Below are 138,458 nucleotides of genomic sequence, written 5' to 3' on the forward strand. Positions count from 1 at the left end.
CACAGCACCACTTCCAGTTTTTCTGCTCATGTGGTGCTGAGAAATAGAACCCAGGGCCTCAAGTATGCAAGGCAAGCACTCTACCACTGAGCCACCTTCCCAGCCCTGCAATCAGATTTAATCAGCAATTTACATAATCAAAAGTAAACCTTAGCCAGACACAGGTGATTCATGATTGTAATCCTAGCTACTCAGGAGGTTGCGATCTGAGGATTATGGTTCAAAGCCTGCCCTGGCAGGAAAGTCTGTGAAACTCATCTCCAATGCACCACCAGAAAACTGGAAGTGATGCTGTGGCTCAGGTGGTAGAGCACTAGTCTTGAGCTGAAGAACTGAGGGACAGCACTCAGGCCCAAAGTTCTTTTATGGTTTTAGTTAGTTTTATTGAGCTGTTAGCAATTATTCTAATGGGCTTGCCTTTGTAGGAACTATGTCTCTTCTTTTGTGCACTTGCAATATTTTTTCTTCTGTAAAGTTACTGTTTTGACTTTAATGCGTCTAGGGGTATTTCCTTTCTGATCTTGCCTATTTGCTCTTCTGTAAGACTTTTCCTCATGGATGGCCCCATTTTTCTCAAGATTAGTGACCTTTTCTGCTATTTTATTGAGTGGATTCTTAACATCTTTAGTTTTTATTTCTTCTTTCTTGTCTACACCATGATCTCTTGATGGAATCTGAAAGATAGTGGTAGGAAGGTTGTGAGTTTGAGTTAACCTAGCCAAAGTTAGCAAGACCCTACAAGAGAAAGAAAACAAAACCAAAGGTCTAGGAATGTGTCTTTAAGTGGTAAAATGTTTGCCTAGTATGCAGGAAGCCTGGGATCTACCTTCAGTACATGAACAACGTAAAGAAACACCAATGTTTAGACACCAAAAAGAGCAACCATTGATGAGCTATATTTGCTGTCTTAGCTTTCTATTGCTAATAACACAATCCAACAGACTGGGCTTGGTATATAAAAGTGTTTATTTTGGTTCATGTTTCTAAAGGACCAAGCTAGAAGGAGTGCATCTGTCAACAGGCTTTCTGAAGGCAGAATCTTGAGGTAGTGCAGGGTATCCTGTGGTGAGAGATAGAATGAAAGTCATCTGGTCAAATTGGTCTCTACAAGTTCTAAAGCTTTCTAAGCTGTTAACTTAATATCCCATTTATCCATTAATCGCATGAGTGGCTTAATCCACTTTTGAAGGCAGAGACCTAATCACCTCTGAAATGTGTCACAAGGTCTCATCTCTTAATACCTCTTAATGCGGACTCTACTTCCAGACAACTTTCATAGAGAATGAAGTATGTTTAAACCATTGCAGTTTTTTTTTTTTTTTTGTCCGCTGTGGGGCCTGAACTCTGGGCCTGGGTGCTGTCCTTCAGCTCTTCAGCTCAAGGCTAGCACTCTACCACTTGAGCCACAGCACCACTTCCAGCTCTTTCTGCTTATGTGGTGCTGAGGAATGGAACCCAGGGCTTCATGCATGCAAGGCAAGCACTCTACCACTGAGCCACCTCCCCAGTTCCTGCAATTTGTGTGTGTGTGTGTGTGTGTGTGTGTGTGTGTGTGTGTGTGTGTGTGTGTGTGTGTGTTGTGTATGATGGTACTGGTTTTGAATTCAGGACCTTGCACTTCCTAAGCAAGCACTATGACTGTGACACCACATCTCCAGCCCTGATTTCTACCTGTTGAATAATTTTCCAAAAAGGCTATGTTGTTCCCAGAATAAGAGAAGATGAAACATCTTTGGAAGTTTCTTTAGAAAAGTGTATCCTTAACTGTCTGTCTGTATTGAACTTAAAGTGTCCGGTATGACTCTATATGGAATGCAGATTGAAAGTTTTGCACATTGCAAAGAAACCCCCAAGTCATAATTTTTTTTTTTTTTTGTCGGTGGTGGGGCTTGAGCGCTGTCCCTGCGGTCTTCAGCTCAACGCGAGAGCTCTACCGCTTGAGCCATAGCACCATTTCTGGCTTTCTTGTGGTTTATTGGAGATAAAAGTCTCACCGGGGCTGGGAAGGTGGCTCAGTGGTAGAGCGCTTGCCTTGCATGCATGAGGCCTGGGGCCTTGCATGCTTGAAGCCCTGGGTTCGATTCCTCAGCACCACATAAGAAAAAAGCCGGAAGTGGCGCTGTGGCACAAGTGGTAGAGCGCTAGCCTTGAGCTGAAGAGCTGAGGGACAGCGCCCAGGCCCAGAGTTCAGGCCCCACGACCTGACTCCCCCCCCCAAAAAAAAAAGAGTCTCACGGACTTTCCTGCCCAGGTTGGCTTTGAACCATGATCCTCAGATCTCAGCCTCCAGTATAGCTAGGATCACAGGCGTGAGGCACCGGCGCCTGGCTTCCTAAAGATTTTTATCCTAGCTGTTACCTACTCAGCGATCCTCTTGGGTTGTTTTGACAGCAAAGTGTTAATAAGTCAAGTAGTCATCAGGGACACATGGGCAGGAGAAAAAGGGTGAACTTAAAAAAAAAAAAAGCATTTGCTAAAAGGTCCATGTTTCTAATCAGACTTTAAACGGGACACCAGGTCTTTACACTGACACTTCAGTCTTGGTGTAAACAGGAGGGGAGGTGGAGGACCAAGCCAGTATCCAACCGCGTGAGACCTATATAGCCTGGCTTCGCCAGCCGCAGCTAGCTAAGCGAGGGCATCCAAATCAGCCTGTCTTTCCTCCGGAAGGGAAGGGGCGTGGCTTATTTAGGTCCTCCCGCCTCCTACGGCAATGCGTCCAGGCGGGACTTCCGCCAGAGGAAGGGATCACTTCCGTATCGGGTGGAGCTCTCGGCGGGCTCTGAGCCGGCCGCTGCGGAGGGAGCCTGCGGGCTGGGCTCCGGCCCTGCGCGCGGGCCGGAGATGCTGGGTGGCGACTCGGACGCCGGGGATAAGGGAGTGGAGAGCGATGCTGTGGGAGCTGTGGCCGCGCCGCCCGCCATTGACTTCCCGGTTGAAGGCTCGGACCCCAAGTATGACGGTGAGGAAACGTCAGTGTTGTGCGTCGCGCCTCTGTCCCCTGAGCCCCGCGTCTCTGCGTCCCGCTTTCCCACGCGGGGCGGGCGGTCCCTGGGTCCTCCGGGGACCTGGGCTTCAATTGGGGAGGGCAGAGGAGGGTCGGGGCGGCAGTGTCAGGTAAAGATTTTTGTTGATATTTCTGCTCCTCGGTTTCTTGGCCGGGGCCTTTGGACACCAGACGACGGGGCTTCCCCGAGGCTGCTTTCCAGCCCCCACTCAGGACCTGTGGGTCTGCCATTCGCTGAGAATGATCTTTGACCTTTAGTGTAGAATCGGACTTTGCAGACTGTCTACGCTTGAAGAGCTTGGGACTTGGAGCTTAAATTTGAAACTTCTGTGCTTGGTTCTCTTCTGTCGCTGTCTCTCAATGTCTCTTTCCTCCCTCCTCTCTCCTTCCCTCTGTTTCTCTCTTCAATTTCGCTATCTATGGCTCTCATCTCTGTCTCCAAGCTTTTGGTTAGCAGAAGATGTGGCATAACAAAGTCAAGTTAAAGTGGCAGGTGTTGGAAAGCAATTAACCATTTTAGTGGCATTTACTGACGTGCAGTGAGGGTCCTTATTTGGTGTTACTAGTTTTTGCATGTGTATGTGTGTGGGAGGCGATACTGGTGTTTGAACACAGGGCTTTGTGCTTACTAGATAGGTGCTTTACCACTTGAACCACATCTTCAGCCTTTTTTGCTGGTTATTTTTGAGATAAGGTCTTACTAACCTGTGATTAGCTTCCCAAAGTAGCTAGGATTACAGGTGTTGGCCGTAAGTACTTGGCTTGTTTGGCTACTTAAAAAAAAAATCAGTTGTGTGGCTCAGTAGTAGAGTGCTTGCCTTGCATGAATGAGGCTCTGGGTTCGATTCCCCAGCACCACATAAACAGAAAAAGCTGGAAGTGGTGCTGTGGCTCAAGGGGTAGAACACTAGCCTTGAGCCGAAAAGCTGAGGGACAGCACCCAGGCCCCATGACCCACTCCCCCCCCCCCCAAAAAAAAAATCAGTTGTGGAAGGCACTGGTAGCTCACACCTGTAATCCTAGCTACTTAGGAGGCTGAGATCTGAGGACTGTGCTTGAAGCCACTTGGGCCTGGAAAGTCCGTGAGCGTCTTATCTACAGTTAATCACCAGAAAACTGGAAGTGGTTCTGTGGCTCAAAGTGGTAGAGCACTAGCCTTGAACAAAAGAGCTCAGGGACAGTGACCAGGCCCTCTGAGTTCAAGCCCCACATCTAATCACCCTTCCGCAAAAAAAATTCAGTTGTACTACCAAAAATGTATGCATTTGAGCTGGGGTTGTAGCCATCTATAGGAGGCTCTGAGTCAGTTCCTAAACCTCTCCCTACCACGCTACCACCCTACCCTCCAAGAAATACATTGATTGTTTTAAGGAGTTTTTCAACTCTAAGGTATTTTACACATTTAACACAAGGATGGCATTAGTATTATTATATTGCTGTGGATTTAAAGATGAAAACCAAGGTGAGAAGTTTGTCATCTGTAAAACTTGACCACAATGAGAAAGAAACAAAAGTAAACCAGAGTGGTAATTCAGGTGAAGTTTTATAGAGGAAGATGGTATGGTGGCAAATTTGTAATGATACCCTGATTTCTTGCACACATCAGTTGATATTAAGGCTCAGTGGTGTGGGGGATATTGATGTTATTAGGAAAAGTCCCAGCTGTAAACATACAAGTCACTCTTTTCTGTAACTGTGTGATAAGACTTTCTGCAAACCAAAGATTATTCTGGAAGGGAGTGATGATAGATAAACTTTGAAAAGTTTACTCCTCCTGGGTTTGCTGATAAATACTATTGTGCTTATTTATGTAGTTGCCATTTCTCCCAAAGAGGCTTAGAATGTCCAGGAAGTGTGTGTGTGTGTGTGTGTGTGTGTGTGTGTGTGTGTGTGTGTGTGTGTGTGTGTGTGTGTGTGTGTGTGTGTGTGTGTGTGTGTGTGTGTGTGTGTGTGTGTGTGTGTGTGTGTGTGTGTCTGTCTGTCCTGAGGTTTGAACTTAGGGCCTGGGTGCTGTCCCTGAGCAAAAGCTCAAGGCTAGCCCTTTACCACTTATGCCACAGCTCCTATTCTGGCCCATTAATTGGTGACCACAGACTTTCCTGCCTGGCCGGGCTTTGAACCATGATCCTCAGATCTCATCCTCCTGAGTAGCTAGGATGACAATTGTGAGCCACCCAGTGCCTGGCTCATAACTGTGAGCCATTTTGAATAGCTGTACACATGGAGTAGTTAAGTGATTTTTTTTTAATTGGTGCTGTGTATGATTTGAGGAGGACATTCATCTAGTTAACAGTAGAGTCAGAAAATTTAAAACAGGTGTAATTTCAGCAATTGCTTGTACCAGTTTAGCCTTTGAACAGTACACAGCAGGACAGCAGTCAACATCAGGTTCATTAATTTTTTTTGCATCTATCAGCAATTTTTATAAATTCTGTCAAATAATAATGGACAGTTCTGAGCATACTTGCCTGAGAAGAGTGAGTTAGATTTACCCTTTCTCATCTAATTACTCATATGCTGCATGTAGGAGTCTAGAACTCTAATTCAGCTAGGATCTGCATTTCATTTCTTACTATTTTGGAGAAATTGGCCTCATCTTTCCACCTTTTTTTTCCTCTTTTCCTCGTGACCAATATTATAAAGTGTGAGATTTAAGCTTCAGACATCATTGCTTTTCTGTTTTATTTCATTTGGGTTTTTAACTGGATTTTAAAAGTGGTCATTATCTCGATATCCTTTTCCCTTTCCCTTCCTTTTTTCTTGGGAGAAGATACTGAGGATTGAATCCAAGGTCCCAAGCTTGCTAGGCAAGCACTCTATACTACTTGAGTCATACCTTCAGCACTTTTATCTGGGCTGGCCTTCAACTCCTTATCTTCCTGCTTCTGTCTCCTGATATCTTGGATTACAGGCCTGTACTACCACGCTTGGCTATTTTCTTGAATTATTAAAGGTTTATTTGACGCTACTGACCAACTGTCTTGGGGCTTGAACTCTGGGCCTGAGGGCTGTCCCTGAACTCTTCAGCTCAAGGTGACACTCTACCACTTAAGCCACAGTGCCACTTCCGGCTTTTTTGTTTATGTGGTACTGAGGAAGCAAACCCAGGGCCTCATGCATGTGAGGCAATCACTCTACCCAGCCCAACCATTTTATTCTTTATTGGTGATATTGGGATTTGAACTTAAGCCCTCATGCTTGCTAGGCAAGAATTTAAGACAGTGTCCCCAGGTCAGCCACACCCCCATCCCTTTTCTGTTTTGCATTTTTCCTATTAAAAAATACATTTTTCTAAACCAGGATGGAGCTCAGTGGTAGAATGCTTCCAGAGTATGTGCTTATATATGTAATTGCCATAAAGAGTAGACCTACCTCATGGCAGAAAACAGGAAATAGAAAACCCTTCTAATCTTAATCTCACTACTGTTAATGGTGTGTGTGTGTAAGTAAAAATAAAACTATTTTCCCCCATGGTCCTGGGACTTGAACTCAGGGTCTGGGTGCTGTTCCTGAAGCTCTTTGTCTTCAAGGCTAGTGCTTTACCACTTGAGCCACAGCCACTTCCAGCTTTTTCTGAATAGTTTATTGGAGATGAGTCTCATGGACTTTCCTGCCTGGGTTGGCTTTGCACTGTGATTCTCAGATTTGAGCCTTCTGAGTAGCTAGGATTACAGGTGTGAGCCACTGGTACCCAGCTGGTTTATATTTTTATATGGTTAAAAGAAATGGTTATGTTGGAGATTTTGTATTTAAAAATATTTGAGAAAGAAAGGTAACCTGGTAGAGCCCTTGTCTGGGATTCTGAAAGGTCTTAGGACTGATCTCCAGTACTGCCAAGCCACTGCCAAGCCACAACCACACAAAAGAAACCTTTGGGTTTCATAAAGATTGGCAAATCTTTATGAAGAGCTGTATGCCTGGCACTGTCCTAGGTACTGAGGTAGGACAGGCTGACTATAAAAAAAGCATATAATGTTTATTTTACAGATTCTGTATTTGCAACTTTTAAAATATTTTTGTCCATTTTTAAGGTTTCTTGAATTTTTATTTTATGTACAAATATGGTCTTTCATTGGACTTGATATCTTGGATACTCCATTCAAGGATCATCACTTAGTCTGACTTAATGAAGCCCATGTCTTTTGCATACCAGCGGAAACATTGCAGGCACATTTTGAGCCCATACTTCTGGATCAGACTGTGTGATTAGAGCACAAGTGGCAAGAGTGAGATCCATGGCTGAATTTTCCAGTAGAGCTGGTGACCAGTTTTGTTTCCACAGGTCCAACAAAGAAAAAGGCTTTTGCCCTTTTTTTTTTTTTTTTATTTTGGTCGGTCGTGGGGCTTGAACTCTGGGCTTGGGCGCTATCCTCATGCTCTTCAGCTCAAGACCAGTGCTCTGCCACTTGAATCACCATGCCACTTTGGTTTTTAGTGGTTTATTGGAGATAAAAGTCTCATGGACTTTCCTGTCTGGGCTGGCTTTGAATCGCGATGCTCAGATCTCAGCCTCCTGAGTAGCTATGATTACAGGTGTGAGCCACAGCACCCGGTTTTTTGCCCATTTTTGTAGCTATAAAATAAATACATTTTGGCATTTGGTCCTTATCCAACCTCCCACCTCATTCTTTGAGGGGTGTGGTCCCTGTTATGTAGTTGACTGTTGTTCAGTGCTCCATCTCACACTTTCAGGCATATTTTTGCTTCCCTAATGAGTTTTTACTATCTTGAAATATATATTCAAATATTTTGCTATCTATAATTTCTTTCTTTCTTTCTTTCTTTCTTTCTTTCTTTCTTTCTTTCTTTCTTTCTTTCTTTTCTCTCTCTCTCTCTCTCTGTCTCTCTCTCTCTCTGTCTCTCTCTGTCTCTCTCTCTCTGCATCTATGTATGCCTCTAGCCCAGCATTTTGCTCATTATTTTGTTTTTTTGTTTTTTGTCGGACGTGGGGCTTGAACTCTGGGCCTGAGCACTGTCCCTCAGCTCTTCAGCTCAAGGCTAGCGCTCTACCACTTGAGCAACAGCACCACTTGCAGTTTTCTAGTGGTTTATTGGAGATAAGAGTTTCACGGACTTTCTTGCCTGGGCTAGCTTTGAACCATGATCCTCAGATCTCAGCCTCCTGAGCTAGGATTACAGGTGTGGGCCATTGGCGCCTGGCTTTTTGCTTGTTATTTTGGAACTGAGTTCCCTGGCTGGATTCCCAGGCTGGCCTCAAACTTTGACCTTCCATATCTTAGGCTCCTGAATAGCTAGGATTTACAAGTGTGAGCCATCAGGGCCCAGCTATTTTTATTTATTTATTTATTTTTGACCAGTGGTGGGCTGAACTCTGGGTATGGGTGCTGTCCCTCAGCTCTTTAGCTTAAGGCTAGCACCCTACTACTTGAGCCACAGCATCACTTCCAGTTTTCTGGTGGTTTATTGGAGATGAGAGTCTCATAGACTTTCCTGCCTGGGCTGACTTTGAACTGCAACCCTCAGATCTCAGCCTCCTGAGTAGCTAGGATTACAGATGTGAGCCACGGGTGCCTGGCCCAGCTATTTTTTTTTTTTTTAAGGTTTTTGATATAGTAATGGCCAGAACAGTTGTGTAAGTTTATATTCTCACATTTGAATCTGTCTCACCTCACCCTTACTAGCCTTCCTAAATTTGTAATAACTTTATTTTTTGTTGGTTGTGGGGTTTGAATTCAGGACCTGGGTGTTGTCCCTGAGGTCTTTTGCTCAAGGCTAGTGTTCAACCACGTTGAGCCTCAGTACCACTTCCAGTTTTTGAATGGTTAATTGGAGATAAGAGTCTCACAGGGACTTTTCTGCCTGAGTTGGCTTCAAACTGTGATCCTCAGATCTCAGCTTCCTGATTAGTTAGGATTTCAGGCGTGAGCCACTGGCAACCAGCCAGACAGGTCTTTCTTTACTAGACTTGCTGGGACCTAGATCCTCCTGTTTATACTTCTACCATAGCCTGGTTAACAGATGGTGCTACTATGTCCAGCCTTTTCTGTTTAGATGGGGTATTGTGAATGACCTGGTGTGGCCATCAACTGATCTTCCCTATCTCAGTCTCCCAGGTAGCTGTAATGACAGGTGCATCTATTTGGCTAGCCCATTTCATTCTTGATGTCTTGGAACCTGTTCTTCCCTCTTTTGTGTAGTAATTTACCTCCTTTACTTTGCTTATTCTAACCCTTCCTTGTTTACTGCATGCCTCTTCCCAAATATGTTTCCGGAATAACATTCCTTAAATAATTTTTACTTTTTTTTAACCTGTTTAATAATATATTCCAAGCTCAGAGAGACAAACAGCACATGTTTTCTCTCATGTAGGAGCTAGATCTAAAATATACCCGGATGTTTTACATTATACATGACTCTAGGCATTCACATGCAGTGAGACCAAAGGAGATACTCTTAGGAACACAAAGGGGCAATGCCCATGTGCCTCTGACCAAATAAAGTAATATTTATTGAAATGAACTAAAAACAAAAGTGAATGTATTAAGCAAAATGTAGTAGCTCACACCTGTAATCCTCACTGCTCAGGAGACTGAGATCTAAGGATTGCAGTTTGAAGGCAGGAAAGTCTGTGATACACTTTTTTTTTTTGGTTGGTTATGGGACTTGAACTCAGGACCTGAGCACTGCCTCTAAACTCTTTTGCTCAAGGGTAATACTCATCACTTTGAACCACAGCACTACTTCTGGTTTTCTGATGGTTCATTGGAGATAAGAATCTCTCAGTGTTCGTTTCGGCAACACATATACTAAAATTAGAACGATGAAGATTAGCATGGCCCCTGTGCAAGGATGACACGCAAATTTGTGAAGCATTCAATATTTTTAAAAACAAATTGTTTAACTAGGGATACAGGTGGACCCATTGCAACAATGAGATGTACAAGTCATTACGTTGAAAAATGAACTTTACAACTTTGGTGGGGTGGGGGAGAAGAGGATTGGAAGGGATGGGAAGGGGAAACAAAGAGGAGGCAACAATGCTTGATAAGAAATGTACTCGTTATCTTGCCCATGTAATTGTAACTCCTCTGTACGGTATTCTCACAATAAAATTAAAAAAAAAAAAAAGTCTCAGACTTTCCTGCCCGGGTTGGCTTTGAACTATGATCCTCAGATTTCAACTTCCTGAGAAGCTAGGATTACAGGCATGAGCCACCAATGCCTGGTTCTGTGAGATTCTTATCTCCAATCAAACATCCAAAAAGCCAGAAATGGAGCTGTGGTCCAAGTGGTAGAGTGCAAGCCTTGAATAATACTGCTCAGGGACAGTGCCCAGGCCATGAGTTCAAGCCCCAGGACTGGCACAAAAAATCCAAACAGAGAAAAAAAATGTATAAAACTCTGAGAATTTAGGAGCTTCAGCTTTAAGAGGCTGATCCTCTTTTTGGTCTTGGGTAACAGAAGAAGATGGGCATGAGCATCAGTCTGTTGTGCCGACACATTGCTTCTCTATATTGGAATCACTGTTCTTATTTGTAAGGTAGGGGAAGGGTGAGTTTAAAATTTTACTCAGCTTGTTTTGTGAAGACTAAAGGAGATAGTGGGTGTGAACCCCTGCTTCACGAGGCAAAACTGTTCCATCCTTTCCTCCTTCCCTTTGCCGCCGCCTTTATTTAGGAAGTAAGCTATTCTGTTCCCACTTGCTAGCTTATTTCCTGTCATGTTACTTTATTCATTCTTTACTCCAATTGCTGCCAGCATTGGCTGCTGGCCCTCCAGTTCCCAGAATTCAACTTAGATTCACTTCCTGGAAGGTAGGTAGGGTGTGTGTGTGTGTGTGTGTGTGTGTGTGTGTGTGTGTGTGTGTGTGTGTGTGTGTGTGTGTGTGTGTGTGTGTGTGTGTGTGTGTGTGTGTGTGTGTGTGTGTGTGTGTGTGTGTGTGTGTGTGTGTGTGTGTGTGTGTGTGTGTGTGTGTGTGTGTGTGTGTGTGTGTGTGTGTGTGTGTGTGTGTGTGTGTGTGTGTCTGTCGTGGTGCTTGAACTCTGGGTCTGGGTGCTGTCCCTCAGCTCTTCAGCTCAAGGCTAGCACTTTAACACTTGAGCCACAGCACCACTTCCAGCTTTTTTGTTTGTATGGTGCTGAGGAATTGAACCCAGAGTCTCATGCATGTGAGGCAAGCACTCTACCACTGAGCAACTTCCCAGCCCCTGGAAGTCTTGCTTTGTGTTTTTATATATTGGTGCTAGGGTTTGAACTCAGGGCCCTGTTCAGCTGGTGCTTTACCACTTGAGCCACACTTTCAGATCAGCGTTGTGTTGGTTATTTTGGAGATGGAGTCTCAAGGACTCTTCTTCCTGAATCAGCTTAGATCCATGATCCTCCAGGTCTCACTCCCAAGTATCTAGGGTTCTAGACATGAGCCAGTTGGCAACTTCTTCAGAAAGCCCTAGCCTGACTCAACAGAACTACTCTTGTTTTTTGTTTTTTGTTTTTTTTTCCGGTCGGATATGGGGTCTGAACTCTGGGCCTGGGTGCTGTCCCTCAGATCTTCAGCTCAAGACTAGTGCTCTACCACTTGAGCCACAGCACCATTTCTGGCTTTTTCTGCTTATGTGGTGCTGAGGAATTGAACCTAGGGCCTTATGCGTGCAAGGCAAGCACTCTACCACTGAGCCACCTTCCCAGCCCTACTCTTATTTTTTATTTCTCAGTGTTAAAAATAATTTCTGTTTCATTAATTAGAATATGCAGTTTTGTTCTTGTAAGACATGTTTGCCAATAATATTTTATTTTTTTACTTTTTTAGAATCTGATGTTCCAGCAGAACTCCAAGTGTTAAAAGAACCCCTGCAACAGCCAACTTTCCCTTTTGTAGTTGCAAACCAACTGCTTCTGGTGTCTCTGCTGGAGCACTTGAGCCATGTGCATGAGCCAAACCCACTTCACTCTAAACAGGTGTTTCAATGTAAGTAAGAAGAACGCGGCTTCCTAATAGAGCTTGTAAAAGTGTTTTACTAATTACATAGCTGCTATGGCTCTGGAGAAGCAAGTTGTGCATAAAAAATTGGGTTAAAAAAAGTGTGAAGTGGGACTGGGAAGATGGCTTAGTGGTACAGTACTTGCCTTGCATACATGAGGCCTTGGGTTTGATTCCTCAGCACACATAAGCAGAAAAAGCCAGAAGTGGTCCTATGGCTCAAGTGGTAGAGCACTAGCCTTGAGCTGAAAATCTGAGGGACAGCACCGAGGCCCAGAGTTCAGGCCCCATGACCACCACCAACAACAACAAAAAATTTTGAAGGTCTGGGAATGTGGCCTAGTGGTAGAGTGCTTGCCTAGCATGCATGAAGCCCTGGGTTTGATTAGTCAGTAACACATCAACAGAAAAATCTGGAAGTGGTGCTGTGGCTCAAGTGGTAGAGTGCTAGCCTTGAGCAAAAGAAGTTCAAGGTCAGTGCCCAGGCCCTGAGTTCAAGCCCAGGACTGGCAAAAAAAAAAAAAATGCTACTCAGGAGGCTAAGATCTGAGGATCATGATTCAAAGCCAGCCCGAGCAGGAAAGTCCGTGAGACTCTTATCTCCAAAAAACCACTAGAAAACCAGAAGTGTCACTGTGGCTCAAGTGGTAGAGCGCTCACCTTGAGCTGAAGAGCACAGGGACAGTGCCCAAGTCCAGAGTTCAAGCCCCACAACCAATAAAAACAAAACAAAACAAAGCAAAAAGACTTGCCAGGAGCTGGTAGCTCATGCCTGTAATCTAGCTACTCAGAAGGCTGAGATCGGAGCATTGCAGTTCAAAGTCAGCCCAGGCAGGAATGTCCGTGAGATTCTTATTTCCAATTAACCACTAGAAAACTAGAAGTGGCACTGTGGCTCAAGTGGTAGAGTACTTGCCTTGAACTGAAGAGCTCATAGACAGCGCCCAGGCCCAGAGTTCAAGTCCCATGACTGACCCCCCCCCCCCCCTCAAAAAAAAAAAAGTGTGAAGTCAGGCACCAGTGGCTCAAACCTGTAATCCTAACTACTCAGGAGGCTGAGATCTGAGAGTTGTGGTTTGAAGCCAGCCCAGGCAGAAAAGTCCCCACGAGACTCTTATCTCCAGTTAACTACCAGAAAATTGGAAGTAGTACTGTGGCTTAAAGTGGTAGAGCATTAACTTTGAGCAAAAGAGCTAGGGACAGTGCTCAGGCCCTGAGTTCAAGACCCATGAATTGGAGTGAGAGGAGTATGAATAACCACATTCCTTAAATTCATTTCATATTTTCTTTTAGGTTATGTCTTATAAGTGTAAACACTCAGGACACTAAAAGTGTGTGTAATTGAGTAAACAAAGGGTAATTCTTAGGGAGGTGCTCTATTAATTGAGCTATGCTCCAGCCATCTCATGATTTTTAAAATACAGTATTTGAATAAATATATGCAATGTTTACATATATAAATAACTACTAAATGTACTTGTTAATTACTTTTTTTTAATTTTTATTTATTTTTTATTGTGAAAATACTGTACAGAGGGTTGTTAATTACTTTTAGTGCTACTAGTATTGGGGTTTAAACTTAGGGACTCCTTATTTTTCACTCAAGATTGGTAGCCTAACACCTGAACCAGGCTTCCACTTCTAGCTCTTTCCTGGTTAATTGGAAATAAGAGCCTCAGATTTTTCTGCTCTAAACCATCATCTTCAGATCTCACCATCCTGAGTAGCTAGGAGTACAGGTGTGAGGCACAGCTACCCTGCTGTTGCTGTTGCTGCTGCCGCTGCACCTTTCTGATACTGGGATGAAATCCAGGGACTTGTGCATGCCACTGAGCAAATGAGTAAAAGCCAGAACATATACTTGCGTAATAAATGCTTTCTGTATGTTGGCTGATTCCATATTGAAAAGAATCATCCTTGCTATCCTATTGGCTATCCTATTGCCTGTCATCCAAAGTGCAGTGTGTGAAATGTCAGAACATTGTGTTTATATTTCTTACCCTTTAAAAATGAGCCAAGTCATGTCATGACTAGGTGTGGTTGACGAGTGACTCACACAGTAGAAGGTGGGTACTGATGTTGCACATGCTCCTGATCCCCACTGCCCAGAGTGGCCATGGTTACCATGTATATAGGCCTCACTATTTTCTCTTCTGGAGGTTTGTGCGTGTGTATACTATTACTCTTCATTCTTAGAGTGCCAGTTAAAACGGCCATTTGACAGATGGCTTTTCTAATAGCAGCTTTCCATGCTCTTCCTATAGTACTTTGCCAGACTTTCATCAAGATGGGGCTGCTGTCATCTTTCACGTGCAGTGATGAGTTCAGCTCATTGAGACTGCATCACAACAGAGCCATCTCGCATTTGATGAGGTCTGCAAAAGAAAGAGTCCGGCAGGTAAACCCTAACGTGTGTACTTCATCTGTGACAATGTAGGTTTTACTTTGTCTTTGCTGAAATGGAGCTAGCTCAGTGGTAGGGCATTTGCTGGCATGCACAGTGCCCTAGGTTTGATCCCCAGCACTGGAAACAAAACAAATGAGGCAAATAATCTGATGATATTTTAAAACATTTTGAAATTCTGCATAATACAGCGGGTTTTAAAGAATATATAAGCTGGGTCCTGGTAGCTCATATCTGTAATCCTAGCTGCTCATGAGGCTAAGATTTGAGGATCTCAGTTCAAAGCCAGCCTGGGCAGAACAATCTGTGAGACTAACCATCAGAAAACTGTAAGTGGCATGGTAACTCAAAGTGGTAGAGTGCTAGACTTGAGCAAAAAGAGCTCAAGGACAGCACCTAGATCCCAAGTTCAAAATCCTGCGACCAGGGGGAGAAGGGAAAAAAAAAAAAAAAAAAATATATATATATATATATATATATATATATATATATATATAAAATTTCAGGTAATAATGTGGTTGTAATCTCAGCACTTGGGAGACAGAGGCAGGAATATGGAGGCCAGCTTGGGTTATACTGCAAGACTCTATCTCAAAATTTTTTGTGTGTATGTGCATGTTTGTATGCTTTGTTGATTCAGTAATACTTACTGAGTACCATATTACTAATATTACTGTATTATTGAAGTATTATAGTCCAGTCCTATAGGGACTAAATTCCTGCCCTTATGGAGTATATATTCTACTGAGGAGGCAGTACACAGTATGTAAAATATGAAAATACAGCAGGTGTTAGATCACTAACATAAAGAAGAAACATGGGCGGTGAAGGGGCTTAGCAGTGAGCAGCTTTGCAACTTTCATGTAGGGCAGCTGGAGCCTGATCAACACTGAATTGAACTCAAGAGTTGCAGTTGAGAGAATGAGCTATGCAGGTGTGCTGAGGAAAACCAAGGAACAGGTGGTGCAAGGATCCTGTGGTGGATATGCTGGTTGTGGATACAAAACAGCTATGAAACTGGAGTAGAGTAAGAAAATGGCAATGGACTGGGAATGTGGATTAGTGGTAGAGTGCTTGCCTAGTATGCATGAAGCCCTGGGTCAATTCTTCAGTACCACATAAACAGAAAAAGCCAGAAGTGGCTCAAATGGTAGAGTGCTAGCCTTGAGCAAAAGCAGCTCAGGGACAGTGCCCAGGCCCTGAGTTCAAGTGCCAGGACTGGCAAAAAAGAAAGAAAGAAAAAAGGGTGAGCTTGGGAGAGAGGCTAAGGAAAGGGGGAACAGGCATACAGGATCCTGAGATTTTTTTTTTTTTTTTTTTTTGTCGGTCATGGATCTTGAACTCTGGGTCTGGGCGCTGTCCCTCAGCTCTTCAGCTCAAGGCAAGTGCTCTACCACTTGAGCAATAGCGCCACTTCTGGTTTTCTGGTGGTTTATTGGAGATAAGAGTCTCACAGACTTTTCCTGCCTGGGCTGGCTTTGAACCATGACCCTCAGATCTCAGCTCCTTAGTAGCTGGGATTACAGACTTGAGCCACTGGTGCCTAGCTTTTTTTTTTGGCCAGTCCTGGGACTTGAACTCAGGGTCTAGGCACTGTCCCTGAGCTGCTTTTGCTCAAGGCTAGCACTCTACCACTTGAGCCACAGCGCCACCTCTGGCTTTTTCTGTTGATGTGTTACTGAGGAATCAAACCCAGGGCTTCATGCATGCTAGGCAAGCACTCTACCACTAAGTCACATTCTCGGCCCCCTGAGACCATTTTAATGCGTGTGTTTTACTCAGAGAAAGATGGGAAATACTGCAGATCTTTGGATTTAGGAGTAACACTATCTGATGCGCTTTTAACAAGGTCACACCTGCTGTTGTGTGCAGCATAGACTAAGGTGTGAAAGGCAGAAGCAGATAGTTACAGCCATGCTTCAGCTGGTGGTATGGCTCTGAGTAGAGAGAGAGCAGTGGCGACAGGTGTGTGGGTGCATATGGGTATGGGTGTGATGACACTGGTTATGTGTGGTCAGTTTGTATATTCTCTGAAGTTCAAAACATGTTACATGGAGCGCTTTGGCAAATAAATTCTGTCTTGAAACATTGTCAATTGTAAATTCTTAAGTAATACTAAAAGTCCTATTTTTTGTTTGTTTCTAATATTGTTTGAACATTTGGGGTTATTCATATGATGTTGAATTTTTTTAGTAGAGTCCTTAGTCATGAAACTTTTCAAATTGTTACTACAAATGATTTTTGGTTTTAGGATCCTTGTGAGGACAGCTCTTACATGAAGAAAATCAGGTATGTGTTAAGTACTTTTTTGACTATCCAAAGATTAAACTATCCAAAAGAAATGAAGTTTAGGAAAGTGTTAGTTTTGGGATTTAAAAATAATGTTGAATCTGGGCACAGGTGGCTCACACCTATAATCCTAGCTACTCAGGAGGCTGAGATCTGAGGATTGTGGTTCAAAGCCTGGGCAGAGAAGTTCATGAGACACTTTTAACTCCAGTAAACCACTCAGAAAAGTGGGAAGTAGCACTTGTGGCTCAAGTGGTAGAGCACTAGCCTTGAGCACAAAGAGGCTTGGGGACGGTGCCTAGGGCCTACGTTCAAGACCCAGGACTAGCAAAACAAGGAAAAAAAAATGTTGGAGGAGTTGATGAACATTGCAACATTTGCCACTCAGCACTGCTCCAAGATTTGCTTTACTGCTCATTGTCTTCCATGTTGATCTCCGCCCTCCCCCCCTCACTGGTTGGGGATTCTATAAGCCCAGCTAATAACTCTATAATGGATAGCTACTCTCTACTAGCGGTATTGTCAAATTTTGCCTGTATTTACCAAATGTTTAAAATGGGTAATGAAGCTAGGCGCCAGTGGCTCATGCCTGTAATCCTAGTTACTCAGGAGGCTGAGTTCAAAGCCAGCCAGGGCAGGGCAGGAAAGTCCATTAGACTTATTTCCAGTTAACAACAAAAGGATCCAGAAGTGGACCTCTGGCTTAATTTACGGTTGAGCACTAGCCTAGGGGGAAAAAAAAAGCTCAGGATCAGCATCTAGGTTCTAAGTTCAAGCCCCAGGGACCCACAGAAAATCTTTCTTTCTAAACGCGTAATGGGTCTACATCATTAAGAAGTTTAAGTATGTGTATTTCAGAGCTATCCTAAGCTTAATCTTCCTGAGGATTTTGTCTGTGAAACTTTGATAAGGATTTTGAATTGTGATACTGCTTACTGGGAAGTTCCTGAAATTGGTTTTGCTTGACCCCCTTTGCTTTATTTATGTATGTAGTTTTGAGGCTATCTTACCACCACAGGTCTGCATAGCCTTGAAACTCCAAATCCTCCTGCATCAGCCTTCCCGATGAGATTGCAGGTGGGCACTACCGCTACTTGTATTACAGCCTTGATTTGCTTAGTGAACATTTTTGTCATTGAGAATGAAAAATTTCCCTGACAATTCGTTCCTTCCAAACTATTGTGTGCAATTTAGTCATACACAAGGTTGATAGGTTTGTAATGCATTGAGCATGAGCTTGGCCTGGAAGGTTTTGATTGTCTCACAGTTTAACATTGATGACCTGTGTTTATTGTTAACTTTTAGATCCAGAGAAATAGCCTTTGAAGCACAAACTTCACGCTACTTAAATGAATTTGAGGAGCTTGCCATCCTTGGAAAAGGTGGATATGGGAGAGTATACAAGGTTGTTTTCCACTTACTCATTTTGACTGCTACGCTGTAACTCTGCATTTTCTTTTTTTTTTTTTTTAATTTTTTTATTGTAGAGATACTATACAGAGGGTTACAGTTACATGAGTGAGGTAATGAGTACACTTCCACTTCCTCTTGAACATTGTTACCCCCTCCATTGTGTAACTCTGCATTTTCAGAAGATGTTTTTATTACCTTTACAAAACTACAAAGTGCGCAGGGAATTCCTAGAAATCATGAATATTTACTTTTCATTAGCAGTTAGCATTTATAAGGGAGTAGGCAGGTTTTCATTTTTTTCTGCCCATTTTGGATATTTAGGTGGATTCTAGAAACTGGATTTTGTTCCTGTCATTTCAGCTTCTAGGGGAACACAATGGCTAGACACAGTGGCGTATGCCTGCCACTCCAAGCTAGGTGGGAGGCTGTGAAACTGAGAAGAAGGCAGTACTTAGCCAATCTGGTCAGAAGTCTGAAAGGGCAATTTTCACCTGTGATCCCACCAGTGCCAGGAAGCCTAAACATGGTTGGATTGCAGCTTATGCACGATCCTGGCAGGAAAGAAGACCCATTCCTAAAAATAACCAGTGAAATACAGGGCTGGTGGCATGGCTCAGTGGTATTGTGCCAGCCTATCAAGCATGAGGCTCTAAGTTGAAACTCTAGTACCACACACATATAAAGTGTTACTGAAGAAAGCTCCCAGGTGGGACACAGGCATTTAAAGAAAAGTACTAGTAAAAATGTTTGTGCTGGGCTGGGAAGGTGGCTCAGTGGTAGAGCGCTTGCCTTGAATGCATGAGGCCCTGGGTTCGATTTCTCAGTACCACATAAGCAGAAAAAAGCCAGAAGTGACGCTGTGCCTCAAGTGGTAGGGCGCTAGCCTTGAGCTGAAGAGCTGAGGGATAGCGCCCAGGCCCAGAGTTCAGGCCCCACGACTGGACCCAAAAAAAAAAAAAAAAAAGTTTGTGCTACATGTTTTGGTGCTTAATAGTTTTGCTGACTTTTTTGTTCTCCAGATGTGGAGTGTCTGGGAGTTGGACTTAGTGTAGCTTGCAGAATGGCTGGTCCAGCAGCCTAGGGCTGACCTCTAAGAGTAGTGGAAGGAAGAGACATGGCTTTAGCTTCATTTGCTATCTTTGGCTAGTTTAGATTATCTCAGCTTGGGTTTAATACTTTGTCTTTTGTTGGCTTTTTTAGGTCAGAAATAAATTGGATGGTCAACATTATGCAATTAAGAAAATCCTGATTAAGGGTGCAACTAAAACAGATTGTATGAAGGTAAGGTTTTAAATGATTAGAGCCAGGCTTAGTGGCAAGCCTATATGATCCCAGCTACTAAGGACACTGAGGCAGGAGGCTCTTCCTGAGCTCAGGAATTTCTGACCAGGCTGCACAACATACAGAACCTCATTTAGGAAACCGTTTTTGAATAGTTACTTAGTTTCTTTAGAAAGAATTATCATGTATTTATTTGTGTATATATGGCAAAGAGTAGGTGGTATGGATTGTTGGTTTACTAAGAATCAGTACAGTAACTATCGAAGTTTTTATTTGATTTTTTAAAAATAGGCACTTCATTCTAACAGAGTTTCAGGGTCAGTAGAGGAATTATTATTATTATTATTTTTGCCTGGGGCTTGAACTCAGAGCTTGGGCACTGTCCCTGAGCTGCTTTTGCCACAGCTCTACTTCTGGCTTTTTGGGTAGTTAATTGGAGATAAGAGTCTCACAGACTTTCCTGCCTGGACTGCTTCAAATCATGATCCTCAGATGTCAGCCTCCTGAGTAGCTAGGATTATAGATGTAAGCCACTAGCACCTGACTATATATAAATACATATTTATATTTATGATTTATATATTGTACAGCTTGTTCTAAAGAGAGCATGAGGCCAGTTCAGGTCTTAGACTTCTCTCTGACATGCTGTCTTGTTCTGGACAAGTTGGCCTGTCCTCTGAGCCACTCTGTCGTCAACTCCTGAAGTAGGAGTGACAAGCCAGATGTGGTGGTTTGGGCCTGTAATCTTAGCACTGAGGGAGGACTGGTAGCAGGAATATTGAGACTCAAAGGCCAGCCTGGGCTACACAAAGAAAGATCTGTCTCAACAAACAAGCAAATAAAAACCCCCAGGATTTGGGAGAACTTAGCTTAATGGTAGAGCACTTTCCTAACATGCTCAAGGACCTTGGTTAGATCTCCAGAAACTAAAGAATGGAGAGAATGACAAATAAAATGACAAATAAAAAGAGCCAGTGCCAGTGGCTTATGCCTATAATCCTAGCTACCCAGGAGCTGAGATTTGAGGATTGTGATTTTTTTTTTTGGAGGGGGGGGGTCCAGTCGTGAGGCCTGAACTCTGTCCCTGGGTGCTGTCCCTCAGCTCTTCAGCTCAAGGCTAGCGCTCTACCGCTTCAGCCACAGTGGTACTTCCGGCTTCTTTCTTTTTGCTTATGTGGTGCTGAGGAGTTGAACCCAGGGCCTCATGCATGCAAGGCAAGCGCTCTACCACTGAGCCACCTTCCCAGCCCAAGGATTGTGGTTTGAAGCTAGCCCTGGCAGGAAAGTCTGTGAGGCTCTTATCTCCATTAAAATGACCAAAAATAAGTCAGAAGTGGAGTTGTGGCTCACGTGGTTGAGTGCAGTGACAGTGCCCAGGCCCTGAGGAATTGGCACAAAACAAAAAAAATGTCAGGCACCAGTGGCTCTTACCTGTAATCCTGTCTATCCAGGAGGTTGAGATCTGAGGATCCTAGTTAGAAGTCAGCATGGGAAGCCAAATATGGGAGACTCCGATCTCTACCAGCAAAAGGGCAGAAGTGGAGCTGTGGCTCAAGTGGTAGAGTACAAACACTAAGCAAAAAGGCTCAGGGACAGCACCTAGACCACCCAGTATTTAAGCCCCAGGACTGGCACCAAAAAAAAAAAAAAAAAAGAAAAGAAAAGAAAAGAAAGAAAATAAAAAGAAAAAATAAAATACTATGTGTGTGTGAGTTAGCAAGCTGTGACAAGAGCACCACTAGTCTTTCCCAGCAATATTTCCATTATTTTACACAGCTCAGATTGCTTGTACAGAGTTTTTTAATTATTTCGCTTCGGAATAAGAAGTTTTTGTATTTTTTGTTTTTGTTTTTTGCCAGTCCTGGGACTTGAACTCAGGGCCTGGGCACTGTCCCTGGGCTTCTTTTGCTCAAGGTTAGCACTCTACCTGGAATAAGAAGTTTTTGAGGGGCTGGGAAGATGGCTCAGTGGTAGAGTGCATGCCTTGCATGCCTGAGGCCCTGGGTTCGATTCCTCAGCACCACATAAGCAAAAAGAAAAAAGCCAGAAGTGGCGCTGTGGCTCAAGTGGTAGAGCGCTAGCCTTGAGCTGAAGAGCTGAGGGACAGCAGCCAGGCCCAGAGTTCAGGCCCCACAACTGGACCGAAAAAAAAAACAAAAAAAAAAGAAGTTTTTGATACATGAACATGTAATACATTTTTTATTTTGAAGGTACTACGGGAAGTGAAAGTGCTAGCAGGTCTTCAGCACCCCAACATTGTAGGCTATCACACCGCGTGGATCGAACATGTTCATGTAGTCCAGACACAGCGTGAGTAGATTTTGGCGATAGATTGAGCTGTTGTAGTCCACAGACCTGAAATCTGCAAAGCTCCCAACTCCAAAATTTCTAGAGCATCATGAAAGCATTCAAAAATTTTCAGATTTTTGAGCTTTTTGGATTTTCAGGTCAGAGATACTCAGCTAGTAGTCTGTATGAATATTCCAGAATTTGAAAAAAAATGTGTTTCATATAAAATGAAACAGTTCTGGAATCAGAAGTGAGTATTTGCATAAGAAATACTCCAACTTGGATAGCAAACTTGCATCCATGGGCCAATTCTGTTTTTTTTTTTTTTTTTTTTGTTGGTCATGGGGCTTGAACTCCGGGCCTGGGCGCTGTCCCTCAGCTCTTCAGCTCAAGGTGAGCGCTCTACCACTTGAGCTACAGCGCCACTTCCGGTTTTCTGGTGGTTTATTGGAGATAGGAGTCTCACGGTCTCTCCTGCCCGGGCTGGCTTTGAACCGCGATCCTCAGATCTTAGCCTCCTGAGTAGCTAGGATTACAGGCATGAGCCACCAGCGCCCGGCCATGGGCCAATTCTGTATGTCTTGTATTTGAGTGTCCTGCAAGTTGAGAATGAGTATTACATTTTATTTTATATTTTTTGTTATTAGTGTTTCTTTTGTTTTTGTTTTTTTTTTTGTCAGTCATGGGGCTTGAACTCAGGGCCTGGGCACTATTCCCTGAGCTTTTTCTGCTCAAAGCTAAAACACTCTTCCACTTTGAGCTACAGTGCCACTTCTGGTTTTCTGGTGGTTTATTGGAGATAAAACTTTCCTGCCTGGGCTGGCTTTGAATCATGATCCTCAGATCTCAGCCTCCTGAGCAGGTAGGATTACAGCCACCAGTGCCTGGCATTATTGAGGTCTTGATCTCAGAGCATTGTAATACCTAAGCAAGCACTCCTAATATTTGAGCTACACCTCTAGCCATTACTTTGCTTCTTTTGTATGTGTGTGCTAGTACTTTGGCTTGAATTCAGGTCTAATGCTCACTTGGGCCTCATGGGCTTTTTGCTCAAAATTGGTGCTTTACCACTTGAGCTACAACTCCTTCTTCTGTTTTTTGCTAGTTATTTGGAGATAAGACATTCATAGACTTTTCTTTTTTTTTTTTTTTTTTTTTTGGGTCCGGTCGTGGGGCCTGAACTCTGGGCCTGGGCAGTGTCCCTCAGCTTTTCAGCTCAAGGCTAGCGCTCTACCACTTGAGCCACAGCACCACTTCCGGCTTTTTTTCTTTTTGTTTATGTGGTGCTGAGGAATCGAACCCAGGGCCTCAGGCATGCAAGGCAAGCACTCTACCACTGAGCCACCTTCCCAGCCCTTTCATGGACTTTTCTGCCCAGACTGGCTTTGAACCTTGATCCTCAGATTTCAGCCTCCTGAGCAGCTAAGATTACAGGAATAAGCCCCTGGTGCCTGGCATTTTACTTTTATTTATTTGGAAAGTTTTGACAAGGTTGTATTTTAATAAAACAAGGGTAATGTAGGGAGAAATAGAAAAAAAGAAACATTTCATGCTCCCCTCATAGGAAATAGAAGTTAAAGAGTCCTATTTTAATTTTTTTGAAGTATCAGCCATGTGTCAGAGAAGTAGTTTGGTCATTCATTCATTCATTCATTGCCTTGCTAGAGATTGACTCAGGCCTTGTGCTACTAAGCACCATGTCTTTCACATTTTAAGATAGTTTTATTAATAAAGACTATTTTGTAAAAATTACATGAAGTTTGTATTTTAGTAGTAGTAAATAGTTTATTAGACACAAACCTATACAGTGCCCAGGGCTGATTTTCATAGAACTGTAGTAGCAGAGTCCCTCGGGTCCCCAGAACTGTCAGTATTCACTAACTTGCATAGAAAGCTTCCCATGAGGCTATACAGCTCTGTTTTATAGTTCCTAAAATGTGCCTTTGAATAAACCCTTACTAATGTGTGTGTGTGTATGTATTTATGATATATATGTGACACCCTAGTTTTAACTTGGAATTGAATTGAAAGAGTGGCTACTTGCTTGCAAATGTGTGTGTTTCATTTCTCTTCAGCAGACAGAGCTCCTATCCCATTGCCTTCTCTCAAAGTGCTCTCTGACCAGGAAGAGGACAGGTATGTGGACTGACTGCTGTTACTTCTATAAGATGTTTGCTTTTACTTGTAGCATCTCACTTTTGTCTTTTGTTACTAGGAACTTGAGGTGAGTGTTTTAGGCTTTAATTAATAAAATTAATTTATTTTTGTGGTACCAAGGCTTAAACTCAAGGTCTTGTGCTTGCTAGGAACATGGCTCCACCACTGAGCTAAGTATGTCAGTACGAGGGCTTGAATGTAAGCCTCTAGCTTGGCATTTTCCACTCAAGGCTTGGTGCTCTACCACTTGTACCACATTTCCACTTTCAGCTTTTTTTTTTTGTCGGTCATGGGGCTTGAACTCTGGGCCTGGGCACTGTCCCTCAGCTCTTCAGTTCAAGGCTAGCACTCTACCACTTGAGCCACAGCACCACTTCCAGTTTTCTGGTGGTTTATTGGAGATAAAAGTTTCATGGCTTTTCTTGCCCAGGCCGACTTTGACCTGGGATCCTCAGAGCTCAACCTCCTTAGTTAGCTAGGATTATAGGCATGAGCCACTGGTGCACGGCCACTTCAGCTTTTTTTGTTTTTTTGGGAGGGTCCGGTCGTGGGACCTGAACTCTGGGCCTGGGCGCTGTCCCTCAGCTCTTCAGCTCAAGGCTAGCGCTCTACCACTTGAGCCACAGCGCCACTTCTGGCTTTCTTCTTTTTGCTTATGTGGTGCTGAGGAATCGAACCCAGGGCCTCATGCATGCAAGGCAAGTGCTCTACCACTGAGCCACCTTCCCAGCCCCTTCAGCTTTTTGATGGTCAATTGGAGATAAGAGTTACAGGAATTTGTCTGTCTAGGCAGGCTCTAAGCCTTGATTCTGAGACCTCAACTTCTTGAGTAGCTAGGATTGTAGGTATGATCTGCCGACATCTGGTTTTGAACTTCCTATATATTCACTTTTATCTATACTGTTTTTACCTCCAGAGATCAATATAGTGGCAAAGATAATGAAAGCAGCTCGTCCATTGTCTTTGCTGAATTTACCTCAGAAAAAGAAAGACCCTCTGGCGAGCTTGACATTGCAAATGAAAACAACAAATTGGTGAACTACACCAGGGATTTAGTCATCAGGGACAGCAGTGAATATGCATCGCCCTTTGAACACCACGAGAATGGCCTGGCTGATTTGTCCCCCAGATCCATCGTGAAACACCAGCTGCCACTTGAGCAGGATTCAGACTTAGAGGGGAATTTCATATCCACCGAGGAGTCTTGCGAAGGGAATTTGAGCTTTCTGGGACAGACAGAGGTGAGATACCTTCTCAGAACCCACCTGTGTGATGATGTCTGCCAGTGACTGTGTGCCCTCCCTTTTCCAAGCTTACTTCCTTCACTTCCATGATGCCTAATTCTTCTTCCCTGGGTCATTGCTGCTCAAGATCTTCCCAAACATCTGCCTGAGAGTTGGAAGACTCATTTACTCTATTTCTGTTATATATCAGCTATAAAAATATATCTATGAGGAAAGATTTTACTATTTTTGGAGCATGACATTAGGTGGTTCCTGTAGAGTAACCTGATCAGTTTTCAGGGTTCTTCTGTTGAGGGTTATCATAACATGATAGTTTCACTGTATATTCACCAGTATTGCTATGATTAAAAATCTTTGAGGGACTGGGAATGTAGCTTAGTGGTAGAGTGCTTGCTTAGCATGCATGAAGGCTTGGGTGTTCGATTCCTCAGTACCACATAAACAGAAAAAGCCAGAAGTGATGCTGTGGCTCAAGTGGTAGAGTGCTAGCCTTGAGTGAAACAAGTTTAGGGCAGTGCCCAGGCTCTGAGTTCAAGTCCCAGGACTGGCAAAAATAATTAACAAAAACCTTGAGCAAGCCGGGTACCTGTAATTCTAGCTACTCATGGCTGCGATCTCAGGATTGCAATTCAGAGCCAGTCCAGGCAAGAAAGTCTGTGAGACTCCATCTCCAATAAATTACCAGAACAGCCAGTTGAGTGTAGCCTTGAGTAAAAGAAGCTCAGGGACACAGCACCTAGGCCCCAGGACTGACAACTCCACAAAAAACCCAGTAGTGGAGCTGTGGTTTAAGTGGTAGAGCTTTAGCCTTGATCAGAAAAGCTAAGGGATAGTGCCCAGGCCCTGAGTTTAAGTCCCAGAACTAGTGGATATATGCATGCATGAACACACACACACGCACACACACACTATTAGCTATTTAGGTGAAATCTGAGGATTGAGGTTCAAAGCTAGCCCGGGCAGGAAAGTCTGTGAGACTTAACTCCAATAAACTACCAGAAAACCAGAAGTGACACTGTGGTTCCAAGTGGTAGAGTGCTAGCCTTGAGTGAGAAAGCTCAGGGACAGCCCAGACCCTGAGTTTCAAGCCCCACGAATAACCAAAAAACAAAAAAACCTTGAGCATTGACAGTTTATGTACGATTTGTCAGTAAGACTGCAGAGCTGTGTGTACCATCTATGCATACACAATGCAGAATTAGCTCTTGCTAGGAATATGTGTCTGTAGATATATTTTTGTTTTGAAACAGGTTCATGTCCAAGGAGTTGAATTTGAGTAACTTAATCAGAATAGTTTCATTTCTCTGTATATATTTGGAAAAACTTCCTTGATACTCAAATAAGTGGGCCTATAAACAACTTACTGTTTGCTTAAGTAACAGTTATGTACAATGCAAAGCCAAGCAAAGCATAGTTTAGAGTATATTGAGAGCTGTAGAATACCATACAACTATTTTATTATATTTTATCTTCGCTTTCAAAGTATTTAGTATTACATTGGACAGCTTCCCTATTGGACTTTCCTCTGACTCCAGTCTGGCCTAGGCCTGTCTCTTTGTATCATGGTACAGAGTTTTTTTTGGGGGGGCGGGGGGGCGGGGGTTGGTTGTAAGGCCTGATCTGTGGGCCTGTGCACTGTCTCTCAGCTCTTCAGCTCAAGGCTAGTGCTCTACCACTTGAGCCACAGCGCCACTTCCAGCTTTTTTTTCTTCTTATGTGGTGCTGAGGAATCAAACCCAGGGCCTCATGCATGCAAGGCAAGCACTCTACCACTGAGCTACCTTCCCAGCCCATGGTGTACAGTGTTTTAATGATCACTCTGCTTGTATGTCTCTTTTAGAGACTGGGTTCTGGGACAGGCCTGTGTTTCAGCAGTTAGCTGTGCTATTTGGTGTAGGGAGACCAGTGAGTACCTGCTATTAAATGAATATGAGTGAACCATCAGAGCTGAGAGCCCAGCCCACCTCACCGTGTGTCCTCTTTATAGGTGCAGTACCACCTGATGCTACACATTCAGATGCAGCTGTGCGAACTCTCCCTGTGGGACTGGATAGTGGAGAGAAACAAGCGCAGCCGCGATTGCGTGGACGAAACTGCCTGTCAGTACCTCCTGGGTTTGTAACAATGCAGTGTAAGAATCTTTTCCTGCTAATGTAGGAATTGCCAGCAGGAGTTTTATGTTAAAAAGTTAGAAGCAAACTAAACAGACAAGCCAAAAAAGCTGAAGAAACAACTGTGCTTATTTTGCTTATCTTTAAAAAAGAAAAAAAATGATATAGCTATTTAGAAGTTAAATTCCTTTGTGATAAAGATTTGCTTTTGTTGATATTTTAATAGTACTATGATGGAATTTAGGAAAAGGATTTTGTTTTGCGTTTTGTTTGTTTTGCTTTTTCCTGGAGCTTGAACTCAGGGCCTCATGCTCTCGCTTGGGCTTTTGCTCACAACTGGCTCTACCACTTGAGCCACGTTTCCTTTTCTGGGCTTTTTGCTGATTAATTTGGAGATGAGTCTCATGGACTTGCCTGCCCCAGCTGACTGTGAACCACAATCATTGGATCTTGGCCTCTGGAGTAGCTCAAATTATAGGTGTGCACTGATTCTTGTCCTGTATATGTGTGCACCATGCATATATGTGCATACATGCTAGTACTAGAGCTTGAACTCAGGGCTTCGGTGCTATCCCTGAGCTTTTTTGCTCAAGACTGGTGTTCTACTGTTTGAGCCACAGATCTACTACTGGCCTTTTGCTGGTTAATGGGAGATGAGAGTCTCACTGACTTTCCTGCCCAGGATGACTTCAAACTGAGATCCTCAGATCTCAGCCTCCTGAGTAGTTGCAATTACAGACATGGATCTTCAGCACCCAGCCATCTGGCCTTAAATTCTCAACAGCTAAGCGTTGGTGGCTTATGCCCTTAATCCCCACTATGGAGGCTGAAATCTGAAGATTACAGTTTGATAACTACTCAGAAGAAGCTGAAGGTGGCGCTGAAGGTTCAAGTGGTAGAGCACTGGCCTTGAGCAAAAGTTCAGGGACAGCACCCAGGTCCTAAAGTCCAGCCCCAGGACTAGCAACAAAAAAAATTCTAGGATACAACAAAATACTTATTTGACTTTATCACTTTTTTAAACCTGAAATTCTGATACCAAGTATTTCTAGGTTTTAGGCCACTCTGGAGTACTGACATTGTTAAGAACATGAATGTTGCCTCAGTGTCCAATTTGAATGTATTTGGAGCCATGTTAACATTTAGATGTTAATGCAATGAAATAGAATAGAGAGATGAGACTGTTTATGTTTCCATTCCAGGTCCTTATGTTATGGCCAGTGTTGCAACAAAAATTTTTCAAGAATTAGTGGAAGGTGTATTTTATATACATAACATGGGAGTTGTGCACAGAGATCTGAAGGTAAGGAAGACAAGGCAACTAAATTATTGAACACAGAGATGGTTTCTTTTGAGCGTGTTTTTTTGATTGTGGGTCATTGAATTAGGTGATATACCCTTATTTACTTTGGAATTTTTCATTACTTTCATATAAGTAATTTTCCCATAGGTCCAGAACAGGAAACTCTAAGATTGAATTTAAAAGCAGTAATTTTGAGACATAAAATTCTGCCTGGGCACTGGTGGCTCATGCCTGTTAATTCTAGCTATTCAGGAGGCTGAGATCTGAAGATTACTGTTCAACGCCTCTGGTCAGGATAGTCTGTGAAACTCTTATCTCCAGTTAACCACCAGAAAACTGGGAGTGGTGCTATGGTTCAAAGTGGTAGAGTGCTAGCTTTGACAAAAAAAAAAAAAAAAATACAAAAACCTCAGGGACAGTGCCAGGCCCTGAGTTCAATCCCCACAACCAACAAAAAAAAAAAAAAAAAGAAAATTCTGGTGAGGTACTAGTGGCTAACACTTGTAATTTTAGCTACTCAGGAGGCTGAGATCTCAAGATCCTGGTTCAAAGCCAGGAAAGGCCATGAGATCTTATCTCCAATAAACTATTCAGAAAAGGCCAGAAATGGTACTGTGGCTCAATTGATAGAGCACTAGCTTTGAACAAAAGCAGTTCAGGAGCAGCATCCAGGCCCTGAGTTGAAGCCCGAGGACCAGCCAGAAAAAAAAAAATGGGATGAAAATTCTGTATGAAAGATTAGCTATGATAGCTGACACCTGTAATCCCAACTATGTGGAGTGTGAGGATATAGAGGATTAAGGTTTGAGGCCAGCATTGGCTAATAATGAACCAGACTCCCACCTCAGCAAATAAGCGTGGAAGTGATGGTGTGTCTCAGTAATCCCTGCAACATGGGAGATACAGGTAGGAGGATCAAGGTCTGAGTATAGCCTAGGCAAGAATATAAGACCCTATCTGAAAAATAACTAAAGAAAGGACGGACTAAGGGTATTGTTCTAGTAGTAGTAGTAGTAGTAGTAGTAGTTGTGTGTGTGTGTGTGTGTGTGTGTGTGTGTGTGTGTGTATTCTATGGAGTATGAAGAAATACTGCTTTTTCAGGTAGTAAATGTGCTAAGTACCAAACATAATCCATAATGCTGCACATGCCTAGAGTTGTCAAAAATGATCATTATTAGTGTAGCCTTAGATATAATATTGTTTCTAAGCCAGGTGCTGGTGGCTCAAGCCTATAATCCTAGCTAGCTACTCTGGAGGCTGAGATCTAAGGATCAGGGTTCAAAGCCAACCCAGGCAAGGAAAGTCCACGAGACTCTTATCTCCAGTTAACCATCAGAAAACCTGAGCAGGAAAGACCATGAGATCTTATCTCCAGTAAACTATTCAGAAAAAGCCAGAGGTGGTGCTGTGGCTCAAGTGGTAGAGCACTCGCTTTGAGCTGAAGAGCTCAGGGTCAGCACCCAGGCCCAGAGGTCAAGCCCCATGACTGCAAAAAAAAACAAAAAACAAAAAACTGTTTCTAGAAAAATCTATTTTGCTGTTTTAAAATATAAGTACTCTAGTATTTTTGGTTGCTTTTCCTTGTGTTGGCACTAGAGCTCGAACTCGAGGTCTTTTGCTTTTGCTCAGTTTTTTTCACTCATGGCTGGTACTTTCCCACTTGAGCCATACCTCCATTCTGGCTTTTTGCTGATTAACTGGAAATGAGTCTCAAGGAGTTCTGGGAATGTGCTTTAGTGGTAGAGTACTTGCCTATCATGCATGAAGCCCTGGGTTCAATTCCGGTACCACAAAAACAGAAAAGGCCAGGAGTGACTCTATGGCTAAAGTGATAGAGTGGTAGCCTTGTGCAAAAGAAGCTCAGGGACAGTGCCCAGGCCTAGCCCCAGGACTGGTAAAAAAGAAAAAGTCTCTAGGACTTTGTACCTCAGCTGGCTTCAATTCAGATCTCAGCCTCCTGAGTAGGTGTGAGACACTGTTGCCTGGTTGTTTACTCCAGGTTTTAGCAAAGACTATCTTTTTTTTTTTTAGGTAAAAATTAAATCATGAAAAAGACAGACACTTAAAAGGCAATTGAGGACTGTTAAGAGTTGATGCACAGGCTGGGAAGATAGCTCAGCGGTAGAGTGCATGCCTTGCAAGCAGGAGGCCCTGGGTTCAATTCCTCAGCACCACATAAACAGAAAAAGCCGGAAGTGGCGCTGTGGCTCCAGTGGTAGACCGCTAGCCTTGAGCTGAAGAGCTGAGGGACAGCACCCAGGCCCAGAGTTCAGGCCCCATGACCGGCAAAAAAAAAAAAAAAAAAAAAAAATCAAAACCAAGAGTTGATGCACAAATCACTTTATTTTCTGAAAAAGGTTCTAGAACCAATAGTTTGTTCACTGGGATGTAGGAGTAATGGGCCGAGCCTTTTTGGGTACACATATAGCCTAAAATCAAAGCTGGTAGTGCCTTGAGTCTCTGGTCCTTACTGCAAGAGGTAAACTAAGTCATAACAGTAGTACACTGAGTTCCATATTTTCTGTGGGAGAAGTTGCTTCAGGTGGTGTTTGTATTTCTCTCCGTAAATATTTCTGACTTGTCTTTTACAGATGTCCTCCAGGGATAAAGGCTTTTGAGATAATGTTATCAGGGTTTCCTTTAAGAGCTGGAATTCTGGCAGGGTGATTCCTGTAGGTAAAACTCCTTGTTTATTGGTCAGTCTTAGCGGGTAGGTGCGACCCAGTAGCCTGGCAAGAAGTGTCATGTCTCTGAGGTTGGCACTGCGCTGAAGGTACACGTAAACTGGGGACTCCCCATTCCTTGTTAAAATGTTCACGTCCGCCTCAAATTCCAGCAAAAGGTTGATGATTGCCTCTCTGCCCCCAAAACACGCCTGGTGGAGAGCTGTTTTCCCGTCATGGTCCTGGACGTTGACATTGGCTCCGTGCGTCAACAGCAGGCGGATGCAGCCCACCCCCGCTGCCAGCAGCTGGCCTGCTTTGCTCGATGCGGTACGCACAGCCAGCTTCAGGGCCGTGTTCCCCGTGGAAGGGACAGCACAGTTCACATTGGCACCACACACAATGAGCGTTTCCATCATGTCCTTATTCAGTATTTCTGCCGCCATGTGCAGGGGCGTCATGCTAGATTCATTTGTAGCGTTGACCTGGGCACCACTTTGGGCCAAAATGGAGAGGATGGGGTAGGTCCCATATGTGATGGCCAGGTGAAGGGGTGAGTCTTTATTGTCGTTGTCTACCCGGGCATTGACTTGAGCTCCGTGCTCGCACAAAATGCGGAGGCATGTGACAGCATTGTTCTGGATGTCTGTGAGGATCCTGTGGACACGGAGGCATGGCTTTGCCCACGTGATGGAGGTGACCGGCCAGTGCAGCAGCATCAGGTGAAGCGTCGTGAGGCCTGCTGCCCTGCAAGGCATTGAACACACATTACCCTGTGCCCATGCAACAGCTCTGCGTGAGGAATTAGTGCTCACCCAGCAGCAGTTACTACTTTAAAGAAGTGTTTTGAAATAATGTGCTAGGTAACTTCTCAGGATGTCACAGATTTGGGGGAGCACTGCCTGGTGCAACCCCGTTTTTAGAGAAATCTGAGCTTTGAGCCCACCCCTTCTAGGTCTGTGCTCCCTTCACCCCCTTACAACGAACTTCGCTGTTTCTGTATTCCCAGCACGTGGTCCAGTACTGGGCTGTGTTACTGGGCATCAGTCCAATTGTGCGGACTCAGGCATGAGTTAATAGAAGTGATGAGGGCTGGGAATGTGGCCTAGTGGTAGAGTGCTTGCCTAGCATGCATGAAACCCTGGGTTCTATTCCTCAGTACCACATAATCATATAAGGCCAGAAGTGGCTCAAGTAGTAGAGTGCTAGCCTTCAACAAAAGCAGCTCAGGGACGGTGCCCAGCCCCTGAGTTCAAGCCCGGCAAAACAAAAAAAAAAAAAAAAGAAAAGATGAGTTACTAGAAGTGAGCCCTATTCCCCCAGACTCTATTCCCTCCATCCAGTGGACCCCTGCCTGTCCTGCAATGAACTTTTCTGTGCTCAGCCTTAGCCCTCAAGAGGTCTGCCATGGACCATCCAGCCGCTACTCTTCCATAGTCACGAGTTTGAGTTCATGTGTACTTGTTGTGTGAGGGGTGCTGGAGGGCCCTGCTTCTGCTGGGTGTCCAGCCTGGTATGGGAGACAGCGCAGGATCTCAGCGAAACTCGATAGAGATGGGGAGCGGGAGCCTTTGGTCAGGTTTGGAGGAAAGAGAATGGTGCCCTGAGGAATCCCAGAGGGGCTGGGCCAGGGCTTCAAGACCACTTGCAAAGCTGTGGCTGCAGGCCCTGCAGGGGGAGGCTGAGAGCAAGGCAGCCCATGTGGGCGGGATTTCCTCCCAGAACTTGTATTATTATTATTTATTTATTTAAAAAAATTTTTTTTGCCAGTCTTGGGGCTTCATTTCAGGGCCTGGGCACTGTCCCTGTGCTGCCTTTGCTGAAGGCTAGCATTGTACCACTTGAGCCACAGCACCACTTCTGGCCTTTTCTGTTTATGTGGTACTGAGGAATCCAACCCAGGGTTTCATGCATGCTAGGCAAGCACTCTACCACTAAGCCACATTTTATATTCTATATGAACCATATTCATTGATTGGGCATTTGGCACTAGGCCTTTGGTTTAGGTGTTGGTGATAGGGTGGTCAGCAAGACAAACTTCTTTCCTGAAACTTACCTTCTATTACAGGGTAATAAATAAGAAAACCCCTTGTATATTTGTTTATTCTTAGTTTTCATATTTAGATTGTTAAATTATGGAGGACCAAGGCCAGAACTTGGTGTATTTTCTACGGGAAGAGTTGTTCCTTAATCCTCAGTATGCATATCCTGTCTGACAGGCCAGGGAAGAGGTGGGCATCTTCACTACATCAATCCTTTGGGTAGAATCCTTTGTCCATAACCCAAGGAAGATGAGCAATAACCTCACTTAGAGTATCATTAACTTACCTTACTTCTGGGTCAGCCCCATGTTTTAACAAGCAAAGCAAACTCTGGGGCTTGTGGTATTCGGTGGCCAGATGGATGGGGATGATGGTCTGTGTCTGCTGCAGGGAAAGCATAGTGCGTTACAGGGGAGGTTGATGGATTCCACAGCACTTGCACCTCCATTTGTAGCTTGCCTGCCCAAAGAAGCCAGGTGCCTCAGGACTACAATGATAGTATTCCTTTAGTATGTGTGGTGCCTATTTTTTTTTCTTTTCCCAATAGAGTTTTAGGATTCTTTTAATTTGTAGTAGAGATACAGCAGCCCAGCCTACCCCCACAATTATGCTGTTTCCTGTCCCTACTCTTCCCTTGTTTAAAGCTTACATGGTTAGATCAGGCCTCAGGATGAAGCATGGGGCTTGAGCACCTGCCTACATGTGTGAGGCCCTGCATCTGATCCCTAGCATTGCACAAAAAGACTGAAATCAGTGCTTATTTAAAAAGAACTTTATTGTCCCACATGTTAACTTCTATTTATAACTAGATGGCAGTATAGTTTAGTTTTGTTTTTTTTGTTTTTTTTGTTTTTTTGGGTCCGGTCGTGGGGCCTGAACTCTGGGCCTGGGCACTATCCCTCAGCTCTTCAGCTCAAGGCTAGTGCTCTACCACTTGAGCCACAGCGCCACTTCCGGCTTTTTTCTTTTTGCTTATATGGTGCTGAGGAATCGAACCCAGGGCCTCAGGCATGCAAGGCAAGCGCTCTACCACTGAGCCACCTTCCCAGCCCCGGCCGTATAGTTTAGTGGCAGTGCTTGCTTAACACATGAGAGGCCCTGGGTTCAGTCTTCAGCACCAAAAAGCCATAGCAGCCTGAACTAAAGATAAACCACAGGGTTCTTCAACAAAGTCACTTTTTTTTTCCTCCCCAGGTTATAAAATGACTAAGTCAGCCCTAAACCTGGCAGATTATCTGTCTTCCCTTGAGGTATCATTGAGGTTCAAGCAGTTCAGTAGTTTAAAAAGGTCTCAGCTCTGACATGTCTTAGGAGAAAGGCACAGGCAATGATCACTGAACCAAGACCTGTGTGCACTTGACACAGGTGACGGAAGTGACACCTCAGCAGCCTCTGAGCAGTGATATCATGAAACCACATGTGTAATGCAAACCAGCTGGGATGCATTTTTTCCTGTTTCCCGTAACTTGATACCCAGTGAACTTCAGTTTTCTCTCTCTCTTTCCCTTTCTCCCTCTCTCCTCTCTCTCCCCTCTCCCCCCTCGCCCCCCACCCCTCTCTCATCCTAGGGGGTGCTAGGTGCTGTCCCTGACCTTTTTTTGCTGAAGGCTAGTGCTCTACCACTTGGGCTATAGGTCATCTTCACTTCTAGCTTTTTGAGGTTAATTGGAAAGAAGAGTCTCATGGACTTTCCAGCCTGGGCTGGTTTAGAACTATGTTCTTCAGATCTCAGCTTCTTCCTGTGTAGCAAAGATAGCCACTGGTGCCTGGCTCAAAGAATTATTTTTTGCTTGCCTATATTTTTGGGTGGTACTGGTAGCCAAACTTAATGTCCCATACTTGTTACACCTCTGGTCCTTAGAATCTGTGTTTTTTTAGGGTTTTTTTTTTTTTTTTTTTGTCGGTCGTGGGCTTGAACTGGAGCCTGGGCGCTGTCCCTCAGCTCTTCAGCTCAAGGCGAGCTCTCTATCACTTGAGCTACAGCGCCACTTCCAGTTTTCTGGTGGTTTATTAGAGATAAGAGTTTCACGGACTTTCTTGCCCGGGCTGGCTTTGAACCACAATCCTCAGATCTCAGCCTTCTGAGTAGCTAGGATTATAGGCGTGAGCCACCGGCACCCGGCTAGTTCTTTTTTTATTTTTTTTTAATTTAATTAATTTATTTTTTTGTCGGTCATGGGGCTTGAACTCTGGGCCTGGGCGCTGTCCCTCAGCTCTTCAGCTCAAGGCTAGTGCTCTACCACTTGAGCCAAAGCGCCACTTCCGGCTTTTTTCTTTTTGCTTATGTGGTGCTGAAGAATCGAACCCAGGGCCTCCTGCATGCAAGGCAAGCACTCTACCACTGAGCCAACTTCCCAGCCAGAGCTCTACTATTTTAAGCCATGTCACCACTTCCAGTTTGTGGTGGTTAATTGGAGATAAGAGTCTCATTGACATTCCTGCCTGGGCTGGCTTTGAACCATATTCCTCAGATCTCAACCTCCCTGAGTAGCTGGGATTCAGGTATGAGCCACCAGTGCCTGGCCTGAACAAGTACATTTTTTTTTGTTGTCGGTCATGGGGCTTGAACTCTGGTCCTGGGCACTGTCCCTCAGCTCTTTAGCTCAAGGCTAGTGCTCTACCACTAAGCCACAGCACTACTTCCGGTTTTTTTCTGCTTATGTGGTGCTGAGGAATTTAACTCAGGGCCTCATGTACGCAAGGCAAGCACTCTACTACTGAGCCACCTTCCTAGCCCCATACAAGTACATTCTTTAACCCAACCAGCTATGGTCTTTTCTTTCCTCCATTTGGGTGTGGTTAATGGAAGCAGGTCTTGTAGACCTAGCTTTCCACAGCTGGGCTGGCAAGCCATGGGCATGAGGAAACAAGTGACTGGCTGCAGAGGTCACTGCATTAGGTCATGCTCTGCACTGGGCTTCAGTTTTCCTAAAAGCAGACAGGCAGGAGAGTACCTGGCTCAGAAGCAGTCTGTAGCTGGTGGAGTTGGACAGAATGGTCAGTGGCTGGTTGACTGGGTGGTGCCTGAGGAGTGCCATGATGGTAGGGCAGTCTTCTTTGATTATGGCTTCATAGAGTTTGGTATGCAGAGCAATGACAGGGTTATCCTCCAGCGACTTGGCCCTGTCCACCACCAGGCTTCTGCTCCCCCTCTTGGTTATATTTCCCATGAGAAAATCTGAGTAGCATGGACTTAGGAGAAAAGCAGGAGACTCTTAAGAAATTGGTCTCTTCCGGTTTCCATGATGATCCTTTGGGCTCAGTTCTAGAACAGTTCTAGAATTGTTGACAATTGAACTCATCAACATAGCTCTTCTTTTGTTTTGTTTTGTGCTGGTCCCTGGGCTTAAATTCAGGGTTTGGGCCCTGTCCCTGAGCTTTTGTGCTCAAGGCTGGAGCTCTACTACTTGAGCCACAGCTCCACTTCCAGAGATAAGAGTCTCATGCACTTTCCTGTCTGGACTGGCTTTGAACCATGATCCTCAGTTTTCGGCCTCCTGAGTAGGTAGGATTACAGGTATAAGCTACTGGTGCCCAGCTCATAGCTCATATTTATTTATTTATTTGTTTATTTATTTATTGGGTCCGGTTGCGGGGCCTGAACTCTGGGTCTGGGCGCTGTCCCTCAGCTCTTCAGCTCAAGGCTAGCGCTCTACCACTTGAGCCATAGCACCACTTCCAGCTTTTTTCTTTTTGCTTATGTGGTGCTGAGGAATCGAACCCAGGGCCTCATGCATGCAAGGCAAGTGCTCTACCACTGAGCCACCTTCCCAGCCCCATCATAGCTCATTTTTATATTGGAGCCAAACAATTTCAGACTTGGTCCCTTGATGGCACAATGCCAACATCAGCAGTATTTAGGCTTAAGAAAGCCTAAATAAAAAAACGGACTCATTTCACACCTAAGAATGTTAATTTTTCTTTCAAAATGAACTATTATTCAAGCAACTAACAGAACTGACTAAATAAAAATTACTACATTAGGGGCTGGGAAGGTGGCTCAGTGGTAGAGCGCTTGCCTCACATGCATGAGACCCTGGGTTCAATTCCTCAGCACCACATAAATAGAAAAAGCCAGAAGTGACGCTGTGGCTCAAGTGGTAGAGTGCTAGCCTTGAGCTAAAGAGCTGAGGGACAGTGCCCAGGCCCAGAGTTCAGGCCCCATGACTGATAACCCCCTCCCCCACAAAATACTACATTACACTTAAAAGTAACTTTTTTTTTTGTGGGGGAGGGTAGTAATATGGGTCTTTTTGTTGTTTTTCTAGTCCTGGTGGTACTTGGGCTTGAATTCAGAACCTCACTCTCTTACCTAGCTTTTGGTCAAGATTAGCACTTTACCACGTGAGACACATCTCTACTACTAATTTGTTGCTAGTAGTCTTGTGGATTTGTCTGTCTGGACTGGCTTTGAGTCATAGTCTTGAGATCTCATCCTCCTGCATTGCTAGGATTGTTTTATTTTTGAGATAGGGTCTTCTCACCTGGGCATGTACCTTAGATCTGCCTACTTTAGGTGGATGACACATGTGCCTGGAAGTGAAATCTTCCCATTCCAACCTTCCATTGTAGCTTGGGTTGATGACAGATGCACAACACTGCACCCAGCTATTGCTTAAGAGAGGCTCATGAGGGGCTGGGAAGGTGGCTCAGTGGTAGAGCGCTTGCCTTGCATGCATGAGGCCCTGGGTTCGATTCCTCAGCACCACATAAGCAAAAAGAAAAAAGCTGGAAGTGGTGCTATGGCTCAAGTGGTAGAGCGCTAGCCTTGAGCTGAAGAGCTGAGGGACAGCGCCCAGACCCAGAGTTCAGGCCCCACGACTGGACCCCCCCCCAAAAAAAAAACACAAAAAAAAACCCCAAAAAACAAGAGAGGCTCATGAGCCTTTTCTGCCAGGCTGGCCTCAAACTGAAATCCTTCCTTTCTCACCCTCCCAAGTATCTAGGATTACAGGTGTGAGTCACTAGCATCTGGCTAAGAATTTTTAAATTTTAGCAAAATCTTTCTCCCACTAGTGTAGATGCAGCTTTACTAGTATAGGGATGGTCCAGTGGGATGTTTTGGGTCTGTATACCTTCGAAGTGTGAGCTAATGGCTCTCAAGCCTGGCTAATGTAGAATCATCTGGGAGCTCTTAAGAGCAAAGTTGCCAGTTGTAGTGGCAGATTCATGCCTGTCATCCTACCTATGTGGGAGGCTGAGATGGGGAGGATGGAGGATTCAAGCTATCACTGTTTGTTCTATGAAAATTAATGAACTGTCTTGTTTCTTTATAGCCAAGAAATATATTTCTTCATGGCCCAGACCAGCAAGTAAAAATTGGAGACTTTGGCCTGGCTTGCACAGATATTATACAGAGCACAGATTGGACAAATAGAGATGGGAAAGGTGAGGGTCTGTTTTTTTGTTTTTGTTTTTTTTAATTTTTTTTAATTTTTTGGGGTCCGGTTGTGGGGCCTGAACTCTGGGCCTGGACGCTGTCCCTCAGCTCTTCAGCTCAAGGCTAGCGCTCTACCACTTGAGCCACAGTGCCACTTCTGGCTTTTTCTTTTTGCTTATGTGGTGCTGAGGAATCGAACCCAGGGCCTCAGGCATGCAAGGCAAGCGCTCTACCACTGAGCCACCTTCCCAGCCCATGTTTTTTTTTTTTTTTTAAATTTTGCATAAAAAGAGACATGGTTGAACATGCCACTGTTTAACAACACCCTAGACATTCATCAATAAAGCTCCAATAAAGAAGAAAGGTGATTGCTATTTCCTTAGCTGTTCCAGTGCCCTGTTTGTAATATGGGTCCCTTATGGTGGATGGCGAGGTGTAACAGGTGGCTTTTTAAATCGTAGGCATGCCAGTGCATACTTCGCAAGTGGGGACTTGTCTGTATGCTTCACCAGAGCAGTTGGAAGGATCGGAGTATGACGCCAAGGTAGTATTGGTTGCTTTCTACCCTTCTATTCAACTTCCCCTGAGGTGTCAGTAGCCCTCAATATCCCAAATGCACAGTTCTGTGGAGGGAGCTGTGTCCTGCAGGTGATCTGGCAGCAACTACTCTAATAAGGACACTTACTTTGGGTTGAGAGCATGGTTCAAGTAGTAGAGTGCCTGCCTAGCAAGTGCAAGGCCCTGAGTTCAATCAATCTTGATACTGCCAAGAATAGTAAAAGCAGAGCCAGGCGCCAGTGGCTCATACCTGTAATCCTAGCTACTAAGGAACCAGCCCATTAGGAAAGTCTGTGAGACTCTTTTTTTTTTTTTTTTTTTTTTTTGTCGGTCGTGGGGCTTGAACTCTGGGCCTAGGCGCTGTCCCTCAGCTCTTCAGCTCAAGGCGAGTGCTCTACCACTTGAGCTACAGCGCCACTTCCGGTTTTCTGGTGGTCTATTGGAGATAGGAGTCTCATGGTCTCTCCTGCCCGGGCTGGCTTTGAACCGCGATCCTCATATCTCAGCCTCCTGAGTAGCTAGGATTACAGGCGTGAGCCACCAGCGCCCGGCTGTCTGTGAGACTCTTATTGCCACTTAACCACCAAAAAGTTGGAAGTGGAGCTGTAGCTCAAGTGGTAGAGTATTAGCCTAAAGGCACAAAAGCCGAGGGGCTGCTCAGGCCACTCCCCACCCCTGCCCAAGTTGAAGCCCCCAAGTCTAGTACAAAAAAAAAACAGCAGAAAAGAAGATTCACTTTTGAACTGATCTTGTACATGTTGCCCTTTTTCCCACTTTACTGTTTCTGAAGCCATAGATGTCATAGATTGTTTTTGGAATGAACTTGCACTTTAAAGTGGCACCAGTTACCTCAGGAGCCTGATGTTCCTGGAAGCTGTCTTCCTTCTGACTTTAAGGTTAAGTAAATAGGTGCTGTAGGGAAGCCTACCCCTTCACTGCCCTTGACAGACAACGATGACACTCTCTACGTGTCACCTCCATTGTTCCTCCAACAAATAGTCACTTCTTTTTTTTGGTGAGACAGGTCTAGCTAGGTAGTCCAGGCTGGCCTCGATTTCACAGGCCCGTCTCAGTCTTCTCAGTTCAGGGATTTCAGGCTCTTAAAGTTAGAAATCCTTTCTTCAATATGAACAGCTGAAGATTTTCTTATTTTTGATGAACACTTTTGTTTCTCAGCAACTGTTCAAGAGTTGTTAGAAAATTCATGACTGGCTGGGCACTGGTGGCTCACACCTGTAATCCTAGCTACTCAGGAGGCTGAGATCTGAGGATTGCGGTTCAAAGCCAGTCCGGGCAGGAGAGACCGTGAGACTCCTATCTCCAATAAACCACCAGAAAACCGGAAGTGGCCCTGTAGCTCAAGTGGTAAAGCGCTTGCCTTGAGCTGAAGAGCTGAGGGACAGCGCCCAGGCCCAGAGTTCAAGCCCCATGACTGACAAAAAAAAAAAAAAAAGAAAATTCATGACTGTATCTAAAAGCCCATTTAATAAAAAACATCTTTGTAAAAGATTACTTTTAAGGAAAGTGGTGCAGGTGTTCTGCAGTCTGTAAATGACCAGGATGTGAGTTCATTTTGCTGCCTGGGTGAGGTCTGGATCGTCACAGGGTGGGGAAGACAAGGGGCAAGGGTACTGCCTTTTGCTGACCATTGATCTGCATGTCCCTTCGTTCCCCTTTGGGCACTAGAATGATGGGTTGTGACTAGTCACCTGGTGCTTGAGGCAAGACACTTTGCCTCTGAGGCATGAAGCTTTCTGCTGGGTTCTTTTTTATTTTTATTTTTTTTTGGGGGGGGGGAGGGGGTCCGGTCGTGGGGCTTGACCTGTGGGCCTGGGCGCTGTCCCTCAGCTCTTCAGCTCAAGGCGAGCACTCTACCACTTGAGCCACAGCGCCACATCCGGCTTTTTTCTGCTTATGTAGTGCTGAGGAATCCAACCCAGGGCCTCATGCATGCGAGGCAAGCACTCTACCACTGAGCCACCTTCCCAGCCCCTGCTGGGTTCTTTTTATTGGAGCTTGTAAATCTTCATTCTTACAAACCTTGCCTATGGGGCTGGACATGGTACACACCTGTAATCCCACCACTCAGGTAGGAGGATGACAGTCTGGACAGTGTAGGCTATATAGGGAGTCCCTGCCTCAGAAAGATAAGCAACCAAAAAGAAACAGTTGCTTGAGAGGCCGTACACTGTCATGAAATGTGTTAACTGTGTATTGCCTCCTTTTCTAGTCAGATATGTATAGCTTGGGTGTGATCCTGCTGGAGCTCTTTCAGCCATTTGGGACGGAAATGGAGCGTGCAGCGGTTCTCACAGGTGTCCGAGTGGGCCGGATTCCCGAGTCCCTCAGTAAGAGGTGTCCAGTGCAGGCCCAATACATCCAGCTCCTGACCAGGAGGGATGCTTCCCAGAGGCCGTCTGCCCTGCAGCTGCTGCAGAGCGAACTTTTCCAAACATCTGGAAATGTAGGTAACTTTTTTAATCCTGGGGAAAATAGGAAACTTCAATTGAATGTGTTGAAATTGTGAATCTTATTTCATGGAAAACAGTTGAGCTTTGAATACAATTTTTGGAAATAAAACAGTGAATCCTGTTCTCACACCTCCCCATGTCAAGTGCTAGTGTGTGCCACTGGCACACTTGGATTCTTGTTCAGATGAGCAAGTGAGTAAGCAAGCTGGCTCATTGCCTGCACTCTGTGATGCCCTAAAATGGTAATACGAGCTTCCATGTCCAGCTTCACCAAGCAGTGAAAGGTGTTAGTTTTCCTTCCCAACCATAATAAAGAACCTTTTCTAGATTATTATACAAGTATCTTTCTAGTCAAAAGGGACACAGACAGCAGTAACTCTGAGGACAATGGTGGCAGAGTTGACTTCAGAGCCTTCAGGGTTCACAGCCAAGTGGAGTTGTCTTTGAGGCCAGTGGGACTTGGCCCCAGGGCTGACTTTCCCTTCCTCTTTCCTGCCATGTGGCTGCAGTACCAAGAACAGTTCTCTGCAGATAAGACTGTTCCTCTAGAAACCTCCTAAGATACAGCTGAGGCTTGGTTCAGATCCTCTAGTGCCTTGTGCAGTATGGTCCCCAGCCCGGTGATGAGCAGCGCCAGGGCTGCCGGAACCTGTATGTTAGCAGGATTCCTAGGTGGGTTTCAGGCAGTGTGAGCAGCAGGATATGAATGTGACTCACCCAGCAGGGGCACCAGGTCAGAGCTAAAAATTCCGAGACTTGGTAGACCTGACAGGTCCTCTCCAGTCCTGCAGGATAGTGAAAGAAATCAGGGGAGGAGTAGTGCCTTTAAAAGAACCAGCTCATGACTGTCCAAAAAAAAGTCCCCATTCATTACCTGACCCATATAGCTATAACCCCTCTGTACATCACCTTTATAATCACCAAAAAATACATAAATTCTAAACAACAACAAAATAGAACCAGCTCATGCTGGGTGCTAGTGGCTCACACTTGTAATCCTAGCTATTCCAGGCTGAGATCTGAGGATCATGGTTCAACCCAGCCCAGGCAGGAAAAGTTCTTGAGACTCTTCCTCCAATTAACCACAACACAAAACAAGCCAGAAGTGGAGCCATGCCTCCAAGGGTAGAGTGCTAGTCTTGAGCAAAAGGGCTGGGAAGGTGGCTCAGTGGTAGAGTGCTTGGCTTGCATGCAGGAGGCCCTGGGTTTGATTCCTCAGCACCACATAAGCCAAAAGAAAAAAAGCAGGAAGTGGTGCTGTGGCTCAAGTGATAGAGTGCTAGCCTTGAGCTGAAGAGCTGAGGGACAGCGCCCAGGCCCAGAGTTCAGGCCCCATGACCGGACCCTCAAAAAAAAAAAAAAAAAAAAGCTCAGGGACAGTGACCAGACCAGCACAGAAACAAAACCAACCAAAAAAATAGGCCGACATATGGCTCATTAGGCCTAGCATGCTTAATACCTTTGATTTAAAAACAGCACCATCAAAACAACAAAAAGTAAAACATCACCTGGGTCCCTCCCTGGAAGACCTGGCAGCACCATGTGTGACCTAATGTGCAGTAACAGTGAAGGCACGGTTGGCTCCTCCTCATCCCATCTGTGCACAGGGAGCTGTGGAGCACAGCACAGGATAGGTGTTATAGCTGCTTCCAGTGTGAGGTGAGGCCCACCTGTATATTTGGGAAATAGCTTTTTTTTGTTTTTTGTTGGTCATGGGGCTTGAACTCTGGGCCTGGGTGCTGACCCTCAGTTCTTCAGCTCAAGGCTAGCACTCTATTGCTTGAGCCACAGCGCCAGTTCCAGTTTTCTGGTGGTTTACTGGAGATAAGAGTCTCACGGACTTTCCTGCTCGGGCTGGCTTTGAGCTATGATCCTCAGATCTCAGCCTCCTGAGTAGCTAGGATTACAGGTGTGAGCCACTGTGTCCGGCAGAAGTAACTTTTTTAATGGAGCTTAAAATTTTCTCTTCACAGGTGAATCTCACTCTACAGATGAAGATAATAGAGCAGGAGAAAGAAATCGAAGAACTGAAGAAGCAGCTGAGCCTCCTTTCTCAGTCCAAAGGGGTCAGGGGCTGACCTGGGCAATGGGGCTGACCCTGCCACCTCTAATGAGGTGACACCAGTCATCTGAAAGTGGACTTACACTCGAAGTAATCAACTGGAATGTATATTTTCAATCTTTCCCAGAGGTAGTGATATGATTATTGTGTTTAGCAAGCCTATATAAGACTTATTAAAGATGTAAAAGTATCTCCAACTGTCTCTTCCTTAAGGAGCTTATGACCAACTACTCCAAATTGTACCTGTTTCTGTCCTCCTCTCTCCTCTCAAGCATTAATTCTTGTTGCTGTCCTTAAACACTTAAGAACCCTCCAGAAGGTTCTGCTATGCAAGTCCATTATACTTCTTCCCCGTCACAGCCCATAACAGGTCCCCATTCTGACAGCTACCAGGCTTCCAATCCTTTCACGCTGCTGTCAGAGCCACTTTCCAGAAACAGTCACTTCAAAACTTCGGCTGCTCTGTGCACTTCTAAGATAACCTGAGGCCTTGCATCCACCCGTTTAGCTTTACTTTTCAGATAGGGTCTTGCCTTTGTCTTGGATTGGCTGTGCACTAGATCTTCCTACTTCTACCTCCTGCATAGGTAAGGCCTATTGGTTGAGATGGTCTTGTTAATGTTTTGTTCTTGCTGGCTGTGAACTACGAGCTCCTGATCCCTGCCTCCAAGTAGCTGGGATTACAAGCATAAGCCATTGCACCCAGTGAAAAGTTCAGCCTCTTAGCCCAGGGTACCACATTCAGCCATTTTGTGTCTTCCAATTCTGTACCATTCACAACCATGCCCATGAACTTGGGAGTGATTTCAGAGCAGCAGACATCCTTCCTGCCTTTTCCAAGGTCCTATACATTGCTACTCCTCCCCACCCCACCCAACCCACTCCCCACCACAGGAACACTAGCAGAGGCAGCAACCCAGTGTACCCACTTTTGAATCCCTGGAAAGTGCCCCCTACATACTTGGGTGGAAGGGGAGAGGAAGTCATGGTGTGTGTTGTCATTTTGCTGAAGTTCAATAAAACGAGTCCCGTAAATTATATGGTGCTTTTATTGATAATGTGACAATTGATCTAAATAAAAACACTTGGTTCTAATCCAAGTCCCTGTCCTGACAACAGGCGGAAGGAGCACCATTGTTCAACAGGAGCACTTGCTGGTATCACTTGAGGAGTGCCAGCGTGGTGCTGAAGGGGGCCAGGTTCTCGCACGAGCGCAGCCATCGCTGCACATTGGCGGGGGCGGCACCGCAGCCTTCAGTCTGCTGGAGCACAGCCCATAGCACCACATCTGCCACGGTGAGCTCCTGCCCCACCAGCCACGGGCTCTTGCCCAGGGCAGAGTTCATGGAGCGGAAAACAGCTGCTTTTTCTTTGCTGCTTCCCTCTTTGAGCTGAAACATCGCGATATCCACCCAGCTATCTATGATGGTTAAGTTCACCGCGTTGTGCTTCTGACCAAACAGAGAAAACAGGAACCTTGCAATGTTCCCTTCCCCTTCAATGGGGCACATCGTCTGGACGCTGAACTTCATCTGAGTCTTGGGCACTGAAAGGGAAAAACACGCTGTGTGGACCTGTGCTTGCAGAAGAAGTCCCTGGAATCACAAACTGACAAGGCAATGTGTTTCCAAGAACCTTGCATTTTTTTCATCTGTCTTCAGGAGGTTTCATGGTTGAGTGTTTAAATGCAAACTAGATGTACAAAATAGTCACTGAAGCTGGGAGCTGGTGGCTCATGCCTATAATCCTAGCTACTTAAGAGGCTAAGGTCTGAGGATGGTGGTTCAAAGCCAGCCTAGGCAAAGATGTCTGTAAGAGTCATCTCCAGTTAGTCACCAAAAAGCCAGAAGTGGAGCTATGGCTCAAGTGGTAGAGTACCAGCCTTGAGCAAAAAAGCTCAGGGACAGCTCCCAGACCTCAAGTTGAACCCTCAGGGCTGGCACAAAAAACACCCAAAACCATAAAGTAGTCACCAGGCATTCCATCACTCAGGCTGGGCCCTCTCCCCTCCTGTGCTCTCCTTATGTATGGCCAGTTAAGGAGTCACTGTATGAAAAGAACACAGCTGGATGCTGGTGGCTCACACCTATAATCCTAGCTACTCAAGAGGCTGAGATCTGAGGATTGTGGTTCAAAGTTGGTCGAGGCAGGAAAGTATATGAGATTTATCTTCAATTAACCACCAGAAAACTTAGAAGTGGTGCTGTGGCTCAAAGTGGTGGAGCACTAATCAAACAGAAAAGCTCAGAGACAGTGCCCAGGCCCTGAGTCAAGCCCCATGAACCACAATAAAAATATAACACTAGTAGTCTTGGAACCAGTTTTGGAAAGGCTGAGAGCCACTCCTGCTGCTGTGCCTGGACAGGATCCTTTCCTGCAAGGCTCAGAATTCTTCCTGTAACTTTTTGCTGAGACCCTTTCCACCATAACCTCCCAGAACAAGGGTAGCCTGCTGTCCTGGGACCACCAACCACAAGCTTTTGAGCCTTAGAGAACTGGACCTGTGGGCAAACACCTGGAACCTGTCTGCCATAGAACATCCTGTCCCTTGCCTTTCCGTCTAGTTGTGCAGGCCTCTGTACATACCATTCTTCCAAATTAAAGTGAAGCCCAGCTGGTACTCATGACGGGGCTGTTTTCTGGTCTGTTCCCCAAAGCACTTGAGAAGATTTTCAGGGACGCTCTTGACTGATGAGTGTGTGTGCACGGTGGACAGGACCCGGTAGCGCTCACACAGCAGCCTGTGCAGCACCAGTAGGGAGAGGGGAGGGGAGGCCGGGTTTGCATTGATCACGATGTCCTTCAATGCCCCATAATCCTGAGGGAGAGACCAGAACAATGGAGCCAACAAGGGCACAGATATAGTTGGGTGCTGTGGCTCACACCTATAATCCTAGCTACTCAGGAGGCTGAGATGTGAGGATCACAGTTCGAAGCCAGCCTGGGCAGGAAAGTCTGTGAGACTCCTAGCCTTCAGCATGAAAGCTCAGAGATAGCACCCAGGTCCTGCATTCAAGTCCCAGTACAGGCACAAAATAACAAGAACACAGGTGTCTCAGGTGCTACTGTAGCAGGGTCATGTCACTGAATCATGGTTTTTCCATTAGAAGGAGCTGCTATGATTCTATTTTACAGCTGGGAGAACTCCACTCCTGGGAAGGCAGATAGCTTATTCTGTCACTGAGCCACAGAAGAAGCAAGTAGAGGTGGGCTGGCAATGTGGCTTAATGGTACAGTACTTGCCTTGCATGCATGAAACCATGGGTTTAATTCCTTAGTACCACATAAACAGAAAAAGCCGTAAGTGGTTTATGTGTTAGAGTGCTAGTCTTGAGCAAAAGAAGCTCAGGGACAGTGCCCAGGCTCTGAGTTTAAGACCCAGGACTGGCAAAAAAAAAAAAAAAAAAAAGAATTCACTGTCAAATCCATCACACAGCTTAGAGATGACACCTATTTGTCTGCTTTACCTCATGGAAACTAGAAAAAAAAGTCAGACATTTATTCCAGCTATTAAGTCTAAGAGCTGGCTGGATAGTTTCCATACCAATTTGTATTCAGGGTGTTTCAATGAAGAGACCTTTTTTTTAAAAGTCTTGGCTTAGCTGGGCACTGCTGGCTCAAGCCTGTATTCCTAGCTACTCAGGAGGCTGGGATCTGAGGATCATGGTTGAAAGCCAGGTTGGTCAGGAATATCTGTGAGACTCTTATCAACAATTAACTACCAAAAAGCCAGAAATGGAGCTGTGGCTCAAGTGGTAGAGCACCAATTCAGCACTTAGGCTCTGAGTTCAAGCCCCAGAACCAGCACAAAGCAAACAAAAACACACTCTTTGTTCCACCTTTGAAATCTATAAGACCAAGGCAAAAATCACACGGGCACAACATTCTTGACAGTAACATGGTTTCAAAATGAGCGTACCTTCCCAAGCACTGAGTTCAAGTCCAGAGCACTGGTGCTCACCGTTGGGGACTCATCTGCTGGCAGGATGTTAGTTACGTCGATGTCCGCATCTGGGGTATGAATCATTTTGGAGAGGCCATCAACTGCTGCCTTCAGCTCATACAGCCGCTTCAAAATATCATCTTGGCGGGACTCGAGTGCTTGCAGAGATGGGTCAGATGTTTCCTAAAGAGACCAGTATATAGGGCTGGGAAGGTGGCTCAGTGGTAAGAGTGTTTGCCTCCCATGTAGGAGGCCCCAATTCCTCACCACCACATACAGAAAAAGCTAGAAGTGGCGCTGTGGCTCCAGTGGTAGAGCGCTAGCCTTGAGCTGAAGAGCTGCGGGACAGTGCCCAGGCCCAGAGTTCAAGCCCCATGACCAACAACAACAAAAAAAGAGGCCACTATGTGAGCAGTCATTGCTTCCCACCTCAGGAGGCTGGTTTACCGGTGACCGCCATGTGTCTAACTGTTACAGGCATCCACTCAGCTCCCATGCTTTAAAAGCTATGGGGAATCATCTCCATTTCCCCCATCCAACAAGTCCTACAAGGAAGCCCATTGGTGACTTAAGTGTTATTGCAGGTGATTTAGTGGAAGAACAGAGAATGATGGAAAATGAACACAAATCATAAATTATTCTTTATAACTTCTTTGTGCATGTGGGTGTGGGAGAGAGAGAGAGAGAGAGAGAGAGAGAGACAGACAGACAGACAGACAGACAGACAGACAGACAGACAGACACACCCAGACTGGACTTGAGACCCACCTGCCTCAGCCTCCCAAATGCTAGAGTCAGCACCTGTCATAGATGATGCTCTACCACATGAGCCATGTTTCTACTTCTAGCCTTTGCTAATTAACTTGAGATAAGATTCTCTCAGGGGGGGTATCAGTCATGGGGCTTGAACTCTGGGCCTGGGCATTGTCCCTCAGCTCTTCAGCTCAAGGTGAGCACTCTACCACTTGAGCCACAGCTCCACTTCCAGTTTTCTGGTGGTTTATTGGAGATAAGAGTCTCATGGACTTTCCTGCCCAGGCTGGCTTTGAACTGTGATACTCAGCACTAGGATTACAGGCATGAACCACCAGTGCCTGGCTTCTCTCAGACATTTATGTGCTCAGGCTGGCTACAAACTGAGAACCTCAGATCTCAGCCTCCTGAGTAGCTAGCTAGGATTATAGGAGTGAGCCACAGCACTTTATCCCTTTTTAATTTTAAAGGATAGGTTCCTAGGCTGGCTGTGAACTCTTAGGCTCCAGTGGTCCTCTTGTTTCATCCTCCCACTATGCCAGGCACCCTTCATATTAATCATAGGCCAATTAAAATATTTTGCTTAAGGGGCTGGGAAGGTGGCTCAGTGGTAGAGTGCTTGCCTTGCATGAATGAGGCCCTGGGTTCGATTCCTCAGCACCACATAAGCAAAAAGAAAAAAAGCTGGAAGTGGGTGTTGTGGCTCAAGTGGTAGAGCACTAGCCTTGAGCTGAAGAGCTGAGGGACAGCGCCCAGGCCCAGAGTTCAGGCCCCACGGCCAGACCCCCCCCCCAAAAAAAAAAAAATATTTTGCTTAAATGAGTAGAAAAAAGGTGGGGCAGAGTTAGTGAGAATGTAAGAAGAATTGATACAGACAAGAAAAAGGGAACACAAAGTTTATAAAAGTCTCCTCTAGTTTGGATGCAGGTCCCTTGGTAAGTGAGCAAATCCCTGAATCTTTTTAAGGCAGCTTAGGGTACACTTTTACCTTAGATCAGCTAGGACTTTTCCTAGCTGATTCCATGAAGACAGAACACTTAGATCCTCTAGGCATGGAGTCTGGGTCCTTCCTGCTAAGCCCAGTGTCTGGTGCACAGTAAGCAACCAAGAATACAATTTGTATTGCTCTCATGTGCCCTGGATGATGACACACTTGATTTCTAATTATCTGTCCACTTATACCATTAGCATCTGCTAGAACAGCAGTACTGGGTGTCTTCTAAGTCAGAAGTTCACCGATCAAGACTGGTATGATATAGTATGCCTGTAATCCCAGTGGCTTGGGAAGTGGAGCTGGGAGGATTGAAATCAGAGGTCATCCCTGGGCAAACATGAGACCTGCCCTCATTTTTTTTTGTTGGTCGTGGGGCCTGAACTCTGGGCCTGGGCACTGTCCCTCAGCTCTTCAGCTCAAGACTAGTGCTCTACCGCTTGAGCCACTTCCAGATTTTTCTGCTTATGTGGTGCTGAGGAATCGAACCAAGGGCCTCATGCATGCAAGGCTAACACTCTACTACTGAGCCACCTTCCCAGTCCAACCTGCCCTCATTAAAAGATATGGTGGCATGATTCTAGGCCACTAAAAAAATTCCACAGTCAAAGTCTCAGAGGAAGCAAGACTTCAAACAAAATTGATCCCGCCAGGAACTGGTAGCTCACTCCTGTAATCCTAGCTGCTCAGGAGGCTGAGATCTGAGGATCGAGGTTCAAAGCCAGCCTTGTCTGGAAAGTCTGTAAGAATCTTATCTCCAATTAACTACCAGAAAACCAGAAGTGGCTCTGTGGCTCAAGTGGTAGAGTGCTCACCTTGAGCTGAAGAGTTCATGTGACAGTGCCCAAGCCCAGAGTTCAAGCCTCACAAGCAAAAAAAAAAAACCACCAAAAAACAAAAACCCAAAAAACAAAAAATGTGGTCTCTGTTAAAGAGATGCCTTCTCTACTCTGGGTTTTCTTTTTGGTTCACTGGGACTGACACACAGGGGCACTGGACCATGTCTCCATGGTAGTGAAGGACCACTGACCCACAGTTGTCATTTGTCTTAGCTCTGTGATGAGACAACTTGTGAACATCTGGGTTTCAAACTAACCTCGCTCGCTTCCAATCTAAGGGAAAGAAAGGCAGTAGGACAAAGTGAAAGATGTAATCACAGACAGCATATGTCCTCCCATTTCCTGTTAGAAGGTTTAGAATGTTTCCTTCTGGAAACCTCATGTATGTGTTTGCAAGTGATAAAGGAAAGACTTAAGAAGTAAATAGTTAGAAAAGAAGTTATCAAAATAGCTGGGAAATATGAAAAGGAATAATTATTATTACACCTGTAATCCTAGCTATTCAGGAAGCTGAGATCTGAGGACTGCAGTTCAAAGCCAGCCCTGGCAGGAAAGTCTGTGAGAGTCTCATCTCCAATTAATGACCAAAAAGCTAGAAGTAGAGCTGTGGCTTAAGTAGGAAAGAGCTGGGGTTGAGTGAAAAAGCTCCCAGGCTGAGTTCAAGCCAAAATGCTGGACAAAAAAAAAAAAAAAGAGTTGGGAAAATTCTGTTTGCAGGATGACAAGTGCCAGGAATTATTCTCCTCAGTTAGTTGAGTATAAGTAAATCAATATTAAGACTTAAACAAAGGGGCTGGGAAGGTGGCTCAGTGGTAGATTGCTTGCCTTGCATGCATAAGGCCCTGGGTTCGATTCCTCAGCACCACATAAGCAAAAAAAAAAAAAAAAAAAAAGCTGGAAGTGGCACTGTGACTCAAGTGGTAGAGCGCTAGCCTTGAGCTAAGAGCTGAGGGAACAGCGCCCAGGCCCAGAGTTCAGGCCCCATGACTGGACCCAAAAAAGAAAAAAAGAAGAGGAAAAAGAAAAAGAAAAAAAAAGACTTAAACAAAGGACTGGAGGCAACACCCTGAGTTCAGTCCCCAATTGGAGACTCAATCTCCAATTAACCAACAAAAAGGCAAGGCTGAAGGACTGATAAAAATAATAGTGTCAGCACAGCAAGTATAACCCTGAGATCAAACCTCAGTTGGGAGAAGGGGGTTTGGGGAGGATAGGAGAGGGGTAATAAAAGCATTCACTACAGAATTATTCATAACAGCAGAAAAATGGAAAAGAGTGCAATGCCCATGAACCTCAGGAAGGAGTAGAATAGTATACTGCAAAGAATATGACTACTTTATAGTTGCAATCAATGACTCAAAAGTCATGTGCACAAAAACCACATAGATATAGCAGACTATAAAACAGGACCTTTGGAGAAAAAGTTGTAAGTGGGAGGGGCGGCAGTGCTGGCAATGTTACCAGTTAACCTGGGAGGTGGCGACCCTTAGATTGTTGGCTCTGTAAATTCCTCAAAAATGAACCATTTATGCATTACTATTCTATGGGGTACAATTTCTCTGTATAAAAGCTTAAGCAGTCACATGCCAAAAAAAAAAAAAGGAAAGAAAAGATGGGCAGATTTTTTAAGGTATTCCTGGCAGCCTGGTCAAGGATAAGACTCATACAAGCCAGGTGGAACCACGCCCGCCCAAGCCAGGAGAACCAGGGGCCAAGTCTACCGCGGCGCCTGCGCACTGTGCAGCTGGGGGGCAGGGTGGGGAGCAGGGCACGGCCCAGCCAGGGCTGCAGCGCCTGCGCACTAGGCAGGTGGGGGGCGGGGCACAGCCAGGCCAGACTTCGGCGCCTGCGCACTGGGCGGGAGCCGCACACTCCTACCTGCACGTGGCCCGCGTGGGTCGCGGGGTTGCCAGTCCTGCCGTGCACGTTGGGGAGCCGGTACATGCAGGTTGGAAGCTCTACACGCAGAGGTGCGCCGCCCCCGTGATAGGGTTTTACCTGGTACATCGGCATCGCGGGGACCAAAGAAGGAAGGTGGGCGAGGGACACGAACGCTCACAAACCGTCAGAGGACGCCACGCACTGTTTCGGACTTAGCTGCTGGCGTAACGAAAAGAAAAAAATGCAATCTGTGCGCTCTAATTGGTCCAACCTGTATGACGACACATGCTCGACCTTTAATATTACCAATCAGCGAGAAGGAAGCCTGGGAACCATTTGCTGTCCCGCCCGGAAGGGGGCGGAGAGCTATGTCAAAACCAGCCAATCAGCTCTCAGGAGAGCCAGCCCTTGTGGAAGCGGCGGCCGGAAGAACTCCCGTGGTCTCCCGGAGTCGCTCGGAGTCCATGGAGCTTGCCGCGGGATCGAGGTGAGCCCAACTATGTCGGGGTATCCTTTCTGGGTTCCACGACGTTCCAGCTCCCTAGAAAAGGGCCGGAAGTGGCCGAGGCGCGTGGCGAACCCGCAGCACACGGGGCCTGAGTCGCGTCCTTAGCGCCCCGGGCCCGGTTCGGGGAAGGAAGCGGGACGAGGTGGGTGCCCTGTCCCGGTGCCTGGCCCTGTCCCGGTGCCTGGCCGGAGCGGGAAAGTCGGCGCCTAGGAGTTCAGGGTTCGTCCTACCCAGGCCGGCTGCCCTGTGAGGTCTTGCATGAAATCCCTGTAGACGGATTGACTTCCTTTCCTTTCCCTTTTATTTGGCGCCTGCCTCTTTAATTGAGAGTACCGGCCGGGGACTAACTAGGGCACGCTACTTTTTCTGGGTTGCAGGTGTTTTTTTCCTGTGTGTGATTTATGCCTGGCAAGCCACAACGAAATCCAGCGGCGATCTGCGGCCTGCTCTCCCATTGTGTTCAATGTCAAAAGACGTAGCAGTAAATTCTCTGTCAATATTTAAATACCCGCCCCCACCTCCTCCATTCAACATAAGCTTCACAAACTGCTAGATTCATTTGTAGGGTGAGAGGGAGTTTCCATTTCGTGTGAAGTCATCTGTAGGCCAAGAACTGAGATTCCTTGATTTGTAAAATGAAGCGTAAAGTGGTTGCTTTCATTCTTTTATTTCATTGGAAATGAAAGATCTGCTACTTGGTGAATACCCAGAGATCTCTCCCAGGGAAGCCTTGGATCCCATTGTACCCCTGTTAGCAAATCATATTTTAAGCTAATAGACAATGGAACACTCCTCCTTTTTTTTTTTTTTTTTTTCTTCTCGGTTCTGGGCCCTGAACTCTGGGCCTGGGCATTGGTTCTCAGTTCTTCAGTTAAAGAATAGTGCTCTACCCCTTGAGCCCCACAGCATCACTTCTGGCTTTTTCTGCTTATGTGGTGCTGAGGAATCGAACCCTGGGCCTCATGCATGGAAGGCAAGCACTTTACTACTGAGCCACCTTCCCAGCCCCCCCACTCGTCCTTTTTTTCTTTTTTTGGGGGGGGGGGTCCTGTCGTGGGGCCTGAACTCTGGGCCTGGGCGCTGTCCCTAAGCTCTTCAGCTCAAGGCTAGCGCTCTACCACTTGAGCCACAATGCCACTTCCGGCTTTTTTCTTTTTGCTTATGTGGTGCTAAGGAATCAAACCCAGGGCCTCATGCATGCAAGGCAAGCGCTCTACCACTGAGCCACCTTCCCAGCCCCTCACTCATCCTTTTTTTTGGGGGGGGGGAGGGTCCGGTCATGGGGCCTGAACTCTGGGCCTGGGCACTGTCCCTCAGCTCTTCATCCTAAGGCTAGTGCTCTACCACTTGAGCCACAGCACCACTTCCGGCTTTTTGCTTATGTGGTGCTGAGGAATCGAACCCAGGGCTTCAGACATGCAAGGCAAGCACTCTACCACTGAGCCACCTTCCCAGCCCCCTACTTGTCCATTTTTAAGCCTAAAAAATATTTGACTAGATTTTTTTAAAAAATCCCCAAAAACCACAATCACCAGGGGCTGGTGTCTCACGCCTGTAATCCTAGCTACTAAGGAGGCTGAGATCTGAGGATCTCAGTTCAAAACCAGCCCGAGCAGGAAAGTCCATGAGACTCTTGTTTTGTTTTGTTTTTGGGGGTCCGGTAGTGGGGCCTGAACGCTGGGCCTGGGCGCTGTCCCTTAGCTCTTCAGCTCAAGGCTAGCGCTCTACCACTGGAGCCACTGCTCCACTTCCGGCTTTTTTCTTTTTGCTTATGTGGTGCTGAGGAATCGAACCCAGGGCCTCTGGCATGCAAGGCATGCAGCTCTACCACTGAGCCACCTTCCCAGCCCCGTCCATGAGACTCTTAACTCCAATTAACCACCAGGAAACTGGAAGTGGCACTGTGCCTCAAGTGGTAGAGTGCCAACCTTGAGCTGAAGATCTGAGAGTCAGCACCCAGGGCAGAGTTCAAGTCCCACAAGGGACAATAAATAAATAAATAAATAAATAAATATCACAAGTCAAACTGGGCCACTGGTGGCCCACGCCTATAATCCTGCTACTCAAGAGGCTAAGATCTGAGGATGACAGATCGAAGCCAGCCAGAGCAAGAAAAGTCCCTGAGATTCTTATCTCCAATAAAATACTCAGAAAAAGCTGGAAGTGGCGCCATGGCTCAAATAGTAGTGCACTAGCTAGCATTGAGCAAAAGTTCAGGGACAGTGTACAGGACTTGAGTTCAAGCCTTAGGACAGGGCCCCCCCCACCCCCCAAAAAAAAATTACTAGTGGTAGCACAGAGGATGGATTTTGAGCAAAATTGCTGTAAAACTTGGATCAACTGGGTGTGGTGGTTTATGCCTGTACTCCCAGCAGTTGGGAGACAGGCCAGGAGGATCACAAGTCGAGGCCAGTCTGGGATACATAATGAGACTAATTAAAAACATAACAATTTTGAGGGCTTTTGCCAAGGCAGCAGCGGGCAATCTGGATTTGTATCAGGATTTCTTTTTTTTTTTTTTTTTTTTTTTTTTGGGTCCGTTTGTGGGGCCTGAACTCTGGGCCTGGGCGCTGTCCCTCAGCTCTTCAGCTCAAGGCTAGTGCTCTACCACTTGAGCCACAGCGCCACTTCCGGCTTTTTTCTTTTTGCTTATGTGGTGCTGAGGAATTGAACCCAGGGCCTCAGGCATGCAAGGCAAGCGCTCTACCACTGAGCCACCTTCCTAGCCCTGTATCAGGATTTCAACAGCAACTGTGGGAGTAATAGTTCTTTTACAGTTGGTACCCAGTTTCTGAGAAGATTTTAGGGCAAACACTGTTTCCTACTATACTCCTAGCTTTTCAAGTTATGTAGAGAATAGTACTTTACTTTCAAGAAAGCAGATAATGTTGTAAAATATGAAGATGTGGTCCAGACCATCCTGGACCACAGTGAGAACCTGTCTCAAACTTCCCTTTCTTGCCTGCCCCACCTCCAAAAAGAAATTATAGACTTTTTGCTTGAGAGAGGCAACATATATATGTACTCCTTCATGTATGCTCATGTATAATTGGATTTTAAGTACTTATTTGATTCTGTTCAGAAGGTTTTTTTTTTTACCTTTTTTTTTTTTAGGTGAGACCAGGACTTGAACTCAATACCTACCACTTTTGCTTCTTAGCTAGTGCTCTACCAACTGAGTTACGCCTCCAACCTCCTATTTTTTTTGACATTTTTAAAGATTGCAGTGCAACACGTACATTTGTGTGCAGATAACAATAAAAGCAATTAACTAATAACAAATAATTTGTTTCCCACAGTTAAAATTGTGATGAAAATCCATCACTTGCTTTGTTTGAACGCTTGCCTTGTGTCTTGTAATTGATTTCTTTAGTACAGAGCTCGCGAAGGCCATCAAACCTATCGATGGGAAGTCAGTTCATCAGATTTGTTCTGGGCAAGTGGTCCTGAGTTTAAGCACTGCTGTAAAGGAGTTGGTTGAAAATAGTGTGGATGCTGGTGCCACTAGTATTGGTAAGTTTCAGAGAGTAATAAGAAATAAGATTATGCTGCTTATTTTAGAAAACTTGTTACTGCCTAAAACAATCAAGTACTGGTTTATCTAAATGGTAACAAATACTGAGTGTCTAGTACTTAACTTGATGGCAAGAATACTAGCAGTTCATTTCTACTGTGCTCCTGCTATATGCTAAGCAGAATTGTATATCACATATCTCTTTTAATATGCAGAGCAACTGAATTAAGAGTTACCATCTTGGGGCTGGGAAGGTGGCTTAGTGGTAGAGTGCTTGCCTTGCATGCCTGAGGCCCTGGGTTCGGATTCCTCAGGGCCTGTGCACTGTCCCTGCGATTTTTCACTGAAAGCTAGTGCTCTACCACTTTGAGCCACAGCTCCATTTGAGTTTTCTGGTAGTTAATTGGAGGTAAGTCTCACCAACTTTCCCGCCCAGGATGGCTTTGAACTTGGATTCTGGGATCTCGGCCTCCTGAGTAGCTAGGATTACAAGCATGAGCAGCCAGCACCCAGCTTCAGAAGGATATTGCAAAAAACAGGGTTGAGGATGTAATGGTGATAGAGTATTTACCTAGAGTATGCAGAGCCCCTGGCTTCATTCTCTGTCACTGCAAATAGAAATAAACAGACAAATAAATAAAATGTATGGACTGGTAACAGTTTACTTAATATAGGGCTTGGTGCAGTGACTCAAGCCTGTAATATTAACTACTTGACGACAGAGATGTCCAACACCAGCCCAGGGGAAAAGCTTCATGAGAGACCTCCACCTCCATCTCAACCCATAAAAGCTGGGCATGATGGTATATGCCTGTCAACCCAGATATGTTAAAAGCATCATTAGGAAGGTTGTGATCCACGCTGGCCCCGGGCATAAATTCTAATGAAAAAAAAAAAGCTGCTGGAGATGTGGCTCAAGTTAGAGCTCCTGCTGAAGGAGCACAAGGCCCTGAATTCCAGTCCTAATCCTGCCCTCCAAAAAAGGTATAGTTATGATTCCTAAATTCATATTATATAACAATGCCAATCCAGAAGCTTTGAGCAGGGGTCAGTCATTGAGAAGTAAATTTTCTTTTTCTTTTTCTTTTTTTCTCTTAAGATCTCAGGCTTAAAGATTATGGGGCGGATCTCATTGAAGTTTCAGACAACGGATGTGGGGTAGAGGAAGAAAACTTTGAAGGCTTAGGTAAGGCCAGCTTTTCTAATCCTATTATAAAATAATTGAGCCAAATGCCTGAGAATTTTTAGTAGCAGTATCTTGTCTTCAGTCACAAAAATGACTGAAAATTAGCAGTGTCTTAATCTTCAGTCACAAAAATGACTAAAAAGGCACATGCTGTGGTGGTACCACATGTTCATTGCTGTCCCTCTTGACACATTTCAGACCTCACTTTCCACTCTCTTTCAGCTCTGAAACATCATACTTCTAAGATTCAAGAGTTTGCTGACCTCACCCAGGTTGAAACTTTTGGCTTTCGGGGAGAAGCTTTGAGCTCACTCTGTGCACTGAGGTGATACGTCATTTTTATCCATTTATATTAACCCCTTTGGAAAACCTTCTGAAAATTCCAGAGTCTGATTAGATTCAATATTGTTGAAATCTCCCAACTTCTGACTTATCTTCCTGCCAATCTACATGATATATACTTCTAGAAATACCTTGAACAGATGAGTAAAATGAAGCAAATAGTATTGTAAGAATGTGTTACCTATCGTAAAGCAGAAATTCCTCAATTGTGAAGTAATGCAGAGGACGTATAGCCCCAGGTAGAGGACTTGCCAAATATGAGTAAGGCCCTGAATTTGATACCTAGCACTGTCCAAAAAAAAGCAAGATAAGTAACACAGACAATAAATTCTAGATTACAGTTAGTTTATCTTAAGTTTTTAGGAAGATCTTCACCAAGGCCCATATTTAATATAGCTTTGAATTCTTTTTTTCTTTCTTTCTTTTTTTTTTTTGGTCAGTCATGGGGCCTGAACTCCGGGCCTGGGTGCTGTTCCTCAGCTCTTCAGCTCAAGGATAGCACTCTAGCACTTGAGCCAAGCACCACTTTTGGCTTTTTCTGCTTATGTGGTTCTGAGGAATCGAACCCAGGGCCTCATGCGTGCAAGGCAAGGACTCTACCACGGAGCCACCTTCCCAACCCCTATAGCTTTGAATTCTAAGTCTTTATATTTACTAACACATTTAAATTGTACTATCTTTTAGATGTTTTAAAATTTTTTTGCTAGAGCATTAGTAACAAAACTGAGAAAGATATCTTCATGAGTGAATAATTTTTGAAATCCTTTGTAGTTTAACATAAAAAGAAAATGAAAGCTGGGCGCCGGTGGCTCACGCCTGTAATCCTAGCTACTCAGGAGGCTGAGATCTGAGGATCACGATTCATAACCAGCCTGCGCAGGAAACTCCGTGAGACTCTTATCTCCAATAAACCATCAGAAAACCAGAAGTGGCATTGTGGCTAAAATGGTAAAGCGCGCCTTGAGCTGACGAGCTGAGAGATAGCATCCAAGCCCAGAGTTCAAGCCCTACAACCAACAAAAAAAGAAAATGAAATCAAAGCTTGCATAAAACACAGAATTTACAGAGCTTTTCATTGCCAAACTGTAGGTTTTTTTTTTTTTTTTGGTTGGTCATAGGGCTTGAACTCTGGGTCCCTCAGCTCTTCAGCTCAAGGTGAGCGCTTTACCACTTGAGCCAAAGTACCACTTCTGGTTTTCTGGTGGTTTATTGGAGATGAGTCACCCGGACTTTCCTGCCTGGGCTGGCTTTGAACCACAATCCTAAAATCTCAGCCTCCTGAGTAGCTAGGATTATAGGCGTGAGCCACTGGTGCCCTGCTCAAACCATAGATATTTATCACGACTGTCACCCATTTAAAACTTTTTTGGTTGTCTCAAAAGATCATCACTGCCGGGCGCTGGTGGCTCACGCCTGTAATCCTAGCTACTCAGGAGGCTGAGATCTGAGGATCGCGGTTCAAAGCCAGCCCGGGCAGGAGAGACCGTGAGACTCCTATCTCCAATAAACCACCAGAAAACCGGAAGTGGCGCTGTAGCTCAAGTGGTAGAGCGCTCGCCTTGAGCTGAAGAGCTGAGGGACAGCGCCCAGGCCCGGAGTTCAAGCCCCATGACCGACAAAAAAAAAAAAAAAAAAAAAAAAAAAAAAAAAAAAAAAAAAGATCATCACTTATTTTGTACTGATGCTGGGCTTGAACTGGGCTTGAGTGTTCCCCTGAGCTGTTTTGCTCAACGCTAGTGCTCTATCACTTGAACTACAGCTGCACTTCCAGTTTTTTTGGTGCTTATTGAAGATAAGTTTCAGGGACTTTCCTGCCTGTGTTGGCTTCAAACTGTCATTATCCTTGGATCTCAGCCGCCTGAGTAGCTGGGATTATAGTTGTGAGCCACTAGCACCTTGACCAATCATCCCTTTTTTTTTTTTGTCAGTCTCGGGGCTTGAACTCTGGGCCTGGGCACTGTCCCTGAGCTCTTCAGCTCAAGACTAGTATTCTGCCACTTGAGCCACAGAGCCACTTCCAGTTTTCTGGTGGTTAATTGGAGATAAGAGTCTCATAGACTTTCCTGCCCTGGCTGGCTTTGAACCCTGATCCTTAGATCTCAACCTCCTGAGTAGCTAGGATTACAGGAATGAGCCACAGGCGTCCAGCCAATCATCACATTTTTAAGAGACTTGTTAGAGAAAAGAAAAAGGAAACGTTTGTGTTCTGTGTGAAGCCCTTGCGAGTCTCTAATGAGATAGGCCTCACTCAGCTTTCTCTTGTAGTGATGTAACTATTTCTACCTGCCACACATCTTCAAAAGTGGGGACCCGACTGGTGTTTGATCACAATGGGAAAATTATCCAGAAAAACCCCTACCCACGGCCCAAGGGGACCACAGTCACTCTGCAGCATTTGTTCTATACGCTCCCTGTGCGCCATAAGGAATTCCAAAGGAATATTAAAAAGGTATGGCACAGTCACATCCCAGTTACGTCAGGCACATGAGAAAAGATTTATTAACCAAAACAATTCCTGTTCAGTTGATTCTTAGGTTTTTTTTTTCCTTTGCTTTAGTTAGTTTCAGATATGGTCTTATATTTTTTATCAGAGCTGGGCTCTGGCCATAATCTTCTGATCTCTGCCTCCTAAGATTATAGACATGTGCCACCAGTTCTGACCCTTACACTTAGTTTTTTTTGTTTGTTTTTTGTTTGTTCTTTTTTTGTTTTAATTGTTGTTGATGGTTTTTTTTAGTGATGGGGCTTCGACTCTGGTCCTGGGCGCTGTCCCTCAGCTCTTCAGCTCAAGGCTAGTGCTCTACCACTTGAGCCACAGCGCCACTTTCTTCCTTTGTTTTTTGTTTTTTTGGGTTTTTTTTGGGTCCGATCATGAGGCCTGAACTCTGGGCCTGGGCGCTGTCCCTCAGCTCTTCAGCTCTTGCAAGGCTAGCACTCTACCACTTGAGCCACAGCACCACTTCCAGCTTTTTTCTTTTTGCTTATGTGGTGCTGAGGAATCGAACCCAGGGCCTCAGGCATGCAAGGCAAGTGCTCTACCACTGAGCCATCTTCCCAGCCCCCTCTCCCTTAGTTTTTAAAGATAGGGTTTGTTTGCTTTTTCTCAACAAAGACATAGAGAGCCTTGTGTTATGAGCTGTTGAGCTATGTTGTACTCGCCTTTCTATAAAGATACATTTGGTTTTTGTGTGAGTGAGTGAGTGAGTGAGTGTGTGTGTGTGTGTGTGTGTTTAAATAAGGAACAGAACATCCAAGGGAGGGTGTGATGAACACCTATAAACGCAGCATGAGATAGAAGAATCACATGTTCAAGGCCAGCATGGATTACATATAGTGAGACCATATCTATTTTTTTTTTAATTTTTTAGGGGAAGGATTACATGGTTAAGTAGACGATACCTTTTTCTTTTTCTTTTCTTTTTTTTTTTTTTTGCCAGTCCTGGGGCTTGATCTCTAGGCCTGGGCACTGTCCCTGAGCTTCTTTTTGCTCAAGACTAGCACTCTACCACTTGAGCCACAGTACCACTTCTGGCTTTTTCTGTTTAAATGGTCCTGAGGAATCAATCCCAGGGCTTCATGCATGCGAGGCAAGCATGCTACCACTAAGCCACATTCTCAGCCCCACTTTTTTGTTCTGTTTTGTAGGCTGTCCTTGAACTCAGGATCCTCCTGCCTTAGCTGCCTGTGTGTGGGCTTTCAAGTCTGTACCACCATGCTGTTAAGGAAATGCTTTTTTTTAGGTCCTTCTGTCAGAAACTCTTGCCCTCATTCCTGAGATGATAACTTTTTTTTTTTTTGTCCTAGAGCTAGAACTCAGGACAAAGGTGCTGTTCCTTAGTTTTTTTGCTCAAGGCTAGTTCTCTACCACTAGAGCTGTAGCTCTACTTTCCGCTTTTTGTGGTTAATTGGAGATAAGAGTCTCATGGACTTTGCTGCCTGAGCAGGCTTTGAACCATGATCCTCTGATCTCAGAGTCCTGAGGATTACAGACGTGAGCCACTGGCATCCGGCTTATAATATGAGAGCTTTGTATTGGCTGTTGTAACTCCTGTTAGATTAAAATAATGTTGTCTTCTGTTTGTGGTTTTTTTTAAACAGGAGTATGCCAAAATGGTCCAGGTGTTACAGGCATACTGTATCATTTCAGCAGGTATCCGAGTAAGTTGTACCAATCAGCTTGGACAAGGAAAACGGCAGCCTGTGGTTTGCAATAGTGGAGGCTCCAGTGTCAAAGAGAATATTGGCTCTGTGTTCGGGCAGAAGCAGGTAATGGTGGCTATTAAAAACATCTTATTGATATGTTGATATAGTGGCTATCGCAGGTTCATTGTTCTTTCTGATGAGAATAACTTCTAAGAAATGTTTTTCTTCTTCTTTTTTTTTTTTTTTTTTTTTGTGCTGGTCCTGGAGCTTGAGCTCTCGGTACTGCCTTTGAGCTTTATTCACTCAGGCTGGTGCTCTGTTACTTGAGCTTCCACAGCTCTGCTTCTGGCTTTTTGCTGTTTAGTGGGTAGTAAGAATTGCACAGCCTTTCTTACCCTGATCTGGCTCAATCCTCAGATCCTCAATCCTCAGATCTCAGGCTCCTGAGTAGCTAAGATTATAGATATGAGCTACCAGCTCCTGGCAAGAACTGAATTTTGGCTTATCAGAAAAGTTAGTGCTTAAAATCTTAAATTTCATTCTTCTAGAGACTGGAACATTGTATTCTTATTTTATATATATATAAAACTATACATTTATAATGTATATCACATATATATCATATATATATATATATATATATATGTTGTTGTTGTTGGTTATAGGGCTTGAACTCTGGGCCTGGGTGCTGTCCCTCAGCTCTTCAGCTCAAGGCTAGCGTTCTACAACTTTAGCCACAGAGCCACTTCCAGTTTTCTGGTGGTTTATTGGAAATAAGAGTCTCACGGACTTTCCTGCCTGGGCTGGCTTTGAGCCATGATCCTCAGATCTCAGCCACCTGAGTAGCTAGGATTATAGGCATGAGTGACCAATGCCTGGCTTATTATATATTTTTTACTGTTTGTAAGATTTATTTGTTGTGTCATTTAATATTTTTTAGTTGGCATATGTTAGTTATGGGGGGGGGTGGGATACTTTTATCTTTACAGATCCACACATTTGCATTGAATTCCAATCAGTTTCATCCCCTTTATCATACTCCCTGCCTCTTTTCCCTCCAAAAATACCAAAAGATTTCCTTCTTCCATTTTGTTTTTCTTTTCTTTTTTCTAGTCCTGGGGCTTAGATTCAGGGCCTAGGTGCTGTCCCTGAGCTTTCTTTTGCTCAAGGCTAGCATTCTATCCCTTGAGCCACAGGACCACTTCTGTCTTTTAGGGTTTATGTGGTACTGAGGAATTGAACTCAGGGCTCATGCATGCTAGGAAAGCACTCTATCACTAAGCCACATCCCCAGCCCCGCCTTCTTCCATTTCGTTGTTACAAACCTATTTTGACAATATTCAGCCATCTTGATCCTCCTCACTCAGAGTTTATTTTTTATTTATTTATTTTTTTTGGTGCCAGTCCTGGGGTGTGAACTCAGGGCCTGCGCACTGTCCCCAAGCTTTCTTTCCCTCAAAGCTAGCATTCTGTTATAGCCACAGAGCCACTTCCAGCTTTTTCTATTTATATGGTACTGAGGAGTTGAACTCAGGGCTTCATGCATGCCAGGCAAGCACTCTACCACTGAACCACATTCCCAGCTCTCAGAGTTGATTTTTTTTTTTTTCCTGGTTGTAGGGCCTGAACTCTGGGCCTGGGTGCTGTCCCTCAGCTCTTCAGCTCAAGGTTAGCACTCTACCACTTGAGCCACAGCGCCACTTCTGGCTTTTTCTGCTTATGTGGTGCTGCGGAATCAAACGCAGAGTCTCATGCATGCAAGGCAAGCACTCTACCACTGAGCCACCTTCCTAGCCTCTCAGAGTTGATTTTTAATAAAGAGGAGTTCAAGTCTTGGTCATAAAAATTGGTGTCATCAGGCTGGGAAGGTGGCTCAGTGCTTGACTTGCATGCATGAGGCCTTGGGTTCAATTCCTCAGCACCACCTAAGCAGAAAAAGCTGAAGTGACGCTGTGGCTCAAGTGGTAGAGTACTATCCTTGAGCTAACGAGCTGAGAGACAGTGCCCAGGCCCAGAGTTCAGGCCCCATGATCGACAAAAAAATAAATAAAAATTTAAAAAAAAAATTGGTGTCATCAGGTCTGGGAATATGGCTTAATGGTAGAGTGCTAGCCTGGCATGCATGAGGCCCTGAGTTCGATTCCTCAGTACCACATAAAAATAATAACATTATATTTAAAAAATTGAATTTCTAGCCGGGCGCTGGTAGCTCCTAGCTACTCAGGAGGCTGAGATCTGAGGATCGCGGTTCAAAGCCAGCCCGGGCAGGAGAGACCGTGAGACTCCTATCTCCAATAAAACCACCAGAAAACCGGAAGTGGCACTGTAGCTCAAGTGGTAGAGCGCTCGCCTTGAGCTGAAGAGCTGAGGGACAGTGCCCAGGCCCAGAGTTCAAGCCCCACGGCCGACCAAAAAAAAAAAAAATTGAATTTCTTTAAAAAATTGGTGTCATCATAGTACTATAAAGTATTTACTAAGATTCTTTGAGTTTCTTTAGTTTTAAATGGGAGAAGCTTAACTGGGAAAGAAAACTTGGTTTATCATCTTTTCTGAGGTTCGGTGTGTTTGCACTTAAGTAGGAAATAATTGCGACTCTTGTCTTTTTCAGCTACAAAGCCTCATTCCTTTCATTCAGCTGCCCCCTAGTGACTCTGTCTGTGAAGAGTATGGCCTTAGCTGTTCCGAGGCGCTGCATAATCTGTTTTAGTAAGTAAATCCCTGCCAGGAAAACTCCAGCCAATTTTTCCTTCAAGTTTTGTTTTTGTTTTTTTTTTTTGTCAATCTTGGGACTTGAACTCTGGGCCTGGGAACTGTCCCTGAGCTCTTCAACTCAAGGCTAGTGCTCTACCACTTGAGCCACAGTGCTACTTCTGATCTTTGGTGGTTAATCGGAGATAAGGGTCTCAAGGGCTGGGTGCACTTGAGACTGGGACAGCACCCAGGACCAGAGTTCAAGCTCTAAGACTGACAAAAGAGTCTCACGGACTTTTCCTGCTCGGAATGGCATTGAACCATGATCCTTAGATCTCAGCTTCCTGAGTAGCTAGGATTACAGGTGTGAGCCTCCAGTGCCTGGCCTCCTTCAAGTCTTTATTATTTTAAAAGTATATATAATCGAGCTGGGTGCCGGTGGCTCATGCCTATAATCCTAGCTACTCAGGAGGCTGAGATCTTGAGGATCAAGGTTCAAAGCCAGGCCAGGCAGAAAAGTCCATGAGATTCTTATCTCCAATAAATCATCAGAAGACCGGAAGTGGCGCTATGGCTCAAGGGGTAGAGCGCTAGCCTTGAGCTGTAGTGTCCCTCAGACAGCGCCCAGGCCCAGAGTTCAAGCCCCACAACTGACCAAAAAAAATGTATGTAATTGTTATTTTGAGGCCTATACCTTTCCTATTCTTTATAAAGCTGTGGGACAATCCTATTACTGAGAGAGATTTAGATAAAAGACTCAGCTACTGTTCAGTTCCATTAACAGTATTCTGGATAATGGCATGTTTCATGTTCCTGCTGCCTTCCTCTTTGTTGGGAGTGTTGGAATGGCTTTTGGGGATCTGATGAAGGATGTCTAGTATCTATTTGTAGTACATGAAAAGGAGACACTTTCAAGTGGCACTGTCCCTGGCAACAGCCATATTGCTTACTCTTCTATTTGATTTTGCTTGGTGCCTAAATTTCAAAGCTGGAAATCCATCTCTGTCAGTTCAGGAATTGTTCTTATGCAAACTCAGGCGTCCCTGAGGAAGAGCTTGTCCCACAGGCATGTAAATTTGCTGGCTGAGCACATTTTAAAAGGAAAGATTGCTGGCATGGTATCACATACATGTAATTCTAGCTCTCTAGAACCCTCCTGGGGATACATTATCAGGACCCTGTCTCAAGAAACAAAAGAGTCGAGCGTTGATGGCTCACACCTGTAACCCTAGCTACTCAGGGGGCTGAGATCTGAGGATCCTGGTTCAAAGCCAGCCTGGGCAAAAAAAAAAATCCATGAGAGTCTTAATCTCAAATTAACCACCAGAAAACCAGAAGTGGAGCTGTGACCTCAAAGTGATGGAGCATTAGCCTTGAGAGGACAATGCCCAGTCCCAGAGTTCAAGCCCCACAACCAGCCAAAATAAAAGAGGATTGGAGATATGGCTCAGTTGGTAGAGCACCAGCCAATGAGCAAAGCATCAGGTACCAAGTTCGAGTCCTTTGTTCTTCCAAAAAAAAAAAAAAGGAAAAGAAAAGCAAGGGCTGGGAAGGTGGCTCAGTGGTAGAGTGTTTGCATTGCATGCATGAGGCCCTGGGTTCAATTCCTCAGCACCACATAAGTAGAAGAAAAGCTGGAAGTGACGCTGTGGCTCAAGTGGTAGAGCGCTAGCCTTGAGCTGAGAGACAGCGCCCAAGCCCAGAGTTCAGGCCCCACAGGCGGCAAAAAAAAAAAAAAGAAAAAAGAAAAGAAAAACGAGAATACTGCAGATCTGGGATATGAGTGGTTGGTTACATCCCACTGACAAGCCAGTGGAGCCAATGTGCAGGTCAAAGGTTGTGTGTTTGGAACAAGGCCTGATCCTGATGTAGGCACCAAGGGAAGGAGAGCAGAATTGAAGTAGTCATGAGCCAACCACCTTACCTATGCTGGGTTTGGGACTGTTTGCTTCATAGCGTCTGGGTGCTGTCTGTGATTTGTCAGGGTGGAACACAGGTACCAGGACACAAGCAGAATTATTCCCCAGCACTGTCTGGTTTTTATTTGATGGTGAGAAGTTGCTCTATGCTCAGTGTTCTAATCCTGCTCACATGGTACCACCCCCAGCATCTCCGGCTTCATCTCACGCTGCACACACGGCGTTGGGAGGAGTGCCACTGACCGGCAATTCTTTTTCATCAATCATCGGCCTTGTGACCCGGCAAAGGTATGTACAGAGCTTTTTATAGCAGTTTATTGTTAGATCTTTGAGTTTTATTATTTCATATTTTTTTTCAAGGAATTTAGAACTAAGAAACATGCCTTTGTATTATCTTATTTAAACCAAGCACCATCCTAGCAACTCAGGAGGCTAAGATCTGAATAGAAGTGGTAGAGTGGTAGCCTTGAGCACAGAAGCTCAGGGACAGGGCCCAGGCCTGAGTTCAAAACCTAGGACCAACACCAAATATAGTTTATATATTTAAGAAAGTCAGCTGGCTGGGCGCCGGTGGCTCACACCTGTAATCCTAGCTACTCAGGAGGCTGAGATCTGAGGATTGCGGTTCAAAGCCAGCCTGGGCAGGAAAGTCCGTGAGACTCTTATGTCCAATAAACCACTCGAAAGCCAGAAGTGGCGCTGTGGCTCAAGCAGTAGAGCGCTCGCCTTGAGCTGAAGAGTGTGGGGACAGCCCCCAAGCCCAGAGTTCAAGCCCCACGACCAACAAAAAAAAAAAAAAAGAAAGTCAGCTGTTTTCAGTAGTACATGTATGTATGCGTATATGTGTAAATACGTTAGAATATTTAAAGGTAAGAATGTTTAAATCTATAAGAATACTTAGGTTTCTCTTCAGATTGCATAAATGTTGTTTCTTTTGTAGTTATTTTTGCAGGTCCTGGGGCTTGAACTGGGCCTGGGTACTGTCCCTGAGCCTCTTTGTACTCAAGGTAGCATTCTACCACTTAAGCCATAGCACCATTTCTACCTTTTTCTGAGTAGTTTATTGGAGATAACAGTCTCACGGTCTTTTCTGTCCCAGCTGGCCTCAAACCATGATTCTCTAATCTTAGCCTCCTAAGTAGGTAGGATTATAGGCATGAGACACCAGTGCCTGGCTTCAGATTGCACAAATCTTGTAAGCATGTATGAGCTACTCAATGTGAGGGAGGTAGATATTTCAAAGCATATGGCTACATCTATACTTTGCAATATAAACTGATCACATGCATGTGTTTATATTCTGTTTACTTTCCCAGAAAATAGGGATACAGATTACCTCTGCCTCAGTCTGAAACTGGCGATTGCTATATGGTTATGTGGGGTTTTAGTGGTTCAGTTTTGACTTTGGGCTCTCTAGCATCCTTTGTGCCTCAGTAATATTTTCGATTTTCCAATGACATTTTAAAATTCACTATGGTTCAACCTTTTTTTTTTTTTTTTTTGCTGGTCCTGGGGCTCGAACTCAGGGCCTGGGCACTGTCTTTGAGCCTCTCTGTGCTCAAAGCAAGCTTTACCACTTGAGCCACAGCACCACTTCTGGCTTTTTCTGTTTATTTGGTATGGAGGAATTGAATGCAGTGCTTCATGCATGCTAGGCAAGCACTCTACCACTAAGCCACATTCCCAGCCCCAACTTTTGTTTTTGGGTCCGGTTGTGGGGCCTAAACTCTGGGCCTGGGCGCTGTCCCTCAGCTCTTCAGCTCAAGGCTAAGGCTCTACCACTTGAGCCACAGCGCCACTCCCGGCTTTTTTCTTATGTGGTGCTGAGGAATCGAACCCAGGGCCTCAGGCATGCAAGGCAAGCACTCTACCACTGAGCCACCTTCCCAGCCCCCCAACTTTTTTTTTAACCTATATTATAATCAGTGTCACTTTATAGTTTATCTCTAATGATAATACTCTAATAATCTCATACAATGTCATATAAGTTATGTTTCTTTTTTTTTTTTCCTTCTGATGCTAGAATTTGAACTCTAGCATCATTTGCTCATCTTGCTTGCTCAGCTGGTCCTCTACAACTAGAGACATAACTCAAGCCCAGCCTTTGGCTGATTATTTTAAAGATGAAATCTCACAATTTTTTGCCCAGGCTGGCTTTGAACTTCAGTTGTCCAGATGGAAGCCTCTTGGTTAGTTAGCATCACAAGCCTGAACCACTGCCATCGGCAGAAATATGTTTCTAAGTATTTAAGTGTGCTTTTTAAACATTAAAATTGCACCTGCATTTTATTAAAAGTTTAGACTGGAAAAAAATGAACTTTGGGGAACATGATTAAAAAAATACTTCTCTGAGGGACATGAGGAAGCTTCTTTGTTTGTATTGAGACAGGATCTTGCTATGTAGCTGTGGGTGACCTGAAAATTGCTATGGAGCCCAAACTGGCCTTGAATTTGTGACCCTCCTGTCTCTAGTTTCTGAGCATTCGTGTTATGGGGTACACCATCATCCCTGCATAATGAAACTTCTTGTCATTTTTAAATGGATAATTTCGTAGGTGAATGTGTGTGTTGGGTGATATAAACGTGTCAAGACCTACCAGACTGTACAGTTGCTATCAGCACATGTCAATAAAGTGGTAGTAAACTTAGCGAAGCTTGATAAAAATGCCTTGCTTTGGTGCTAGGTGAGAATAGCATGTTACAGGAGAGAGTAGGAAGGGAACATTTATTCCTTTCTCAGCTTTGTGTTTTGAACAGGTGTCCAGACTTGTGAATGAGGTCTACCACATGTATAATCGTCATCAGTATCCATTCGTTGTTCTTAACATTTCAGTTGATTCAGGTAAGAGGCACTGAGAGTTCAAGAACATGGGTGGCTTTTTCTTGAAAGAACAAAATTATAAGCTCTTATTAGACTGCAAAGAGGATGCTTTTTTGTTTTGTTTTGTTTTTTCTTTGTTTTTTTAAATTTAATTTTATTTTATTTGTGAACATATTGTACAGAGGGGTTACAATTACATGGGCAGGATAATGCATACATTTCTTACCAAGCATTGCAGCCTCCTCCTTTGTTTACCCTTCACATCCCTTCCCAGCCTCCCCCCTCCTCCACCTTTTCCTTGTTTTGTGGTCATGGGGCTTGAACTCTGGGCCTGGGCACTGTTCCTGAGCTCTTCAGCTCAAGGACAGTGCTCTACCACTTGAGCTACATCACCACTTCCAGTTTTCTGTGGTTTATGGAGATAATAGTCTTATGGACTTTCCTGCCTGAACTGGCTTTGACCCACAATTCTTAGATCTCAGCTTCCTAAGTAGCTAGGATTACAGGCATGAGCTACCAGTGCCCGGCTAAGAATTTTTTTTATTGTTATTATAAAGGTGATGTACAGAGTAGCCACTTTTTTATTTAGTTAAAAATATATATAGTTGCCTGTCTTGCACTGTGTTGTATGTCTGTGTATGCACACGTATGCTACATCTACTTTGAGGTAAGAAAATAATTTTGAATTTTATTCTTTATCTTTAGATGTGAGTATTTTGTTGTTTTTGTTTTTTGTTTTTGCTAGTCCTGGGGCTTGAATTCAGGGCCTGGGCACTGTCCCTGAGCTTCTTTTGCTCAAGGCTAGCACTCTACCATTTGAGCCACAGCACCACTTCAGGCTTTTTCTGTTTATGTGGTACTGAGGAGTTGAGCTCAGGATTTTGTGAATGCTAGGCAAGTACTCTACCACTAAGCCATATTCCCAGCCCCCATTTTGTTTTTTTAATTATTACAAATTATTAAGATGTGATTTTTATAGCTGTATTAAATTCCAATACATGATTATACTTTGACTTTTAACTTTTATTTATACTTTCCAACTTGTTCTAAGCTGCTACTGTACTTTTTTTACCTTTTTTTTTTTGTCAGTCATGGGACTTGAACTCAGGGCCCAGGTACTGTCCCTGAGCTTGTTGCTCAAGACTAGCACTCTATCACTTTGAGTTTTTTTTGCCCAGTCTAGCTTTGAATGATGATCCTCAGATGTCCACCTCCTGAGTAGCTAGGATTACAGGCATAAGCTGCTAGCACCTGGCTTGAGTTTTTTTGTTCAGTGCTGGCATACTACCACTTGAACCCCAACTCCACTTTCAGCTTTTTAGTAGTTAATTGGAGATATGAGTGTCATGGACTTTCCCTCTTGGAACCATAATGCTCAGATCTTAACCTTCTGAGTAGCTAGGATAACAGGCATGAGCAGCCCGGCACCCACCTTATGATTCTCTTTTTTTGGTATTTAAGTTGTTCTCAGTTTTTAGAAATTATACTGATTTTAGGATTAAACTATTCTCAACATCTTTTCATGACTCCTTACGGAAAGTCCCTTGTAGTAGAACAGTGGGGTTAGTTTTCTTCTCTGGATTGCTTTCTAGGCTTAGTGCACCCATTCACATCATTTTCAAACTAAATCCAGAGTGGATTAAATTGTTGACATTTTACTCTTATTACACATTTGCATAGTTTATTCTTTTTTTCTTTCAAAATTACCAAGTTGAATCTTGCTATTTAAAAAAGGGTTCACTCTCAGGCACTGGTGGCTTACACCTGTAATCCTAGCTATTCAGGAGGCTGAGATCTAAGGATCATGGTTCAAAGCCAGCCGGGGCAGGAAAGTCCATAAAACTCTTATCTCCAATAAACCACCAGAAAACCGTAAGTGGCACTGTAGCTCAAGTGGTAGAGAACTCATCTTGAGCTGAAGAGCTGAGGGACAGCGCTCAGGCCCAGAGTTCAAGCCCCACAACCGACACACACAAAAAAAACAGTTCATAGCCAGGCACCAGTGGCTCACACCTGTAATTGTAATGACTCGGGGCTTTATCTGAGGATTGCAGTTCAAAGCCTGCATGGGGAGAAAAGTCCATGAGACTCTCTCTTTTTTTTCTTTTTTTTTTTGTCGTCATGAGGCTTGAACTCTGGGCTTGGTTACTGTCCCTGTGCTCTTCAGCTTAAGGCGAGCACTCTACCACTTGAGCTACAGCGCCACTTCTGGTTTTCTAGTGGTTTATTGGAGATAAGAGTCTCACAGACTTTCCTGCCTGGGCTGGCTTTGAAACATGATCCTCAGATCTCAGCCTCCTGAGAAGCTAAGATTACAGGCGTGAGCCACCAGCACCTGGCTCCATGAGACTCTTATCTACTGTTAATTGCAGAAAAAGTGGCACTGTGCCTCAGCAGTAAAGTTCTGGCCTTGAGCAAAAAGCAGCTCAGGGACAGGACGGTACCCAGGCCCAGAGTTTAAGTCCCAGGACTGGCAAAAAATAAAAATAAAAAAGTTCATCTTTCATTGTGTTTTGAGGAAAAGATGAGTTTTCTGGGTTATACTAGTGTGTGTGTGTGTGTGTGTGTGTGTGTGTGTGTGTGTGTGTGTGTGTGTGTGTGTGTGTGTGTGTGTGTGTGTGTGTATGTGTGTGTGTGTGTGTGTGTGTGTGTGTGTATGTGTGATTTGTTTTTCTGGGGTGTGTGTGTGTGTGTGTGTGTGTGTGTGTGTGTGTGTGTGTGTGTGTGTGTGTGTGTGTGTGTGTGTGATTTGTTTTTTGTTGGTTGTGAGGCTTGAACTCTGGGCCTGGGTGCAATTCCTGAGCCCTTCAGCTTAAGGCTACTGCTCTACAACTTGAGCCATAGCACCACTTCCAGTTTTCTGGTGGTTAATTGGAGATAAGAGTCTCATAGACTTTCCTGCCTGGGTTGGTTTTGAACTGTGATCCTAGACCTCAGCCTCCTGAGTAGCTAGGATTATAGGCGTGAGCCACTGGCCCCCGGCTTGATATTAGTGTTTGAATTGCATTTTTGGTAGAAGGCAGTGAATGAGATGGTAGCTGTGTAACTTCTTGTTAAAGATGGATTTGAATGTCACAAGTGTATTGTCTGTTTTTGCCTAGAGTGTGTGGATATCAATGTAACTCCAGATAAGAGGCAAATTTTGCTGCAAGAGGAGAAGCTTTTACTGGCTGTGTTAAAGACTTCGCTCATAGGAATGTTCGATAGTGATGTGAACAAACTCAGTGTCAACCAACAGGCACTGCTGAGTGTTGAAGGTACGGAACATGCAGTGGTGCAACACCTTTAAAACTTCCATCAGGGGCTGGGAAGGTGGCTCAGTGGTAGAGCACTTGCCTTGCATGCATGAGGCCCTGGGTTTGATTCCTCAGCACCACATAAGCAAAAGAAAAAAGCCAGAAGTGGCGCTGTGGCTCAAGTGGTAGAGCGCTAGCCTTGAGCTGAAGAGCTGAGGGACAGCGCCCAGGCCCAGAGTTCAGGCCCCACGACTGGACCCCCCAAAAAAAAGAAAAGAAAAGAAAACTTCCATCAGACATGGCTGTGTTGATAGAGTGCCTGCCAATGAGCAAAGCATCAGGTACCAAGTTCGAGTCCCAGTCTCAGAACAAAAAGAAAAGAAACGATAAAACTTTGATCAAGCTGGGCACCAGTGGCTCATGCCTGTAATCCTAGCTACTCAGAAAGCTAAGATCTGAGGATCATGGTTCAAAGCCAGCCTGGGCAGGAAAGTCTGTGAAACTCTTATCTCCAATAAACCACCAGAAAAACAAAAACAGGAAGTGGCGCTGTAGCTCAAGTGGTAGCTAGCCTTGAGCTGAAGAGCTGAGGGACAGTGCTCAGGCCGAGAGTTCAAGCCCCATGACCACCAACAACAACAACAAAAAACCACTTTGATCAGCTATTGTTGATATGTCTCTTTTATTTCCAAGGTTACACTTTTAGCATCTCTTAGGATATGTTACAGCTGTTCAGGAGGACAATTGATATTCAAAGCAAAAAAGTCTGTGAGATTTCATCTTCAAAATAACCAGCCAAATGCTGGGCTAGAGTCATGACTCCAGTGGTAGAACACCAGCTGAGCAAGCAAACTGAGCAAATGTAAGGTCCTGAGTTCAAATTCTAGAACCAGTAAAAATAGAAAAAAGGGACAAGTGGCGCTGTAGCTCAAATGGTAGAGTGCTCGCCTTGAGCTGAAGAGCTGAGGGACAGCGCCCAGGCCTGGAGTTCAAGCCCCACGACCGACAAAAAGAAAAAAAGAAAAAAGGGACATATTTATATGATACTATAATGAGATTATTAAATATCATTAGCGATAAACTGTAAAATGACACTAATTAAACAGGTTGTTTTGTTTTTTTTTTTTAAAGTTGAACCACAGTGAATTTTATAGGGTCATTGGAAAATAGAAAATATTATGAAGGGACAATGATGCTAGAAAGCCAAAAGTCAAAACTGAGGCCTGGGCTCTGAAGGGGCAGTGGGCTGCCAGGCATGAGAGGGAACAGAGGAAACTTGGGTTTCTGTGGCAGAGTTGTTGGCTTCCCGGTCCATTTTCTGGATGCAGGTACAGGGCACCATGGAGGGCAGTGGGCAGCACACACTTAAGGAGCATGCGTAATGGAGGTGTCTGGGCCACCCTGGAACTGGAAACTTTAACATAACTGCAGTACTTGGGAGGCTGAATCAGGAGGCTCACAAATTCAAGGCCAGACTAGGCTACATAATAAAACCTTGTAAACATGGTAAAACAAGAAAACAAGCACCGTTGAACCAATGCCCATTGTTTAGCTGTATTATTGAAGTGTAGCAACAGGCAGAAACAGTTGTTATATATAAATTATCAGTGTTTCTGCCATGAGCTGAAGAAATATCTCCTGCAGAAGTGCCTGGTGTCTGTTTCCCTGCACTAACCCCCAGTGCTAGCCACTTTCCTGACCTCTAGTGGCATAGTTTAGTTTACTTTTTGCTTGGTTTTTGAGACACTGTCTCATTCTGCAGCCCAGGCTGGCCTTGAACTCATCATCCTCCAGCTTCAACCTCCCAAGTGTTAGAATGATAGTCAGATGCCAACTGGCCTGGCTTCATTTACTTTTGACTTTGAAGTCATTCCATCTGAACTTCCTTGTTATTTGTTAAGAGTTCCATGAGGTCATGTGGCTCTTGATTCATTTTTACATCTGTATAGTATTCTACTTAGATGTCAAAGGTTCTTTATTGAGGGGGAAGGGGAATTCTAGGCATCAAACCCAGGGTCTTGCACTTGCTAGGCAAGCTACATTGTGACCCTTGGAGGTTCTTGATGAACTGTGACAGTGCATTTGCCAGGCGCTGAGGGGCCTTCCAGCTCCAGTTGGAGTCTCCATACCTGGTCATGGGTGTGCATACATTGTAACTGCCATCCCCTTTTAAATTTCATTAACATTTTAAATTGTTCTGATGTTGTGCAAAGGGGTTTCAATTTGCAACCCTTTCATGATCAGCTTTGGATGTTCTTCATTAGTTAATTAATTAATTTTGTGCCAGTGCTGGCACAGGACCTGGACTCTGTCCCTGAGCTTTTTTATCTCAAGGCTGGCACTTTACCACTTCTGACTCTTTGCTAATTCATTGGAGATAAGAGTCTCAAGACTTGGCCAGGCACCGGTGGCTCACGCCTGTAATTCCCAGTACTTAAGAGGCTGAGATCTCAGGATCACGGTTCAAAGCCAGCCTGGGCAGGAAAGTCTCTGAGACTCTTATCTCCAATAAACCATTAGAAAAATGGAAGTGACACTGAGGCTCAAGCGGTAGAGCGCTTGCCTTGAGCTGAAGAGCACAGGGAAAGTGCCCAAGCCCCATGACCAACAAAAAAATAAAAGTCTCAAGACTTTCCTGCTCAGGCTGGCTTTGAGCTGCGATCCTCAAATCACAGCCTTCTGAGTAGCTGAGGTAACAGGCATGAGCCACCAGTGATCAGCTGGTGTTTGCATATTTGATCAGATGTTTGCGCTTCCTCCTTTGTGAATGCAGAACTGTCCTTTTGTCCTGCTTTGTACTCTCCCTGATCATCTCTGCTCCTGTGGGCCCAGGTAACTTGATAAGGATGCGTGGGACGGAAGTGGAAACACCTCTGCCAGACAGTCCTCCTTCGTCTAGCACTCAGGAAGAAGACAAAAGGTCTGTGTCCATTTCCAGGCTGAGAGAGGCCTTTTCTCTTCGTCATCCTGCAGAGACCAAATCTCCAGGCCCAAGGACTCCTGAACTGAGATGGAATCCTCCAGTACAGAAAAAGAGGGTACCCTCTAGTGCCTCCAATCCTGCCTCTGGCAGAAGCCTGCAGGGCCCTCTGGAAGAGGTGGTGACTCCCAAGGACTCGGATGGCCGTGGGGACAGAGTGGAAGTGGGGAAGGACTCGGAGTACACCAGTACATCAGCTGCCCCAGAGGAAGGGTTCAGCCCCCGGGAAGTGGGCAGTAGCAGTAGTGACCATGCAGAGAGCTCCCCAGAAGACAGATTTTCACAAGGAGACAAGGACTCTGGTGAGAATCTACCTGAACTGGACCATCCCCCTTCAGCTGGGGAGTCAGGGAAGGAAAAAGATGGCCCCTGTCAACTTCTGCCTCCTCAGACACATCTCTCCTCCTCCAGTGCTAAGCGATTTAAAAAAGAAATTCCCTCAAAGACCAACACTCCCCCAAAGTCAGCTACCACTGAGAATGCCTCAGCAGCCGAAGTGGATGTGGCTGTGACAATTAGTAAGAAAATAGTGCTCCTCGCCTTTTCTATGAGCTCTTTAGCTACACGAATAAAGCAGTTGAATTGCCAAAGACAACAAAGGGAAGGCAAACCGAATTACAGGAAATTCAGGGCAAGGATCTGTCCAGGAGAAAACGAAGCAGCAGAAGATGAACTAAGAAAAGAGATAAGGTAAGGTGTGTTGTCAATGGGATTGTGGACAGCCCATGCTTTGGTCATTTTGAGGGAACCAGAGGCTCATGATAGGGACCCAGCCCTGGCTCCTCTGTGTATCTCCACTTCTACACAGAGAGCAGCTCCTGTGGCTCAGGTCCCAGGGGTGGTGGGCGGCCCTCCCCCAGGAGTGACAGGGTATGACTGCTGGCTTGCTGCCTGTTGAGAGGGCCTGTGTGGGCAGGGAATTCTCCCTTTCTTCCTCATTACTGACTCCTTGAAATCCTAACATTAGAGTTGCTGTCAACTCCACAGATTGGACCTTAGCTTTGCTGGAATATGCTTGGCTATTCTTTTATTCATAACACTTCTTTCACCACTTAACCACCAAAAAGCCAGAAGTGGAGGTGTGGCTCAAGTGATAGAGTGTTAGCCTTGAGCAAAAAGGCTCAGGGACAATGCTTAGGCTCTGAGTTCAAGCCCCAGGACTGGCACCAACAAAAGTAGGAGAAGACCAAGAGGAGAAAACCAGGTAAGGACAGACATTGTCTCTTCTGCCTCCCAAGAGACGCTGTGAGTCCCCCCAAAAATAGTTCCTTCCTTGTGTCATTCAGATACTGACTTAAGTGCTGTACACCCTGTTGGAGGGTGTGCAAACCCTTACAGATTCCTTTCCAAAAACAACCCAAAAACTGGGTACAATAGACCCTTGTGTGTGCAATGGGGCTGCTGTTGAGGCAAGCCAGAGCGTCTGGAAGCCTTCTGTTGGAAAGTTACACTTAGATGTGCCTTATAGGAGTCAGTGCATGTATCTGCCACTCACCACATGTGCGTGTGGAGCAGGTTGCATAGCGGTTCCAACTACACTGTTCACAAGCACTCAGTCTCTTTTCATACTCTATCATGAATACTGTAGATGTTTGATACATTTTTTCCCACAGTGCTGCCCAACCTCCTCAAATGACCTATCAGCAAAGCAGAAATATGTTTTAGGTTTTAACATTTAAGTTTTGTTCTAGATCTCAATGGTCACCTCACATGTCGCATTGAATGTTTTCCGTGTGCAGTAAATCAATGTTTGCAGATATGGAGGTGCTTGGTCAGTTTAACTTGGGGTTCATAATAACCAAGCTGAAAGAGGACATCTTCCTGGTGGACCAGCATGCAGCTGATGAGAAGTACAACTTCGAGATGCTGCAGCGTCACACAGTACTCCAAGCACAGAGGCTCATTGCGTGAGTGCATCAGTGGACACTGTGTGTGTGCACGCACGTGTGCATGTGCATACATGTGCATGTATGTATGCATGTACATATGATTATAAGGAGAGGTCATGGGTTTACTTTTGGGAGATTAAACTCTGTAGAGAAACGAACTCAGACCCCAACAGAATAGAGTGGAGTGAATCTTTGTGTGTGGCTCCAGGAAATCACAGGAACTCTGGAGACCTCAGGCAATCATCTCTGGCAGGAACATGAACCCCTTTCCAACCTTCCCAATCTTATTAGCCCCAGCTCATCTCCAGAGCTCAGCCCCTGGTCACTACCCCAGAGATCCCTTCTCTGACTCCAGGGAAGTCTCACTGTATGCTCTTACAGCACTGGCATCTTCCATCCTGACTCAGTTTTGGTCATAACTGATTGTTTGCCTCTTTGTTCAATGTTTGCTTCCCCACTAACAGAAGGCAGAGGTCAAGGCTGTGTTTGCTCCCTCTCCTGCCCATAGCAATGTTTGTGTTCCTAAGATCCCCACAAATTTAGTAGGAGAAAGGGAAGGATACAGCAGAGGAAGAGCAGGATAGCAAAATTCTCATTCTGTATTCACTGTGTACAAATATTGGTAATGACTGGCCCCAGCCATTTAAATTACTAGCCAGGCATGATTGCGTATGCCTGTAATCCTAGCATTTAGGAGGATCTTGAATTACAGACCTCCCTAGGGTATTTATGAGGTCTTATGTCCAAAAGAAAAAAAAATCAAATTTTCTTTCTTGTGAAGAGAAAATTCAAACTGAGAATGGGATAGTAGGTTGAGGAGAAAGGAAACTTCATAACTTCTGTAACTTCTAAAAAGTAATTTGGCTAGGCACTGGTGGCTCAAGCCTGTAGTCCTAGCTATTCAGGAAGCTAAGATCTGAGGATCACAGTTCAGAGCCAGCCCAGGCAGGAAAGTCCAATGAAACGCTTATCTCCAATTAACCACTAGAAAACTAGAAGTGGCACTGTGGCTTAAAGTGGGTAGAGCACTAGCCTTGAGCTGAAGAGCTCAGGGACAGTGCCCAGGTCCAGAGTTCAAGCCCACAACTGAACAAAAACAAAAAAGTAATTTGTAAGAGGAAATAGAAAGAACTCTGCAGAAAGATTTGTGACAGTTGGCTAAATAGTGTTCTTTGTATATGTGTGCTGGTCCTGAGATTTGAACTCAGAGCCTAGGTGCTATCATTGAACTTTTGTGCTCAAGGCAAGTGCTGTACCACTTGAGTCACAGCTCCACTCCTGGCTTTTTGGTGTTTCATTGGAGAAAGAGATTCACCGACTTCCCTGCCCAGGCTGGCTTTGAACCACAATCCTTGGATCTCAACCTTCTGCATAGCTAGGATTACACGTATGAACCAACAGCACCCAGCTTGAATAGTACTCTTCATGTTTCTTCAATGAGTTTAAGATTGTATTAGTCAGTTTTTTGTAGTTATGACAAAGTACCCGAGAAAAAGAACCTAAAGGAAGGTAGACTGGTTTGGGGTCATGGTTTCAGTCAGTTCAGCTTGCTCTAGTACGGTGAGCCTGTGATGAGGCAGGGTGGCAGGGCAGAGAGGATGTTGGAGCAGAGCTGCTTACCTCATGGCAGCCAGGAAGCAGAGAGACAGGAGTCCAGGGATAAGATACACCCTTTAAAGGCACAGCTCCCTGGGGCCTGCTGTCACCAGCCAGTCCTCCCTTTTCCTCCCCCCTCCCACCCCCAGTCCCCTCAGAGCTAGGACATCAGTGAAGGAACCCAGTGGTGAACTTAGCGCTGGCCTCTCTCAGTAGTGCTGCTAGCGGGGGACCAGGCCATCCACCACTGGGCCTTTTAGGGCACGCTTCATATCAAACCGTAACAATGATCACTCTTGTCTCACCTCCATTTTGATTCTATAAATAAATGTTCCGCTCCAGTTTGTCATTTGAACCTCCTGTGTTTCCAGACCTCAGGCTCTCAACTTAACTGCTGTCAATGAAGCTATCCTGATAGAAAATCTGGAAATATTCAGAAAGAATGGCTTTGACTTTGTCATTGATGAAGATGGTAAGTTATTCAGTTAGGAGCTGGGAATGACCTTTGAGGTCAGCTGGATTGATCTGTTTTCATAAGAGCACAGATTCTTTGGGGCTCGAACTCTGGGCCTGAGTGCTGTCCCTGCACTCTTCAGCTCAAGGCTAGCACTCTACCACTTGAGTTACAGCGCCAGTTCTGGTTTTCTGGTGGTTTATTGGAAATAAGAGTTTCACAGGGGCTGGGAAGGTGGCTCAGTGGTAGAGCGCTTGCCTTGCATGCAGGAGGCCCTGGGTTTGATTCCTCAGCACCACATAAGCAAAAAGAAAAAAGCCGAAAGTGGCGCTGTGGCTCAAGTAGTAGAGCGCTAGCCTTGAGCTGAAGAGCTGAGGGACAGTGCCCAGGCCCAGAGTTCAGGCCCCATGACTGGACCCCCCCACAAAAAAAAAAAAAAAAAATTCACAGACTTTCCTGCCTGGGCTGGCTTTGAACCGTGATCCTCAGCTCTCAGCCTTCTGAGTAGCTAGGATTATAGGTGTGAGCCACCAGCGCACGGCAAGAGCACAGATTCTTGTAAGTAGTGCTGAGAGGGAATCACACTTCTCAAATAAAAGTGTGTTCTTACACTTTTTCCTTGTAGCTCCAGTCACTGAAAGAGCTAAACTGATTTCCTTGCCAACTAGTAAGAACTGGACTTTTGGACCCCAAGATATAGATGAGCTCATCTTCATGCTGAGTGAGAGCCCAGGGGTCATGTGCCGGCCCTCCCGAGTCAGGCAGATGTTTGCCTCGAGAGCCTGTCGGAAATCTGTAAGTAAAGCAGGCCAACCACTCTGCTCATGCTGGGGGTCTGGGGAGAGGTAGTGGAGCCCCTGACTTGAGCCACAATAGCCCATGTCGGTGCTCCATGATTGCCAGCAAATCTGAACCCTTTCTCCTTATGCCTCCTACCCACAGACCCATCACAGGCGGAGACCTAAGCTCCTTACCACAGAGCTAGACCCTGAGGGTACAAGGATCGGGGTACCAGTGTGTCTGGGTGGAGAGATACTGGCATGCAGTCCGGTGAGGGCACACATCAGGCGAGGATGGAGGCTTGTGTTCAGGCAGGAGGGAGGAGGGCTAACAAGGAGTGGCCTGATTGACCTCTACAAAGGATCTCTGGTGGCCAAGGGGAGAGGAGAGAGGCGAGGGAACTTTGAAATTGTGGGAGTTACTCAGAGCATTGCGATTCTGGTCTCGAGCAAGCTACAGAGCCCAGGAGCCCATGGAAATGCAGAGCATCAAACTGTCAAGAGGAAGGTTCGAGCTCTGATCTTGTCCAGTCTCACCATGGAGAACATGGTTGTAACACCACAGTGCTGGGTTAAACTTCCCCCATTGTGTCTCATACTCAGGTGATGATTGGAACAGCTCTTAACACCAGCGAGATGAAGAAGGTCATCGCCCACATGGGCGAGATGGACCACCCCTGGAACTGCCCCCACGGAAGGCCGACCATGAGGCACATTGCCAATCTGGATGTCATTTCTCAAAACTGATCCTCCTCACATCCTAAATGAAGTTTTTCATGCAGTTCTTCCTGTTTTGAAAGACAAAGCTTTGTTGTCATTATTGCATCAAACCTAAGCTGCTACTTAAGAATCGTGTGCTAGATGCATTTGCATTTTTAAATTATCTTAGGTTGGGCATGGAGGTCCATGCCTGTAGTCCCAGCTTCTCACGCTGAAGATCCCTATTCAACATGGTGAACTGCATCTTTTCAGCAGTTGAATTTTGTGTACAAGCTAGAACATATTTTATATCCAGAAGAGGGCTGAGAGCGTGGCTCAAGTGGTAGAGCGCCTGTCTACCCAAGTTCAAGCCCCAGCACCACCAGAGGGAAAAAAAACACAAAACAAGCACTTTGGATGTTACCCAGGCTTCTGTTCTGCCTGGAGATATTTTCGCTTGCAACTTTCAGCCGTAAATAATAAAATTTACATTGGCCTAATTTAGTAAACTTAAAATTAAGGTACCTTTTGAGTTTGTGCTTCTCAAATAATGCATCACAGTAAGTGGCTCCCACCTGAAATCCCAGGTGTGCAAAAGGCTGAGATCAGGAGAATGAAGGATTTAAGGCCATCCCTTGGCAAGAGAAAGGAAGACTCTGAAAAATAATCACAGCAAGCGAGGCTGGAGGTGTAATTCAAATGGTAGAGAACCTCCGTAACAGCCTGACACCAGTGGCTTATGCCTGTCATCCTAGCTACTCAGGAGGCTGTGATCTGAGGATCATGGTTCAAATAGAGAACCTCCGTAACAGCCTGACGCCAGTGGCTTATGCCTGTCATCCTAGCTACTCAGGAGGCTGTGATCTGAGGATCATGGTTCAAAGCCACCCGGGCAGGAAAGTCCATGAGAATCTCCAATAAACTACTCAGAAAACCGGAAGTGGCTCAAGTGGTAGAGCACTCGCCTTGAGGTGAAGAACTGAGGGATAGTGCACAGGCCCAGAGTTCAAGCCCCATGACTGACAAAAAAGAGAGAGAAAGCCTCCATAACCAAGTTCAAGGCTCTGAGTTCAAGCTCTAGTACTGAGAAACAACAAAAATGCAAATGCAGAAATAATCCACCACCTCTTCCTGGCTGGAAGGCAGTGACTGGGTGGGGGGGCTGGGGTTGAGGTTTTATGTCCCCAGGGCCACCCAGTTGGCAGGTGTTGTTCTTAGCAGGTGTAAAAAGAAGACTTGTAATCTTTGTGTAACTCAGGGCCGAGGTTTGGTTCCTGAAGGCATTTGTAAATGGAGCTCTCCCCAAAATGGCGGATGTGCTCCCTAGAATCCAGGTGGTGGTGATTACCTGCTAGGCCTCCCAGACAGCCCGAGAGAGGCCACTATCCTGCGTTGGAACCCGTGTGCTGGTGTGTGTGTGTCAGCGTGGTTGAATCACATGATCTACAAGTTGAGAATTGTAGGCACAGTAATTCAGACCCCTCCCACATCCCTGTCACCTTGTATGCAGATAGGGTTAAAGATCTTTCCATGAGGACATATCCTGAACTGGCTTCCAAGTGGGGTCCCCCCTCCCCAAGTGAAGCATGACAATATTGCTCAGGTTGATGGTGGAGGAAGAGCCACCAGGGGTGGCACAGACAGTTTCTAGAAACTGGAGCCCCACAAAGGAACTAAGCCCGTTGGGCCAATTTACAGGACTGTAAGGTAATAAATTTGTGTTGCTTTTAGTGACTAAGTTTGTGGTGATTTATTTAAGTTGGGGGGGGGGGATTGTGGGACTTGAACTCGGCCTGGATGCTGTCCCTGGGCTCCTTTGCTCAAGGCTAGTGCTCTGCCACTTTGCGCCACGGCTCCATATTCTGGTGGTTTATTGGAGATAAGAGTCTCACAAACTTTCCTGCCTCGGCTGACTGAACAGCAATCCTTAGATCTCAGCTTCCTGAGTAGCTAGGATTATGGGCATGAGCCATTAGTACCTGGCTGAGATGTTTTTATGTCGCAAACCTGCTGAGGCTGCAAGAGGCAGTTAGTGGGTACAAAGACCTCTCTGCTGTCAAGACAAAGGCTAGGCCTCTGCCTTTTCCTCCTCGCCTGCAAGACCAGCAAGGGCAGAATGGGATACTTGGCTGCTTTGCCTGAGTATGTCATTGCCCCTTTAAGGACTGGCAGGGTAGGCAAGGGACAGAGCTTGTGTCTGGTTGCCTGGAGACACCTGCTTCCGTTTACCGGACGCCCTGCCCCGTGCTAGTGGTGGTGTAGCCCTTGGCAGAGTGGAAGCCACCAGGTACCCCGTGCTGGTGCTTTGTGCAGAGTGGCTGTGTGGACACTAGGGCCTGCATCTTCCTCAGCCTCTAGAACCTATGCAGGTGCACCATGGGTGAGAGGGATCCTGAGAAACGGGAAAAAATTAGGGCTCACTGGGGAACAAAATTTCCTTTATTTGTGGTTTGATTTATATTGCTAGAGGACTAGAAGATCTGCCTGTGTGTAGAGAGGAGAGCCAGCTGGGTTCCAGGAAGAGCAATGGGGGACTTGGGAGGTGGGGTTGAGCTGGCAACTGGGGTATGGAGAGGATGCCTCCAGGAAGAGGCAGAGGGGGTGCCTGGAGCAGGGCCTAAGATGTGGGGGCAGGGCAGCTTGGAGGGGGTGGGGTGGAGTGGGTATGGAAACCATGGACTTGGAACAACACCACCCCTTTGCTCTCAAAGCAAGCATTCTTTTTTGTTGTTGTTGTTGTTGGTTATGGGGCCTGAACTCTGGGCCTGGGCGCTGTCCCTCAGTTCTTCAGTTGTAGACTAGCCCTCTACCACTTGAGCCTCAGCCCCACTTCCTACTTTTACTGCTTATGTGGTGCTGAGGAATCGAACCCAGGGCCTCATCCATGCAAGGCAAACACTCTACCACTGAGCCACCTTCCCAGCCCCACAAAGCAAGCATTCTTTAGTACTGTAAGCATCCAATACTATGTGGGTGTTTTCTGCACATCTTGTCAGGAGTAGTAGTGTAGTTCTCCTATGGGATATCCAAGGCTGATAGACATTAGGCAACACGCTCAAGGATGCAGGGCTCCTGGTGCTTGACTCTAATACCCTCTTATTTGGAGAAGGGCTTGGAGTTGATGGCATGCAAGATCTTGGCAGTCATGCCCCCATTTTCATGAAAAGGTCACCATAGGACAGCAGATGTAAAAGTATTTATGATTCCAACACAATGACAACAGCTTATGATTGTAATATTACTTATAACCTGTTGACATGCGATACTTATAGTTCTAAGCCTTCATAGACAAATAGTGTTTTGTCAGGCTAAATTGGTACAAGTGACACTTCCAAATATTTAGAGAGATATTTGTGTGTGTGTGTGTGTGTGTGTGTGTGTGTTTCAGATAAACCCATCCATGCTTTGAAACCAACAACCGCAGAGCCAAGCAACCCATCATCAGATATTTGGACATATAAAGTAAAATCATAGGTCTCCCCAAGGCGATGGAGAAAGAAAAGAAGAAAGGAGACAAAAAAGGAGATAAGTCAACCCGTTCTCCCTCCTCTCTCTCGGATTATCCAGACTTTTCCAAGCAAGATGGCAGTGCTGTCAGGCAGGAACTGCCCTCAGCAGGTGCCAGCCTGCCGCTGGAAGTGCCATCCACCCCACCAGTCCCCAAAAGAGAATCGGGAAATACTCCTGATACCGAAGATGCCACTCAGTTCGAAGAGCCTGTTCTAACCAAGCTCATAGTGGAAAGGTGACTCATGAAGGGGCTGGGGGACAGGAAGGGTCAGACTGCAAATAAGGTGTGTGCTGCTCCTGGGGCTCCAACTCAGGACCTGGGCACTGCCCCTAAGCTATTTTGCTCAAAGCTGGCTCTCTACCATTTGAGCCACAGCTCCACTTCCTTTTTTTTTTTTTTTTGGTGGTTAATTGGAGATGAAAGTCTCATAGACTTTGCTGCCTGAACTGGCTTTGAACCATGATCCTCAGATCTCAGCCTCCTGAGTAGCTAGGATTACAGACAAGAGCCATCAGTGCCTACCCTCTTGGGGTTTTATGATCACCTTTGGAAATGACTTATCTTTCTAGCTGGGTCTGTACAATGCTTCTGGCTTTGTCCCCTTGAGGACTCGGGGAATTGCATCTTGCAGACTCCCTCTCCCAACAACTTTGGTTTTATCTTCTTCCTCTTCCTCCTCTTCCTCCTTCAGCTTGCCATCTTTCTGCCTCCAACTTCCAAGTGTGCCACCACACCTGGCACTCTTCTCCTATTGTAACTTTAGCTTCCATCTTGCTAGATGATGGTTTTTAAAAAAAAGTTGGGCTCAGTGGTAGAGTGCTTGCCTTGCATGCATGAGGCCCTCGGTTCGATTCCTCAGCACCACATAAAGAAAAAAAAAAAAACAGAAGTGGTGCTGTGGCTCAAGTGGTAGAGCGCTAGCCCAGGTCCAGAGTTCAGGCCTCGTGTCTGACAAAAAAATAAATAAAATTTTTAGAAAAAATTAAAAAGTCCGTTTTATTTGGCATTGTTCACTTAGAACAGTTGTGTGTGTGTGTGTGTGTGTGTGTGTGTGTGTGTGTGTGTGTGTGTATGATTTGTTATTTGTGCCAGTACTAGGGCTTAGATTGGGGCCTAGCACTGCCCCTGAGCTTTTGTGCTCAAGGCTAGCACTCTACCACTTGAGCCACAGCTCCACTTCCAGCATTTTATGGTTAATTGAAGATAAGAGTCTCTCCAACTTTTTCTGCCTGGACTGACTGAACTGCGATCCTCAGATCTCAGCCTCCTGAGTAGCTAGGATTACAGGTGTGAGCCACCGGTGCCCAGCTCATATTTATATTTTCAACTCCTTACTGGACATTAACAGATCAGATCTAAGCTTCCTGAGTAGTTAGAATTATAACTGTCCAGCAGAGTCTCCACTTTTTGCCCAGCTCTAGCCCACCTAGCTGGGGATTAAAGATGTGCACTACCACAAATGGCTTGTTTTTGAGATTGTGTCTTTAAGGTTTTGCCTTGGTTGTTCTTGAACTGTGATCCCCCTGTCTCTACCTCCTGTATAACTAAGAATACAAACAGGCACCATGACGGTCCTATTTTCTAACTGTATATGTCAACCCTCTGTCACTTAGGCTTATTTACAGCACTCATTAGTTTGGATGTTCTTTGTAGGTACGAAGGGGAGAAGATCCGAGGGCTGTATGAGGGAGAAGGCTTTGCTGAGTTTCAAGGTGGTGCCACCTACCGTGTAAGTTGTGTGCCAAAATCTGCAGAGCTAGGCCCTAGGCTCGAATTTTAGACTTGCAAGGCTTCAGGAAGTCCATTGATTCTTCAAAAGGAATTGGAAGTACTTCATACTGAGTTTATAGTTTATAAACTGCTTATATATTTAAGGTGAAAATGTGGCTAAAGTCATTTTAGACTGCCACCCCCTCCCATTTTTCTTTGTTGTCCCAACTGCAGGGCCATTACTAAAGTGAAAACAGTCATTCCTCATTGTGAGGGATTTGTTTCAGGACGCCTATAAAATATCAAAACTTTCAGACATGCAGGTACCCTTTATAGAATAAATTTGGTGAGGGGCTGGAAGGTGGCTCAGTGGTAGAGTGCTTGCCTTGCATGCATGAGGCCCTAGGTTTGATTCCTCAGCACTACATAAACAGAAAAAGCCAGAAGTGGTGCTGTGGCTCAAGTGGTAGAGTGCTAGCCTTGAACTGAAGAGCTGAGGGTCAGCATCCAGGCCCAGGGTTCAAGTCCCACAACAGACAAAATAATAATAATAACAATAATAATAATATAATTTGGTGAGTCAGACCCTGGAGGCTCATGCCTATAATCTGATCTACTCAGGAAACTGAATCCTGGAGGATCATGGTTCAAAGCCAACAGGGACAGAAAAGCCTGTGAGAGTCTAATTCCAGTTGAGGAGGAAAATGCAGGACTGGGAGTGTGGCTCAAATGGTAGAGCACCAGCTGTGAGCAAGAAAAATAGCAAAGTGAGAGTGAGAGCCCTGAACTCAAATGCCATCACCAGCATAAAATTTAAAAAAATAGCTGGTGACTCATGGCTTAGTAATCCTTGCTACTCAGGAAGTTGAGATTGGAAGATGGTAGTTCAAAGCCAGCCTAGGCAAGAAAGTACATGAGACTCTTACCTCCAATAAACTACTCAGAAAACGCCAGAGGTGGCGCTGTGGCTTCAGCGGTAGAGCTGGCCTAGACCAAAAGAAGCTTAGAGACAGTGCCCAGTCTCAGTGTGTCACAACTTGCATGCCTGGCTTGCTTGCTTGCTTGCTTGCTTGCTTGCTTTCTTTTTTTGGGTCTGGTCATGGGGCCTGAACTCTGGGCCTGGTTGCTATCCCTCAGCTCTTCAGCTCAAGGCTAGCGCTCTACCACTGAGCCACCTTCCCAACCCCTTGCTTTATTTATTAAATTCATAGATCAGTATATTTGTGTGTGTGTGTGTGTGTGTGTGTGTGTGTGTGTGTGTGTGTGTGTGTGTGTGTGTGTGTGTGTGTGTGTGTGTGTGTGTGTGTGTGTGTGTGTGTGTGTGTGTGTGTGTGTGTGTGTGTGTGTGTGTGTACTGGTCCTGGTACTTGAACTCAGGGCCTAAGCACTGTCCCTAAGTGTATGTGCTCAAGGCTAGTGCTCTGCCACTTGAGCCATAGCCCCACTTCTGAATTTTGTTGGTTAATTGGAAACAAGAGTCTCACTCACAGACTCTCCAGCCTGGGCTGGGCTTCAAACCATGTTCCTCAGATCTCAGCCTCCTGAGTAGTTACAGGCATGAGTCACCGGCACCTAGCTTATAGGTCAATATTTTTACATGAGCATGTTAATTTCCTAGGAAGCAATTTGGATATTTCCGTTTACTTGTAAGTCTTTATATTGCTTCCACGGGAGAGGAAGCTGCAGACTGCGTGGTGTTTGTGGACCCCTCTTTGGATCCCACTGTGATCAGACAGGCTGCTGTTCAGTGGCTCTCAGAGACAGGCCTCTCACTGGGGCAGGTGACAGACAAGGTGACAAGGTGACAAGGTGACTGGGCCTGCTCTGAGATTGAGTCTTGAGCCACTGCAGGACTTAAAATCTGTCACTTCAGCTAGTCTCATGCCTGTCATCCCAGCTACTCAGGAGGCTGACATCTGAGGATTGTGGTTCAAAACCAACCCAGGCAGAAAAGTCCCTGCAGGGGCTGGGAAGGTGGCTCAGTGGTAGAGCGCTTGCCTTGCATGCATGAGGCCCTGGGTTCGATTCCTCAGCACCACATAAGCAAAAAATAAAGCCAGAAGTGGCGCTGTGGCTCAAGTGGTAGAACGCAAGCCTTGAGCTGAAGAGCTGAGGGACAGCGCCCAGGCCCAGAGTTCAGGCCCCACGACCGGACCCAAAAACAAAAAAAAAAAGTCCCTGCAATTCTTATCTCCAATTAACCACCAAAAAGCTGAAGGTGGAGGTATAGCTCAAGAGGTAAAACATCAGCCTTGAGCACAGAAGCTAAGAAATAGTGCCTAGGCCCTGAGTTCAAGCCCTAGTACCAAAACACAAACACAATGTCTGTCCCTTTGTTCTAAGAGTTTGCTGTTGTTTTGTTTTGAAGGGAATGTTTTCAGAAGGCCTCATGCATGGCCCAGGGACTTACATTTGGGCCGATGGAGTGAAGTATGAGGTAAAGCATAGAAAGAATTCTAGTTCTAAACAGGAAATGTGGCATTTATTATTATTATTATTACTTTGTTGTTGTTGTTGGTGGTGGTGATTATGGGGCTTGAACTCAGAGCCTGAGCTTTTTTCGCTTAAGGCTAGTGCCACGGCTCCAGTTTTCTGGTGGTTAATTGGAGATAAGAATCTCACAGACTTTTCTGGCCGGGTTGGCTTCAAACCATGATCCTCAGATCTCAGGCTCCTGAGGAGCTAGGATTACAGGCATTGAACCACCAGGTATGAGCCCCGCTCATAAATGTGAACTGTAATTGTCACTGCTAGACATACTATTTGCACAAGCCGGTGCCAATGGCTCACACCTGTAATCCTAGCTACTCAGGAGGCTGAGACCTGAGAATCACAGTTCAAAGCCAGCCTAGGAAAGTTCATGAGATGTCTATCTCCAATTCACCACCAAAAATCCAGAAGTGGAGCTGTGGCTCAAGTGGTAGAGTGCTAACCTTGAGCAAAAAAGCTCAGAGATAGCGCCCAGGCTCTGAGTTCAAGCCCCAGGACTGGCACAAAGCAACAACAAAAACAGAGATGTCCTCAGGCAGCAGGTGGAGGCAGTGACCAGATACCTCTTTCCTCTGCCAACTGGCAGTCAGCTCAGATTCCTGGAATCTGTGGTGGAGCACACACTTGGTATGTGTGTGGCCCTGGGTTCAATCCCCCATGAGCATGAGTGTGTACACATGTTCATGTGTACACACTCCAGTGGAAGAGAGCCCATGGGGACCCTGGCCATGTCATCGGAGCAGAGCCGATCTCTAGAAAGCACCTGTGAGGTGGCTGCCAGCCGCCATGTCTGCAGAACATGGCGATGATGCCCACAGGGAAAAAAGGGTTCCATGACATGTGTGTATATGTGTGGGGTCACACTGTGGCTGGTCCTGCCTACCTGCCAGAGGGTATAGCCATCGTCCTGGCCTCCCAAGGCAGGGGTTGGCAGCCACGGCTTTGGTAGCACCTGCTCGCTTATTTGGGCCTTTGCGTGCACACAACTTCCTGACACTTTGATCAGCCGGTGGAAGAATTGGGAGAAAGGAAGAAAGGAAAGACAGAGGAAGGGAGAGAAGGAGGGAAGGAGGGAGGGAGGGAGGGAAGGGCTTGTCCAGCTGTCTCACTAATGGCTGCCCTTCCTCAGGGGGACTTTGTGAAAAACATCCCAATGAACCATGGCACGTATACGTGGCTGGATGGCAGCACATATGAAGGCGAGGTGATCAATGGCATCAGGAATGGATTCGGCATCTTCAAGTTCAGCAAGAAGCCTGTGTCCTACATGGGCTACTGGTGTGACGGCAAGAAGCATGGCAAGGTACATGAGGAGCGTGGGGGTGGGGGGCAGGGGGCGTGGCAAGCAGGAAGACAGAACACACAAACATGGCGGGCACCAAGTACCAGGGAATATTTGCGCACGCACACACACACACAGAGCTGTACAATTGATTAATGTCGTTAGCAGTGCTGGGGACTTGAACTCAGGGCCTTGTACATAAACTGGTAAGCACTGTATACTTGAGCCAAGCACCCTCCCCCTTGAGGCTCTAGTGAAAGATTTTTGTTTGCGGGGCTGAGATTGAACCCAAGGCCTTACACACATGCTAGGCAAGCATCCTACTACGGAGCCTATTTTCTAGATCCAGTTGCTTTAGTTTGTTTGCCACAGGGTCTCTTGCTTTTGCCTAGGCTGACCTTGGATCCTCCTGCCTCAGCCTCCCAAGGGCTGGTATTATCAGTGTGATAAAATTATGTTTAAAGCATATGACTGTGTAGTATTAAGTCCATGCATGCTGTCACACAAGTATCATCTCTCTCCGATTCCTTGTCAGCACCTTATTTAAAACCCTACTCTCAGTAGGCAGTTCCTTTCTACCCCTTCTTCTCCATGTTGCTCTCTGCCTTCATCTACATGAATCCTATGTTATGAGACCTTATTCTGGTTGCTTTCACTCTGCACTGTGTTTTTTGAGGTTCATTTGTGTTTTATCATGAATCAGTACTCCATTCCTTTTTATAGCCAAGTACCATTCCCTTGTAAGCATTTGCCATATTTTCAGCATGCTCATCTGTTGATGAACATTATTTGGGCCGTTTCCACCTTTTGATTATCAGGAACAGTGCTGCTGTGGGTGTATGTGCCAGGACTGGTCCTCAGACCTCAAGTGGCCAATTTTCATCACTTCACACACCAGCAATGGAGGGTGTGCCCACTTCTAATCAAGGGCGCCATTTGTATCACGACTCTTTTTTTTTTTTTTTTTTTTGTCGGTTGTGGGGCTTGAACTCTGGGCCTGGGCGCTGTCCTTCAGCTCTTCAGCTCAAGGCGAGCGCTCTACCACTTGAGCTACAGCGCCACTTCCGGTTTTCTGGTGGTTTATTGGAGATAGGAGTCTCACGGTCTCTCCTGCCCGGGCTGGCTTTGAACCGCGATCCTCAGATCTCAGCCTCCTGAGTAGCTAGGATTACAGGCGTGAGCCACCAGCGCCCGGCTGTATCACGACTCTTGTGCTTCTGTCTAGGATGATAAAATACGGGAGTCATTTTTAGATATTTTTTTCCTTTTTTTTTTTTTTTTTTTGGCCAGTCATGAGGCTTGAACTGAAGGCCTAGGTACTATCCCTGCGCTCTTTTGCTCAAGGCTAGTACTGTAAGCCACCACACCCCTGGGCACTATCCCTCAGCTCTTCAGCTCAAGACCAGTGCTCTACCACTTGAGTCACAGCACCCTTTCTGGTTTTCTGATGGCTAATTGGAGATAAGAGTGTCACAGACTTTTCTGCCAAGGCTGACTTCAAACCTCAATCCTCAGATCTCAGCCTCCTGAGTAGCTAGGATTCCAGGCATGAGCCACCAGCTCCGGGCTAATGATTGAGTTGAATGCAATGAATGCCATCATTCTGTGCCTGAATGCGGCACCTTGATATTAAGGAGTAAGTTTAAATGTGAAATGCCCCTCCAGCCCAGCTGGTGGTGCTGTTTGGGGAGATGCTAGAAACCTTAGGAGGCGGGGCCTAGGAGAGAACCTGGGAGCCTGTCCTTGGGAGTCTCTTCCGCTTACTGTCCACCATGAAGTGAGCGGCCTCTGCCTCATTCTTCTGTCCCATGATGATCTGCCTCCCCCCTGAACCCCCCTGAGCTCCTCAATGTCTAAAACCCTGAGCCCAAGCAAGCCCTTCTTCCTTCACTTTCTCTATCAGGGATTTTTGCCTCAGTAATCAAAGGTCTGAGTAAAAAAGGAGTAATTGGTTTACAACCCTCTTTTACTACCCTTGCATTCTTTTTCTTCATTTAAATGGAGTGGGTCACATAGCCCCCCAAAAAACTGTGACATTGACTTCTTCATCATGCATGATTCCCCAAGCCATCAGTTGTTGTTTTGTTCTTATCTTTACCTTTAGCACATCTGTAGTATGAGTCTTGATTTGTTTCTAATGACATAATTTGTTTCAGGGCACCGTTTATTACAATCAAGAGGGCACCTCATGGTATGAGGGAGACTGGGTATACAATGTGAAGAAGGGCTGGGGAATCAGACGGTAGGTGTGGCCAGGGCTGGGCTACAATAGGGGTGGGGGCCAAAGGGCCGCATTTCCTGTCTAAACAGGGTAGGATGTTTAAATCACTCCTATATAATCTCCACTGAGGAAATCTCCACTCCTATATCATCTCCACTGTACAGAGAAACTAGAGCACCGTTTTATTTTATTTTATTTATATTTTGTCAGTTGTGGAACTTGAACTCAGGGCCTGGGCGCTGCTGTCCTGAGCTCTTTTGTTCAAGGCTAGTGCTGTACCACTTTGATCTATAGCACTACTTTTCTGGTTTTTGAGTAGTTAATTGGAGATAAGAATCTCATGGGAACTTTTCTGCCTGGGCTAGCTTTGAACCAGGATCCTCAGATCTCAGCCTCCTAAGTAGCTAGGATTACATGCATGAGTCACCAGCACCCAGGAAGTCAAGTTTTTTTTGGTCAGTTGTGGGCATGAACTCTGGGCCTGCGCATTGTCCCTCAGCTCTTCAGCTCAAGGCAAGCGCTCTACCACTTGAGTCACAACGCCACTTCTGGTTTTCTGGTGGTTTATTGGAGATAAGAGTCTCATGGACTTTCCTGCCTGGGCTGGCTTTGAACTGTGATCCTCAGATCTCAGCCTCTTGAGTAAGCTTCAAAGGCATATTGTATGTACAATGTCACACCTCATTGTTTCTTTTGTTCCAGTTACAAATCTGGAAACATCTACGAAGGCCAATGGGATGACAACCTACGGCACGGGGAGGGAAGGATGCGATGGCTGACCACCAACGAGGAGTACATGGGCCACTGGGACAGGGGGGTGCAGGTAGGCTCCACCAGGCTCACTGACATGGCCGCTCTGGTTGGTAGATGCTGCACCATTAGGTATTTCCTGGGCGAGTGTTGGAAGCTTGAGCTATCTATGGAATGAATCCACTTCCTATTGAATTTATCAGCAGAGTTGTTCACAGCATTCCCCCCATCGCCCTCCGCTGTCTGTCCTCTTGGTATCTCTTGAATCTCTAGGTCATGTTCCCTCTCTCTCTCCCAACACAAACAGTTTGTGTTTCCACTCCTTAAGCCTTGCTTCATAGAGCTGGAGTGATTCCATGATGTGCCACAAAGCCACCTGTGGGTATTCACACTTTTTTTTTTTTTTTACAACAAACGATATTCATTTAAGAAGTTTTTTTTTAATCAAAAGTTGTATATGAGATTATTTTACTCCTGCATCTTCTCAATTGTTTCTTCCTTGTATTTGCCCTTTTCCTTTCCTACTTGGCGGGATTTGGCTTTCCGTTCCAGGATCTTTTAGTGGTCTTTGTCCAGTTTCAGCCTGGTGATTACCACCTTGCTGGGGTGAATGCCCACGTGGACAGTGGTGCCATTGGCCTTTTCCCGCTGTCCCCGTTCAATCTAGATGACATACTTCTTTCTGTAAACCTGGACCATTTTGCCAATCTGCTGGCCTTTATTGTGTCCTTGTACAACCTGCCCCTCATCATCCTTCCGGATGGGCATAGACCACACATTGTACTTCTGTCTCAGCTCTTTGGAAAGAGGGGAAGACATAATCTTCCTGCATATGTGGGAAGGTGCATTGAAATGCCTTTTCCGGTTCTTGCTTCGGTCAGAAGTGACAAAGAGATTGAACTTCATTTTGGCCGCTCCTGCTTCAGCGATGGCCAAAAAGGGGGAAAAGGGGTATTTACACTTTCTCTGATGTGTTCCAGATTTGAATGTAATTGCCATTGGCTCTTTGTTATTACTTTCTGGGTTGCATGGGTTGGTTTTAATTTGCTCTTCATTTTCTAGATTAGTGAAAATGGACATCTTATTGATGTTATTGAAACTTGATTGAGTTTTTTCCTTTTCTTTTTCATTTCAGTGCTGGGGATGCACCCCAGGGCCTTGTGTGGGCTACCAGGTGCTCTGTGCTTCGCTGTGTGGAGTCACAAAGCACATGTCCTTCAGATGTTGGTTCCTGTCACTGAGCTTAATGTCCTCAGGGTCATCAATGTTACAGTGCATGTCAGAATTCCTTTTCTTTTTAGGGCTGAATAATATTCTACCACACATACTGACTTCATTTTGTTCGCTCATCCAGCAGATGCTTGTTTGGCTTCTGATAGTAATTATCAACATAACATCTTTGACTGTGTGTATGTATGTGTATGTGTGTGCATGTGTGTATGTGCATGTGTGCACACAAACGCGCGCGTGTTGGTACTAAGACTTGAACTTAGAGCCTTGTGTACTCGTTGAGATTTTTTTTTTTTTTTTTTTGTCGGTCGTGGGGCTTGAACTCTGGGCCTGGGCGTTATCCTTCAGCTCTTCAGCTCAAGGCGAGCGCTCTACCACTTGAGCTACAGCGCCACTTCTGGTTTTCTGATGGTTTATTTGAGATAGGAGTCTCACGGCCTCGTCTCTCCTGCCCGGGCTGGCTTTGAACCGCGATCCTCAGATCTCAGCCTCCTGAGTAGCTAGGATTACAGGCGTGAGCCACCAGCGCCCGGCTCGTTGAGATTTTTTTGCTCAAGGCTGGCACTCAACCACTTGAGCCACAGCTCTACTTCTGGCTTTTCGGTGGCTAACTGGAGATAAGAAAATCTCACAGACTTTTCTGTTTGAGCTGGCTTTGAACCTCAATCCTCAGATCTCAGCCTCCTGAGTAGCAAGGATGACAGGTGTGAGCCACCAGCACCCGGCCTGTCTTTGATCTTTTACAGGCAACCTGTAGGGCAGGTGCTGTTTCCGTTCAATAGCCGCAGGACCTAAAAGATATAAATATTTTGCTTCCAGTCAAGAGACTGGTTAGCAAACATTCATGCCTTTGCCCTCTGTTTTACATGGATTCTGAGAAGAGGAGGAAATATTTTGTGCCTTTCTGATAGCAGTGTGCTTTCTTTATAGAATGGCTTTGGAAAATACACATGGTTTCAAAAGAGAATCCCCAACTCCCAGTACACCATGAGGAACGAATACATCGGGGAGTTCGTGGACGGGTGTCGCCATGGACAGGGGAAGTTTTACTATGCCAGTGGAGCCATTTTTGAGGGCGAGTGGATTTGTAATAAGAAGCATGGTGCGGTGAGTGCGGTCTGTGCAGCGCATGACCAACACTGCAGACTCACCACACGGATAACACATTCTTAACTACTGTCTGTCTATTTCCTAGATCTTTCAAAGTTATTTGATAAGTTTTGTGTGTGTTGGGGTAGGGTTTGGTCATATTAAGACAGACAGTCTTTTGTTGTTGTTGTTGTTATTGTTGGTTGTGGGGCTTGAACTCAGGGCCTGGGTACTGTCATACCTGAGTGGTAGGCTAACATTCTACCATTTTGACCCACAGCACTACTTCTGGTATTCTGGTGTTAATTGGAGATGAGACTTATGGACTTTGCTGCCTAGGCTGGCTTTGAACTATGATCCTCAGATCTCAGCCTCTTGAGTAGCTAGGATTACAGGCCTTAGCCGGCGCCGGTGTTTCACGCCTGTAATCCTAGCTACTCAGGAGGCTGAGATCTGAGGATCTCGGTTCAAAGCCAGCCTGGGCAGGAAAGACTGTGAAACTCCTATCTCCAATAAACCACTAGAAAACTGGAAGTGGCGCTGTAACTCAAGTGGTAGAGCGCTCGCCTTGAGCTGAAGAGCTGAGGGATAGCGCCCAGGCCCAGAGTTCAAGCCCCACAACCAACAGAAAAATAAAGGATTACAGGCCTGAGCCACCAGCACCCAGATTCAGACAGCTGGTCTTTTTTTTTTTTTTTTTTTTTTTTTTTTTTTTGCCAGTCCTGCGGTTTTGAACTCAGGGCCTGGGCACTGTCCTTGATCTTCTTTTGCTCAAGGCTAGTACTCTACCACTTGAGCCACAGTACCACTTCCGTTTTTTTTTCTGCTTATGTCGTACTAAAGAATCGAACCCAGGGCTTCATACAAGCACTCTACCACTTAGCCACATTCCCAGCCCTGACAGTTGGTCTTAATAGGGTATATGTAATAAAAACCATAGGGGCTTCAGGGTTGGTTGGAGTCAGTGACTCAGTGATGGCAGACTTTTCTCCCATCTAGCCATGACAGCTTCTCTCTGGTGTTCCCAGGGTTGCAAGGTGGCTGCTGGCGCTCCAGACTTCATATCTGCATACCCCACTAAGTAGAAAAGAGGGAACTCTTTCTCTGCAAATGAATTCCATGTCACAGAGACAATGTGGGTCAGGAGCCCTCTGAAGCAGTACCTGCTGGCTTTGACCCAGTTATGTGCTCTTGTGGTCACCTGATGAAGTTGAGGCCTGGTCTGTGAGCCAGGAGTACTTCTGGTTGGGCTGAGATGGTGAGGAAGACACGGACAGGGTAGAAATGAGGAGGAAGAGGCAGAGGTAGAAATGGAGAGGGAATTTGGGTGCTTCATTCTCTGGGGACTAAGAGCTCTGAACTCAAGAAAGCAATACAAGTGCTGGATGCTAATGGCTCCTGCTTGTAATCCTAGCTACTCAGGAGGCTAAGAGGACAAGGGTTCAAAGCCAGGCTGGGCAGGGAAGGAAATGAGATTCTTCTCTCCAGGTAAACACCTAAAAAAAAAAAATAGAAGTGGCCAGGCGCTGGTGGCTCACACCTGTAATCCTAGCTATTCAGGAAACCGAGATCTAGGATCGTGGAAGATCAGTTCAAAGCTAGCTGGGTCAGAAAAGTTCCCATGAGACTCTGATCACCAATAAATCTCTCAAAACCCAGAAATAGTGCTATGGCTCAAGAGCACTAGCCTTGAGCACAGAGAGGCTCAGGGACAGCATCCAAGCCCTGAGTTCAAATCGACAAAAAAAAAAGCAAACAAAAAACAGAAGTGAAACTGTGGCTCAAAGCGGTAGGGCACTTACCTTGAGTCAGAATGCTCAAGGACAGCACCCAGGCCTGAGTTCAAGTCCCATGACAGACAGACAGACAGACAGACAGACAGACAGTCAGTCAGAAAGAAAGAAAAAAAGAAAGAAAAGAAAGAAAGAAAGAAAGAAAGAAAAGAAAGAAAGAGAGAAAGAAAGAAAGAAAGAAAGAAAGAAAGAAAGAAAGAAAAGTGTCCATTTACAATGTTTATCCAGAGGAACTTCTTCCAACAGCAGCAGTGTTTTCTTCACCTGCAGGGCAAACTGACTCTCAAGAACGGCCATGTGTTTGAAGGCCTGTTTTCCAATGACCACATCACGCAGCTTCCAGATTTGGATGCTGAATTTGTACCTTACCTGGAGCCATCCTCTAGCAAGGCCCCGGTCAGCAAGGTGTGGGGTGCCGCCTCTACCACAGGAAGCTGCAGGGAGGCTGCACACATTTCTACATCCGCCACCCGCCAGGACTGTCCCCGCATGCTGGAGATGACCAAAAACCTGATCGACAGAGACGGCCCTTCCATATTAGGATCGGCCATCGAGTTGGAGCTCTCTTGGTTATTGAATATGTACCCTAAGGAGGTGCATGCCGAAGAGAAGCTCCAGGTGAGAACCTTCTAGAGTTTACCATGTCCATCACAGGCACATACACACTGACAGAGTGCCCACAGGCTTGGGAAAGCAGCCAGGATTGATGTCTTGCATTGTCTTCTCTGCCCACCGACCTGCCAACATGCCACCTCGGGCATCCTAAACAGACAGACAGAGTCAGACAGACAGACTGCTCCAGGCATTTCAGCACCCCAGAGGCTGCAGTCCTCTGCAGATATGGACTGCTATGCTCTGGTAGGACCCCAGAGTGAGCACCCAACCCTCTCTCTATTCACAGCCCCCCAAAACTCAGTGGGGTTGTGGGGCCTCGTGGGGACACTGTCAGGAGCTGGCTATGGAGTGGAGCGGGCACCTCAACCCTCTGGGCTGAGAAGCACTTTGCCCCGCTGGTTGTGAGACTGTCTACCACATTTCTGGTCCCAGCACCAGCAGCATTGTTCCCACTGCCCCCTGGGTGTGTGGCCCTCTTTGAACGCCTACCATGGAAAAGGAGATGCCTCACAGGTAGAAACTTTGTGGCAGTTTTTCTAGGTTTTTTACTGTGTGTACTTAGACTGGGGTCATCAACTCAGGGATGCTGGTTTTTTTTTGGGGGGGGGGTCTGGTCGTGGGGCCTGAACTCTGGGCCAGGGCGCTGTCCATCAGCTCTTCAGCTCAAGGCTAGCGCTCTACCACTTGAATCACAGTGCCACTTCCGGCTTTTTTTCTCTTTGCTTATGTGGTACTGAGGAATCGAACCCAGGGCCTCAGACATGCAAGGCAAGCGCTCTACCACTGAGCCACCTTCCCAGCCCCATGGATGCTGTTTTCACAAAGAATTTAGTGACAGCCAATCAGGATTCTCTGATAATAGTTTTTATATGAACAAACTAATAACATATCTATATTAGACTCACCAAGAAAAGGTCACATTACATTATTCTCCTCTCTCTCCATCTCCCTATAATGGTTTTTGTTTTTGTGCCAGTCCTGGGGCTTGAATTCAGGCCCTGGGCACTGTCCCAGAGCTGATTTTGTTTCAGGCTAATGCTCTATCACTTGAGCCACAGCACCACTTCCAGCCTTTTGGTGGTTCATTGGAGATAAGAGTCTCTCAGATCTTCCTGCCCAGGCTGGCTTTGAATCAGGATCCTCAGATCTCAGCCTCCAGGGTAGTTAGGATTATAGTTATAGCCATCCATCTGGCTTTCTTACAGTTCTTATATAAATATCATATAGAGCATTCATTTATAGTTTCATGTCAGGACATGTAGGTATTAAAAGTTCTATATTTCATCAGGCACTGATGGCTCATGCCTGTCATCCTAGCTACTCAGGAGGCTGAGCTCTGAGGATCATTGTTCAAGGCCAGACCAGGCAGGAAACTCTGTGAAACTCTTATCTCGAATGAGATAAGAAAACAGGAAATAGCACTGTGGCTCTAAGTGGTGCTCAAGCACACTAGTCCTGAGCAAAAGAGCTCAGGTACAGTGCCCAGGCCCAGAGTTCAAGCCCCATGACTGACCAAAAAAAAAAAATTTATATTTCAAAGTATAATTATAGAGGCTTTAAAGAATTCAACTACACGAGCCAGGCGCTGGTGGCTCACACCTGTAATCCTAGCTACTCAGGAGGCTGAGATCTGAGGATCGCGGTTCAAAGCTAGCCCGGGCAGGAGAGACTGTGAGACTCCTATCTCCAATAAACCACCAGAAAACCGGAAGTGGCGCTGTAGCTCAAGTGGTAGAACGTTCGCCTTGAGCTGAAGAGCTGAGGGACAGTGCTCAGGCCCAGAGTTCAAGCCCCACGACCGACCAAAAAAAAAAAAAAAAAAACAATTCAACTACAGGGCTGGGAAGGTGGCTCAGTGGTAGAGTGCTTGCCTTGCATGCATGAGGCCCTGGGTTCTATCCCTCAGCACCACATAAGCAGAAAAGGCCAGCAGTGGCGCTGTGACTCAAGTGGTAGAGTGTTAGCCTTGAGCTGAAGAGCTGAGGGACAGCGCCCAGGCCCAGAGTTCAAGCCCCATGGTCAACAACAACAACAACAACAAAAAGAATACAACTACATGACCCAAACTGAAAGAATTTTGTAATTCTACCCTTGAGAAGTCCACTAGACATTTATGGTGACTGTGGAATATTTTATAATGTGGACATGTTGCAATTTTTTACTTTTCATTATGAGATTGCTTTAGAGTTGGAAGTGGCCTGACTCCATATGCCTTCCTGCCAGGCTCCCTCTCATGGCAGCCACAGAAGCTCCTGCATGGGGCAGGTGCCTCCTGGGATGAGCCTGTCCCCATGGAAGGAGGGGGGAGAATGTCTTTTAGAACTGAAAGTTGCACTGGTCACTTCTTTCCAGGTGGAATATGCCATCTTAAGAAACATTACGGAGTTAAGAAGAATCTATTACTTCTACAGCAGTCTGGGGTGTGACCACTCTCTGGATAACACCTTCCTGATGACACAGCTCCGCTTCTGGAGATTTCTAAAGGACTGCAAGTTCCATCACCACAATATCACGATTGCTGAGATGGACAGGGTCTTAAGCAGTGAGTCTCCTAGGCTGCTACCTTGCCAGTCTCCCATTGTACCACCTGCCACACTGTGCCCAGAAGGTAAAGGGAGGGGGGAGGGATGGGAGGAGAGCAGCAGAAGTGCGTGCAGGCCTATGTTCCCTGCTCTGTGCCAGGGACAGCTTTTGTCCTGCACCACAGAGATGATGGAGACCTAGTTGGTCAGAACACAGAGCCTCAGCCACTCGCAGCAAAGTCGGCCTCCTTCGCTCTGTAAGGAGTAGCACTGATTGTCAGGAGAAAGCCGGAAGGCCCAGGGAGGGCCATAGGTTAGACTGGATTTCAGATTAGAAAGTGATAAAGTCAACAGCCTTGAAGCTGAATTCTGGGAAACAGAACCAACTGATCTCCAATTCTCTATTTATAAGGCACCAACTCAGGTCAGGCCTAAGTAACCTTAGCTACTCAGGAGGCTGAGATCTGAAGATCTTGGTTTGAAGCCAGCGGGCAAGAAAGTTTATGAGACTCTTATTTTAGTAAGCTAATGAAAAGGTGGAAATGGAGCTGTGGTTCAAGCCAGTAGTAGAGTGCTAGCCTTTAGGCAAAAAAAAGCTCAGGGAGCTAGGAGCCTGGTAGCTCATGCCTATAATCCTAGCTACTCAAGAGGCTGAGATCTGAGGATCGAGGTTTGAAGCCAGCCGGGGTAGGAAAGTCTGTGAGACTCTTACTTCAAATTAACCACTAGAAAACTAGAAGTGGAGCTGTGGCTCAAAGTGGTAGAGTACTAGTTTTGAGCAAAACAGCTCATGGACAGCGCACAGACCCTGAGTTCAAGCCCAAGGACTGGCACATTAAAACAAAACAACAACAAAAATAAAACCAACAACAAAAGTTAAAAAAAAATCTTCTGAGAATTACTATTAAGAAAACTGAGCCGGGCGCTGGTGGCTCACGCCTGTAATCCTAGCTACTCAGGAGGCTGAGATCTGAGGATCGCGGTTCAAAGCCAGCCCCGGCAGGAGAGACCATGAGACTCCTATCTCCAATAAACCACCAGAAAACCGGAAGTGGCGCTGTAGCTTAAGTGGTAGAGCGCTCGCCTTGAGCTGAAGAGCTGAGGGACAGCGCCCAGGCCCAGAGTTCAAGCCCCCATGACCAACAAAAAAAAAAAAAAAAAAAAAAAGAAAACTGTTGCTGGGCTGGGAAGGTAGCTCAGTGGTAGAGTGCTTGCCTTGCAAGCATGAGGTCCTGGGTTCCATTCCTCAGCACCACATAAACAGAAAAAGCCAGAAGTGGAGCTGTGGCTCCAGTGGTTGAGCGCTAGCCTTGAGCTGAAGAGCTGAGGGACAGCGCCCAGGCCCAGAGTTCAGGCCCCATGACCGGCAAAAAAAAAAAAGAAAAAAAAAAAGAAAACTGTTGCTTTGAAAAAATGAGGACATACAATCTTGTTAGGTAAGATAATGAGGCAGACCTGGTGGTTCCTACTGTAACCCTAGCACTCAGGAGGCTGATGCAGGAGGACTGAGAGTTCAAGGCCAGCCTGAGCTACACGGCGAGATCTTGTTTCAAAATCCCAGAGTGGTGTGGCTCAGTGGTAGAGTGCTTTCAAAGCCCTGAGTTCCATCCCAGCACTTCCAAAAAGTAAAAAGTATAAAAGAAAAAGAAGACCCAGTCCCAGCCTGAGCTCCTGGGCGTGGTGTTAGTTCCGGTTGCTCACGTGTGTTCAGTGTTGCCAAGGAAACACGACCTTGGGGTGCTTACTATCCTCTCCACCTTTGCTCCTTGCAGCCAATAACAGCATCCCCATAGAAGAGATTCACTCTCCCTTCCGAACAATTCTTCTGAGAAACTTTTTGAGTTACCTCCTGCAGCTGGCTTACCACATTCACCACAAAGAATACCAGTAAGTGCCTCTTTGTATCCTCCTCTGAGCTGTGGCTGGGACTTGCTCACTGCAGTTATCCTCCGTTCTCCAAGGGCCATCCATCGTCCCCACACCCCACAGAAGAGTCTCTGGGAGCCAGACCCAACCACAAAGGGGGCGGGATGAGGCAAGACTGAAAATGCTCATAGCCAAGTCATTCAGTACTGAGACGGCTTTATTTAGGAATGGCCCCAGTTTCCTGTCTTAAGGCAAATGTGCTATCATTCATTAATTCAAAAAACACTTTTTTAAGGCTGGGTGCTGGTTTCTTAGGCCTGTAATCTTAATTATTCAAGTTGAAATCTTAAGGATCTTGGTTCAAAGCCAGCCTGGGCAGAAAAGTCCACAAGACTCCATCTCCAATGAACTAGCAAGAAGCCAGGCTGGACACATGGCTCCACCATTCGTGCACCAGCCAAGTAAACAAGAAAACTGAGTGAGAGCATGGGCACTGAGGTCAAGCCCTTGACCTGGGATTTAAAAAAAATGTTTTTTAGTCGGGCACTGGTGGCTCACACCTGTAATCCTAGCTACTCAGGAGGCTGAGATCTAAGGATCGTGGTTCAAAGCCAGCCTGGGCAGGAAAGTCCATGAGACTTATCTCCAAATAAACCACTCAGAAAACCAGAAGTGGGGCTGCGGCTCAAGTGGTAGAGCGCTAGCCTTGAGCTGAAGAGCTGAGGGACAGCACCCAGGCCCAGCATTCAAGCCCCATGACCACCCAAAAAAAAAAAAAAAAAAAGAAATCCTCCTTATTTTAAACTAATTTTGGCTTTTTGGAAGTATTGCTGTAAGTAGATAAGAATCCTTGTGTAACATAGAAATTGTATGTTGCATGGAAATTGATATCTTACATAGCCATAATGATTTTAACAATAGCCTGTATTAGAGTTTTCCCAGATGCCCTACCCTGACCTGCTTCTGTTTAGGATGGAATCCCAATCCCAGATCCCACATTCCATTTTACTGTCATGTCTTCTCCATTCTTTCAATCTTTGGGGCTGGGAAGTTGGCTCAGTGGTAGAGTGCTTGCCTTGCATGCCTGAGCCCCTGGGTTCAATTCCTCAGCACCACATAAGCAAAAAGGAAAAAAGCCGGAAGTGGTGCTGTGGCTCAAGTGGTAGAGTGCTAGTCTTGAGCTGAAGAGCTGAGGGACAGCGCCCAGGCCCAGAGTTCAGGCCCCACGACCGGACCCCCAAAAAACAAAAAACAAAAAATATTCTTTCAATCTTTGATAATTTCTGATACTTTATCTTTCATGATTGACACACACACAAAAAAAAACTAGGGCTGGGTGTCAGTGGCTCATACCTGTAATCCCAGATACTTAGGAGGCTGAGATCTGTAGATTGTGTTTCAAAGCCAGCCAAAGCAGGAAAGTCTATGAGACTATTATCTCTAATTAACCACTCAAAAAACCAGAAGTGGAGCTCAAGTGGTAAAGTGGTAGCCTTAGCAAAAAAATCTAAAGGAGAGCACTCAGGTCCCAAGTTCAAGTCTCAGGACTGGCAAGCACACTCAGACACACACACACACACACACACACACACACACACACACACACACACACACTGGCAAGCACACTCAGACACACACACACACACACACACACACACACACGAAGGGGGAGGAGGGAGAGAGACAGAGGTGAGAGGAACAGGGCCTAGTAGCACACACCTATAATCCCAGTGGAGGTAGGAGGCCCTCTTGGGCTACATAAAAAGATCTTGAGACAACCAAAGGCTGGCATTGCCAGGCCCCAAGTTCCCTCCCCAGCATAAACCAACAAGTTGGTGAGTGTTTTCGTCACTTAGTGGGGCCCACACTTTGGAAGTGAGGGTGACCCTCGGCCTCCAGAGGGAGCAGTCATTACACTATTTTCTGTCACAGAAACAGAAGCCCATTGCTGTCTCTGTGCTTTACCAAACTGATGGCTGAGAACATTCGCCCCAATGCCTGCCAGGTAAGAGGTAAGTAGAGGAAGAGGATGATAGTCAAGGTCCTAGTTTTCAAGCCTAATTCTAAATCATCTCCTTGCTACTCTGTCTTCAGGAAACTTATTCAGTGAGCAACAGCGGACGATCTACTCCATGAATTACATCGATAAGTGCTGGGAGATTTACATGGCTTACTGCAGACCAAACAGAGCTCAGCCCTACGAGCTCACAATGAAGATGAGGTACTTCCTCTGGATGCTAAATGTGAGTTTAACATCACTTGAGGTTTTCATTTGAGATCTGTGAGCCCCCACAAATCTTTTCCAATAACCACTTCTCCCAGCTTCATCCCCCCTAGAACAGGGGTGGGGGACAGTGGGCACAAGGACTTGTCACTTCAACCTCCTCTTCTGGCTGTGACTTGGGGATGGCCCAAGGCTCGGTGGCTTAGTCTCTAGAGAACAAATCTGGGCTGTACACCTCTGGTTCTCCTGTGTCCGGCCTGACACAAGGCCTAAGGCGCCTCTGTGCCACTGCCTTGTTCCCCCGAGTACCCGTCCCCTGCTTTCCAGTCTGTGCAGCTATGTGGCAGCCATCCATCTACCTATGTTCCCCATCCTTCAGCATTATAAACAGGCTTACCTGTTAACTTAGAGGACTCAGAAGGGGTCAGCGATGGGAGTTCTAGAAGGCTTTGCAAAATCAGCAGCTGTTAAGATACTGATGCTCTTAAAGTGTTCTGTTCACATTAAAATAGATGTTTGCTTGGCTCACACCTGTCATCCTAGCTACTCAGGAGGTTGAGATCTGAGAATTGCAGTTCAAAGCCAGCCTAGAAAGTACACAAGAACCATTAGAAAAACCAGAATGGGGGCTGGGAATGTGGCTTAGTGGTAGAGTGCTTGCCTAGCATGCATGACGCCCTGGGTTTGATTCCTCAATACCATATAAACAGAAAAAAAACGGAAGTGGTGCTGTGACTCAAGTGGTGGAGTGCTAGTCTTGAGCAAAATAAGCTCAAAGACAGTGTCTAAGCCCTAAGTTCAAAGCCGCAGGACTGGCAAAAAAAGAGAAAGAAAGGAAGGAAGGAAGGAAGGAAGGAAGGAAGGAAAAGAAAAACCAGAATAGAGCTGTGCTCAGTTGGAAAGAGGCACATATCACGCACACACGCACACACACACACACACACACACACACACACACACACACACACACACACACACACACACACACACACACACACACACACACACACACACACACACACACACACACACACACACACACACACACACACACACACACACACACACACACACACACACACACACCCCTGTTTGTTATTATTGGCAGTTACAGCATAGCTGGGACTTTTGTTTTTTCTTTTACAGGACTTCAGAATGATAAATAAAGAACTAACAGCAACCAAGTTTATGCTCGTAATAGCTGAGGACAACCCCTTTGTACATGATGGAATTGACAGCAACTTTGAGTTTGAGGTCTGTATAGCCGTGTCACCAAGAGTCCAGACCCAGCTCTGGGAGGTAACAGGAAGCATGATTTGATTGACAGTCACCTGACACCAAATCCCTACATCCCTATGCAGATAAACACACATGTGTGTGCAGATGTTTGCATTAAGACACCAGAGGCTGATCTTGGGCTGCTTCCGCCTACTAGAAGGAAGTAGGCCTCTTGTACTTTCTGTCCTGCTTTCCTTGCAGTTGGTTTTCCTGGAATTCTTCGAAGCTCTCTTGTGCTTTGCGGTCAACTGTATTCCTGACCAACTGACCGAGTCCTGTTTAAACCTGCCCTGCACTAATTTGCTTGGAAACAAACACGTGAGCATTTACACGATAATAAGCCAGGTAACCAGATGTTGAAGTCCAATGGATGGCTGTGTTGGGAGAGTGAAATTTGCCTCGAATGATCTGGAGCTGTTGTGTCCCCTCCAGGAAAATCATTTAAGATTTAAGAAAAATGGACGATGGCTTTTCACAGTTGGAAAGGAGTATACTGTTTTGTTGTTTTAAGTTAGGGTTAAAATATATTACTTGCGAGTGGCCCAGGAGGGAGAGGCCATAATGCAGGTCAGTGTGCAGACTGACCATGCCGATTAGCAAAGCTGAGGTGCCTTGATTGCTGTCAGATGTCACATTACTGGACTGAGTGTTTGTGGAAAGCTGAGGCTGCTGGGTGTGGGGGGAGGTGTGTGCCTGGGGTCCCCACGCTACTCAGGAGGCAAGGAGGATGGTGTTTCGAGGCTGGCTGGAGCAATGTCAGCACAAGACCCCATGTGGGAAAACAAACTCAAAAAACAAACTCAAGTAAAACAAACTCAAGTAAAAGAGCTGTAGGCAAGGCTCAAGCAAGTGTAGCAAACGTGAAGCCCTGAGCTCAAACCCAGGACCATCAAAAAGTAAAAAGTAAATAGGTGTAGCTGGGAACCAGTGGCTCCTGCCTTTAATCCTAGCCACTCAGAAGGTTGAGATGTGAGGATGTTGGTACAAAGCCAGCCTGGGTGGGAAAGTCCATGAGTCTCTTCAATGAACTACCTCCAAAAGAGTCAGAAATGGAGCTGTGGCTCAAATGGCAGGATGCTAGCCATGAGGGAAAAAAAGTCAGAGACAGTGCCCAGGCCCTGAGTTCAAGCTCTAGGACTGGCACCAAAAACAGAAAACACAAGTGTAAAAAGTGGTGCTGTGGCTCAAATCGGTAGAACACTAGCTTTGAGCAAAAGAGCTCAGGGATAGCGCCCAGGCACTGAGTTCAAGCCTCACAACTGACAATAACAACAACAACAACAACAACAACAACAACAATTAAGTATAAAGCTTGGAAGTGGTACTGTGGCTCAAGCGGTAGAGGCTCGCCTTGAGCTGAAGAGCGCAGGGACAGTGCCCAAACCCAGAGTTCAAGCCCCACAACCGACAAAAAAAAACACAAAAGTGTAAAGCCTATCCCAGAACAAAGATGTGAAGAAATGTTCGAGGGTGTGCACCAGATGCTAAGCAGGACACTGGAATCTCTACTGGAACCCCCTGGTGGGTGGAACAGCCACCATGTCGGTGATGTAGAAAGATTCCAGATTCTGGGTCAGATTGAGACAAAAGGATTGTTGGTGGAGGCTTCAGATCAGTGTCATCAGGAGCCAGGAGGGAGGTCTTAAAGTCCCTCAAGCCCTTACTGGGCAATGCTTCAGAGTGCTCACACACCTTTCAACCCCTCACTGCTTACAGACCAGCTGCCGCGTCCCTTTCAGGTACAGGTGATGGAGGCTGCTCCAGGTCATTAGCAGCTGCTCACCAGCCTCTTCTTAGGAACATGAATTCATCTGCCATTTCATAAATGGTGTAGTGGTTTGCATTGCTCTAAGGAAATGCCTGAGTCTGTGCCCTTCACAGAAAGAAATTGAGCTCATAGTTCTGCGGGTTGGGAGGTGATGGCCTTCTTTCTGGTTAGGGTCTCTAGGTAGCACAGAGCATCACAAGGCAAGAGACAGAGCATGCCTGTGAGCTGTGATCTCTCTCCTGTTTTTTTTATTTTTTATTTTTTGTGGTGATGGGGTTTGAACTCAGGACCCTATGCTTGTTAGGCAGATGTTCTAACAATTGACCCATACCCCCAGCTCTGTTTTGCACTGGTCATTTTTGAGATAGGGTCTCATCCTTGCCCCACAATCTGCCCTTTTTTTTTTTTCCGGTCTTGGGTTTAAACTCAGGACCTGGACACTGTCCCTGAGCGTCTCTGTGCTCAAGGCTTGTGCTCTACCACTTGAGCCACAGCACCCTTCCAGCTTTTTCTGTTTATGTGGTACTGAGGAATCAAACCCAGAGCTTCATGCATGCAAGGTAAGCCCTCTACCACTAAGCCACATTCCCAGTCCACAATCTGCCTATTTTATGTGTCTTGTCATATCTGGGATGACATACACACACTACTGTATCCGGTGTCTTCCATTGAGATGGGGTCTTGCAGACTTTTTTTTTTTTTTTTGGACAGGACTGGTTTAGATCTTCTGAAAACCATGAGCCAAAATAAATTTTTTCTGCCTTTAAGTTGGTTTATTGTAGGTGTTTAACTTTTTACAGCCCTGGTCCAGGAATTGGTTCTCCCTATCCTTTCTGGAAATGTCATGCTCCAACTTTGTCACTGTTCCCTTCTGCCTGGTGGATCACTTTGTTACTTAGGGATGGGGCTGAAGCACCCAGAGAAGACCCATCAGCTCAGCACAGTAGTGCCATTCTGTCACTCAGTCCCAGCCAAGTTGCAAAGGCCAAGGTAGAATAGTTTTCTCCTGGAAAACTTGCCACAATGGGAAAAAAATATCCAAGAAGCTCAACAAACTCCCAAATAGGAGACCTCAAAGAGATCCACTAAAATATACTGTAATCAAACTGATTTAAGAACATCTCAATCATGCCAGGAGAACTGGGTGCGGTGGCCACACCTGTGGTCCTAAAACTGGCAGAGTCAGGAGGAGGATCATGAGTCAAGGCTATAAAGCAAATTCAAGGCCAACCTGGGCTGTATGCTTTTTTTTTTTTTTTTTTGGTCAGTCATGGGGCTTGAACTCTGGGCCTGGGCGCTATCCCTCAGCTCTTCAGCTCAAGGCGAGCACTCTACCACTTGAGCTACAGCGCCACTTCCGGTTTTCTGGTGGTTTATTGGAGATAGGAGTCTCACGGTCTCTCCTGCCCGGGCTGGCTTTGAACCGAGATCCTCAGATCTCAGCCTCCTGAGTAGCTAGGATTACAGGCGTGAGCCACCAGCGCCCGGCTTGAGGTGTATGCTTGTGTGTGTGTGTGTGCAGGCATGCACACTCACATACGCATAGCTTTGTCATGGACAAGGGATATTTAAGATCACCAGCAGATTTTTTTTACCAGAAACGTATGGAGGCCAGAGATAATGGACTTTAGGATTTTAATGTTCAAAATACTAATGTTCAAAATACTAAAAATCCTTGAAAACTGAGCTTGATGTTAAGATATCCACAGATAATCAGAAGGTAAGGGACTAAGTATGTGAACCTACAATGCAAGTAATCATGAAGGTCTGCAGGGAGAATGTAATGACAATGCAGTTTAAGGTCATGTGGACAATAAAGTCCTCTGAGGGATAGGGGTTTAGGTAAATGGTAGACTACTTGCTGAGCAGGCACAAGACCCTGGGTTTGAGCCTCAGCAGCATGAAAAATAATACTTTGCTGGGTGCCAATGGCTTATGACTGTAGTCCTAGCTAATCAGAAGCCTAAGATCTGAGGATTAGGGTTTAAAGCCAGGCCAGGTAGGAAACATCTGTCAGACTCTTATTTTCACTAAACTACTAAAAAAAAAAAAAAAAAAAAAAAAAAAGAGCTGGAAGTGGAGCTATGGCTCAAGTGTAGAGGACTAGACTTGAACAAAAGAAGCTCAAGGATAGTGCCCAGGCCCTAAGTTCAAGCCCCAGGACTGGCATTAAAAAAATATCCCAAGCCAGGTGCCGGTGGCTCATGCCTGTAATCCTAGCTACTCAGGAGACTCAGATCTGAGGATCTTGGTTTAAAGCCAGCCCCAGCAGGAAACTCTGTGAGATTGTTATCTCCAATAAACCACTAGAAAACCAGAAATGGCACTGTGGCTCAAGTGGTAAAGTCTCCAGGCCCAGAGTTTAAGCCCTACTTGACCGACCAAAAAACAACAACAACAACAAAAACAACAACCAGCTGGGCACTAGTGGCTCATGCCTGTAATCCTAGCTACTGAAGAGGCTGGGATCTCAGTTCAAAGCCAGCCTAGGCAGGAATGTCCTTAAGACTCCTATTTCCAATCAACCACCAGAAAACCAGAAATGGTGGTGTGGCTCAAGTGGTAGAGCTTTTGCCTTGAGCTGAAGAGCTCAGGGACAGTGCTCAGGCCCAGAATTCAAGCCCAATGACCAACAAAAAAACAACAAAAAAACAAGCTGGTCACCGGTGGCTCACGCCTATAATCCTAGCTACTCAGGAGGCTGAGATCTGAGGATCATGGTTCAAAGCCAGCCCGGGCAGAAAACTCAGACTCTTATCTCCAGTAAACCACTAGAAAACCAGAAGTGGTGCTGTGGCTCAAGTGGTAAAGTGCTTGCCTTGGGCTGAAGCATGCAGGGAAAGTGCCCAGGCCCAGAGTTCAAGCCCCAGGACTGACAAAAAAAAAACCCCAAAATCCCAAACAACAAAAAACCCCACCTCGCATTGAAGGACACTGTTCACCTAAGGTTTGTTAAATAGCTAAAATACAGGATATATATGACTCATGGCAAAAAAACAAATCAATTTAAAAAGTGAACAAAGGGCTACCAATATTAAGTATATGCAAATCAAAACCACAGCAAAACAAGAATGCTACTAAAAACCCAGACTATCAAGCATTAGTGAGTATGTGCACTGTCAGTGTGAATGGAAAATGGAAAACAGCAACCCGATTGCTGGATAGATTTACCTAAAAGAACTAGAACTGGGGCCTATTGGGAGTATTTATACATCCCTGTGCGTAGCAACTGCACTAACAATAGCTAAAATATGGAAGGATAACCGGCATGCATTAGTGAATGGACGAGCAAAATGTATTGACTTGAATGGAATATTGCTCAGCCTTGGAAAGGAAGGAATTTTTTTTTTCTGCCAGTCCTGGGGCTTGAACTCAGGTGCTGTCTCTAAGCCTCTTTGTGCTCAAGGTTAGCACTCTACCACTTGGGCCACAGCACCACTTCCAACTTTATCTGTTTATGTGGTACTAAGGAATCAAATCCAGGGCTTCAAGCATGCTAGGCACTCTACCACAAAGCCACATTCCCAGCCCAGGAAGGAATTCTGACAGGCACTATATGGAGCATCATGAAGGAAGCTGCTCACTGCATGGTGGCCAGGAAGCAGAGAGACTGGCAGCATCTGGACACTGGACAGTGACGACACAGTAGACCCCTGTGGCTTATTTCCTCCAAGCCTTACGTCTAACTAGCATTTCCACCACTTCTCCGTGGTGCTTCTAACCCACTGCCTGGTGATTAACCCACAGCTGGGGCCAGGAAGCTCTCAGGGTCTACAGAGTGAAGAGCACCACTGGGGAGAGCATCATTTTGATAGAGGGGTCAGGTGAGGACACAAACCCTAAATGGATGCATAGTGCAAGAGAGCTTCCCAGTACACTGGGACATGGATGGAAAGAGACAACAACATCATCTCCCTTGCCAGTGAGAGGTCTCGCCCTCAAAGTCAGAACAAAGAACTGACACAGTACCAGCACTTTCCACAACTTTCCACAGTACAACAACTGCAGAAGCTACTTCTCCCCAGCGTCCATGAACCACTCACCAACCCAGATCATATCCCAGGTCACAAAACAAGTCCAGTAGTGAAAGTCTGCAGGCCTGTCCAGCTAACCACATCTCACCCTACAACAGATGGTGACTCATAAGACAACACAAGCGAATACCTAAGTGATTAGGCTGGTGAAACATGGTTATATATATACCCACAACCATATCCATAGAAAATTCTAGAATGCCCAGTCATGTGTTTGTACTCAGTGGTTACCTGGGGATGGAGGAAGAGACATGGACTTCTTAGGGCAGGGTGGGGGGAAGGGAAGACAGAGCCTTTTCTGACTGTGGTAGCTTCACAGGTGTCCTCTGCCCACAATATGCTAATTATGCTGATTTCTAGCCAGTAACACCTCATTAAAGACCAGTGTCTCCATTGTCCCTGCTCAGACCCACAGGAGCGCCAGCGCTGGCAGCCCCGAGTCCGACGTTGTTCATTTGAGCAGCAAGTCCTCTTCAACCAAGTTGGGAGTCCTGCCTGAAGGCAAAATCAAAAGATCCGAGGTCTGTGTCCCAGATGGGGTGTGAAGGATGGGAGCTGAGCATTTCAGTGAGATCAGCTTAGCTGAGGCCCCAGTGCCCACAGCCATACCAGCTGGGAGTAAGGGACTTCTCCATGCTGGGGGAGGGAGGGAGAGAGAGAGGGAGAGAGCCTGGCTCTTGACCAACCTGACCTGTCTCAGAACTGTCAGGGAGCTAATTAGGCTGAGGATAGGCAAGGGCTGAGGTCTGAAGGATTCTGGAAGTGTGGGGGATGAGAGAGAGGAAAGGCAAAAGGGGAGGGGGGGGAGGGGAAGGAGGGTGGTTGAGGTATTGAGCTTGAGCTACTGAAGGATTCAGTGGCTCTTTATTATGATTGTGAAGACCAGAGTGGGGGTGGGGATAGGATTCCAGGGCAGAATGAAGGGATATGATGAAGGTGCTCCATTAGACATCAGAGTGGTAACAGCCAGTGGCCAGGGGACAAGTCTGTAGTTGGAGGGTGACTTCGGGTGGAGACGGTGGTCATGGACACCATGCATAAGAATCTAAGTATGGCCGATCATACACAGTAATGCTTTCCCCTAAGGCCCAAGGAAGATGCTCCCATCTCTGGGGCTTTGAGGGGAGGCAGTAATTCTGCTATTCACCCTTTTAAACAAGAGTACAAATCTCAACATTTTATTCAAGTTAAGAATCATCAAATTAGCCGGGCGCTGGTGGCTCACGCCTGTAATCCTAGCTACTCAGGAGGCTGAGATCTGAGGATCGCGGTTCAAAGCCAGCCGGGCAGGAGAGACCGTGAGACTCCTATCTCCAATAAACCACCAGAAAACCGGAAGTGGCGCTGTAGCTCAAGTGGTAGAGCGCTCGCCTTGAGCTGAAGAGCTGAGGGACAGCGCCCAGGCCCAGAGTTCAAGTCCCACGACCGACAAAAAAAAAAAAAAAAAAAAAAGAATCATCAAATTAGGAGCTGGGAAGGTGGCTCAGTGGTAGAGCGCTTGCCTTGCATGCATGAGGCCCTGGGTTCGATTCCCCAGCACCACATAAGCAAAAAGAAAAAAAGCCGGAAGTGGCACTGTGGCTCAAGTGGTACAGTGCTAGCCTTGAGCTGAAGAGCTGAGGGACAGCGCCCAGGCCCAGAGTTCAGGCCCCATGACCGGACCCCCCCCCCCCAAAAAAAAAAAGAATCATCAAATTAGTGGTCTGGTGACGCAGAGCTGTAATCCCAGCACTCAAGCGGCTTAGGCAGGAAGATCTTGAGTGTGAGGCAAGCCTGGGCTATACAGTGAGATTGTGTCTCTAAAATGAAACCTGCAGTTGAGTCAAAATTAGCTCAGAAAGAATGGCTTCATTCTGGCCTAGACTACCTAGAGAGATCCTGTCTCAAACAATGAGAGTCAAAGAAGGACCTCTTTAATTATTATTATTATTATTTTTTTTTTTGCCAGTCCTAGGGCTTGAACTAAGGGCCTGGGTACTGTCCCTGAGCTTTTTTTGCTCTCCCACTTGAATCAGAGCATCACTTTTTTTTTTTGGTAGTTTACTGCCTGGTCTGGCTTTGAATTGTGATCCTAAAATCTCAGTCTCCTGAATAGGATTACAGGCATGAGCACAGAAGTAACATTTTGCTTTACGATTTTTTAAAATGTAACAGCACAGGATCAAGAAGTCTTTGAGTGAAGATAGAAGTTCCAAAATGAATCTTGAACCCACGGACAAGGGGCTGATTTTAGCGCCTCAGAATGGTAAGTGCTTAAAACTTCAACGTGCCTGTTGCTGCACAGGTTGTGTATGTGTAGGCGTGGCTTCAGCCTTGGGTCCTCTTGGGCTTGTAGTGTTCACTTTGCTCTTAGGGCATGCCTGGACTCCATTCTTAGCCAGTGTCTCTCTCAGGACTCTCTTGTTTTTAATTTTCATTTTCTTTGGTTCTGGGGATGGAACTCAGGGTCTTAAGCTTCCTAGCTAAGCATTCTATCACTTGAGCTACAATCCTTCCCCCCAGCACTTTTTGTTTTATTTATTTATTTTTTTGAGAGAGGGTCTTATGTTTTTGCTGGGCTGGCCTCAATGCTCCTTCTATTTATGCCTCCCTTATGGGTGGGATTATAGGTGTGCCCTACCCCTGTTGGTCCCTCTGTCTGATTTTACAAGGCCTTCCAGTTAAAAACAACAGAAAACACTCCATTCAATGCCTCCGTTTCCTCTAGACATCACCCTGCTCCTTTCTTCCCAAGAAACATCTCTGGCCTTCCTTCTCCCATGCACTGCTAGCAAGTGTGAGGTTCTGAGTTTAAACCCCAGTTCCACCAAAAAAAAATTAAGGAAGCCATGTGAGACTTAGTCTTAGATTATTATTATTTTTTTTTTTTGGTCCAGTTGTGGGGCCTGAACTCTGAGCCTGGGCACTGTCCCTCAGCTCTTCAGCTCAAGGCTAGTGCTCTACCACTTGAGCCACAGCGCCACTTCCGGCGTTTTTTTTTCTGCTTATGTGGTGCTGAGGAATTGAACCCAGGGTCTCATGCATACAAGGCAAGTGCTCTACCACTGAGCCACCATCCCAACCCAGATTATTATTTTTTTAAATGCCAAACCTTAACAGCATGAAATAACAAAATTAGCATAATCAAGTTATGAAAATAAATACATACCATATACCTGACAAGTTTCATTACTGATAATGTAGAGATTGAACTCCAACTGCCAGCTAATTCCACTCCCAACAGTTTTATGAATTTGACAGAAGGATCCTGATGTTCATCTGGAGAAAGCAACAGGCAGAAACAGATACCAGAATATTAAAGGGCTGGCACAGTCCTTGTGGAGCCCTAGGCTCCGTCCTCATCAGTAAAGATAAAGAATATTAAAAAGAAAGTCAAGCAAGTAATGTTTATTCTAGATATGAAAAAATATGGGCCGGGAATGTGGCTTAGTGCCAAGCATGCATGAAGCCCTGGGTTTGACTTCTCAGGTCCACATAAACAGAAAAAAGCCAGAACTGGTGCTGTGGCTCAAGTGGTAGAATGCTAGCCTTGAGCAAAAAGATCAGGGACAGTGCCCAGGCCCTGAGTTCAAGCCCCAGGACTGGTTAAAAACACTCACACAAAGGGGCTGGGAAGTTGGCTCAGTGGTAGAGTGCTTGCCTTGCATGCATGAGGCCCTAGGTTCGATTCCTCAGTACCACATAAGCAGAAAAAAAGCTGGAAATGGTGCTGTGGCTCAAGTGGTAGACCGCTAGCCTTGAGCTGAAGAGGTGAGGGACAACGCCCAGGCCCAGAGTTCAGACCCCACGACCGGACCCAAAACACACACACACACACACACACACACACACACACACACACACACACACACACACACACACACACACACACACACACACACACACACACACACACACACACACACACACACACACACACACACACACACACACACACACACACACACACACACACACACACAGCGCCAGGCTGGCAGCAAAGTTTGTAAAACTCCATCTCAACTAGACATGGTGGAGCCAGTCTGTTACCCAGGCTATGATGGGAAGCATCAAAAAAATCTCTGAAAATGCAAAGCTACAATGAGTAAGACTATGGTTTTGGGGGAAAAAAGTAGGCAGGTCATTGTAAACACAAGCATAAGTGCTTAACCTATACTGAAGAACTTATTTCTTCTTATTTAATAAATACATCTGGGAAAAACAGATGTATTCCAGGGATGTAGCCCAAGAAAATTCTAGTTGTTCACAACAGCATTGCTTTTACAACTGTAAAACAAACTGTTGGCCAAGTAGATGACTGTACCCCTCTTATGGTTTCTGCCAGACAATAGAATACATGTATGACCAATTAAAAGTTCTCTTGTAAATTACATTGCTGGTTGGGCATTGGTGGATCTCACATGTAATCCTAGTTACTCTGGAGACTGAGATCTGAGGATTGTGATTTGAGGCCAGCCCAGGAAGAACAGTGTGCTGGACTCTATTTTAAATTAACCAGCCAGAAAATTGGACCGAGGCATGCCTCAAGTGGTAGGGCACTAGCTGTAAGCAAGCAAACTAAGTGAAAACATGAGGTCCTCAGTTCAATACTTGGTATGGGGCTCTCCCCACAAAAGCAAAACAAACCAAAACAAAAAAAACCCCACGCATTGTTAACTGAAAGCAGGGCACTTGGCGATAGGTTATTAACATTGGATTACAGGGAAAAGGCAGCACATACATTGTGTTTCTGGCAGTCCTTCTGGGATTACAGGCAAGGGCTCCCGTGCTAGCCCCAAGTCTGTGTTTTTGTCCATTATACTGTGCTGTTTTCTGGTAAAAGTGGCACAAAATCCCCCTCATACTGGGTCAGTTGAGTCAAATTTTTGAAATCTTCATTCCAGAAACCAAAACACTTACACTATTTAGGAAACAGGAAGAGAACAGGTAGGAGGCAGCTCAAAGGTAGTGAGGACCAACCCCAGTCCACTGCAGGCCTGCCAGTCCCATGTAGTCTCTAATGCCTCTGGCAGGGTCCTTGGTCCTCAGGGCCCAGCCATGCGCAGACCCCCCCTTGCTGGCAGGAGGCAGGCTCAGGCCTCGAACCCTTTCTTCTAGAGAAACACGAGAAAAGCCTGGATGAACAGAAGGAGAAGGTGAACACATGGGTCAGCAGGCTGTACATGTTCTTCGTGAACAGGCTCTTCCATGCCTTCAAGTGCGAGGAAGTCATCAAGGAGAAGATGAAGGAAAAGCAGCAGCAAGACGCCATACTTGCCCAGCAGAGGAAGGCGGAAGAGGAGGAGCTAGAAGCCAGGTGTGCAGGCCCAGCCTCCTTCTCTTGTGTAGCAATACCATGCACTGGGTTCCCAGACTGGTAGTGCAAGCACACGGTGCTCTCTGCATACCTGCGTTCTCTGAGAGATCCAGGAAGCATTTAGCCTTGCTCTTACCAGAATGTTGGTAACTTCTGGTGGTGGGATCCTCTGGTGTCGCTTGGTCTTTGGTTCCTGGCTCCAGGACTTCTTAGGGCCATGGTGTATCTAGAGGAACAAATGTTTTTTTCTTTTTTGGGGGCAGTACCAAAATTTGAACTTAGGGCCTCCTACTGCCTTGTAAACTGAGCAAGCCCACAGCCCTGAATGTCAGCAGAGGTGGGGTAGTAGGGGAGGCATCTGAGGTCTTGAGGGACTGCATGAAATCTGTGCTAGCCCCGGGAAGACAATGATGCTGCACTGTGCAGTCCCATGGAGCCATGCTAGTCTCCCTAGGAAGGAAGACACAAGACAGGGGAGGGATGAGAGTGGGGGGAAAGCAGCCTACTGAGGGTGTGGGCATGGGTGGGCTTTGCAAAGTGACAGTAATCCAGGAGCGGCCAGTTTGCCATGCCTCACAGCAAAGTGTGGGAAACGTCCGAGACAAACACAGCTAACCTGTGGCTTGTGCTTCTAGGATGATCATCTTAAGGACGGAGGAGATAAAGAAAAAGGAGTCCCCAATTGAGATCCCTGAGGAGAGGGAGCCTGCAGATATGCTGCCCATACTCCCGCTGCTCACACTCGGCTCCCCCAAGGAAGACAGGGCTATGTCTCAAGTCAGCAGGATCGGCCGAAACAAAAAGAAGAAGAAATAGAGGCAGCAGAAGCTACACAGGGACCCACGTCCACACAGCAAAGCTCCATGTCCCCAAAACCTCCACCGTGGTCTGTCATGTCCAGCCTTCTTCTGTGCCACCATGGACACAAGCCTGCTTAACAGCAGGGACACAAGTGTGCTCATGAATGTACATTAAACTCCAAGCTTAACAACTCAAAGCCAACTAGTGATGATTAAGTTGGAAGAGGAGGGAGGTACTCACGTTTCTTCACATGCTTCTACAGACAGGCTCCCTGACCACGTGGCCAGATGGCTCCACTGCACTTTGGGGCTCTTTATTGTTTTTGGCAGTAGTTAGGTTTGAATTCAGGGCCCCTTGCTTACTAGGCAGGTGTTCTATCACCAAGCCATGCCTCCAGCCCTTTGTGCTTTATTTTCCAAATATTGTCTTGAGTTTATAGCCCAGGCTGGCTTGGTCTCCAGTCCTTCTATTTACACTTTCTACATGGCTAGGACAAAAAGAAAGACTCACCATACCCAACCTTTTTATTTTTATTTTTATTTATTTATTTATTTTTGGTCTGGTAGTGGGGCCTGAACTCTGGGCCTGGGCGCTGTCCCTCAGCTCTTCAGCTCAAGGCTAGCACTCTACCACTTGAGCCACAGCGCCACTTCCGGCTTTTCTTTTTGCTTATGTGGGGCTGAGGAATCGAACCCAGGGCCTCATGCATGCAAGGCAAGCACTCTACCACTGAGCTACCTTCCCAGCCCCCCAACCTTTTTATTTGTTGAGGTGGGATCTTGTTTTTTTTACCCATGCTGGTCTCAAACTGTAAGCCTCCTGATCTCTGCCTCCATAGCAGCCAGGAATACAAGTTTGAGCCACGGTGCCCTGCCTTTTGTTCATTTACTGAGCCAGGGCCTCACTGTGTAGCCCAAGTTGTCTTGAAATCCTCATCCTCTTGCCTCAACTTCCCAAGTGCTGGAATTACAGGCATGAGATACCACACTCTAGTGTTTCTGTATCCCAGCAAAAAGCCACAAGGCAAGGAGAGAAACGAACAAGGAGGAACCCTGGGAAAAGCTGACCAATCTGACTGAATTGCAAGAAATACTTGAGCAAGACAAGTGAAAACAAAAGTGATCACACGCATGTTGAAGATAACACAGTGACCATCCAGAGGCAGCATTCCACATGCACACACATACCTAGGGTCAGCCTAGAAATTGACAGAGCTCAGAGAGGGCTGCTGTCCAGACCGAAGAAATAGCAGAGTGACATAAAACATGGTACAGGTAATGCAAGCAACTTGTGAAAAAATTCCCAACTACTACCATTAGGAACCAGCAGGTGATAGGATCATACCAACACACTGGCTGACTTTCAGGTAGAGAGCAGAAATTCCAGTGGTCCATCAGAAGACTAGAAGAATCTAATTGTACTACATCATGACGCCTGTAGGGAAGACACATGATCAGTAAGGCCCCATGTGATGGAAAACTAGCAGCAATTGCAAGGAAGGCTCAGGTGAGGGGAAACCAAGGTACAGATTATAAATTTTGACGATGGAAACCCTGCATCTCAGCAAAGCCTTCCCCCGTGTAGTGCAGGGCTGGGGCCTTCTGATAAGGACATTTTGATATTTATGACATCATTCTTGGGCCACACAAATGATCAGTACAGGCACACCTGTCCTGTCATGTGTCAGAGGTTTTGGGGCCCTCCTATGCCTGAAGGCTGGACACTCCCCACCCCCAGAACAGAGCAGACATGTAAGCCAGGAGGTCTGAGGAAAAGCTGGTTTTTGCGGTGAGGGAAATAACTGTTTTGTTTTTTTTTGGGTCCAGTCGTGGGGCCTGAACTCTGGGCCTGGGCGCTGTCCCTCAGCTCTTCAGCTCAAGGCTAGCACTCTACCACTTGAGCCACAGCACTACTTCCAGCTTTTTTCTTTTTGCTTATGTGGTGCTGAGGAATCGAACCCAGGGCCTCATGCATGCAAGGCAAGCGCTCTACCACTGAGCCACCTTCCCAGCCCCAATAACTGTGTTCTTTAGACCACTTCAGTTGGCTAGTTTATACCCAGCTCCTAGGCTCAATTCAATGGCACTGAGTTCTGCCCTTGGGTAGCCTTTGTTAAGGTCTTGTATGGGATGTGGTCTAAACATCACAGCCGTAATCAAGCAGATGTAGCCCTGGGCAAAAAGACAAGACACTCAGCCAACACCAGAATTTTAAAAACTTTAACAATTTATTAGTCTTATTTCCCAGTAAAATATTCACATAATGTCAAAGGAATGGAATGATAGAGCTGACTACCTTTAACTCCACATAAATATTGAAAATCTAAAAACCTCAGGGGATCACCAGACCAAGTAGAAATTGATTCTTCAAACCAAGTATTGCTTTACTACATCATGAATGCAGTCAGTAATAGGACCAGTAACTGGCAGCAGTAAACAGGTCTGTCATCTGAGCAGGCGCAGTCCATCAATCCAGGAAGAAGATGTTATTGAACTGTGTGGCACAGAGCTTCTTCACTTCCTCTGCAGAGAGAGTACAAAGGGTGCGTGAGCAACACCAGGTGTGTGAGCAACGCCAGGTATGTGGCGCACACTATGAACAGGTGGGAAGAAGCAAGTGCTGGCATTCCTTCTGACCCCAAGTTCCACAAGTCTAAGCAAAAAAAGGGAAACAATTGAGAATATGGGGGGAGAAACACACCTGAAAAACTCATGAGACTGCCATGCTCCCCAGCACACAGAAACACTGCTGCTATGGATCTGAGAACCCCCCGGCAGCAATTGGAGTGCAGCAATCTTAGAGAATTCCAATCGAGACATGGCTCGTCTGGACAAAGCTAATGAGACAGCTCGAAGGCCCTGGATGCAACCTTGAGTTGTAGATCAAGTGTTCCACAGAAGCATCATGACCTGGATTTTAGAGATTTCCACCTAAAATCAGGCATATATGGGGAAGGGTATGGTGGCTCATGCATGTAATCTCAGCTACTCAGGAGGCAGAAGTAGGAGAATCTTGGTTTGAAGCTGGTCAGGGCAATAACGTAAGACCCTAATTGAAAAACTAAAGACAAAAGAAAAAGTGGTGGCTCAAGTAGCAAAGCACTTGCCTAGCCACATGTGAATCCCTGAGTTCAAGTCCCAGTACCACCAAAACCAATTGCTATACAGGCATGTGCTATGTTTTCAAGATGCACAACTACCAATACAAAAATTAAGAGTAAAAAGATTTAATATGCCCTAGGAGATAAAAAAGCAAGTAAGCCTTCACTGCTAACTTCCCTTTCAGTCTGCACATGGGCTGTGTCTCCCTGTGCTGCTGCTTGGCTTCAGGTCTAAGGCAGTAATGATGCTCAACCCAGTCACAGGCATTGCCCTTTCTTTACGGTAATAGTCACCGGGACCCACAAAGCTCCTGGGGCATCGCAGAGGGCTGGCTGTCTTTTGAGGATATTGAAAAGGTTTCGTTGTTGTTGTTTTTTGCTCAGGGCCTGGGTGCTGTCTCTGTACTTCTCTTGCTCAAGGCTCTACCATTTGAGCCACAGCACCACTTTGACTTTTGGTAATTTATTGGAGATAAGAATCTTGGGCATGGACTTTCCTGTCCAGGCTGGCTTTGAACCATGATCCTCAGAGCTCAGCCTCCTACAATAACTAGGATTAGAGGCATGAGCCCAACTAGAAAAGGAGATGTTTTTCTTTTATTATTTTATTTTTTGTCAGTCATGGAGCTTGAACTCTGGGTCTGGGTGCTGTCCCTGAGCTCTTCAGCTAAAGGCAAGTGCTCTACCACTCGAGCCACAGTGTCATTTCCCACAATATTATTTCTGGTTTTCTGGTGGTTAACTGGAAAAAACAGTTTTCTGGACTTTCCTTGCCCAGGTTAACTTTGTTGAACCATAATCATCAGATCTCAACCTCCTGAGTCGCTAGGATTACAGGCATGAGCCATGGGTGTCCAGTAAAAAGGAGATTTTTTGTTGTTGTTCTTTGCCAATCCTGGGGCTTGAACTCAGGGCCTAGGCACTGTCCCTGAGTCTCTGTGCTCAAGGCTAGCACTCTTCTACTTGAGCCACAGTGCCACTTCTGGCTTTTTCTGTTTATGTGGTATTGAGGAATCGAACCCACAGCTTCACGCATGCTAGGCAAGCACTCTACCTCTAAGCCACATTCTCAGCCCAAAAAGACTTTTATACATAGCTTAAAAAGCAAAACCATGGTGTTTTTTGTTTTGTTTTTGCATTGTACAAGGCAAGCACTCTACCACTGAGGCACCTTCCCAGCCTTTTTTGCATTGAAGAAAACAATTTTCTCTTTTTGTTTGAGGGTGGGTCTGGCCCCAAACTTGGGCCCCCCTGCCCCATGTCCTGCCTGCCTGCACGCAGGTGTGCACCCTTTGGAAGCTAAGCTGACAAGTTCCTTTGCTAGAGGACAGAACACATACAACAGAGCTCTGCTTAAACCTCGCAAGGCACCATCTGTCCCATCCCATCCACCATGTTTATCACACCCAAGAGCATTTGAAGTAGTGGCAGCATTGAGATTCTGCTGAAATCCACCAAATCCTAGTTACCATTGACTTCGATCAGGTTTGCATTCTTCTGATTCAAAATCACATAGAGCTCCCGCTGATCTGACTTCTTCCCCACAACCCAGTAGTCACTCATGGCTTTCACGATGATTTCTTCATCTTCATCCGCTCTGCAAAATAAGTTTCAGAATGTGGCAGATTTCTTGCACATATGTGCACTGTGGGAGGAAGGACGCACCCAGACAAAAAGTGGACACTGGCCTACTGCTGAGGCTGTGGGAAATGCAGCCAGGAAGGGGTCAAGCTGAGCCCCTGTGAAGTGGCAGTTACCTAGGGGTTGTGTGTGTACTAGCAGAGGGGCTTGAACTTAGGGCCTTTGTGCTCTTGTTTTATTATTATTATTTTTGTTGTTGTTCCAGGCTCACACTCTACTACTTGTGCTGTAGCTCTCCTACCAGCTTTTTGCTGGTTAATTGGAGATAAGAATCTACCAGATTTGTCTGTTTGGGCTGGCTTTGAACCTTGATCTTCAGATCTCAGTCTCCTGAGGAGCTAGGATTACATGGGTGAGCCACCAGCACCCAGCTTGGGTCACTTAAGTTTGAGACAATTCAATATCTCTTCCAAGAAGGAGCTAGCGTTACCTAGTGAAATCACTGTTGATGTCACCCAGAATCTTCATTAAGTCAGGATGAACGGACGTCAGAGACACGCTGGGTGTTTTCCTCATGTGAATTGTGCTCTTCTCTGCTAAATTCATGTGGTTGAAATAGATGAACTTAAACTGGGGCTCCTTTTCAGACCTGTCAAAACATGTCATTAAGATGGCAGCATTTGGGGCTGGGAATGTAGTTTAGTGGTGGAGTGCTTGCCTAGCATGCATGAAGCCCTGGGTTCCATTTCTCAGTACCACATACACAGAAAAAGCTGGAAGTAGCATGATGGCTTGAATGATAGAGTGCTAGCCTTGAGCAAAAAAAGCTCAGGGACAGTGCCCAGGCCTTGAATTCCAGACCCAGGACTGGTATTAAAAAAAAAAAAGAAAGAAAAGAAAAAAAAAAGAAAAAGGGTTGGGAAGGTGGCTCAGTGGTAGAGCACTTGCCTTGCATGCCTGAGGCCCTGGGTTTGATTCTTCAGCACCACATAAGCAAAAAGAAAAAAGCCGGAAGTGGCGCTGTGGCTCAAGTGGTAGAGCGCTAGCCTTGAGCTGAAGAGCTGAGGGACAGCGCCCAGGCCCAGAGTTCAGGCCCCATGACCGGACCAAAAAACAAAAACAAAAAAAAAAAAGAAAAAGAAGAAAGGATGGCAGCATTCAGCTTCCTGTTTTGGACCAGGGTCTGAGTGAAGGGGCAGTTGGCATCATATCTAGCCGTGAAGGTGGGAAGAAGCCTCTGCAACCCAAGAAGAAGGGTGAGAAAGACACAGAAAGAGGGGCAGAAGAAACTTGAGGAATTTGAAAGTGAAGGCTGCAGGGAAGGGACCCCTGGCCACAGGTGGAATTAAATCTGGCATGGCAGGGCACCAGTGGCTCATGCCTATAATCCTAGCTACTCAGGAGGCTGAGATCTGATGATTGCAGTTCAAAGCCAGCCAAGGCAGGAAAGTCCCCATGAGACTCTTAACTCCAATTAACCACCAGAAAACTGGAAATGGAGCTGTGGTTCAAGTGGTAGAGCGCTAGCCTTGAGCTAAAGAGCCCACAGACAGCACCCAAGCCCAGAATTTAAGCCCCATGACTGACCAAAAAAAAAAAAAAAAAAGCTGTTCATTGTCCCTGAGATGATGGTGACTCCTTATTCCATTCCCATTAAACATCTGGATTGTCTGCATCACATCTCTGCTATATAAATGAAGGTTTGTGTAGGAGTCTATAAACATTAAGAACAACCTTTAAAAAAAAAATCCTACAGTGGCTCTGTCTCTAGTTTGTCAGCCACTGTGTCAGCCATTGCTACCTCAGATGTAAATTTAAAGTAAACCCAGATTCCTGCCAGAGTCTGCTCCTTGTTGTACTCTTGCATTCTGTATCATCTTGAAAGTAAACCAACTCATTAAAAAAAAAAAAAAGAAAAGAAAAGCTGGGCACTGGTGGCTCACACCTGTAATCCTAGCTACTCAAGAGGCTGAGATCTAAGGATGGAGGTTCAAAGCCAGCCTGGACAGGAAAGTCTGTGAGACTCTTATCTCCAATAAACCACTAGAAAACTGGAAGTGGTGCTGTGGCTCAAGCAGTAGAGTGCTTGCCTTGAGCTGAAGAGCTGAGGGACAGTGCCCAGGCCCAGAGTTCAAGCCCCATGACCGACCAAAAAAATAAATAAATAAAGGCAGCATTTAGAATGACCCTTATCTAGAAGACCACACAACCACACTGGAAATGAGAAACTTTACAGCCAAGGCCCTGAGCATTCAACCACTGCCTTCTGGTCCAGAAGTTCAGCAGCCTTGGTAACATCCACTTGGACACACCTTTCCAGAGAGCTCCTTTATTTTCCGACACTCACCCTATGTTAACCACTATGTGATACTTATTCTAAGTAAAAGCTTTGTAAATGGCAGTCACTTGTTATCTGCTAACTTAAAAAAAAAAAAAAAAAAAAATGAGGTGACTCAGTGGTAAAAGTAACAGCCTAGTAAGTTTGAAGCCCTGAGTTCAACACTAGTACCACCACCAAAAACAAAACCAAATGTGCTTTGTGCTGTCTCATGACAAGGCCAGGGGTGGGGGGAGCGGGGGGTAGGGGGGGTGGGGGGTGGGGGGGTGAGGTGGGACAGCAGGCCTGCCCAGCCCTGTTGCACATGCTGTTTTGAGGCTGGCTATGGCTGCTTTCAAGATCCAATGACAGCTAAGCAGCTGCAGAGCCCACAAAGTCCCAGGCCCTTTGCAACAAAGGCTTGCCACCCCACTGCTAGAGACCACCAAGGAGCTCCCCACAAACAGGACAGCTGCCACCAGGGCTCACAGCTCAAAGCAGCAAGGAGAGCTGGGCACCAGTGGCTCACACCTGTAATCCTAGCTACTCAGGAGGCTGAGATCTGAGGATCTCAGTTCAAAGCCAGCAGGCAAGAAAGTCTGTGAGACTCTTACCTCCAATTAACCACCAGAAAACCAGAAGTGGCTCTGTGGCTTAAGTGGTAGAGTGCTCACATTGAGCTGAAGAGCTCAGAGACAGCACCCAGGCCCAGAGTTAAAGCCCCACAACCACAAAAAAAAAAAAAAAAAAACAGCAGCAAAGGGGATGTGTTGACTGGAGACTAGCCCTGTTACCTGGACAACCTGGACTCATGCTTGCCCCGCTTCCAGGAGGCACAGCAGGGTTACCACACCAGAACTTCAGTCTGACAGGAAGCAAGAAGCAGTACAAACCCAGATATCCTCTTGTTGATATTGAACTGCTCGCAAATGTCTGATGCCAGAACAGTGAGCTGGGGCCCCACAATGCTGTCCAGTCTCCGGCAGAAGTCCAAGGTGAGCTGTGTGGAGGCTGGGGAAGAAGACGGGATAGTACACAGTGCTACTGTCACAAGCTTGGCCAGAGGCCCAGCCACCCAATCTCCCAGCACTGTGGGCACAGCTTTACGTGGCTGTGCTCCAGGCAGACTGCAAAAGGTCAAGTACAGCACTTGGACCCCAGTTTTTACAAATAGGACATTTAGCCCCACGTCCCTCAGCTGCCAGTACCACCATCCATCCACCTCACAGCAAGGGGGTGCAAGATGCCAACAAGGGAAAGCTGGGCCTCTGCAGCATGAGCGCTTGTGCGACCCTGTGGCCTAGGGCAGCAGTCTAGCACCTAATAAGGTAGACTCAGTGGCAAAGCACTGCCTGGGTTGGGCTGTACCCACCTTCAATCATAAAGCACACAGCTGCACTCATGGCCTGGGGAGAACAAAGCAGAGATTAGCAGGCGGCCTGGAAAGGAGCGGACTGTTACAGCCAAACCTAGCCATCTCCCTCAAGTCCTGATGTGAACAAAGCACACAGTCAGTGACAAAGACAGGACACTAGGGGTCACCAGAGACTGTGTACTGGTCCAGCCACACATGTGTGCAGATGAAGCATTTATGATTTAGAACCATCTTCTAGAAGACAAAATCTGCACAGGGATCTGGGAAAGACTAGCATCTTGTTAATTAAGCTCTGTGATGGGAGCTGAGGACTCACTGTTCCACTTGACAATTTCAATGAACACAACTGAAGAAACACTACAGCCTGCAGCCATCGCATCTCCACTCATTCTAACAAGTGACCAGTTAGGATATTGAAAAATAACTGCATCCACTGGGCACTGATGGCTCACACCTGTCATCTCAGTTACTCAGGAGGCTGAGATCTGAGGATCACAGTTCAAAGCCAGCCCAGGCTGGAAAGTCTATGAGACTCTTATCTCCAGAAATCCAGAAGTGGTGCTGTGGCTTAAAGTGGTACAGCGCTAACCTTGAGCAAAAGAACTCAGGAACAGTGCCCAAGCCCTGAGTTCAAGCTCTGAGACAGACCAAAAAAAAAAAAACAAACAGCATCCAATACCACCAATCAATAGACAAGATCTTTTTTTTTTGTCCGTTGTGGGGCTTGAACTCTGGGCTTGGGCGCTGTCCCAGTGCTCTTCAGTTCTTCAAGCACTCTATCGCTTGAGCCACAGAGCCACTTCCAGTTTTCTAGTGTTTTATTGGAGATAAGAGTCTCACAGACTTTCCTGCCCAGGCTGGCTTTGAGCTGGCTTTGAACCATGATCCTCAGATCTCCATCTCCTGAGAAGCTAGGATTACAGGCGTGAGCCACCGGCACCTGGCTTTTTTTTTTTTTTGTCATGGGGCTTGAACTCTGGGCCTGAGTGCTGTCCCTGAGCTCTTCAGCTCAAGGCTAGTGCTCTACCACTTGAGCCACAGCGCCACTTCCACAAACAAGATATTGGAATTAAAAATTATAAAGTAAAGCTGAATGCTTGTGGCTCACGCCTGAAATCCTAGTAACTACTCAGGAAGCTGAGACATGAGGATCATTCATGGTTCAAAGCCAGTCTGGACAGGAAAGCTAATAATGATAAATGGACCCAATCACTCTTGACTTTACCAGAAAAGACTATGAAAAACTGTAAACTAATTTTCCTGAGTAACTTCAAGAAACAGAAATTCCTATAGACACTGCCTCAAGAAGAAACAAAATCAAGATAGACCCATAGAGAGCCGGGGCGGTCATTTGTCTATTTGTCTGTCTATTGTGGTAGACTATTGGCCTAGTATATGTAAGACTCTGGGTTCAATCCTAATACTACAAAATGAGATGATAATTTAAAAACTTTTCACAAAGAAGCTGGGTGCTGATGGCTCACGCCTATAATCCGAGCTACTAAGGAGGTTGAGATTTGAGGATCACGGTTCAAACCAGCCTGAGCAGAAAAGTCCATGAGACGCTTATCTCCAATTAACCACCAGAAAAACGGAAGTGGCACTGTGGCTCAAGTGGTAGAGTACTAGCCTTGACTGAAGAGCTCAGGGACAGCACCCAGGCCCAGAGTTCAAGCCCCACAACCAAAAAAAAAAAAAAACCAAAAAACAAAAACAAAACTTTTCACAAAGAAAAAGCCACATACAAAATTCACTACTGTGAATTTTATCCAATGTTTGAAGAATTAATGATATCAAGTCTTCCAAAAAATAGGAAAAGAGGGCATACTTCTGAACTCATTCCATCACTAAGGGTTACTTCTGTACCAAAAGCAGATAATGCAAGAAAGAAAACTACAGCCCTGCTGCCAGAGCTCCTGCAGTATCAGCTCAACCTCTTCAGGCTGGAGATGAAAGCCAGCCATGTGGGACCAGCTCTGTCCATGGCCAACAAAAACTCAGGCCATGAAGGCCCAATGGGCCTACTCCCTGGAGATAATCTGTCCACATACCTCCATGTCTGCGGGAGATGCAAGAGCCACACTGTCCATAGGACTCTTAAAAAGGACAAGAACTCGCAGTGGCTTCCACATTTGCCTCTCCCTGGGACTGGTTTTCTGTACTTTTGAATGGTAATCAGCTATAGTTACAGCTGAATGTAAAGGCTTTTGATGCTGGTCCTGGGGGTTGAACTCAGAGCCTGGGTACTGTCCTAAGCTGCTTTTGTTCAAGGCTGCCACTCTACCGCTTGAGCCACAGATCCATTTCTGGCCTTTTTGGTAGTTAACTGGACATAAGATTCTCATGGACTTTCTCATCTAGCTTTGAACTGCGATCCTTAGTTCTCAGCCTCCTGAATAGCTAGGGTTACAGGTATGAGCCACTGGCACCTGACTACATTTTGTTTGTTAAGTTTTGGGTGAGAAAGAACATAAGCACAAAGCTGGGCGCCGGTGGCTCACGCCTGTAATCCTAGCTACTCAGGAAGCTGAGATCTGAAGATCATGGTTCAAAGCCAGCCTGGGCAGGAAACTCTGTGAGACTCTTATCTCCAATAAACCACTCGAAAACCAGAAGTGGTGCTGTGGCTCAAGTGGTAGAGCGCTCGAAAACCAGAAGTGGTGCTGTGGCTTAAGTGGTAGAGCGCTTGCCTTGAGCTGAAGAGCACAGGGACAGCACCCAAGCCCAGAGTTCAAGCCCTGCATCGCCCCCCCCCCCAAAAAAAAAGAACATAAGCACAGATGCCCAGTTTTCTTTCTTATACTCAAAACTGACATCAGAAGAAAACTGGAGCTGGGCTCCAGTGATACTCAAAGCACACCTTCCCTACAGAACAGCACCCATTTGGATGTTTACAATGAAAACTTCTACTACTTCTCCAAGAGACACTTAAAGAGGTTTGCATACATCACTAGGGACCTATACAAGGTTTACTTTACTAGTGATTCTAACACCAGAGGGGAAAAACAGTTGTTACCTTATAAACAATTAAATGGAGCTCTTCGTAAGTGTCATCTGTATTTACAAAGATTTTGGGGAATCTGCATTTTGCTTCTGGATCATTAAGGTTCAAGGGTCCAGTAAGAAATCTTGAAAGTAAATACAGAGATGACTCAACAAGATAAATTATAAACAGGAATATATAATCAGAATGCATTCCTAACCAAAAGACATCCATATCTGCTGACACTGGCTATTTGCAAAATGAAATCAGAGTGTGATAAGGAAACTATTTAAACCCATGGGAAACAATGAATTCATTTAGTGGATTATTACCAGCAAGAACACAAGGCAATTCAATGTTTATGATTTCATTTTTACTGAAGATGAGGCAAAAAAAATACTAGAAAATCAAAGAACAAAGTCCTACCTTCCGTAGTGCTGAAGATTTCCTGGCATTTCTGCTCTTATGGGGGAATCCCTTCCTGCCAACTGCAAACACATTAATGTGGAGAAATAATTCATTAGATATTTATATTCATCGCTTGGAAAAAGAACATTCCCGTCTGCTGGTTGGCTCTAAGAACAATAGAGTTCTTATCAATTTCCTATATTCCTCTATACCTCCTCAAAAAGGGTTTCTGAAGTACAAGAAGAATTATACTGATTTTTATCCTGATTGTCATAACTGCACCCTACTCTAACCCTATAACTAATGTACTTGCTTTTATGAGTTACTGAGCTCATATCCGTAATCCTAGCTACTTTGGAGGCTGAGATCAAGAGAATTGTGTTTTGAGGCCAGCCCAGCCTAAAAAAAAGTCCATGTGACTCCATCTCAACAGATAAAGCTGGGAGTGGTGCTGCGTGTTTGTCATCCTAGCTATGATGGTACACTTAAATCAGGCAGATCCTAGTCCAGGCATATGTGTGGGCAGGAAGTGATAGCCTATCTCAAAAATAATAACCGGTGCATAAAAGGGTTGAAGGCATGTTATTAGACTGTAGCACTGAAAAATGTGTGCCACCTGTCTCCAGTTAGTTGGGCCTAAATGCAATAGCAAAGGGATATATATATACACACACATATACACTATACATATGTATGTTTATACACACACACACACATATACACACACATTTTTTTTTGGTCAGTTGTGGGGCTTGAACTCTGGGGCTTGAACTCTGGGCCTGGGGGCTGTCCCTCAGCTCTTCAGCTCAAGGCAAGCACTCTACCACTTGAGCCACAGCGCCACTTCCAATTTTCTGGTAGCTAACTGGAGGTAAGAGTCTCACGGACTTTTCTGCTTGGGCTGGCTTTGAACTGTGATCCTCAGATCTCAGCCTCCTGAGTAGCTAGGATTACAAGTGTGAGCTACTGGCGCCTGGCTCAAAGGGATATTTTTAATGATTTTTTTTTTTTGGGGGGGGGGAGGGTGCTAGTCCTGGGGCTTGAACTCAGGACCTGGATGCTGTCCCTCAGCTCTTTTGCTCAAGGCTAGCGCTCTAGCAGTTGATCCACAGCTTCACTTCCATCTTTTTGATACTTTTAGAGGTAAGAGTCTCTCAGACTTTCCTGCCCAGGCTGCCTCTTGAGCAGCTAGGATTATAGCTATGAGCCACCAGTACCCAGGAGCAAAGGAAAAAATTTTTTTTTGGTCTGGTCGTGGGGCCTGAACTCTTGGCCTGGGCGCTGTCCTTCAGCTCTTCAGCTCAAGGCTAGTGCTCTACCACCTGAGCCACAGTGCCACTTCTGGCTTTTTTCTATTTTGCTTATGTGGTGCTGAGGAATCAAACCCAGAGCCTCATGCATGCAAGTCAAGCGCTCTACCACTGAGCCACCTTCCCAGCCCAGGGAAATCTTTTAAAGGTACAAAATAGCTGCTGAAAAAGCACAAGGCCATGAGTTCAAACCCTAGTACCACCACTGGAAAAAGTCATTGAAATTCCCCACATGGCACATCACTTAACATCGCCTGACACCAGTCTGTAGGGAATGTCCTCTTCCAATTTCTTCTGTGTGGAGACTGACAACAGTGTACTATATCATCCAGCTCCTGGACAGTCACACGTCAAAAACAGACTTATATGTCAGTCTCCACCTTAGCCTATGTCTACAGGGCACACCTACCTCAGGTTCAATGTGCCTGGGAAACAGAGAGGTGGTGAGATACTTGTATAAAATCCTCATGTCGTCTTGTTCTAATCCACTCCTGAAACATCAGAAAAGCACGCAGTGAACAGCCTGAAACTGTTCTCTGGTCTCACTCTGTGCCACAGCCCACCATCTTGCTTTACATTACATGAAAGACCCACCACACTCCCGGATAGAAGCCCAGGAGGGAACAAATCAAACCCAGGTGTAGGAACAGTACTTTGTCCTGCAGTGCCTAGAGATAGTATTTATCTGCCACTTGGAACAGTAAATCCTAGCACATCCAATTTGTGGGCTGATTGCAAGTAGGACTACTTCTGTGCCTGGAAATGTATTCCACTCTCCAGCAGCAGATGTGTTCCAACCACATTCTAGAAAAATACTGCTATGTGGTGCAAAGGGAACTAGGTCCTTGGTGTCAGAAATGTACTTGGGTTTTTAAATCTCTGAATCCCAGCATAGATACAAAGGAGGAAGAGAAAGCCAGCCTAGTTGTACACAACTTAAGCCCAGCACTCAGAAGGCTGAGGCAGGAAGACTGAAGGTTGGAAGCCAGTAAAGCTACATAGTGAGGCTCTGTTCCCCTGAACCACAACAACACAAGCCCCAACCCCTCCCCACCAAAATATCCCCAAACACATAGATATAAAAATGCATTATATTGGGGACTGGAAAGGTAGCTCACTGGTGTGCTTGCCTTGCATGCATGAGGCCCTGGATTCAATTCCTCAGCACCATATAAGCAGAAAAAGCCAGAAGTGGCGCTGTGGCTCAAGTGGTAGAACACTAGCCTTGAGCTGAAGAGCTGAGGGACAGTGCTCAGGCCCAGAGTTTAGGCCCATTGACCGACAAAAAATAATAACAACAAAAACAACCAAAACCTTACATTGGGCTGGGAATATGGCTTAGTGGTAGAGTGTTTGCCTAGCATGTATGAAGCCCTGGGTTCGATTCCTCAGTACCACATAAACAGAAAAAGCCGGAAGTGGTGCTATAGCTCAAGTAGTAGAATGCTAGCCTCAAGCAAATTAAATTCAAGGACAGTGACCAGGTCAGGCCTTGAGTTCAAGCCCCAGGACTAGCAAAAAAAAAAATAAAATTGAAAAACAAATAAAAATACATTGTGGTTATCTTAAATATTAAAACCACCACAACAAAAAAAAAACCCTCCCCAAACTTAGCTCCTTCAAGGGCCAGGTACAGTGGCTTATACTTTTAATTAATAGCTAACTAAGAATTAACCAAGACCCATCTAAAGCTGTAAATCACAGGCTTGGTGACCATGCCTGTGATCCCAGCTATGAGGGAGACTGTAAGTAGTAGGATCAAAGTCATGGCAAAAAAAAAAAAAAATTCAGATTCTATCTGAAAAAATAACTAAAGCAAAAAAGGCTGCGGTTATGACTCAAGTGGAAGAGCACCTGCCTAGCAAGTGCCAAGCCTCTTAAGTTCAATCCCTAACATTGCTAAAAAGAAATCTGTTGTATGAAAATGATGCTTTCCACATTTATCAGTTCTTTGAATTTTCTGGAACATAGCAAAATAAAAATAGCATTCCTAAACCCGAGGTGATGGGGACATTCACTTGGCCTTACATGAAATAATTTTAAGCTCCACTGCTGAGGAGGTATATAGCAGATGGTACTGTAGAAGTTTCCTGCTCTTCCCCACCTTGGTCCTGTGAGCTCCACCACCTCCCAGGCCATGCTGGGTGTGTTCCCCCCCCTCCAATTCAGCGCGAGCCTCAGTGCACCTACCAGATGAGCTGGTCATTATAGAGAAACGCAGTATATTTCACTATATTCAGGCTTTCCTCCATTCTATTAATAAAGGACTGGATTTTCAAGTAAGTCATTTTATCCAATGGGAAGAAGCTGATTCCACCAAAAATGTCAAGTAGGTCACATGACTGCAAGTGGAGTGTTTGCAAATACTGAAAAAAAAAACATGGCACAAAATTTACTAATAATTCAATACAGTATTCTGACAGCTGAGAATGCTCTATTAGACTAATAATATCTAAGGTACACTTACATACAAATAGCAGATAAGACTAAGCCATGAGTAAATGGACTAAAAAGCCATACCAATTTAAAAAACAAATGTCAGTAAAGCCAGCCCAGGCAAAAAAGTTAGCAAGACCTCACCTCAAGGAACAAGCCAGGCATGGTGGTTTTATGCATGTGGGAGGCACAGGTAGGATGATCTTTTGTTAGGCTAGCCCTGAGCAAAAAATGAGATCCCACTTCAAAAATAACTAAAAAGCAAAACAAAGGGCTGCAGGTGAGGTGGCTTGAGTGGTATAGCACTTGCCTAGCAAGTACTAGACCAGAGCTCAAACTATAGTACAGCCAGAGGGGAAAATGTTTCATCAAACTAGTGTCTGCCCAGTGTGTTTTGCCTTTAAGCATCCTACTAGGGCTCCTCAGCAACCCACACAGTATTCAGGACTATCCTCAAGATTTGTCAGGACAACAGGAGATGAATGAGGATGAGAGCAGGAATCATTGCACTAGCAACCAATGCGACAGTCTATGTCATCAAATGCTTTCTCCCTTTTTTGGTGGTGGTTCGTACTTTTTGCTCTGTTTCTCAGGTACAGTCTCAAAATTTGCCTAAGCTAGTCCTGGACCAGATCTTCCTACTTCTACCTCCCATGTAGCTGGGAATACAGGTGTATACCACCATGCCAGTTCCAAAAGCTTTTTCCTTGGGTCAGCAGAGATTTTACCTATTTAGAGAAAAGAACCAACCCCTAAGAATGTGCAACTCTGGTAATGGTTTAAGTTTTGCTCATCAGTATTTCACCACACAATAGGACCACTTTTGAGTAGGTGGTTTACATGGATGGATGTGCAGGGGAGGACAAAGCCCAAAGATGCCTCCAAGAGTACTGGGCAGAGGGGCTGGAAAGGTGGCTCAGTGGTAGAGCGCTTGCCTTGCATGCATGAGGCCCTGGGTTTGATTCCTCAGCACCACATAAGCAAAAAAGAAAAAAGCCAGAAGTGGCGCTGTGGCTCAAGTGGTAGAGTGCTAGCCTTGAGCTGAAGAGCTGAGGGACAGCGCCCAGGCCCAGAGTTCAGGCCCCACAACTGGACCAAAAAAAAAAAAAGAGTACTGGGCAGAGACAGGATGCTCTGCTCCTTACACAGGTTGAAAGAAAGCTGCCAGAGTGCAGGCCTGGAGAGCACAGGCCCAGAGTGCCTCCATGCTCTGCTTTTGCCACAGGACTGTGCAGGCTATTTGCCACTTTCTAGTCCTGAGGTTCTGTATATGAAAAACAAGCTTGAGTGCATTGCTATTTCTCCCCAGAGTGGTTCTTTCTGTTGTCCAGAATGGAGCCTAGGGCCACATGCACGCACTCCACTACTGACATACATACCTCCATCTGCATTCTCCTCCTCTAACATGTGTGTGAATGCTACCAAATGATGAATCAAATGCACAGTACTCACCCGATGGAAGAATTTCTCTAATCTTTCTTTGAGAAGCTTGACACCTCCATCTTCCATAGCTTTCAGAAATGTCCCATTGAAAAGCTAATGGTGTAAAATACCATGCAACAAATCAATTTCCTATGCCAATCAACTTCCAAGTGTAACAAGCTCTTTTCCTTTTAATTTATTCAATTCATCCCCTCACCACCTGATGAAGCCTGCCCAAGCTGGCTTCAAACCGTAATGGTCAGATCTCAGCCTCTTGAGTAGCTAGGATCACAGATGTGAGCCACCAGCATCCAGCAAAGAATAACTTTTAACCAATGACTGAATTGGTAAATGGGGGGAGGCCAAGGTGGGAAACTGAACAGTATTTCAGTTAAAAAAAAAAAAGTCATGCCTACCTTATACATGCTGTAACACTGCTGTAGCACTGAGCTATAGACCTTGTCCTACAAATGAGAACAAAGCAATATAATGATTATAAATGTGGTCCTGGAATAGTTGTGTGCTGAAAGAAGTGGTATCAAATAAACTCAAATACACAAAACTGCATAAGCCTCATTTTAGAAGGGCTTTCCACACAGATGACCAATAAACAGAAGGAAGTACTGTGACGGGACAAGTGCATGTAAGAAGACTGCATTCATGTAAACAATGAACATAGAACCATATATACCCTCCAAGAACCTTCTGTGGAAGCCACCTAGTATGTAGCTAATTCACTATATATCCAGAACATGTTTTCTTAAAATGATGAAAAATGACACATTACCAATAGCTCCTCCTCTTGGTATTCAACAACTGCTTTCCCATCTTTACTTTGCTTTTCAATGATAGGATTCCGAACAACCTACAAAGTTTGATAAACTGAAATTATACCATAAATTGATTACACGTTTTTGATATTGCTTTAATTGAAAACATTTGGGGTGGGGGGGAGAATGCAGCTTAGTGGTAGTTTCTAGCATGCTTGAGGTCCTGAGTTCAATACCCAGCAATATATAAAAATAAAATCTGAACATGTTATAGCATCAGAAACATAATTATTTTCTCTTTTTTTGCCAGTCCTGGGGCTTGAATTCTGGGCCTGGGCACTGTCACTGAGCTGCTTTTGCTCAAGGCTAGCACTCTACCACTTGAGCCAGAGTGCCACTTCTGGCTTTTTTCTGTGTATGTGGCACTGAGGAATTGAACTCAGGGCTTCATGTATGAGAAGCAAGCACTCTACCACCCTAGAAACACAATTTCTTACAACAGCCCTAAGAACAAAGGGACAGGAATTTGATTTTTACATCTCAATTTTACCGTAATTCCTAACAATAATTAGCAACCTCGAACAAGACAGACTACGTGGCAAATACCATGACCATCCAGAAATTTTCTTCCGGCTCATTGAAGAACTGTCTGTTCTTCTGTGTGTGTAAAGATTTTGCAGGTTTTGATGGACTAAAGGTCCTAAACAAAAAGTTCAAAGAACATGTTTGGAATAATTCTCCAGGTGTAAGTGACAAGAATTCACTGGGCTTTACAAAAGCACCTTGAAGGCATTACCTTGTAAACTGTACAATAGCTTCACACAATCCAACATTTCTAATCTTTTCATTCTTTTCTACTTCATTTGGATGATAAAACAAAATCTTATTTTCCTCCTAAAGCAGAAAGAATAAAAAACACAAGGTTAACAAAAGCATTTCTTCAATCTCAGCAATTCAAGGTGTTTATGTTAACCATTACAGATACAAAAAATTAACTGGGGGCTGGGAAGGTGGCTCAGTGGTAGAGTGTTAGCCTTGCATGCATGAGGCCCTGGGTTCGATTCCTCAGCACCACATAAGCAGAAAAAGCCAGAAGTGGTGCTGTTCTGTCTCAAGTGGTAGAGTGCTAGCCTTGAGCTGAAGAGCTTAGGGACAGAGCCCAGGCCCAGAGTTCAGGCCCCACAACCGACCAAAAAAAAAAAAAAAAAAAAAAAAATTAACTGGGTATCGATGGCTCATGCCTGTGATCCTAGCTACTCAGGAGGCTAAGACCTGAGGATCATGGTTCAAAGCCAGCCCATATAGGACAGCCTGTGGAAAACCTCTCATATCCAATTTAAATCACAAAAAAAGCCAGAAGTAGTGCTATGGCTCAAGTGATAGAGTGCTAACCTTGATCAAAAGAAGCTCAGGAACAGTGAACAGGCCCAGAGTTCAAGCCTCAAGCCTGGCAAAAAAATTAAAAAAAAAAAAAAAAAAAGAGAAATTAGGACAGGGATGGGGCATGACTCAGGTGGCAGAGCAGCTTACTAGCAAGCCATGAGTTCAATCTCCAGCATGGCAAGAAAATAATAAAGTAATAAAATATATTTGAGCCCAGTGCCAGTGGCTCAAGCCTGTAGTCCTAGCTACTCAGAAGGCTGATATCTGAGGATTGACATTCAAAGCCAGCCTGAGCAGGAAATTCCGTGAGACTCTTCTCTTCTATAAACCACTCACAAAACCGGAAGTGTCGCTGTGACTCAAATGGTAGAGTGCTTGCATTCAGCTGAAGAGCTGAGGGACAGTGCCCAGGCCCAGAGTTCAAGCCCCACGACCACCACCAACAACAACAACAAAAAATTAAATATATATATATATATATATATATATTGAAATAAGAAAACTAGTAATGATCATGTGTAAATTTTATCTATAGGTCTGAAAGTTAACTGTGATATTCACTAAACTACATTTCCTCTGAGGAATAGCTCTAAGAGAAATCTCTGCTTTTCTCCGGTGCTCATTTATTCATCAAGCCTTCAAAAAAATGTGTGTGTGTGTGTGTGTGTGTGCATATACATTGGAATTTAGCTCTCCACAAATTAAATCCAACTGCTTCACAGGCACTTGGACTGACAGCCTTTTTTAACAGAAGTGATTTGCTGGCAACTAAAATACAGCTTTGGACATCCTTTGAGGAAGTCACCATCCTAATCCTGGAACAAGCAAATTCCTGAAACTATCTGGAAAAGAAAGAGAACAAAACAGAAACAAAAAACTTTGTGAGCATCCTTTGTTTTTGTGTATGTATGCCAGTAATGGGGCTTGAACTCTCCTTTAGCTTTTTCACAGGCTGGCACTCTACCACTTGACCCACAGCACCACTTCTAGCTTCTCTCTCTCTCTCTCTCTCTCTCTCTCTCGGTGGTGAATTGGAGGTAAGAGTCTCATGGATTTTCTTGCCGGGAGTGGCTTCGAACCGTGATCCTCACATCTCAGCTTCCTGAGTAGCTAGGATTACAGGAGTAAGCCATCCGCTCCAGGAGTTTTTTTTTTTTTTTTTTAAGGACTACAGTCCTCCAGTTTGGATCCACACACTTGTAATAGTCGACTTCCAATACCATAAAGCCAAATTCAATTTTTAAGTCTCCAGAACTGATGCAAAGCGAAGACCCTCCACCAGTGAAGATTGATTGATAGGCCGGGCCTCCATCATCCAGGAGCTGGAGCAACACCCGCCGGGCCTCCATCATCGGGAACTCAAGCCGCACCTGCCGGCCCGTCAGGTCCCCACCGACAACCGGATATGGCTAGGGGGCCCGAGCTCTGCCCTGAAGCTCCAGGCACACGGGGAGACGCCCCCGAAGACTCCAGGGGGCGCCGACGCGAGGCCGGTCGCCCTCCCGGCCCTCGTTATCCCACGCCCGGCCCGGCCCGGCCTGCGCACCTCTCCCTCGCGCGGCCCGAAGCGCGGGTTGTAGATGAAGAAACTCAGCAGCGCCGGCGGGAACTGCTTCTCCTGGGCCGCCCAAGTCCCGCTCCCGGCCGCCGCCGCCGCCGCCGCCATCTCGGCCCGGCCCCCACGGGCCCCCCCGCCCCCCGCCCCACCTCCGGAGCCGCCCTGGGCCGGACCCTACACCGCTGCCGGGAGGAGACCGCACTTCCGCCCCGCTTCCGCACGCTCCCCGGAAGCAGCTGCTGCCCGGCCGGAAGAGGAATCCACAGCGCGGTGTCCCAGTGTAATACGTCCGGGTAGACCCCCGTTCCCGTCTGTTTCCTGGGCTGTGGTATTTCTTACACAGCTTGAGGGAGCTAAGGTGAGTGGGTTTGTCACAGATGCCACAGTCGGTGCCACCTGGCAATGGTGGTTTTTCCTGTCAGGGAAGCTGTGAGTTGGCATTTGGACACCAAGACAGGTCTGGGTAACACTTCTCGCTCTGCTGCAATCTGTGAGGCCATAACCTACCCTTTCTGCAGTTCCTTTATTTGTAGTTATTAGTGAGTTTCTGCCTAGTGGA

General features: G+C 45.7%; 6 protein-coding genes, 1 long non-coding RNA gene, 1 other non-coding gene and 1 pseudogene across 23 annotated transcripts in view; 5 read left to right on the top strand and 4 right to left on the bottom strand.

Moving 5' to 3' along the window:
• The first annotated feature begins 2,750 nt into the window (after positions 1 to 2,750).
• Positions 2,751 to 43,804, top strand: Eif2ak1 (eukaryotic translation initiation factor 2 alpha kinase 1). 5 transcript variants are annotated; one of them, XM_070033515.1, is made up of 15 exons: positions 2,751 to 2,962; positions 11,775 to 11,933; positions 14,210 to 14,343; positions 16,601 to 16,638; positions 17,944 to 18,043; positions 19,252 to 19,332; positions 21,543 to 21,642; positions 23,697 to 23,757; positions 24,695 to 25,019; positions 27,010 to 27,121; positions 28,336 to 28,436; positions 38,418 to 38,529; positions 38,983 to 39,065; positions 41,310 to 41,543; positions 43,524 to 43,804. In XM_070033515.1, exons 1-15 carry the CDS (start codon positions 2,845 to 2,847, stop codon positions 43,626 to 43,628), a joined length of 1,863 nt encoding a protein of 620 aa, XP_069889616.1. In that variant the 5' UTR covers positions 2,751 to 2,844; the 3' UTR covers positions 43,629 to 43,804. The 5 variants fall into 5 exon arrangements, with proteins under 5 accessions (XP_069889616.1, XP_069889617.1, XP_069889619.1 ...); XM_070033516.1 differs by having other exon boundaries at positions 23,700 to 23,757; XM_070033518.1 differs by lacking the exon at positions 41,310 to 41,543.
• Positions 9,751 to 9,852, top strand: LOC138834957 (U6 spliceosomal RNA). The gene has a single exon (XR_011374308.1). It is a non-coding gene; the product is annotated as a U6 spliceosomal RNA (small nuclear RNA).
• Ankrd61 (ankyrin repeat domain 61) lies at positions 30,753 to 36,387 on the bottom strand. Of its 2 annotated transcripts, none has more exons than XM_070033521.1 (3): positions 36,096 to 36,387; positions 33,428 to 33,522; positions 30,753 to 31,846 (listed from the first exon to the last, which is right to left on the bottom strand). In XM_070033521.1, exons 1-3 carry the CDS (start codon positions 36,309 to 36,311, stop codon positions 30,904 to 30,906), a joined length of 1,254 nt encoding a protein of 417 aa, XP_069889622.1. In that variant the 5' UTR covers positions 36,312 to 36,387; the 3' UTR covers positions 30,753 to 30,903. The 2 variants fall into 2 exon arrangements, with proteins under 2 accessions (XP_069889622.1, XP_069889621.1); XM_070033520.1 differs by having other exon boundaries at positions 33,428 to 33,525.
• An 839-nt stretch (positions 43,805 to 44,643) lies between the features above and the next one.
• Aimp2 (aminoacyl tRNA synthetase complex interacting multifunctional protein 2) lies at positions 44,644 to 52,257 on the bottom strand. 2 transcript variants are annotated; one of them, XM_070033523.1, is made up of 4 exons: positions 52,137 to 52,257; positions 47,532 to 47,738; positions 46,199 to 46,430; positions 44,644 to 45,158 (listed from the first exon to the last, which is right to left on the bottom strand). In XM_070033523.1, exons 1-4 carry the CDS (start codon positions 52,149 to 52,151, stop codon positions 44,773 to 44,775), a joined length of 840 nt encoding a protein of 279 aa, XP_069889624.1. In that variant the 5' UTR covers positions 52,152 to 52,257; the 3' UTR covers positions 44,644 to 44,772. The 2 variants fall into 2 exon arrangements, with proteins under 2 accessions (XP_069889624.1, XP_069889623.1); XM_070033522.1 differs by having other exon boundaries at positions 52,017 to 52,257.
• On the top strand, positions 52,132 to 82,506 carry Pms2 (PMS1 homolog 2, mismatch repair system component). 3 transcript variants are annotated; one of them, XM_070033512.1, is made up of 15 exons: positions 52,132 to 52,506; positions 55,901 to 56,040; positions 57,141 to 57,227; positions 57,450 to 57,552; positions 59,835 to 60,018; positions 61,668 to 61,835; positions 64,321 to 64,418; positions 66,511 to 66,610; positions 69,080 to 69,164; positions 72,245 to 72,400; positions 75,212 to 76,049; positions 77,099 to 77,266; positions 79,216 to 79,316; positions 79,924 to 80,093; positions 80,681 to 82,506. In XM_070033512.1, exons 1-15 carry the CDS (start codon positions 52,295 to 52,297, stop codon positions 80,822 to 80,824), a joined length of 2,754 nt encoding a protein of 917 aa, XP_069889613.1. In that variant the 5' UTR covers positions 52,132 to 52,294; the 3' UTR covers positions 80,825 to 82,506. The 3 variants fall into 3 exon arrangements, with proteins under 3 accessions (XP_069889613.1, XP_069889614.1, XP_069889615.1); XM_070033513.1 differs by lacking the exon at positions 72,245 to 72,400; XM_070033514.1 differs by lacking the exons at positions 52,132 to 52,506; positions 55,901 to 56,040; positions 57,141 to 57,227; ... (2 more) ...; positions 61,668 to 61,835; positions 64,321 to 64,418 and having other exon boundaries at positions 66,545 to 66,610; positions 69,063 to 69,164.
• A 513-nt stretch (positions 82,507 to 83,019) lies between these two features.
• Rsph10b (radial spoke head 10 homolog B) lies at positions 83,020 to 117,452 on the top strand. 7 transcript variants are annotated; one of them, XM_070033525.1, is made up of 19 exons: positions 83,020 to 83,156; positions 84,165 to 84,521; positions 85,941 to 86,016; positions 88,366 to 88,434; positions 89,617 to 89,790; positions 91,926 to 92,011; positions 92,693 to 92,813; positions 94,901 to 95,077; positions 97,123 to 97,470; positions 99,820 to 100,009; positions 101,762 to 101,876; positions 103,788 to 103,867; positions 103,950 to 104,098; positions 105,226 to 105,333; positions 105,559 to 105,702; positions 111,567 to 111,680; positions 113,314 to 113,404; positions 116,257 to 116,455; positions 117,091 to 117,452. In XM_070033525.1, the coding sequence occupies exons 2-19, from the start codon at positions 84,265 to 84,267 to the stop codon at positions 117,269 to 117,271; spliced, it is 2,679 nt and encodes an 892-aa protein (XP_069889626.1). In that variant the 5' UTR covers positions 83,020 to 83,156; positions 84,165 to 84,264; the 3' UTR covers positions 117,272 to 117,452. The 7 variants fall into 7 exon arrangements, with proteins under 7 accessions (XP_069889626.1, XP_069889625.1, XP_069889628.1 ...); XM_070033524.1 differs by having other exon boundaries at positions 83,020 to 83,145; XM_070033527.1 differs by having other exon boundaries at positions 83,020 to 83,145; positions 105,559 to 105,675.
• Positions 93,165 to 93,668, bottom strand: LOC138834606 (large ribosomal subunit protein uL24-like; annotated as a pseudogene).
• A 2,012-nt stretch (positions 117,453 to 119,464) lies between the features above and the next one.
• On the bottom strand, positions 119,465 to 138,057 carry Ccz1 (CCZ1 homolog, vacuolar protein trafficking and biogenesis associated). Of its 2 annotated transcripts, XM_070033531.1 has the most exons (15): positions 137,888 to 138,057; positions 135,755 to 135,852; positions 135,565 to 135,658; positions 134,976 to 135,053; positions 134,605 to 134,652; positions 134,219 to 134,302; positions 132,521 to 132,696; positions 130,740 to 130,821; positions 129,039 to 129,100; positions 128,646 to 128,757; positions 125,627 to 125,660; positions 125,148 to 125,265; positions 122,428 to 122,586; positions 121,826 to 121,953; positions 119,465 to 119,778 (listed from the first exon to the last, which is right to left on the bottom strand). In XM_070033531.1, exons 1-15 carry the CDS (start codon positions 138,005 to 138,007, stop codon positions 119,723 to 119,725), a joined length of 1,449 nt encoding a protein of 482 aa, XP_069889632.1. In that variant the 5' UTR covers positions 138,008 to 138,057; the 3' UTR covers positions 119,465 to 119,722. The 2 variants fall into 2 exon arrangements, with proteins under 2 accessions (XP_069889632.1, XP_069889633.1); XM_070033532.1 differs by lacking the exon at positions 122,428 to 122,586 and having other exon boundaries at positions 137,888 to 138,033.
• Positions 138,058 to 138,113: 56 nt separating this feature from the next.
• LOC138834805 (uncharacterized) overlaps positions 138,114 to 138,458 on the top strand; it is a 13,604-nt gene continuing 13,259 nt past the window's right edge. Inside the window, exon 1 of the long non-coding RNA XR_011374264.1 lies at positions 138,114 to 138,257. This is a non-coding gene — a long non-coding RNA (uncharacterized lncRNA). The remainder of the gene's footprint in view (positions 138,258 to 138,458) is intronic.

The sequence above is a fragment of the Dipodomys merriami genome, unplaced genomic scaffold (assembly GCF_024711535.1).
Source record: "Dipodomys merriami isolate MVZ:Mamm:240054 unplaced genomic scaffold, mDipMer1.0.p SCAF_22, whole genome shotgun sequence".
Taxonomy (NCBI): domain Eukaryota; kingdom Metazoa; phylum Chordata; class Mammalia; order Rodentia; family Heteromyidae; genus Dipodomys; species Dipodomys merriami.

Excerpts from the sequence above, each read along its gene's own strand:
- Eif2ak1 (XM_070033515.1), top strand. The coding sequence starts at position 2,845 with ATGCTGGGTGGCGACTCGGACGCCGGGGATAAGGGAGTGGAGAGCGAT. Across the intron at positions 25,020-27,009 it reads GCTTTCTGGGACAGACAGAG|GTGCAGTACCACCTGATGCT; the intron begins GTGAGATACCTT and ends TCCTCTTTATAG. Across the intron at positions 38,530-38,982 it reads GACAAATAGAGATGGGAAAG|GCATGCCAGTGCATACTTCG; the intron begins GTGAGGGTCTGT and ends TTTAAATCGTAG.
- Ankrd61 (XM_070033520.1), bottom strand. The coding sequence starts at position 36,311 with ATGGGAAATATAACCAAGAGGGGGAGCAGAAGCCTGGTGGTGGACAGG. Across the intron at positions 33,526-36,095 it reads ACAGACTGCTTCTGAGCCAG|CAGACACAGACCATCATCCC; the intron begins GTACTCTCCTGC and ends CTTTCCCTGCAG. Across the intron at positions 31,847-33,427 it reads GGGGCTGACCCAGAAGTAAG|GGCAGCAGGCCTCACGACGC; the intron begins GTAAGTTAATGA and ends AATGCCTTGCAG.
- Aimp2 (XM_070033522.1), bottom strand. The coding sequence starts at position 52,151 with ATGCCGATGTACCAGGTAAAACCCTATCACGGGGGCGGCGCACCTCTG. Across the intron at positions 47,739-52,016 it reads CCCACGCGGGCCACGTGCAG|GAAACATCTGACCCATCTCT; the intron begins GTAGGAGTGTGC and ends TGGTCTCTTTAG. Across the intron at positions 45,159-46,198 it reads CACTTTAATTTGGAAGAATG|TGCCCAAGACTCAGATGAAG; the intron begins GTATGTACAGAG and ends TTTCCCTTTCAG.
- Pms2 (XM_070033512.1), top strand. The coding sequence starts at position 52,295 with ATGACGACACATGCTCGACCTTTAATATTACCAATCAGCGAGAAGGAA. Across the intron at positions 72,401-75,211 it reads GGCACTGCTGAGTGTTGAAG|GTAACTTGATAAGGATGCGT; the intron begins GTACGGAACATG and ends CTGTGGGCCCAG. Across the intron at positions 76,050-77,098 it reads GAACTAAGAAAAGAGATAAG|TAAATCAATGTTTGCAGATA; the intron begins GTAAGGTGTGTT and ends TTCCGTGTGCAG.
- Rsph10b (XM_070033525.1), top strand. The coding sequence starts at position 84,265 with ATGGAGAAAGAAAAGAAGAAAGGAGACAAAAAAGGAGATAAGTCAACC. Across the intron at positions 92,814-94,900 it reads ACTGGGACAGGGGGGTGCAG|AATGGCTTTGGAAAATACAC; the intron begins GTAGGCTCCACC and ends CTTTCTTTATAG. Across the intron at positions 104,099-105,225 it reads ACTTCCTCTGGATGCTAAAT|GACTTCAGAATGATAAATAA; the intron begins GTGAGTTTAACA and ends TTTCTTTTACAG.
- Ccz1 (XM_070033531.1), bottom strand. The coding sequence starts at position 138,007 with ATGGCGGCGGCGGCGGCGGCGGCCGGGAGCGGGACTTGGGCGGCCCAG. Across the intron at positions 122,587-125,147 it reads ATCAACAAGAGGATATCTGG|GTCTGAAAAGGAGCCCCAGT; the intron begins GTTTGTACTGCT and ends ATGTTTTGACAG. Across the intron at positions 119,779-121,825 it reads AAACCTGATCGAAGTCAATG|AGGAAGTGAAGAAGCTCTGT; the intron begins GTAACTAGGATT and ends CTCTCTCTGCAG.